The sequence below is a fragment of the Spinacia oleracea genome, chromosome 3 (assembly GCF_020520425.1).
Source record: "Spinacia oleracea cultivar Varoflay chromosome 3, BTI_SOV_V1, whole genome shotgun sequence".
Lineage (NCBI taxonomy): Eukaryota > Viridiplantae > Streptophyta > Magnoliopsida > Caryophyllales > Amaranthaceae > Spinacia > Spinacia oleracea.
Window position 1 is genome coordinate 149,912,066 of NC_079489.1, and position 144,179 is coordinate 150,056,244.

General features: G+C 38.5%; 2 protein-coding genes and 1 non-coding gene across 3 annotated transcripts; 1 reads left to right on the top strand and 2 right to left on the bottom strand.

Annotated features, from left to right (window-relative positions):
* The first annotated feature begins 4,418 nt into the window (after window positions 1-4,418).
* Window positions 4,419-14,878, top strand: LOC110775465 (casein kinase II subunit alpha-2). Its single transcript, XM_021980069.2, has 10 exons — window positions 4,419-4,911; window positions 5,001-5,130; window positions 7,070-7,264; window positions 8,218-8,375; window positions 11,330-11,420; window positions 13,770-13,835; window positions 13,929-14,011; window positions 14,146-14,209; window positions 14,291-14,359; window positions 14,564-14,878. Exons 1-10 carry the CDS (start codon window positions 4,538-4,540, stop codon window positions 14,621-14,623), a joined length of 1,290 nt encoding a protein of 429 aa, XP_021835761.1. The 5' UTR covers window positions 4,419-4,537; the 3' UTR covers window positions 14,624-14,878.
* Window positions 14,879-25,302: 10,424 nt separating this feature from the next.
* Window positions 25,303-49,186, bottom strand: LOC110775464 (uncharacterized). The gene is made up of 4 exons (XM_056839797.1): window positions 48,899-49,186; window positions 28,529-28,829; window positions 26,254-27,065; window positions 25,303-25,644 (listed from the first exon to the last, which is right to left on the bottom strand). The coding sequence occupies exons 1-4, from the start codon at window positions 49,184-49,186 to the stop codon at window positions 25,303-25,305; spliced, it is 1,743 nt and encodes a 580-aa protein (XP_056695775.1).
* A 21,471-nt stretch (window positions 49,187-70,657) lies between these two features.
* Window positions 70,658-70,764, bottom strand: LOC130470902 (small nucleolar RNA R71). Its single transcript, XR_008931618.1, has one exon. It is a non-coding gene; the product is annotated as a small nucleolar RNA R71 (small nucleolar RNA).
* Window positions 70,765-144,179: the final 73,415 nt, after the last annotated feature.

Consider the following 144,179-nt stretch of genomic DNA (forward strand, 5'->3'; position numbering starts at 1 on the left):
CGGCCGAAAAAAACTTTTTTTGTCAAAACTTTAGAATGTCTTTTACATGCGGAATTGACACAAAAATCACTCGATTTGGATGAGTAACGAAGAAACTGCCGAAAAACTGCGTACATATAATTAAATAAACACAATTTGCAATTAATTAACAATTACGAAAATTAATCACCCCTTATAATTCCTTGCAAATTTGTGAAATTTAACCATGTTTATGCAATTTAGATTATGAAAATAATAAGAGGCTCGTGATACCACTGTTAGGTTATGATTCATATGACAAAACATAAATCATGCGGAAAAACCATAAAGCCAGGAAAGCATATTATTTACACATAATCATTTAGCATAGTTTAGATGCATACACTTTGTTGCGTGCCCTCCCTAGCTGCGCCCGAACCGAACAAGAACAAGTCTTTAGGACTCCAAGTGTCGTCCCTCCGTAGATAGTCCACAGCACGTCCGGATCCGCCTTAAGCTTGATCAACTAGAATCGCCCTTAAGGTACTTGGAATTTTCGGCTATTTGTAGGCAATTATGTGACTGAATTTTTCTCTCAAAATCACTTAACTCATATATAAATTATGAGCCCTTAACTCATATATATAATTTTCAATACTCTATATAAATTATGAGCCCTTAACTCATATTTATAGGCCATGGAATAAGTAATCGAATCCTACTAGGATACGAATTAATTAAATTAGAATCCTAGTAGAATTCTTATTTTAATTAATTTATCTTTTAGGATTAGGAATTTAATCATTAAACAAATCCTATACTCTTTAGGCTTCGTATGTGAACACAAACTCTACACGAGCATGTCCCGCAAGCGTGCAGGCCATGCCCGCGCACAGCCCACACGGCCGCTCGGCCCACGCGAGCTACAAGCCCACGCGAGCAGCAACAATGCTCGCAGCTGCGCGTGCTGCCACGGCCTGCTGGGCCTGGCCTTGCGCTGGGCCTGGCGTGGCCTTGGCTGTTCGTGTGGCGCGCTTGGCTTGCTGGGCGATGGCCCGGCTTCGTGCTGGGCCTTCGTCTGGCAGGCCTCGTCCGATGCTAATTCGTACGATACGCTTCCGATTAAATTCCCGATTCCGGAATTCATTTCCGATACGAACAATATTTAATATTTTCGATTCCGGAATTAATTTCCGTTTCGAACAAATATTTAATATTTTCGTTTCCGGAATTATTTTCCGATTCCGATAATATTTCCGATTCTGACAATATTTCCGTTTCCGGCAATATTTCCGATTCCGGCAATATTTCCATTTCCGATAATATTTTCCGATACGTACCATGTTTCCGTTTCCGGCAACATCTACGACTTGGATAATATTTATATTTCCGATACGATCCATATTTCCGTTTCCGGCAATATCATCGTTTCCGGAGTATTCATTTCTTGCCTGTGACGATCTCAGCTCCCACTGAAACCAAGATCCGTCGATTCCGAATATCCATAGATGGAGTATTTAATGCCATTAAATACTTGATCCGTTTACGTACTATTTGTGTGACCCTACGGGTTCAGTCAAGAGTAAGTTGTGGATTAATATAATTAATTCCACTTGAACTGAAGCGGCCTCTAGTCAGGCATTCAGCTCACTTGATCTCACTGAATTATTAACTTGTTAATTAATACTGAACCGCATTTATTAGACTTAATATTATATGCATACTTGGACCAAGGGAACTATTTCCTTCAGTATTTGTATTCATATGCAGGTAAATGTATGTATTCATGTCCATACATAAATGGCATACTTGGTAAATACCTTATGATGGCACAAAAGCCCAAAAATCCCACTTATGTCCTAATAGGCCAATAACTGCAAAAGGGAAATGACACTTGTCCTCTCCTATTACCTCAGCCAATCAAATGAGGGAATAATTAGGTTATTCTCCCCTAAACCTAGTACTATATAAAGCCTCAAATCCCAAGGAAAAGGGGGTTACAATCACAAAACAACCACATATATTAATTTCTCTGCCTTCTCTCTACTTTCTCTCTCTAAAAACCCTTACTTACTTAAGCATCGGAGGTAATATTCCGAAAGAAATATTCTTGTTTTGCAGGTCGGAGCGGAGATCGTGTCGCAGGCTACTGGAAACCTCCTCGTCATCAACTGATTGGAAAAAAACCACAACACCAGGTGATTGAGTACGACAGTAGTCTGTATATTATCAATATATAATCAATAATTGCGGGACATACATGTTTCTTGCTTCGTCATTGATCAACTAAGTAATCATGGATATTTTTCTGCAGAGTCGTATGTTGCCACAAAGTTAGGCGAGGAACTATCACGACTGGTCTTTCTCCTGTTAGGCCGGTCATGTTTAATTTTCCTAAACTTAGCCATATAATTTTTATTGCTTAGCCATGAATTCTACATATGTAAACTACATCAAGTAATTAGTCAGGTTTCTTATCATCTACGGAGTACTGTACGCATACTTTCAACTATTTCTATAGAGTAATTAGGCTTGTGATTTGTATAGTGTTCCGAGAGATAGTGTTTTATATCTTGGGGGAACGTGCGCTAGCGCACGTTCCAACAACTAGTTGTATCAAAGGTTCATTACCGACCTTCCATGGCGGTAATATAGCATGCTCAATTGATCTCATAAATTGTTATTGTTCGGCGACAAAAATCAACAATACCTTCCAATTCTAATACTGACAAGCCTGTATATTACAACCATGCCATCTCTCTCCTTCTCAAGCATTCATTCATGGCTTCCATTTGTAGAAACCATCTACTATAAACTATTGATGTATCTATAGTTGGTAAATCAATGTATTTGTAATGACTACTCGATGTATTTCTAGTAGAAACGTAATGTATCTCTAACGAAAACTCAATGTATCTCTACTTTTTTTGATATATTGTAGAGGAGAGAGAGAAAAATAAAAAACAATGGAAGATCAAACCTCAATATTGTTTGTTGCACCGTAATAGTTGAAGCTAGAAATTAGAGAGAAGAAAATGGGATGATGGACGGCATGTTCGATGCAGTATTACCTTAAACTCTTTGAACAACCACACTCACAGGGAAAGGACATAGGAATAAAGACAAAACTAAATGAGACCTCTTTAATTTGGTAACTCACGGGATGACGAGAGTAATATTAAAGGAACACGTGGACCTGACTTTTTAAATTTATCGAAGCCCTTAAATGACGCGGGTTCATTTTGTAAGCTAATTAAATTTATTGTTTTAATAATTAGAGTTATTGAGATGATAAACTCCGATATGATGATATTGAGGTATAAGATAAATTTCAAAATTAGGTAAAATAAAGGGTAAATACAAAAATTGTAAGCTAATTAAATTTGTCTTTTTCATAATTAGAGTTCTTGAGATAATAAACTCCAATATGATGGTAGATCACGTAGCAATAAACTCACAAGGTGTGTTGTGAATTCCACCCACCAACAAAACGTTTAAGTTTTTTTTTTTTGTATGGTTTGTTGTGGATAATTTATGTTTTGTTGAATGAGTTTGTTCATGGAAGCCTATTTCGAAATCAGTAGTGGTGGGAATCGCCAAGTCAGTGTCAGCAGAGCTAAGCAGACATGAGATTCGGATTAACGGTATATCGCCCTTCGCAATTCCTACTCCTTTTGCTATTGAAGAGTTGAGGGAACATTATCCTGGAATCAAAGACTACATGATAATGATAGAATTGCGAAGAAAATGATTTTGTGAACGATGATTTGTATTTGGCATAATATGAGGCTAAGTATGTAAATACCCATAACTTAGTTGTTGATGGAGGCTGCACTTCTATTAAAAACTTGCGAATTCCTCCTCCGGATCAACTGTCAAAGGTTTAATAAAAGGAAAACTAAAAGACTAATGCAAGGAACTCTTTCACACACACTATTGAAAATAATATCTCTGAGATGCAAATAAGGCTTTCGTTTGAAATCAACTTATTCGCCCCATTCTTTTTGGAAAACTAAGTGCATGTTAAGGTTTTTATCAAAATACACCCGAGTTCTTGGTTAAAAAAAACTATCTATTTAGTCCTTGCATTCGCATATTTATAAATGGAAATTAACGAACAACTACCTTCACTTTATTCAATTTGCGAACAACTACCTTATACTCCGTAATTTACTTTTTGTATACACCTAAACGGATTAACCCGTGCATTGCACAATCTTAAATCTAGTACTCTTGAAAATCAAATTATAACGGGGAACAAATTTATTCAAAATATTTTTGTGGTCGAGTTAATTTAGGTCAGGTTTATTCCAAGTCATCAGGTATGAGTTGGTTCATTTTGGTTCGAGTCAATGTTGATTCATCATGTTCAATAAAGTTCGAGTCAATTTCAATTCATCTACGATTCGAGTCGTTTACGTTATATGTTTTGATTTTCGAGTCAGGTTTATTTCGCCAGATCTAAGTAAAAATATCCATGTAAGGGAAGTGATTGAGTGAGGAAAGAAAGCAAAGTCTAAATAGCGGGAGTAAGGAGTGTTTCCATTTTGTGCCCTCCCCCATTCTTCCCTTATATTTGATGGCCGTAAGGCCTCCTCTGCAATTCACTCTCTCTCCTCGAAGCCACCAAATCATCTTCTCCATCTTCGACTTCCCTTTTTCTCTCTCCTCGAACCTTATCCTTCATTCCTCTTCTTCAATTAACAATCAAAACCGTCTTCTTCTTCTCCGGCAGTTCGGGTCGAAGACGAGCAGTTTCTCACCGCCTCCGACAAGATCGTCGGAGATTAAACGAATTGTTAGGTCGTCCACTTTTGCAGATACGCTGGCTCAAAGGATTGGTAAATCGATTCGCCGCCCTGGCGCCGCCTCCAAAGCTAGGGTTTATTCCGATGTCAATGTTGTCCGACCTAAAGATTATTGGGATTACGAGGCACTCACTGTTCAATGGGGGTCCGTTTTCTCTTTTTTAAAATTTTGCAATTCGATCTGCTGATTTGATTGATTGATTGCTCAATTAGTCTGATTTTGTAAAATTGCAGTGAACAGGATGATTATGAAGTGGTAAGGAAGGTTGGGAGAGGCAAATACAGCGAGGTCTTTGAGGGTGTTCATTGTACTAATAATGAGAAATGTATCATTAAGATCCTTAAACCTGTCAAGAAGAAGAAGGTTAGTTTTCAATCTTTTCTGTGTGCGTGGATAATGTAAGCCTTTTTTTATTTTCTTGCTTCAAATTTTGTAGATAGTTATTTGATTCTTGTTGTATGCATGGTTTGGGAAATAAGTATTTAGACTTATGAAATAATCAATGTCAATGTCATGGGTTTTTGGCAATTTCACGGTACTACGAAGCATTTGCTAAAATGGGAGAATTTATCTAGAAATGTCTATTTGTGGAGTGACGTGAAGGACCACTTTGGAATTGGAAAGTAGGTTCTTAATTGCTGATTGAGGAATGATGTAACTCAAATAGAAGTATAGACATCAAACTTTATGAAATCCGTCTTTTTCTTATTAGTTGCATACTTGCATGCACTCGACAGGCTTGTTCTCAAATCAACTCTGATTTTGTTCTATCAAAGATCCTAAAGTTTGAAAGAGTAGTTGATGATATTCTTGAATGAGGACCTTAGCACACTTTACAGCTGTTAAGTGTTGAAACTTTTGGTCATTGGACGGGAATGAGTCTCATGTTGTTGTAGTCAGAACTCAGAACTTTGTAAGTCGGTAACATGCTTCGAACTGTATGAGTAGATTTTCCCAATTAAGGTTGTAGTTTAGAGATAGTTCCAAATGATCTATATAATTTGCAATCCCAGTTAAGTTAATGATGTTGTTTAAGTCCTAGTAATTGCTGGCTTCAGTTGTCCTGTATTAAGCCTGGTAGAGCTTTTTGTTGAATGGAAAATAGATCTATGCATATCTGTTGGTACCTTGAAAAAGGGGTCTGTACAAGTACCTTCATTAGCTAGAGAAGTGGATGGTACCCAAATTATTTCAGGAGACGGTTGGTAGAAACATATTGCCATGCACTCATGCAAAAGGTAAAGGCTGAACTTTTGAGAAACTTGCATCGCGTGTAGAAAAGGGATAGGGGATTCCGATAGGACATTTATTTCTTTCATTCGTTGCATTTTATATCCGTCCAAGGTGGTTAGCATATCTGAGTAACTTTTTCTTTAGAATATTTCGAGGATTCGTGATCTGGGAAGGATGTGGCCTTTCCACTAATGTTTGCCTTTACTATATGTTTACAAATGATATAATGCAGTGCGTTTGAATGGTGTGTATATTACAAATGTTATGCTGCTGATTCGTTTTAGCTTCGTTTTATGCCATCTAGAAATGGAGAACTAAGTGTAGGTGTACAACTGGATGTTCTTTGTGTCAAGAATACTTTGCAAAATTCTAAGTTGCTGAAGTATTTCTTTAGATGTCAACAGTTCAGAAACGTATTCAATGGGGAAATTGGAGTCGGTCACTTCATGTTTGAAATAAAACTGAGAACCGAATAGACAATACTCTAAAAGTAAGAAGAGCTTGTTTAAACACAATGCACCTAGCATTAGCAATACATATCATCATATTCCTTCTTAAGCTAATAGACCTCCTCTCTATGTGAAGTATTCCCAAGAAGAATTTACTTTGTTGCTAAAGGATTTTTACTAGAGACACAAGTTGTCATTTCCATTGATTTATGGTTTCTGCTATTTCATATTGTGGAGAATTTGGTGAAGGAAGGTTGAATTCATGTGATTTAATGTACTATCAATTTCCACCTTTTGCAGCATTTGATTTAGGCCCTTTAGCAACGCTACAATGGGTTGGCTCCCTTACTGATTGAAATCCGTTTTTGTTTGACATTTTGACATTTTACTTTGGAATTACTTGTGAGATATTATTTTCTTAATCCTTTTCGTATGGTGAAGCTAGCTTATGGCATCAACAAATTTGTGTTCGCTTAATATGATCATTTTGTTAGAATTGTGATATTTTTAGAGAGCAGCAATAAGTCTCTGTCCTTTGTGATGTTTGTTTTGCTTTTAGTTGAAGTAGGTTATGTGGAACACTTTTTTATTTTATTTTTACTTTTTATGTATTATGACAGATCAAAAGGGAGATAAAAATACTTCAAAACCTTTGCGGTGGACCAAATATTGTGAAATTGCTTGATATTGTAAGAGATCAGCAGTCGAAGACCCCAAGTCTTGTTTTTGAATATGTGAATAATACAGATTTCAAGGTGCTTTACCCTACACTGTCGGACTATGATATTCGCTACTACATCCATGAACTTTTAAAGGTAAACTTACTAATGCTGCACATTATTTTTTAAAAATCTGTGTTGATTTAAAATTTTGTAGGAGTTAGTGTTGTACTTCAAAATGTTGTCACCCCCACTTTGATTTCCAGTCTTTCCTAGTTTCATGTAGTCAGACATTATTACTTTCACACCTACATAAAATGATTGCTTTTGTTGTAATTCATGTTTGTACACAAATGTAACAAAGTGGACGAGGGATTGGTAAAAGGCCGTCTGTTTAAGTGCCTGCTACATTTTCTAAATATTTGTATGTATGGTGTTATTGAATTTTGTTTCTTTTTCTCGGTATTGTTGTTTAATATCTATTTTATGTTCTTAAATGATCCAACTTAGATGCTAAAGTATTGTCTCACCACGTAAATTAAGCTAGGAAATTCTGAAACTTGATCAGAGTCCCGACATATAAACTTTCACTGCCTTGTTTAGGTTTCACACAGAACTGACTAGACTCTAATTCGTAAATATCTGTTAATGAGATCTTGTATTACTGATGTTGGTGGCAACTTAAATCAATTCTAAACAGATATTGAACTGAGCTCAGGAACTTTCCTACCTTAAAAGTGAACCAAATCATGTCCTTATGCAATAAGTATGACTGAAACTTAGTAATGCACCATGATCTGGATTTCTTCGCATGTAGACTGTCTTAAGACAAATTATTCCAGTCTGGAATAAACCTGAAAGGCTGAAACAGTGTTTTTGCATCACATTCTGTTTCATTTGTCTTTTTCAAATATAGTTATGGGAAAGTGTACTTTAAGTATTAAGAAAGGGAGACTTTCTAGTTAGTGTGGTGGTGTTTTTTGATTTATTTATTAGCTGATTTTTCTTTTGGGTATCTTCTCGTGTGTCAGTCTGAACATGGATGCTTACAAATTTCTGTATTGTTTATATTTTTGGGTTTCATCCCAGTTAATGGTTTATATGGACAGGCTTTAGATTACTGTCACTCACAAGGCATTATGCATCGTGATGTAAAGCCCCATAATGTCATGATTGACCATGAGCAGCGAAAGCTACGACTTATAGATTGGGGCCTTGCGGAGTTCTATCATCCAGGGAAGGAATACAATGTTCGTGTTGCATCAAGGTTTGTCTTTGGCTATTTATATCATAGATATACCCTGTTATTGTTCCTGTCTGGTACACTTTCATGTTAATTCTTTGTGTATTGTGTTTGTATCATCTTGTTTATGTGGGTATGATAGAATGTTCATTTCAGTGCTGTTTTTACCAGGTTTGGTCTAGATTTTTTTTTGTGGGTCTGGGGTGGGGTCCGTGATGATGCAATTAATCAACCTAAAAAACTAGAATAACATTACCTAAATTTACTGTCACAGATTGTTTTGGATCTTAAACTGCTGGACTTTTTCCTCTAAAGGCTGGCCTTCTTCACTCTTTTTCAGTCATCAATCAAGTTTACTGCAACTGGTGAAGGAAAGTTGGAAATCTTAAGGGAATGAAGGATTTCTTTCTGCCCGTTAGTGGCGAGGGAAGGAGAACATTAGATGAGGACTGGTATTGATAAGTTCATGGAAATAATTTTTGACTAGAGAGGGTGACTGGAGTTGTTGTACTGTTTTGATTTATCTCAAGAAAGTGCAGAGTGGGTTGAATTTTTGGTCATCTCCTTTACCCGTTTTAGTGGAAATGCCACGATAAAAATAGTCTCAATTATGAAAATTTCGGGGATGATTTCTGATCAGAGTAACAGACTAAAATATCTTTTCTCTTAGAGGAAAACCTAAAATCCTTTCTTGCCTACTTTATGGGTCAAATAATCCTCCCTCTGTCCTCAAGTAATTTTCTGCTTTTTGAAAGCTTGTAGGTTCAAGTAAAAACAGTAATATGAGGATCATCGTTCCCTAGCCTAGAGTAGAAGTTGAAGTGTAATCTTTCTTCATTTCAGGGTGAAAGTTAGGTGATGCATTTGTTGTACTCTATTACTGATCCAGAATTCTCATGGTAACAACATTATGTTTGGTTCATTGGAGCATGTATGCTCTTTGGAGCTGTGGGAGGATCGTTTCTGTAGATCACTTCATTCTTTTTCGTGATTTGTCTATCTTCTTTCATTTCTACTCCACTGAAGCTCTTTCAAGTTTAAACTTGTCTTTTCTTTTATTTGAAAAAGTATTGCGCTCGAGTTAGCTAACAGGATGAAAATCAAAATATTTGAAGTAAGATTCCTTTTTGCTAGTTGCTGCAAGTCTGTTAACAAGTGAGACCTGTCCGACTAGCAAAGCATGGAAGGCTTGGGGCTCTGGGTTTAGGCGTTTTTGAATGTCTTGGAGCTCTTAGAAACTCTTCACAAGAGATTATGTAATGCCCACTAAAATAGGCGAGTGGCTGACTGACCATTTCATACCTTTAGAAACTATTCGGAAGAGATTATGTAATGCCCACTAAAATATGCCTAATGTTTTGAAAAATTGTGCAACTTACAGATGCAGTGGACCGTTTTTTAACCTTACATAGTTACATGTAATGCAGCTTGACAGCACGACTCTTTCATTCCCTCTTCCTCTCTCGTCTCTGTTGTCACTGGTAGAGGATGTGTAGCTGGATCGATGTTGTGCCCTTATATTGTACATCTGAAATGGGTGCTGAATGCTAGTGGTTTTGGCCAGTTGGGTATGGGATTGGTGGAGGCTGTGATTTTTTCTGATGATGTTGGAAGCAAGGGGATTAAGGGCTACTTTCTCTTTGTGGTGGTAGGTTACTGTCAAAAAGTGCAATGTTTAGGAGTATATTCGGGAAAAGGAAATTTTAAAGTGGCTGACCACTTCTGGTTAGCAACTGTGGGGCTTGGTGTTTAAGTTATGTGTTTGACTGTTTGAGGATTTTATATGGAGTAAGTGTTATAAAATCCCTTTTTCCAGATTTTTTCCAAAAGATTTTACATTGTGTAGAATATTGTTCTTTAAACTTTGTGAGCTGTTTCAATGTTTCCTGGCTTTGGGCAAATTTCCCTTTTCTACATCTTTTGTTCTTTTCGGTTCACTAGGTTCTTAATGTTTTCTTACCCTGATATTTATCTTTAGTTTTGTTTTTGGGATGAGTTGCCTAAGGTGAAAGATGTGCTTGTTTCTTGTAAAGCAAGACGGAAAAGGCTTGTATTGTTGAAATGTGGGTAATATAAAATTTTGGAAGGAAAAATCAGCAGGTCTTAGCTTCTTTTCCTGGAGGCTGTTGTATAGCTGAAGCCACGCTGCACTGTGATGTTTGAACAACATGTGTTCCTTAAATTGTGGATAAGAATTTAGGTAGTACCGGGATAACCCTGGGGTGATGGTTTTTGCATTTGCCTTCCGTTGGTTGAACAGGAATAAAAGCAAGAGTGACATGTGCAAAAGAAGTTAGGCTGTAAGATGCAAGTCTTTTTGTTCCCTGCTGTTGAAATGAAGGTTAATATAAAATTTTGGCGTTGGGGAGTTTAAGTGTTGTCAGGTTACATGTATGAAAAGAAACTCATCCGAATTTCAGTATTATGGTAATAACTACTCCCTCCGTCCCATAATTATCGTCCTGTTTGACCAAAAACACAGATTTTAAGAAAAGTGGAATATAGTACATGAAAAAGTGGAATAAAGTACAAATGATGATTGAGTTGTATGGAAAAGTGGAATAAAGTACATGTGAAGGAGAATATAGTACATAGGAAAGTGGAATATAGTACATGGGTGGGGTTTTCAATTTATTTTTAATTAATATAGTACATGAGAAAGTGGGGACCTTAGTAGCCAAAATTAGAAACAGGACTATAATTTTGGGACGCCCGATTTAGAATACAGGACAATAATTTTGGGACGGAGGGAGTAATAAATTTACAGAACGTTGACTTTTTCTAACGTGCTCAAAGTAAATAGATATTCTTGACGTTAAGCATGCTCTTTAGGGGCTCCTGCCTGGTTTTCCTTATTATATTTGCTCTTGTAGTTTTACTTCAGTCTTTCCCTCTTTTCCTAGCGTTATATGTATATTCTCCTATTCTTTAGTACTGTTTCAATCCACTAATGTGATTATTACAAATGATCCTTACAGATATTTTAAAGGTCCAGAACTTCTTGTTGATTTGCAAGACTATGATTACTCTTTGGACTTATGGAGCCTGGGGTGCATGTTTGCTGGAATGGTTAGTGCTCTGTGGACCTTTAATTTTAATGGTTTTGCGCTTATGTTCAACTGAAACTGCACTCCTAAATTTGATATTTCTATGAGGCATTTTTACATGAAAATGTTTCTTTGATATGCATACTCTAGTTGCTAATGAAGCCATAGAAGCATGAACTATAAGCTGGAACCATTTTTTCTCTTTTAATTTCTTATCAAATGAAACCCCTGCAAAATACCTGCTTTCTCCCAGGGGCTACATCTATTTCCAATCTCACAGTAGGTCAAGTGTCCATCTTCAAACATAAGTTTTTTTTTAATAATCTTTATGTCCTTTGAAGACTAGGATACTAAAATTTTCTGTTGAAGTATCCATAATCTGAGCATTAGTGTCCGTCGTATTAGGTATCTTCTTTTGAAATATACAAGGGCTACGAGTCTTCCTGTCTGCAGCTCCCACAGTCCCACCCCATGTTACCTGGACTCGGATGCCCATATTGGACATGGGTATGTGTCCAAGTGCCTGACACGGCTATTTTTGAAAAAATTGCATGATTTTGGTCCACATTGAAGTGTCCAAGTGTCCATACCGTGTCCGAGTGTCGAGGATCCGACACGGGTATTTGAGGTAAAATGAAGAGTCAATGTAACAGAGGTCCCTCCCACCTTGAAAGCACTGCAGTTCTCTCTCCTATTCCAAAAGGCAATAGCCATTGAACTCATTCAGTAAGAGTGTTATGCCTGTGCAACATTGTTAAATCTGCCACCTTTTTAGCAAAAAGTAGCAGATAATGGCTATGGAAGAACAAATGATAAATGGTTTCTTCTGCACTTCCACAATATGGCAAGATTATCTTAAGCAATCCCTGTTTTCTGAAGCCTGATGATTATATGTTACATGGAATTGGGGCTGGGAAATGAAGAGTCAGAATTGGGGGAGTGGAGATGCACAATTCTTTAACAATTAGGAATAACAGATGCACAAAACTTGAAATAGTAGATCAATACCTTGTATAGAAGTATAAGTGTTCCTTAGTATGTAGTCCTCGTGAGATCTTTGTTGCATTTAATAAGGATGGGCGTCTATGATTTGTAGGTAGTCACAACAAGTAAGAGAGTGAGGTAGGTTAAAGGCACTTTTGATCTCTGTTTCTCACCCAAATCATAGACATCACAGAGTGGCTTCTGTTTGGATAAGTTGAGAAGCTCATTTTCTGCATGAGCAATATCTTAACAAATAAAATTCCTGGCCTTATTGATAAGTTTTAAACTCCACGTTGTTCTTATATGATACCATGAAATGAATTTGAGGCTGTATGGTGGATTGAAATATGAACGATAGCGATTAGAAGTGAGATATTATGGTTATGCTGACTAGACGCCCGGGTAATGTCCATGATTGTCAGATTTGGTTATTGCTGTGAGACAAGTCCGTATGTTGTCATTCAGCCGAAATGAATACTCCCTCCGTCACTCAAAAACTTCCCACATCATTTGATTGATATTTTGAAAACAGATATTGAGAGTTTGAAACTAACCAAACAACATTTGTGTAATAACATTTATAATTTGTATGTTAGTAGGAAAATATGGTGATTATCTTAACACATAAAAGTCAATTGGGGAGTTTTTTGTGAGACAGAGGGAGTACTATCTTGTTTCTGTGAAGTCTAAGGGCGCGTTCTTTTCACCTTGAAACAATAGCTTTACAATCAACTCCCTATGAGAGTATGAGGTCAACAAGTTCCAATCAGGTCAATAAAGTTCTAATCAGGTTTAATCGGGTCCTATTAGGTCAGGTTTAATCAATTCCAATAAGTTCAAGTTTCATCCAGCGAAGAGAATGCCCTTAAAATGTTCACGTCCACGTGTCTGTTTAGTTATATGAATGCGAGAGTCGAGGTAAAACAAAGTTTTGTAAATTTTATGGATTCATTGTAACATCACATGCTGTATATCAGCCTGAACCTAATGATGTCCCCATGAAGAAATCAAATTGCGAACAAGCATGTTATTTAGGCGCGTGTCTGCTGTATATTGCTGCAGAATGGTGTTGTCTGGTATCCTAAATAATCTCAAAGAATTTTCTTCTGACGATGTTAAATTATTTTCCCGTGGGTCAATACTAGTGTCTTGTGTGGTGGATTGGCGGTGTACCCCGGGGACCCATGGGTATATCACGTATATGGGAAGCATCAGGGTTGTTATGATGTTCTTCCCTTTCCTGCATTTGATACTTTGATGCTATGTTCAGTTGTATTCACTATGTTTTTGTAAGCCTCTCCCACCCTTGTCCTTGAAGAAGGAAAGAATATGAGGTGGTAGAAAAGCTGTTCTGGTGTTGTTGACTTATAAGGCCTTTGTTGTGCAGATTTTTCGCAAGGAGCCGTTCTTTTATGGACATGATAATTATGACCAATTGGTCAAGATAGCTAAGGTAATATATTTTTGAAACTTGAATCAGAAACCCTGCACTTTTTTTGGTTTTCTCTTAAAATAGATCTATTTATTTCTTCAATAAATATTACAGGTACTAGGAACAGATGAACTGAATGCATATCTGAGTAAGTACCGCATAGAGTTAGATCCACATCTTGCTGCCCTTGTGGGAAGGTTAGTACATGCCGTTTTATCCAACACTTGTTTTTTTTTCAAAAGTTTAAACTTTGTTTTATGTAGTTTCTGGGCTTATGAATGTCAGATGTAGAAGCTAATTGATGATATGAGCTATCTTTCTAATGTTACAGGCATAGCCGAAAACCATGGACAAAGTTTATTAATGCAGACAACCAACATCTGGCGGTTCCGGAGGTGTTACTCTTTGTCATTTGATATTCAGAATCCAACATTAACTTAAACAAAGTTGCTAATTGTAATTTTTCTATGTTTCAGGCTGTTGACTTTGTTGATAAATTGCTGAAATATGATCACCAGGAAAGGCCCACTGCTAAAGAAGCAATGGTAAAACTTAAGATCCATTTAGATAAATTGCTTTTTCTTTGTGATATGTTGAATGCTTATCAATGTTGCACTTCAAAGCTAATAATTAGAGTACTGTATTTGTTAAATCTCTCTTTTCTGTATTTATCAATGTTGCACTTCAAAGCTAATAATTAGTACTGTATTTGTTAATCTCTATTTCTGTATTACTGGTAACTTATGCAGGCACATCCTTATTTCTACCCAATAAGAAATGCTGAAAGCAGCCGAACTCGTACACAATAAGATGAATTGGGTCCAAAAGAGGTTATTATTGTACGAGTATGCGTTCCGAGTTTTTCTTCTATTTTCGAGCTGATTTTAAATGTACTGATTTTTTTTACCCAGTCTTGTGACTCTGTTCACATTTCCTGTTCAGTATAGGCTTCTTCAGACAGCGAGTTTTACATTAAATTAGTTCCCAATATTAACCCTTCTTTTGGTATGATTTGTGTAATGAACGTTTCAAGGCTTCAAATTATTTTTCGATCAGGTTGTCAACTTTTCTGTACCTCTATTTTTTCCTTATGCTTTGTTGTACATTACATTATAGTTCTTTCTGTTATGGGTGTGATTCTCTTTATTTTTGGGTGGGATATTGGAGTAGTTATATACTCCATATGAACACCGAGCAATGCCTTGGCGTATTGGACAGTATTTACCTTTCAACCAAAAGGTTGAGGGTTCAATCCCATTAGGGGCACTTTTAGGTAGGGTTTCCGTTACTATCTCCCAATTCTCAAAGTGTCTAGCCTGCTAACCCGGGTTGGGTTGACCTATGCGGGGTTCTGGATGGGTAGGGCACTTCATCGTACCTTCAAAAGACAAATATACTTCTTCTGTTTCATAAATATCGCACCAATCTTACTTTTTTACACTATTCACATTAGACCTTTGGACGTCTTTTGTGATCCTTAATTAAGGAAAATTATATTCATGTAGGATCTTGTTAAATTCGTATTAATATGCATTTATTTCAAATATCAACTTTTTATAATATTACTTTAACATAATTCGTGATATTATGACTCGAAGTATTTGTTGAAAAGCATAAAGTCAACCATGGTGCAACATTTATGGAACGGATGAATTATATATTTTGTATGAACTACGAAGTACTCCGTATTAGGGGTGTGTAAAAATTTGCCCGGACCGAACCGACCCGAACCGGACCGGACCCAAGACAACCGATCCGGTTTCCAGGTCGAGAAATATCAATTTTCGGTCTTCGATCCGGTCCCGGTTTTGGACCGCACCGATTTTCCCTTTAAAATATAATCTAATATTTTCTCCGTATTTATTTAAGAGATACACCTGGCCGGGTACGGGTATTAAGAAGAAGAATTGAATAAAATAAAATAATAAAGCAAGCGGGGTTGGGTAAATATTTTAATAACTAAACAAGTAGGGACCATGTCATTTTGGGGGGTGGGAGGTGGGTAAGGTTATGAAATTATTTGTTTAATAGGATGGTGGGTCATAGGATAATTAGATGTACAGAGTATTATTTAAGTAGATGATGGGTTGATAAGTTATTAAAAATGGAAAGTATATCTCTTAAATAAATACGGCCGGAAAAAGCAAGTTTATCCCTTAAATAAATACGGAGGGAGTATATATAAGGAGGCATATTTGCTGAAATATTAGAGCGCCACCTAGAATTACTATTGGTTTCGACCAATGAAAAATAAAATTTCTAATTTATTTTTGAATTAAAAAAATCAAGTGCCACATAGATAATTAATTAGGTGCCACGTAGATATTTTAATTAATTAATTACTAATATATACAACTCCATCCAAAATCAAACACTCTAATAATTAAAAAATAAATCTAAAGTAAAATTCATCCAAAACCAAACACTAATCTAAAATAAAATTCATCCAAAATCAAACAATGATCTAAAATAAAATTCAATATAAAATCAAACACTAATCCAATATTAGAGCGCCACGTAGGAATCTAATGCTTTCGGCCAATGAAAAATAATATTTTGAAATTATTTTTGAATTAAAAAAGTCGAGTGTCACGTAGATAAATAATTAGGCGCCGCGTAGATATTTTTATTAATTAATTATTAATATTGAGCATATACAATTTCATCCAAAATCAAACACTCTAATAATTAAAAAATAAATCTAAAATGAAATTCAATAAAAATTAAAAAATAATATAATCTAATATATAAATATAGTAGTTAGTATATATACAAGTATAAAAGTTTTATTTTAACTTAATTATTTATTAGAATCCGTGCATCGCACGTGCTAAAATCTAGTTTAAACTATTTAAGAATTTAATTCTCTCCTTCAATATGTTGTAAATATTACTATATTGTGATATATTTTATTTTAGCTTCCAAAAAAACCTTAAACAATTGGTTTTTTATATGTATATTTTTTCCTTTTTACCATAATTTTTAGAAAAAGTAAAAATTATATAGAAATAGGTCTACAATCGATCTAAACCGGTCTGGTCCGAGTTTTAGACCAAATTTTCCTTCCGGTCTGGATTCGGTCCAAACATAATCGGTGCGGTCTTAGGGTCTTGAATTATCACATTTTCAGTTTTCGGTCCCGTCCGGATCGGGTCCGGGTTTGGACCTATGAACACCCATACTCCGTATCACTGTCATGCCAAGAGATGGGCCAAATACTAAGGCACCTGTATGTTTGAGACAAGGCTAATGAACACAAGAAGAATAGATCATTGACATGCCAAGAGATGGGCCAAATACTAAGACACATGTATGTTTGAGACAAGGCTAATGAACACAAAGTTGAGCTGTGACAAGCGAAATACCGGTTTAAGCTTTATTCTGTCTACCCAGACTGATCCGGCAACTCGTACTCGATTGACTGATAGGTTTACTTGATTTTGAACCGAAATGACAACACGAACTTTATCTGAATCCCTAAAGTGATCTTAACAGAAACTGGTCCGAGATTAAGTTGATCTGATATGACCCTATGCCCGAATTGACCCAAACAAAGTAACTAAATCAAATTGACTGAAACGAAGTAGCTAAACTGAATTGACCTGTATTGTATGACCACAAATACTTAATACTCCCTCCATTCTTAAATGTTGTTCCCGTTTCTATTTTAGGCGTTCCTAAAAGTTCTTTCCATTTCTATTTTTGGATTGACATGACTTTTATCATAAATTTCTCCACCATCCCTTATTTAATTCATTCACATTTTTCCATTCACTCACCCAACGAGGGAGGCTACATCGCTGGTAACCAGCGATGTATCTGCCCCATACCCACCAAAAAAAAGTGAAAAGAAAATAAATTGCAATGATGGCCCACCCCTTAAATAAATGGTAAAATTGTTGCGAACTTGCTATATACTGTCAAATGTTAGATAAATACTGTCATTATTGTGTATATACTGTCATTGTTGTATTAAAATTTGTCATAATCATCCAAAAAGAAGAAAACGAAATGAAACAAAAATAGTAAAGGGACCACTTAAATGACTGGATAAACGTGTTACATATAATCTCTGTCATAATCATCCAAAAAGAAGAAAACAAAATGAAACAAAAATAGTAAATGGACCACTTAAATGACTGGATAAACGTGTTACATATACTATGTCATTGTTTGTATAAATATTGTCATTGTTGTATTGAATACTGTCATTGTTATATTGAATACTGTCATTTATTTCCGATACTTAGTACTTTGTTTGACTTTTCAACTAATTAAGTGAAAAGACGATTTTGCCCCTGGGTATGGGCAAAAAAGTCGTTGGTAACCAGCAATGTAGCCTCCCTCCTCACCCAACCCCACCTTTATGATTTTTTATTACTTTATTAACATATTTTCTCTCTTCTTCATTTCTTTATTACTTTCCTTCATTTCTTTATTACTTTCTCTTAAATGGGAAGAACAAATAGGAACAGAGGGAGTACTAGTTTGCTTACTACATACGGAAGTAGTATGATGTACATCATATAATTTAATTCTAAATACTAAACCCAAAATTATATTTTCTAGAATTACTCCCTCCGTCCCGGAATACTCGACCCGGTTTGACCGGCACAGAATTTAAGGTAATTGAATTGACTTATTTAATTTAATAGGTAGTAGTTGATAGTGGGGTATTATTTTAATGTAGTTAGTGGGAAATGTATTATTTTTTGTATGGAGTAGGGAGTAGGTGGGTTAATAGGGGTGGAGTGAGAAATAATATAATATTGTTAGAATATTTCCATTTTTAGAAACAGGTCAAGTATTAAGGGACGGCCCGATAAGAAAAACAGGTCAAGTATTCCGGGACGGAGGGAATATTATTGTTGAATACTTTTATAAATGATAGACTTGATCTAATCCGATAACCCAATTATATATGACTCGAACCAGTTTTCCAACCATTCCTAATTCCTAAATCAAATTAAACCCGACACATGAATCGTTCCAACCCAAATTTATACTCAGATAATAACCCGAACTGAATTAACTCAATTCAAAACCGATCCAAATAACCCGTACGAGTTCTAAAATTTCCAAGTTACTAACGAGAGAGAAGGTTGTCGAGGATTTGACGGTGACGTCTCATGGGCATGGCAGAAACGATATTAGAAAGTGAAATGACAGATGTTATTTTCCAAAAATAGGTGAACCTGAATCATATTCATAACAACATCCCCCTCCATTACACATTAGACTCCACCTTTAATCATAACATGGGCGCCTGTTCTCTTCGATTGAATCCAATCCCCTCCAAATTCACCGAAATCCTCACAAATCCAATTCTTTCAGGTTCAGGGAACTGTCCTAGGCCATCGTATTTTTTTTGACGTATACTGTCATGTTGTCCTCATGTACGGAGTACTACGTATGAAGTACTCCGTATATGTTCTCACATGCAACCAATCTTGGTTAGTATAATTTGTAGAGAACTTATCTTGTGATTTGGAGGTCACAAGTTCGAACTCCATCATTTGTATTTTGTTTGACAGTTTGGATACGTTTACCATCCCCCGCTTTCAAACGTACGTTGACATGCATAGCTAGACTTTAATTGAATCGAGATAAGTGATGGTTCAGTAGAATTATTCTTATTAAAATATTGAAAAGTGGACAAGTGGTTAAGTGATGGAGTGGGTAAAAATAAATTATTAAAAGAAGTTGTTAAAAATCCAAGTATGGCACTTATTCAAAAATCGTTGTTTAAGGAAGGGGTTACACTTTTTTTTTATCAAAAAAAGGAAGGGGTTACACTTGAATATGAATGGAGGTTATTTAAGGTAGGGACAAAAATGTAACCATTCGTTTGTTTTTATTTTTCCAAACTGTAAAAAAATTGTGAATAAGAGAATTTGGGTAATCTTTTAAGAACTACTCCCTCCGTCGCGAAATATTTACACCGCTTTCCTTATAAATCCGTCCCTGAGTACTTTCACCGTTTCTGTAAATGACAAATTTACCTATGGACCCACCTATATCCCTACCTCTCTAAAAAAACATTAAAAAGTGAGTCATTTCCCACTGACCTTTAAAAAGTTGACACATTTCTCGCTATATATACTCCCTCCGTCCCTTAATACTCGCACTAGTTTGACCGGTGCGGAGTTTAAGACATTTGAATTGACTTATTAATTTAATGAGTGTTAGATGATAGTGGGGTATTTTTTTTAATATAGTTAGTGGGAAATGTGTAAGAGGTGGAGAGTGGTGAGTGGGGTGTGAATTATTAAATGATTTTTTGTAGGAAATATGGGTGTAGGTGGGGTTAGTAAGTAAGTGTGAAAAATAATATAATATTGGTATAAATTTCCATTTATAGAAGCGGTGCAAGTATTAAGGGACGGCCCGAAAAGGAAAGCGGTGCAAGTATTAAGGGACGGAGGGAGTATATATATAAACCTCACTACTCCCTCCGTCCCTTAATACTCGCACCGTTTCGACTAGACACGCTTGCCGATGCACATCTTTGACCACCAATATCTTTAACTACATATTATAAAAATTTATAAAAATATTAATATTTTGAAAATATATATTAAGATGAAGCCAACAATATATTATATACTAACATTTATTTTCATATACTATAAATAAAATAGGGTCAAAGTGAATTATGTGAATAGTGCAAAAAGTCAAAACGGTGCGAGTATTAAAGGACAGAGGGAGTATAAACTATCATCTAATCAAATAATAAAATCAAATTGCATTAAAATTTGTGCCGGGCAAACCGGTTTGAGTATTCCGAGACGGAGGGAGTACTGAAGTGTCTACTTCAATAATTTTTAATTTTATTTTCAAATATTTATTAAAACATTTAGAAAATTTATCAAATACAATGACGTACAAAAATGCCTCCTAAAGCTTTCCGATTTTAGGATTTTATTTTTACAAGATCTTTTTCAAGTTTTATACGTAATATTAATGAAATTATTAATGACGTTATAAACTTGTTAATTTGTCCGGAATTTGCACCCTGGCTATAATTTTTAATAATGAGTAGTTTTAAGGTTGTAATTTATATTTTAGATTTTTTTTAGATTATAACACGCATAGCTAGTGATATTATTTTTCATAGTTGTATTTAAGTAATTTAACAAAATTTTTAAATGGGTATTAACTTATTATAGTTCTATTATAATGTTAACCTCTACTTACAATATTTTAAGTGCCTAATATTACAATATTTTCTTGCAACAAGGATTATTAGTCCTAAAATTAGTGATGATATTAAAAAGTTGAATAATGGTGGAACGATGAATAAGATAGGTGAGGCAGTGACTCAGTGAGTGAGGGGACAATATTTGGACAATAAACAGTGTCCAGCCCCTCTCTTGTTATTCAGACATTTGGCATCCAATCAGATATCAAGAAGCCTACTAGGGGGACCACCCAACTTATTCACACCACTACAATCACTTATGTCTTGTTCTGTTGACTTGTTTTGACTTATTTCAGACAAATAACACTACAAGAAATTGTACTATTAACGACGAGAAATCCCGTCGCGAAAGGCCAATAATCGTTGATTAACGACGGGATTTCCTGTCGCGAACCCGTCATAAAAGGAGGCCGTCGTTAATAGAAATCCCGTCGTAAATTCATCGTAAACCCGTCGTAAAAGACATTTGCGACGGTTATTCCCGTCATTATTTGGTTGTTAGCCCCGTCGCAAAAGGCTTTTGCGACGGGATTTTTGACCCGTCGTAATTAGGTTGTCGTTAAAGATACAAATTCTTGTAGTGTAAGTTCAGATAAGTTCAGATAATATAAGTTTAGCAAAAATAAGTTTCTTTCAGACATTTTCACACACAAATAAGTTTATTTCAGACAAAATAAGTTTTTTTTCAGATAAAATAAGTCCAGTTAAGTTCAGATAAATTCAGATAAGTTTAGATTATATAAATTCAGTCAAAATAAGCTCAATAGAACAGAGCTTTCCGTTTGTGGATGTCAATTAGCTTAGTCGGTAAAATTTTAAGGGATGGTACCATGGTTATTAAAATCGTGATTCAAATCGTAGAATCTTACGATTCTACTATTTAAATATTGTCAACGATTCGATTTACGATTCTACACTTTTTTCTTGACTAGCGAAAACCTCATAAATTTAAATCACGTTGAGAAAGTTATTAATAAATAAATATTGTTAATTTTTGCTTATTTAGCTATTAAACAACTATATATTTCAATTATCAAGTTTTTACCCATAATATAAGCAGTTTAAATGAATTTTGATAATAAAATCTTGATTATCTTGTTCGTAGAATCTTACGATTCTACGATTCGATTCTAAGTGTCTCTTCCGATTCAAAATAGAATCACGATTTTGATAATCTTGGATGGTACCAAAAATTTAAGATCAAATCTCGTCTACATTATATGTCGTCTTGTCCTTTGTGATTATCTACACCAAAAAATTTACTTACTTCCTTTTTATTTTGGCTCCATTTAATTAACATTTTCAGTAAACTATGTACTCACATGTCTCACGAGGTTGTCCGTTGTTTACATAACAAAACACAAAAGAAGCTTACAATTCATAAAAAATACCAAGTCGATAATTTCTTTTTAAAGTACACGCTGTGTAACTTGAGTTATTTTACTAGGAAGTATTATTATTTTTGTTAGTATTATTATTTTTGTTAGTATTATTGTTGCGGAAACTACTAGGTGGTTGAATTTATTACTTTTTACAATATATATTTCGGTGGAGAGACATAATTCTAATTAATTAACCTTATTTTTAATCATGGTTAAAACAAAGAATAAACTTTATCAACATTGTTATTAACCCACAATTACTATTAAAAAAAAAACGTACACAAGGCTGTAAGTTATAATAGAAACTTCTAGCTACTATTGAGAATATGCAAAAGTTTTCTTTTACGAAATACTCCGTACATAAGAGCAGCAAATACACAATACGTGAATCAATTGTATCCATACATGTATTAATACTCCCTCCGACCCATAATACTCGCACCGTTTTGACTTTTTGCACTTTTCACCTTATTTTATTTATAGTATATGAAAACAAAAGTTAGTATATAATATTTTGTTAGCTTCATCTTAATATATATTTTCAAAGTATTAATATTTTATAAGTTTTAATAATACGGTATGAAGTTAAAGATATTAGTGATCAAAGTTGTGCATTGGCAAACGTGACCAGTTAAAACGGTGCGAGTATTAATGTATAATTGCTCTGTATCATGGAACCTCGTGTTCCCTGAGGCTCGATCATGGTGCACTGTATAAGAACTAAGAGGCATTTGATGCATGCCTTACTCTTTCCCTCCACGCACTCTCAAATGGCCTAACCTAAACCTGATTGACCTGTATGGAATAACATTCCATCAGTACCAACTTAGTCGTTATACTTACCTTTGCATAAAGTTTTAGGTGATAAGTGGTTGTGACAGATTAGGGTTAATTGTGTTTTCTTGTGTTTGTATTTCTGAAGATGTGTATTATATACAACCTAAAGCCTAACCCTAAAGCCTGATACATCATACGGCTTAGTAGGCTAATTAACACAATATATATTCAAAGCCCAATATACAAGATAGGCCTTAATACCCCCCTCAAGTTGGAGCATGTAGATCACAAATGCCCAACTTGCCAAGTAGACGTAAAAACTGACGTTTTCCGAGTGCTTTGGTGAATATGGCCAATTGGTCGTGCGTCGATACATGACTAGTAGTAATCACCCCTTCCTGAATCGCATCTCGAACGTAATGACAATCAATCTCTATGTGCTTCGTACGTTCGTGAAAAACTGGGTTCTGCGCAACATGAAGAGCCGACTTACTGTCGCTAAACAATGCCATGGGCCGAGACTGTTCGACGCCCAGACCAAGTAACAAGGCCTTTAACCATTTCAGCTCTGCGGTGATAGCTGCCATAGAACGGTATTCCGCCTCTGCCGAGGAACGGGAAACGGTTTGCTGCTTTTTAGTTTTCCAGGATACAGGGGAACCACCAATAAATACAAGCCAACCTGTAAGAGAGCGCCTGGTCAATGGGTAACTGGCCCAGTCGGAGTCACACCAACCGGACAAGGAGAGATCAGAGTCGGCACGCAGAAGGATGCCTTGACCCGGGCACCACTTCAAATATCGCACTACCCTTATTGCCGCGTCCTAGTGTTCCTGCCGTGGAGACTGCATGAATTGCGCGAGAGTATGAACGACGTAAGCTAGATCTGGACGTGTGAAGGATAGGTAGATCAGACGACCAACCAAACGTCTATACCTCTCTGGGTCTGGTAGAATAGCGCCGTTGGCAAGGGCGAGAGAGTGATTTTGTTCCATAGGGAAGCCGCACGGTTTAGCCCCCAGTGACCGGTCTCCGTAATGATGTCGAGGGTGTATTTACGTTGACATAAGTATATCCCGTCCGAACTACGAGCCACTTCAACTCCCAGAAAATACTTCAAGTGACCCAGGTCTTTAATATGAAAACATTCACTAAGATAGGCCTTAAAAGCAACAATAGCGGAAGAATCATTACCAGAGATTATCAAGTCATCCACATAAACAAGAACATGTAGTTGGATCGATCCCCGGTAAAAGTTGAAGAGAGAATAATCCGAGTATGATTGAAGAAACCCATACTGTTTCAATGATGCAGCTAACTTGGCAAACCAACATCTCGGTGCTTGTTTCAGACCGTACAAAGATTTTTTCAAACGACAGACCATTCCCGGTTTATCCACCGAGAATCCAGGTTGCAATTTCATGTAGACCTCTTCCTCCAGATCACCGTGTAAGAACGCATTATGAACATCCATCTGATGTAGTTCCCAATTTTTCGCCGCGGCGACGGCAAGAAAGGCAAGAACCGTGGCCATCTTAGCGACTGGAGCAAAAGTGTCGTTATAGTCAATGCCCTCAACCTGATGGTTACCAAATATAACCAGACGCGCTTTTAAGCGTTGGATTGTACCGCTAGCATGAAATTTGATATTGTAGACCCATTTACATCCAAGAGCTTTCTTACCGGGCGGTAACTCTTCCATGACCTAAGTCTCATTTTCCTCAAGGGCGCCTATTTCTTTCTGCATGGCCTCTCTCCACCCCGCATCCTTCATTGCCTCATTAAAAGTACGAGGTTCTAAACTTGATAGCACAGCTGCAAGGAATATACGATGTTGCACAAAAAATTTATCACAATTCACAAAGTGTGCTATAGGGAAGGGAGTACCTGAGGAACTTGGAGAAGCCGTGGAACTTGGGGAAGGACTCGTTTTGATAGTAGGTGTGACGTAATCTTTGAGCCAAGTGGAAGGGCGTCTAGCCCGTAACCCTTTGCCGAGGCCAAGCGGAACGACCGAAGGTGCAGTAGGAGCAGTAGGTGTAGGTGCCGTAGGGGCAGGCTGGGCCGTGGCGGACTGGACCAACAAAGTGTGAGATGGCAAGCTTGCAGAAATAGGGGACTGGACTTGCTAGTCCGTGTGTTCAGTTTGCAAGGGAGGATCAATTTGGGCTTGCTGATCAAGTTGGGCCATGGCAGCCTCATCCTCATGTGGACCATCAGCATTATCAACATCATCCAAGTCAGAATCCAAATCTGGTATATCAACATTCTCATTAGCTCCTATGTCCAACATACTGTTGTCCGTAATGTTAGTGTGTGTGAGTTCAAACGGAAATTCGTTTTCATGGAATTTCACATCCCGAGACACGAAGATATTGCCCGTATCCATGTCATACACCTTCCAACCCTTTTTCCCATTTGGATAGCCAACAAAAGCACACCTCCGACTCCGTGAAGCAAATTTGCTTTTCTTGCATTTTTTATCGTAGACAAAACATAAAGACCCAAAAATACGAACATTGTATAAGTCGGGTGCCGTGCCAAATAAAACCTCAAATGGTGTCCGATTTCGTAACAGACCGGATGGAGTAAGATTAATCAAATATACGGCCCCCAAAATACATTCACCCCAAAAAGAGATGGGTAAGTGACCCTGAAACATCAAAGCACGGGCGACGTTAAGTATATGTTGATGTTTCCGTTCGACTCTGCCGTTTTGTTGTGGAGTCCCCACACAGGAGGTTTGAAAAATAATTCCATTTGTATTAAAATAATCAAGCATACAGTTGAACTCCGTGCCGTTATCACTACGAACAAACTTGACAGTGGTTTCAAATTGTCTGGTAATCATAGAGAAAAATGAACTAAATGCTTTATAAACGTCAATTTTTGAATGTAAAAGGTACACCCAAACCGCCCCAGAGAAATCATCTACCAACGTCAAAAAATAATAAGCACCACTAGAAGAAGGGGTGCTATGCTTCCTCCATAAATCACAATGAATCAGTTCAAATATTCTAGTGGCTCTACTATCACTAACAGGAAAACTATCACGATGTTATTTGGCATGCGGACACACCGTACAAGCTTTATTTAATTTCTTACTAGCCAGACTACTTTTAACCTCGGGAACTAACTTGAGAACACGGTCCGACGGATGCCCCAATCGACGATGCCAAAGCTCAAATGTAGATAAATCACCCACGGACACCGCACCTACTGTAGGAATCCGTTTGAAATAATAGAGTCCTTCCTTCCGTTCACCGGCCCCAATCAGGTTCCCCGAATGTTGGTCCTGTATAGCACACAAAGAATTAGTGAATCGAACAAAACACCTTAAATCATCAGTTAATTGAGACACTGATAATAAATTGCACATTAAAGAAGGAACATAAAGAACACTGTTTAGTGTCAACTTGTCAGACAATACATCTTGACCCTCTTTTGTTGCAATAGCATGTTGTCCGTTAGGCAGACTAATAGGACAGTCATGTATGGGTCGCACATTGGTTAAACAAGATTCGTCACCAGTAACGTGATACGATGCCCCGGTATCGATAATCCAAGAGGTTGCCGAAAACTCACCCGTCATTTGATCAAGTTTGGAATTATTGATCATGTTCAAGAGAACCTTGGTTTGAGTTGGAGTGAGGTCAAGAGAGGTGGTGACCTCAGGCCCATCATCGCTGCTACAAGCAGCAGCAACTACATTAGCCCGAGCAGGTGGGCCACGAGGACGGCTGGTAGTGGCAGCGGGTACAGTACCAGAACGAAGTGCAGCAGGCCCATTCTTGTTGCGTCGGCTTCGCAGTTCCTCGTACCAATTCGGTACACCGTGTATCTTAAAGCAAGTGCTGATGTCGTGCCCCCCTTGCTTGCAGTTGTAGACACCTACTTTTGTCCCCATTCCCGAAAGGGAAGGTTCGATGATGAGAACATAAAATTTCCACTTGGCAACGCATCTCCTATAAAATAACGAATCTCAATCACCCTTTTCATTTCACCCGAACCTGCTATTTATAGAAACCTGCTAAAAATAGTAACTGCCGTAACGGGTAGTTGCTTAAAGTGGCAAGACATAAAAGATAGAAACCTGTCGGAATTAGGTGTTGCACTCCAACATAAATCCTAAAAGAGATAGAATTTGCAAGAGGAATCCTATTCCTAGTATAATTCGAAAATAAGAGTTACGTATTAATTAAAATCCTAACGAACCTAGAGTTCGTAACGGGCCCAGACGCATTCCGTCATAAAGTTAATACGCACTAAAAGACTCGGATAAATCTCAAAGACTCCGTATTCCACGAGTCCAAATCTGACAAGGAAATACGGCCCAGACCCTATTTTCAACGCCTGGCTCTGGGCGCCGAAATCTTCGGCGCCCAGCCCTGGGCGCTGAAATTACGTGGGTACGTGTTCTCTCCTAATTCCTCTTGGATTAGTGCTCTAAAATTCTATCTTTCCACGAACTCTTTTCTATAAATACAGCCCCAAATTCGACGTGAAAAAAACACACAATTCATATTCTGAGTATTGACTCCAACCCCTAAGCATAAGCCTCACGCTGCGAAATTGATCCCGCGTTCTGTCGCAATCGATCCAAAAATCAAACAGAACGTATCCTGTCCCTTGTAGCTGAAGAATTAAGCCCGGAAACTTGAGATTCGTTAAATAAAAGGAGAAATAGCAAAGCCAAAGTGGTTAGTTTTCTGAGAACCATGACGCACCTCTCAAGGGTGCGTCGTAATGTGTCCCTTCGCATGATTTAATCGCTTTCCTCGCCCTTTTATAAAACTGTTAAACTATTAATCTGATTGTTCTATCACGCCTAATAAAGATAATATCTTGGACAATTGAACTATCATGCTAGGTCCATTGAATCAATCTAAACAAGATAATCACGATCGATATAGTATTATGTGTTACATATTGCTAAAATCAATTCAGATTAGTTTAATAGTTAACGCATGTCCCTTCAATTATTTATGCTGAGCTAGTAAGGATATCCTGCCTCTGGAGTTATTGAAGAGCGAGTACTCCTCTCGATAGTTACAGTTCCCCGAACCCTCAATCTCTGCCTTGCGGGTGTACGTTGAGCGATCCCCACACCAGGGATCACAAGGGAACCTATGGCCGTCGTGGTCAAACATAATTGCACTCCCTTTATGTCATGATAACCGGGTTTTGTCAGTTTTTCTCATTGTCGTTAAAAACTGAATGGCGACTCCTATATTACTAGTCAATTGGGTGTAAACTCACAGGAAATCCAATTACACTTGATTTGACAAAAAGAAACGTCACGCCCACGAGGGACGAGGTCACACATTAGCCTCGTGCTTTTTCGACCCCCTCACAGCAGTGTGAACATGAGAGCTTGGACTTATCCTTCTCAAATCTTCTCGACCTGTCTGCCTGTAGAGCAAAAATAGATTGAGAGGTGATTGTATCCTGGCTAGCCTTCCCACGAGCTATGCCCTGTGACTGCTCCTCCTCTGTGAAAGCCAGATATGCATCATCCAGAGAAGGAAGAGGTACGCGAGAGAGCAGATTGGTGCGAACAGTCCCATAAAGCTCATCATCGATGCCAATCAAAAATTGATGGAATGTTTCCTCGTCTCGGTCTGAGGCTAGTTTCTCGATAATGTCACACGAGCACTGCCCACACGAACAAGAACGCAGTGGTTTGTGAAGGAAATAATGCCCTTGGTCCAAGTATGCATTCAATGTTAAGTCTAATAAATGCGGTTCAGTATTAATTAACAAGTTAATAATTCAGTGAGATCAAGTGAGCTGAATGCCTAGCTAGAGGCCGCTTCAGTTCAAGTGGAATTAATGATATTAATCCACAGCTTACTCTTGACTGAACCCGTAGGGTCACACAAATAGTACGTAAACGGATCAAGTATTTAATGGCATTAAATACTCCATCTATGGATATTCGGAATCGACGGATCTTGGTTCCAGTGGGAGCTGAGATCGTCAAAGGCAAGCAAATGAATACTCCGGAAACGATGATATTGCCGGAAACGGAAATATGGATCGTATCGAAAATATAAATATTATCCAAGTCGTAGATGTTGCTGGAAACGGAAACATGGTACGTATCGGAAAATATTATCGGAAATAGAAATATTCCCGGAATCGGAAATATTGCCGGAAACGGAAAAATTGTCTGAATCGGAAATATTATCGGAATCGGAAAATAATTCCGGAAACGGAAATATTAAATATTTGTTCGAAACGGAAATTAATTCCGGAATCGGAAATATTAAATATTGTTCGTATCGGAAAGAATTCCGGAATCGAGAATTTAATCGGAAGCGTATCGTATGAATTAGCATCGGACGAGGCCTGCCAGACGAAGGCCCAGCACGAAGCCGGGCCATCGCCCAGCAAGCCAAGCGCAACAACCACACGCCAAGCATGCGACCAGGCCCAGCGCAAAAGCCAGGCCCAGCCGAAGCTTGGGCGCGCGCGCGGGGCTGCGACGAGTGGGCTGGCGCTGTGCGTGGGCCGCAAGGCCTGCGTGCGGTGCCAGCGTATTACTCGAAGTGTGTTACTCGAATCCTAAAGCGTATAGAATTCGTTTAATGTTTAAATTCCTAATCCTAAAAGATAAATTAATTAAATAAGAGTTCCACTGGGATTCTAATTTAATTAATTCGTATCCTAGTAGGATTCCAATTCTCTTTCCATACCCCTATAAATATGTGGCCTGGGTTCACAATTTATAACGAGTTTTAAGTATTCAAAGTGAGTTTTGAGAGAAAAATTCAGTCACATATTTGCCTAAAAGTGCCGAAAATAATAGTACCTTAAGGGCGATTCTAGTTGGTCAATCTTAAGGCGGATCCGGACGTGCTGTGGACTATCTACGGAGGGACGACACTTGGAGTCCTAAAGACTTGTTCTTGTTCGGTTCGGGCGCAGCTAGGGAAGGCACGCAACAAAGAGTATGCATCTAAACCGTGCTAAATGATTATGTGTAAATAATATGTATTCCTGGCTTAATGGTTGTTTCCGCATGATTTATGAATTGTCATATGTATCATAACCTAACAGTGGTATCACGAGCCTCTTATTATTTTCATAATCTAAATTGCATGAACATGGTTAAATATTACAAATTTGCAAGAATTAAAAGGGGTGATTAATTTTCGTAATTGTTAATTAATTGCAAATTGCGTTTATTTAATTATACGTACGCAGTTTTTCGGCAGTTTCTTCGTTACTCATCCAAATCGAGTGATTTTTGTGTCAATTCCGCATGTAAAAGGCATTCTAAAATTTTGACAAAAAAGGTATTTTTCTGCCGAACCCAGAATTCTCAAATTCGAAGCCTAACTATGACTTTTCGAAGGTTTTAGTTTTTCGAATGCAAAATTTCGTAAATTTAAGATGTTAAATTAAATATTTGCAATTCTTGTTGGTAAATCTTGAATTTTTGATTGACCTACTGTATATGTTTAACAAGTTTGAATGCCTAGCCTTGTTAATTATGCAATCTAATTTGTAATTATGATTAATTTGTTGAAAATTAGAATAATTTAGAATTAATTTGATTTTCATAATTAATTATAATTTAATTAGATACCTATGATTAAAAACCACCATAAAAATTGTAAATTTATGATAAATTTTAATTTTTTTTGACCTAGACTTGAATCCATGTTAATCGGAAATCAATTGAATAATAAATTTTCGATTTTTCGCCCTAAAATTATGAAATTAATATTATTTATTAATTTGTCATTAATTTTAAATATAAAATTTTTAAATTTTATGCAATTCGTTCATATAACTTGCACAACCAAAGCAATGGACGCTACGTGTTACCCTTAAGGGGTGTTGTATAGTGCGGGCATGTGACGACGGGCAAGGGAGCTCGTCGCCCATGAGGCACGAATGCAATGAGCAAGGCCATGGTGCACGAGCACAAGGCAGCAGCCCTGCCTTGTGTCGTGGGCTATGAGCAATGGACGAATGGGCATGGGCGAAGGCAAGGCACGACAGTCGCGTGTGGGCAGCAAGCGAGCTGCGCCACAACGCGCACTGCCTCGCACAAGCGCGCGCAGCCTCGCGCGCAGCGAGCGCAAGCTCGCGTGCCACGAGTGCTGCGCCCAGCGTCGATGCCGCGCGCAGCGAGCGCTTGGCTCGCACCAAGCGAGCGCTAGCGAGCGCGCACATCATGCGCTGGCGAGCGCACGAAGCGAGCGCTGGCCCGCGTGCAGCGAGCGCTAGCGAGCGATGGCTCGCGTGCATCGAGCGTTGGCGTGCGCGCAGCGAGCACATGCTCGCGTGCATCGAGCGCTGGCGCGCGCGCAGCGAACACAAGCTCGCGTGGAGCCTTGCGAAGGATAGCAGCACCAGCTATGCGACGCAGCGCATGGGCTGCGCGCACATGGCCAGCGATGTCTGTGTGCGTGTGGCCCATGGGCGTGCGATGCGTAAGGTTGTTGCGTTACGATTAGATCGTTTTGAACTTTTAATTTGAAATTTTCAGTTTACGTAATTTTAATTAATTTTAAAATTAATAATTTAAATTATTTTCTTGGATTTTAATTTTGAATATTGTAATTATAATAAATTTTATTTATTCTAATTATTTTACTAAAATTAAAATCATGAATTAATTTAAATACGACTGAAATTAAATTAAACTTTTTGGATTCAATTATAAATTTATACGAGCTTTAAATTTTAATTAAATTTGTATGTTTCCGGTTAGACTAGAAATACATTTTTATGTTTAAAATTAGTAAAGCATATGAATTTATTGGTTTAAGTGGGAGCCCTTTTAGTCATAAACTCTTGATTAGGTCTACAAATCCTTAAGGTTAGAACAACTTGATTAGAATTAATAAGGACTGAATAATTGGTAGATTATTGGTGCCCTTGATTAATTGCTGCAAATGTTTACGTGATGCATAATGTGTTTTACTAACCAGCTATGTGGGCCATTCATGATAATGAATGGGTGAATGGTATATATTGTATATGTACTGTTTTGCAGGTTATGAAGTGACTAGTATGGCCCAAATAGGATAGAAAATATGGTCTGCGTACCATTAATTTGAATGTAATTGGTCTAAAGTACCAAAGTTGTTTTTCAATTCAAATATGGTCTGCGTACCATCAAATAGTTGTAATTAGTTTTAATTATAGCTTATCCTATTTGAAGAAAATGGTGCCTCCCACGGAGATTTTCAAGACGGACTTTGAAGTTAAAGCTTCAAGATGAAGTCGGGCCATACTAGATCACATTTATCTTATGCATGTTTTAAGTTATTTATTGCCTTAAAATATGTCTTAAAATGCATGAGATCAAAAGCTTGATTATGTTGCATGATTAAGGATTTTAGTTCACTTAAAATCTAACCAACATAGTAAGAGCCTTAAGTTCCAAACTTAAAAATTGAGTTAAAAGGTGCCATGCCAAAATATACACTTGCTTGGATATCCTTTACATCAATCTAGTAATAGTTTTCGCTCAGCGAGGTGTTACTTATTGGTCCTAAAGGGGCAAGGTACACAAATAATTGTGAGTACATGTTAGTTTTGGTGAAACTCAACGATATAAGTAAGGAGTCCTTTTATGTCGTGGCAAAATCGATAGGTTTACCTAATAAGTTCTTAGACGTACCTATCAACCAAGAATAGTTTCTAGACTATTAGCAAAAGGCTTTTGCTTACCTAAGATGTTTTAGGATTAAGTCGACAAACTGTGCTTAGTTCTTCAATGATTTTAGGATCTTGGAATCATTTTATTCACACCTGCCGGAACAATAAATTCGAATAAAATGCTAATAACTTGTTGAAATTGCATGATTGCTTTAATTTTCAAGTTATTACTCATGATAAATGTTTAGACTTTGCATGCTTCAATGTATGTTTTAATTATTGTTTATAATTAAATATCTTGCACTGCAGTAAATCCTTTTAGAAAGGTAACAGTAAATTTCCTCGATTGGTAGTGAATCCAAGAACGATTCACGGAAATGAGAGAAAGTGAGCAATTTAAAATGTACGTTTCTTATAGCAACTTTTATGGTTGTTTTCGAACATCAAACTCGAATGGCAAACCAATTGGTGCTTGTGAATTCAAAATACACTGTAGTTTTGAGATCATAAAGCATTGAGTTTAATACGCTCAGCTTTACCAATGGTTAACAACCTAATATCTTTGTCCATTTAATTTTCGAATGAGTCTAGTCCCTAGACATTCGAATAGATCGATGCTTAGAGAACTTTAGAAGCTTCTGGTAAGATCATCTAGTTGAAACTTAATATTCAACATAAATGGTAAGAACCTTGTTGGGGTGACATTGGACATGTCTAACAAAGTATAAAAGTCAACACTAAAGAATTCAATTCTTAAGACTATAAGAAAGGGTACAAGAAATAGGAAAACAAGGAACAAATGAAAGGAATTTACGATTCCGTTTCTACCTATAAGTTTATGTTTAAAGAGAAGTGACCTAGCAATCAAACTTCCTTGGTATCAGATACCGCTTGAGGTTCTTACTTCGGTAATAACTCAAATAATGGAAGCTAGGCTACACTAATGGCCTACAAGTGGGAAATGAAGCATGGCAATGCTACATTAGCTGTAGGGTCATCTAGTTTGTTTTAAGTCCTTTCAAGGCTGGAACTAAATGGCTATTTTGTTCCATAATCAGCATACCTAAATTTCTGCTTCAAACACAGAAAGACTCACATTCAGAAGAACAAAAACAATGCTTGTTTGTTTGTTTATTTGAATGAAATGGTCATTTACGGGTTGAGTCAATTTGCTTGATTAAAACAAACAACTCTTTAACAATAAAAACTTTACTAGGTTCAAATCAAACCCTTGATTTGAGTTCCACTAATCTTTGGCATTGTTGCTTAGACCATGTCAACAAGTTAACATTCACAAGCTCTATTTTAATGGACTTTTGAAAGTTGGTTGATTTCTAGATCAACTTAAGACAAGCTAGTCTTACTTGTTGAAAGTAACAAAGAATATGAACTATTGTTAGAACTCCTAGACGATAGAGTTCAAAGCTAAAGTAAGGTTTTATGACTTTATTATTTCACATGGATTTGAGTGAATATAGGTTTATTTACTCAAATGTGATATAAGTTGAATCTCTTTGGCTAGTTCAAAGATTCAGAAGTATAAAATCCACTTGGCAAGAAATCATAAAGATCTAGGTTAGATCATGTTGATGATTACTTGAGACCAAATATGATCATCAATGATTGTGTGTTGTAATTTCACAATCTAGGTCCATAAGATATGGCATATCTTAGTTGGAATAATCGAAGTCAATTAGTACTTGATTCGATCAATGATGGATCATAAAGACTTTTCCTATAATTTCTAAAACAAAATGCTCAACTGCCACCAAACTAAACCAAATTCGTCAAAGCTATTGAAAAGTAGTTTCAAAATATCTTTTCATAATATATCTAAAGAGTTCCTAAACTCAGTGGGAGCTTAGTGTTTGTTATTCGACAAACTAAGGCCCAAGTATAGATATATGTTTCATTGTGATTTATTCAAATGAGACACAAGGGTATTGTTTCTACCACGAATTTTTGAGAACATAATGTTTGTTTGCTCGAAATGATGTCCTTTTGGAGATTCGTTTCCAAAATGACAAGTGGGAGAAAATAGACCTCGAAAGTTTTCGAGGCGAACAACAAACATAAACGGACATTCCGGAGGCTTTTCGAAGTGCTTCAGAAAATCCGAACTTATTCTTTAAGGACTTTAGAAGTGGCTTTAAAGAATAGACATCTCTTAGAAGACTTTACAAGTGCTTCAAGGAGAACAGAATATTCAAAGGACTTTCAAGTGGCTATTGATATTCTATTGTTTGATGTTCTATACCCAAGTAGGCATAGAGTTCAAGTCACTGAAACTATGAGATTCTTCTATTAAATAGTGAAGAATCATGGAGTTCAGGTCACTGAAGCTATGCGATTCTTCTATTAGATAGTGAAGAAACCTACAACTTGCAGTCAAACTATTATCATGTAGATTAATGAGTTTGTGACTTGTAAGAAAGCTATGACGAAACCCAGATTCCCTAAAATGGTTAGAAGCCATATATAGACTCAAATGTTTTAAATGGTTAGAGGCCATAAAACGTACTCAATGTTCTGATGACAAAATTGAAATTTTGTTGATTTGCAAGAATAGTTTCACACCTATTGGTTGCAAAGTTTGTTTTAAGGATAAAAACCATCAAACATGAAATTGTGTTCACACACAAAGCTAGATTAGTTGCTAAAGGTTACAAGCAAATTCACGATGTGGATTGTGTTGAAACCTCATGCAAAATCGTAATGCTTAAGTCTATAATTCAAGCAATGATTGCATATTGGTACATATGGCAATTGGATGACAAAACATCTTCCTCAGTCAAATGTTGGAAGAAACTATGTACATGGTATGTCATAGGATTTGTGGATCCAAATAAATGCTTGAAAAGAAAAGCTAGTTTATAAAATCTAAGTACAGATTTAAGCAAGCAATTGGGAATTAGAAATGTATTTTAGTGAAGCTAATAAGTATTTTAGTTTCATAAAATGTACATGATTCTTATAGATATATAAGAAGTTTAGTGGGAGTACATAAAACTTAATTGGTCTTGTGTGTATCACACACATATCTCTCTATTATGAAATAACATTCAAATGCTAATGACTTAGATTTGAAATTATTCATCAATGATGGACCAAGGCGAAACTTAGTACATACTGGGTACTAAGATCTATTTACAAAGATCTTATAATATTGTTTTGGATTAAGTAATGTCATTTACTAAATCAAACACGAAATACTCCATTGGAGATATTCGACCCATGTGAATAAATCTAAGTAAAGAATGTTTGAACTATGTATAAGCATTTACTAAGTTAAAACATCAAAGGATCTAAGTGAGATTCTTAACCTATATTATATGTCAAAGAATTTAGCTGGATTCAGTATCTACTGAAATTGAATGAGCTAAAGTTACATGAATACAATTCAATTGAGAATTATTCTGCAAAAGAATTTATCATGTATGATATAATATGAGGATCGCCAAAAACGTATCGTATGACTTTAGGCATGACGAACATATACCAGTCTCTATTGATCTAAGATCAAATAGATTGAGATCAAGAATACTTATGGTACTTGAAAAGGTACATAGGAATAGTTCTTGATTCAAGGAAATAAAGATATGCTAAATATTGATGCTACACGCATAAACACTGGCAAAGGATCAAGCAAGACCCTTTTGGAGTTAACCATTGATAAGGACGAGCTATAGAGCATCGTGTTTTGTAATGGCAACATGGATTGGAGACCATGAGTTGTTGCGTGGGAAATTAAATATTAATTTCTATGTTCTAAGATACAACTGGAAAGTCTTCCACATATCTGTGAACTGCTTGGATAAGTAAATCCAAACAAAGCATCACTAGCAACCTAAACAGTTGAAGTAAAAGTACTTATTGCCTAAGAAGCAATAAAACAGGGTTGTTTGTTTATGTTAAAGAGTTCTTCACTGAACTTGGGTAGATCATATGTCTTCTGACTTGATGGTTCTTCATTGCAAGATGCGTAGAACTACTCTTGTAGCTAGAAGGAATAGATCACAAAATAAACACACTCAAAAGATCTTATCATCATATCTCGAAGAACATTCGATGAAAAGGATATTAAGATTGGCAAAGCATGATAACTAAACCTATGCAACGAGTGAGAAGCAACACTCACATTGTAGCACTGGAAATCAAGCATAGGTTTGAATTCTATGAAATGTTTTAAAGATGGGTTCGAGGCCCATGGTTGTAAAACATTGGGGTTGAACATTTATCATATATGAAATGAATTTTCATATTCCATTTAATCTTGGTTTAGTATTAAATGATGAGTCCCTTCAATTTGACAAAATATTCAAGATAGACTGTCAGGACCAGTCCTGTGACTAAGAAATGTCTATCAAGTGAACTTGAATGTCAAAAGTTGAAAATGGTCCCTAGTCGGAGTTTTCTATAAAATTGGACGCATAGAAAACGTTAGACGATTAGAATGCAAGATGACTAGTAGTTCTGTTTCTTGAACTATGTGGACATGGCAATGTCATAATCATTTGCATAGATACTTACTTTGGGAAGACTAGTATCGGACAAGACCTATGAAACTTTACTGTAAGAGATGAAAATCTTTCATAAGTAAATTTCATTAAAATTATTAGACACTAAATCCTCAATACCTGAGTGATTTGAGATTACTTGTTTGAGAACTGGTTGCTTTGACGTTGACCAACCGTCGCACCGTAAAAGGAGGCAATAAAGGCAACGCACAGGTAATGACCTATCAAACGAAGTCTAATCTCAAGATCGCAAGATTGGGATTGTCCTCCCATAAATCGGGATGAGATGCTTAAAAGTTGTACAAGGCCACTCGGATAGCTAGAAACTGTGAAATGCATGGCCGTCCTCGGATGAATCATAGGCTATGATTATCTGTTTATTTGATCAAGTTGAACTCTGAAACCGAGGAACACCTCTGGACATAATAAGGATGACAACTCTTACCTTATGTTCAAGAGCAAGCATCGAGCGACAAAGGAATTAGGAAATGCACACTTGTCCCTAAGGACAAGTGGGAGACTGAAGGAAATAATGCCCTTGGTCCAAGTATGCATTCAATGTTAAGTCTAATAAATGCGGTTCAGTATTAATTAACAAGTTAATAATTCAGTAAGATCAAGTGAGCTGAATGCCTAGCTAGAGGCCGCTTCAGTTCAAGTGGAATTAATGATATTAATCCACAGCTTACTCTTGACTGAACCCGCAGGGTCACACAAATAGTACGTAAACGGATCAAGTATTTAATGGCATTAAATACTCCATCTATGGATATTCGGAATCGACGGATCTTGGTTCCAGTGGGAGCTGAGATCGTCAAAGGCAAGCAAATGAATACTCCAGAAACGATGATATTGCCGGAAACGGAAATATGGATCGTATCGGAAATATAAATATTATCCAAGTCGTAGATGTTGCCGGAAACGGAAACATGGTACGTATCGGAAAATATTATCGGAAATAGAAATATTGCCGGAATCGGAAATATTGCCGGAAACGGAAATATTGTCTGAATCGGAAATATTATCGGAATCGGAAAATAATTCCGGAAACGGAAATATTAAATATTTGTTCGAAACGGAAATTATTTCCGGAATCGGAAATATTAAATATTGTTGGTATCGGAAATGAATTCCGGAATCGAGAATTTAATCGGAAGCGTATCGTACGAATTAGCATCGGACGAGGCCTGCCAGACGAAGGCCCATCACGAAGCCGGGCCATCGCCCAGCAAGACAAGCGCAACAACCACACGCCAAGCATGCGACCAGGCCCAGCGCAAAATCCAGGCCCAGCCGAAGCTTGGGCGCGCGCGCGGGGCTGCGACGAGTGGGCTGGCGCTGTGCGTGGGCCGCAAGGCCTGCGTGCGGTGCTAGCGTATTACTCGAAGTGTGTTACTCGAATCCTAAAGCGTATAGAATTCGTTTAATGATTAAATTCCTAATCCTAAAAGATAAATTAATTAAATAAGAGTTCCACTAGGATTCTAATTTAATTAATTCGTATCCTAGTAGGATTCCAATTCTCTTTCCATACCCCTATAAATATGTGGCCTGGGTTCACAATTTATAACGAGTTTTAAGTATTCAAAGTGAGTTTTGAGAGAAAAATTCAGTCACATATTTGCCTAAAAGTGCCGAAAATAATAGTACCTTAAGGGAGATTCTAGTTGGTCAATCTTAAGGCGGATCCGGACGTGCTGTGGACTATCTACGGAGGGACGACACTTGGAGTCCTAAAGACTTGTTCTTGTTCGGTTCGGGCACAGCTAGGGAAGGCACGCAACAAAGAGTATGCATCTAAACTTTGCTAAATGATTATGTGTAAATAATATGTATTCCTGGCTTAATGGTTGTTTCCGCATGATTTATGAATTGTCATATGTATCATAACCTAACAGTTTGAAGTGAGCCAATTCTTCGTACAGACCCATCAATTTGGTGTAGTAGTCGTCGACAGACATTGCTTTGGTTTGCTAGTAGGTAATCAAAATAGCCGAAGGGTGAAACGATCCTACCCCGCGTTTATTTCCCCATCAAGTTGGGACGACCTAAATCAGCATATTAATGTGAACGAACAGAACCGCATAACGAATCTTGGCTCCCTTGGATGTTTCATCTCGGGAGTTGGGACTAAGGATACCCATCGCCAACCGGGGGGTGCATACGCTTCGAATGTTGTCCACTCGACACTTTTCGCTAGTAGTACACCCGTCCCAAACCCAATCGCTCGCCCACTAGGTTCCTCTCATTGGTGCATGCCCCCTTGGCTTACATCGTGATTGGCCTCTTGGGCGAAATTCGTCTGTTGAAGGCACTACCTCGACCGGGGCATGTGTTGGATCTGCGATAGAAGCGGTACCAAGCCGGCGCAAATACTACCCATAGAAGCCTATCATAAACTACATGACATATTATTATTTTGTCTCATGATATAATGTTAGTTATGTGTAGCGAATTATGTGATTGTGTGTGACAAATAAAGCTAGAAAACCAACGACCTTAAGAATTGCCCAAACATTCGTAAACCAATTGGCCAAAGAGTTATACCAAAATACGTGTTCCGCAAACCCGAACGATCGCCACAAAAATAAGCGACGCTCGGGATGGCCCGTAACGAATCCCACAAACGTTGCACTACGCGTAAATGACGTTATTAGGCAAGCACGCAAAATCAAAGTCGCATAAACGAAAAGATATACGCAAACGAAAGACGAGCACCAGTCAGGGACGCATTTTCAACGCCCCTGGATGGGTGCCAATATTTCTCACGCCCTTCTCTAGGCGCTGAAGTTGCTGCCTGGCCTTTTGGTCAGGCACAGCAGCCTCGGTGCCCGCACATAACAAAAATACGCAGCAAAAAAAAAAAACTTTTGGTGAAAATTGCTGCGAGGGCGTATGAAAAGGCACTCGATTCTAAAGGCGACTTAAAAAAAAAAAAACTCTTTGTGTCGTTGTTAGGCCTCCTATGACGACAATGTTCGGCACCAAATTTAAGCATGCTAATTAAATGACCTTGAATGTCACATGGGCAAAGTATTCAAAAAAAATGTTCAAATAGAGTTTTCAAGGAAAAATAATGTTCGAATAAAAAATAAATAAATCCGAGTCTAGACTAGGCTATGCCAAAGTACAATCTAAATCCTAAGTCTTAGTTGTCTTATCCATAGAATCGGTCCTAATGCTTGGTGTCGTTCTGCAAGTTAAAAGGTTAAACCATATTGAGTCTCCCTTCCTAACATTTAAATCAATAAGCACCCATATGTAATTTTCATCCCTTGCTAAGAATCTACGGCCCCAATACTCTCTCTCACCAATAAAAAGAATATATTATGTAATTATAGTATTTGCAAAATGGAAACAGTCACATTCTGAAAATCATTCCTCCATAGTCGCACAACCCCCAAAGTGAACCTAAGGTGTCAATACCATTGGCAAAAAAATTAATGGCCTCAAGGCTTATGATCACATTGGGTCACGACTATTATAGTCCTCTCGAGCCACTCGCACCTTGAAATACTCCTAAGTACGGACTAAAAGATTTTCCACGAATGCAACATGACGAACCATGAAAATACCCAAATCGGCATGCCATAAGGCTACCATCGGGGTAAAGCAATACACACTAAGAGGGAAGCCGCACTAATGATTCTAACCTTGCAAAAATGAAAATTCGATCTCCCCAACTAACTACCTTGACAACATCAAGAAAAATGGCGCAGGACAAATGAACACCCAAGGGTTAAAATCTAAAGTGTCAACCAATGAAAGTTATGGTCCAATTAGCCTAAGTCTGAGAGTCGCTTGGTCAAGTATTATAGGCTTACGCCACGTCATTATTTTGAGTCTAGGCCACCTCCTTGTATTCATACACGGGTTATAATCAGAAAGATTAATGAAAGTTCGAGTCTAAATCACAACTTCCAATTAAATCTCAGAAACTGGAGTCCGAAAAGAAACAAAAAATTATTTTCGATGTAATTCTTTCGTTAAATTTCAATAAAGTAAAAACAACATTTTGAATCTACGCTATTTGCACATTTTAAGAAATGACTAAATACACTTGCAAAGTAAGACGATTTAAAGGTCCACCCTAGGCCTACTAAAGTTAAAGGTCCACTATAGGCCTACCAAACGAGGCTCACTCAGTCTCGCCTCGTGACTCAAAGACCACAACCATCTACCTTTTAGCCCAAATAAAAAAAAAATTGAAGGATTTATGTTGGGAGAAATCCCAAGCAAAAAGGAAAAAAAAAAGAGAAAGAGAAAAGGGAGAGCGAAAAGAGCGAGCCATGAAATACTTAGCCCGTACCTCCCAAAGTGCGAAATTTACCAAAAGAAGAGCCAAAAGTGTACCAACAAAAGTGAGAATAGAAAACCAATAGAAAGAGTCAGAAGTCTAGACTAAGTAATGAAATACTTAGCCCGTACCTCCCAAAGCGCGAAATTTACACAAGTAAAGCAAAGGAAAAGAATTGAGTCAACCAATCCAAATCATGCCACAAAAACCACATAAAGTTCTACGATGTCTACCCTTTCCAATCCTTATGTTCTTAGACGCCTTCGCTCTGGGGCCCCTGTTCAGCTCATTTAACCCATCCATGTTCTCATTGCCATAACCCAAGAAACCATTACCTCGACCCTTGTTCTTGAACTTGTTATCAACTGCAAACCACGTACGGCCATTGACACGTGCGTCATACCCATTATTTCCAAAGCCCAAACCTGCTCTTACACCACCATTAGCATAATGACCATATAACTTGTTTGGATACATCTGTTGATATACCCTTGAGCCGTCCCCATGCTATTCATTGGCCTTGGTTGATGTAAACTCATGACACTAGCTTGAGGCTGCAAATTGTGAGTCCTAGCAGATGTAATCCTCATGCTTGACCAATACCTATACAAATTATCCTATCTCATTCAACCCATCTTTCAAGCCGTCTTGAGTCACAAATAAATAAAAAAGACAAATGAAAAGTACATTCTACGCTTAACGTAAAAAAAAAAAATGTAAATAATACAAAAGAAACTTTGCAAAACACCTTTAAAGTTCTTCTAAAAAAAAAAAAGCATTTAGCGCACCAAAAAAGATCCGCCCAGAAATCATTTTCAGCGCCCAGAGCTGGGCGCCGAAATCTTTAACGCCCCAGCCTGGGCGCTGAATCTCTCTGCTTGCCAAATTTTGTCTAGAAGTGCTCGTCATTTTATCCGCACATGCACGGAAAAATAACGAACACTTGGAGGGGTACAACACGTATTCAGATATACGTACCAAAAAACACATGAAAAGATTTTTGTGCAAATACATGTACTTAAAAAATAAAACAAATTCTTGGCTTACGGCAAAGCAGCAGATTAAAATAATAATAAACTTCAGTTATTCTACCGTTTCAAATAATATGTTTCCACCTCAGAACGTACTTGTTTAAAATCTGGCATTCTAAGAAACCATTTTCTGGCTAAGAACTACGCAAGACCTGATTCCAAATTAAATTTTTTTAAGGCGGATACGTAGGCAATCCATGATTCGGTCCAACCAATTTGCAAAAATGTTAAAGCCTATAGAATAACAAGAATAAGAAATAGAGTCCCTTATTGAAATTTAATTACTTGCAACCCAAGTCGAAAGAAAAATGTAAGTCAAAGGAAGAATCCAAGTCATCAAGATGCCAAAACGAGCACACATCGAAAAATAATAAGGGCACGTACCCTTGCCAGAAGGAGCACTCACACTCCTAGACACTTAGCCAAGACTCAAAAGATCGCTTTGCCTCAATTGAATGGGGACTAGCGCAAGCGTCCATGACCTCTAAAGTACTCGACTTGACCTTCCCTAAAGCGAACTAACTCATTTAAAGACCTTCTTTCACCACTAGACATAGTCGTTCGCTTAAAGACCTTCTTTCACCACTAGACATAGTCATAATCTCCAACAAGTAGTTAAGGCAGTAAGCTTGCAATAAAGAGGATTGTTCTACGGCATCGCCCCATTGTTCCTTCGAACTCAGGGCACCCGTTCATGGTAATTCAAATGCTTGCTAATCCCCTTTGAAAAAATCAGACATTGTCAATAGGACTTGGCACTTAACCAAGGCTCACCCTACTCAGACATATGACACGGGCATCTAAAATCGAAATCTGAAAGCATCATTAATGAGAAGACATAATAGCAACTGGGGGCTAAAAGTTGAAATGAAAGAACTAGGGAAAGGACTAAGTATATCTTTTGTACAGACATACACCAAGTAAATCTAATTCAATTTGAAAAACGGTTTATATTCCCGCAATTCTGGAAATGATGGCTATAAAAACCTAAAGCATGTGCCACACGGGCACAAGTAATATCTTGACGCCTGCACCCTGGCTTCCAGCAAATCCTTAGGCAACATTCCAAAAATCGTAACAGTATTTTGATTCACTCATGTAATCCTGTACGAACCCTTCTATAAGTCAAACTTACTTAGGACACCTCGGATTGTACACAGTAGGACTCTGATTTCAAATAATTTTCAAAGACTTCTTCGAACATAATAAAGTGTCATTGGTTTAAGCTAAGTATGAGTTTATCTCGATGTTGTAAGTGAGTTAAAAAGATTTCTAAATATGATTATGGGTAAAGAAAGGCACCTAGGTTTTGGTCAAGGCACACTTCAACATGTGACCACCTTGACCATGGCAATGTCGCACAATACGACATTTACAAGAGAAGTAGCAAATCACTACTCGAACGTATCTCGCACTAAACGAGTCTGGTTCAAACTATTCATGATCCATGTCACCATGAATGCATAAAAACGTATGCCAAGAATTATAGCACCAAGCCAATCCCGTAGCTATAAACGGGGGGCTTGAGAAAAACACTCTAAAAATGCTCGAAAATGACGATTTTACCGCAAATTCTCGACGCTAATGCTATACATACGTCATAGGGGCACAATCCTAAGGTTTGATCGTGTAAAACGAACCTTAGAATGGCTACAACCCCTCCCAAATTCTAAGCGCTACTTAGAATATATAAAGTCACCCCACTAACAAGGGTAACTGAAAATCGCGAGTCACCAAAACTCCGATCAAACTACTGCACATAACGCTCGCCCTACAAGCGCCCGTTACACAGTCTACGTCGTTCCAAAGCAAAGGCGAAAGAAAAATCAAGGATAAAAAAGGAAGGAAACATCTATGAATCCTCGCATCGAACGAAGTAATAAGCCGTGCACACCCACGCAAAAGGTGCTACACTTGTTCGAACACCTGAACGAGGCGTGATGAAGTACTCCAACGCAAGAAAATAATAATGATATCCCAACACCTGGAGGAATGTTCTAAGACACGATGATGGGCCACACAAGCCTACGTCGCACCATAAGTTCAAACATCCCACGGTACAAGTCTAAAAAAAAAAGAGTAAGGCATATTGCACTAATGCGGGCACGACCAAGAGTATGAGGCAAAGACTACTTATCGCCCAAATTCAAAATGCAAGCCACACGACTTCTACATTAAGGATTAAAGGTAGCAAAACATTACCTACCACGGAAGGGATAGCTCGCACCTACACGAGCGGAACCCCAAGGCATCTTCTCGAAAGACCCTACAAAAATCGTACGCCAAAAGGAAGCATCCCAACATGCATACTTGGGGGCTCCAAGCTACGAAACGACCGTAGCAAAATAAAAATAATCTCAAAGCAAATGTTTGAACGATCGAAAGGGTACGATGCTTGATCCCACTTCATGAATGGGCCTGAACCCTATCAAGCTCCTAAGCAAACTATTCAACATCAGTCATTGCTCAAAAAAAAAAAAATGATTCAAGCAAACTAATTAATGGACCGCACGCAACGACCATTCTATGAACGCTCGTTCGCACATACATTCTACGTATCGAACATTCACGAACACGTTCAAAAGGAAAAAAATATATAAGTTCAAAATACAACAAGAGCGATCAAAGTCTTACGCCTCAAGGTATGTTCCTCGGACCATATAGACTCGCCCGACTATTGCAATAACTGTAAGCCTTGAAGAGCAATAGTTCCTTTAAATAATCGCCCCAAAGCGACAAACACCGTAGTCCACCAATCGGCTACGGCTTCTCGAGAAATCATCACGAGGAAGTCCTGCCTGGGACGCACTTTCAACGCCCAGGACCAGGCGCCAGATATTCCGACGCCCAGCTCTGGGCGCTGTAAATCAAAATAAGTAAAAAACAAAAGAGAAGAGAATACGTAGAATTTCCAAGTAAACGAACGAACAAGAGGCCAACTGTGTCATCAAAAGACCAGCCCAAACAACATTTTAAACGCCCAACCTAGGGCGTGAATTATTTCAACGCCCAGGCCTGGGCGCCAAAAATGAACCCAAGCCCAAAAAAGGCCCTGACTTCTGTAGGGTCCTGCCGTACCCATTCGACCCGAAAATTGCCGATTTCTTTACTGAAAGTCGCACCTCACGGCTTTGTTAAGAGTAGCACACCACTACAAAGATCGCTCGCACTTACGAGCACGATCCCAAACACGATCATAGGACATTACAAAATATGTATCCCCAAGGAACCTCTTTGACAAGAAATGACCGTCAAGCACGAATGCTTGGGGGCTCGAAAGAAAATATATATTTCAAAAAAGAGTATGCAAAGTTAAAATAATATTCCCAGACTACGCTGTATGAAGTCCCGTGTTTAGATAATCTCGAAAAATAAAACCGGATTACGACCCCAAAACAAAGGTCGCCGTTGATACTTATACATAGTCCCCTAATCAAAGACCCAAGTAGTGGCAAAATTGAGCCGTAAAGACTAACTCAAAACCATGAAGGAAGATGACCACACAACAATGGTCCGTCTAAGCACGTTGTCAACCCACATTCAGGTTACAACTAAATCCGAGCATCCCTCGAAAGAATTCGCTCTTACAAGAATGAATAAAAGAAATTCTCAAAAGAAATCACGATGAACAAAAGAAATAGGGACTTGCCCACCTCAATCGAGCAAGATCGCGCCACGAACCACGCGAGTTCCAAATCGAAAAAACAAATTCAGGGACGTCCACCCTCAGCGGACAGGGCTCGCCCACCTTCAGCGAGCGGGGTCTGCGTCACTAGCCGCGCAGGTCCTCAGTTTTCGAAAAATAAAATCTTCAAATTCAAAATAGGCTCGCCATCTTTAGCCGGTCGGGTCTACGTCACAAACCACGTAGGTCCTTATTTTCAAAAAAAAAAAACAAACTTCAAAACAGATTCGTCCACTTCTATCGGACGGGGTGTCCACCCTTAGCAGACATGCTCGCCATCTTTAGCCGGCGGGTTCTACGTCACAAACCGCGTAGGTCCTTATTTTCAAAAAAAAACAAATAAACTTCAAAACAGATTCGTCCACTTCTATCGGACGGGGCGTCCACCCTCAGCGGACAGGCTCGCCATCTTCAGCCGGCCGGGTCTGCGCCACTAACCGCGCAGGTTCTGTCGCCGTAGCGATAACTTTTTTCGGTTTTCCCTTTTTCCAAAAATTAAAGGACTGGTTTTCCCTTTTTCCAAAAATTAAAGGATTGTTTTCCGTTTTTCCAAAAAAGAACGATGTGCTGGATTTTCCTTCGTTTTACGTCCCATAAAAACAAGGGGGTTTTCTCGTTTAGCTAACCCTGAAAATGAGAATCTTTAAAAAACATTTTACCTCGTGATTAGGCTTGGCCAGGCCCAATTACACTTTATAGCTTTGATTTCGAAAACATCTATAGCTACTTCCAATGACAAAGTGAGGGAGTTTCTACACCTCTTTAGATACTTCCAATGACAAAGTAACGGAGTTTCTATACTATCCGTTGACAAATCCCAATGACACGTGAGGGATATGTTGACACTTCAAGTGATGACCCTTAAGTCAAATATTATGACTCGAGGGCTCGTGAGACCCTCGCAAAACAAGTCACATACACTATGGCTTGTGTGACGCACTCCATCTAGTACTTTGACCATGGTCTCATCCCGAGACTCAGTCAAAGTGGGGGCTAAATGTAGACACCTACTTTTGTCCCCATTCCCGAAAGGGAAGGTTCGATGATAAGAACATAAAATCTCCACTTGGCAACGCATCTCCTATAAAATAACGAATCTTAATCACCCTTTTCATTTCACCTGAACCTGCTATTTATAGAAATCTGCTAAAAATAGTAACTGCCGTAACGGGTAGTTGCTAAATGTGGCAAGACATAAAAGATAGAAACCTGTCGGAATTAGGTGTTGCACTCCAACAGAAATCCTAAAAGAGATAGAATTTGCAAGAGGAATCCTATTCCTAGTATAATTCGAAAATAAGAGTTACGTATTAATTAAAATCCTAACGAACCTAGAGTTCTTAACGGGCCCAGACGCATTCCGTCATAAAGTTAATACGCACTAAAAGACTCGGATAAATCTCAAAGAATCTGTATTCCACGAGTCCAAATCTGACAAGGAAATACGGCCCAGACCCTATTTTCAACGCCTGGCTCTGAGCGCCGAAATCTTCGGCGCCCAGCCCTGGGCGCTGAAATTACCTGGGTACGTGTTCTCTCCTAATTCCTCTTGGATTAGTGCTCTAAAATTCTATTTTTCCACGAACTCTTTTCTATAAATACAGCCCCAAATTCGACGTGAAAAAAACACACAATTCATATTCTGAGTATTGACTCCAACCCCTAAGCCTAAGCCTCACGCTGCGAAATTGATCCCGCGTTCTGTCGCAATCGATCCAAAAATAAAACAGAACGTATCCTGTCCCTTGTAGCTGAAGAATTAAGCCCGGAAACTTTAGATTCGTTAAATAAAAGGAGAAATAGCAAAACCAAAGTGGTTAGTTTTCTGAGAACCATGACGCACCTCTCAAGGGTGCGTCGTAATGTTTCCCTTCGCATGATTTAATCGCTTTCCTCACCCTTTTATAAAACTGTTAAACTATTAATCTGATTGTTCTATCACGCCTAATAAAGATAATATCTTGGACAATTGAAATATCATGCTAGGTCCATTAAATCAATCTAAACAAGATAATCACGATCGATCTAGTATTATGTGTTACATATTGCTAAAATCAATTCAGATTAGTTTAATAGTTAACGCATGTCCCTTCAATTATTTATGCTGAGCTAGTAAGGATATCCTGCCTCTGGAGTTATCGAAGAGCGAGTACTCCTTTCGGTAGTTACAGTTCCCCGAACCCTCAATCTCTGCCTTGCGGGTGTACGTTGAGCGATCCCCACACCATGGATCACAAGGGAACCTATGGCCGTCGTGGTGAAACATAATTGCACTCCCTTTATGTCACGATAACCGGGTTTTGTCAGTTTTTCTCATTGTCGTTAAAAACTGAATGGCGACTCCTATATTACTAGTCAATTGGGTGTAAACTCACAGGAAATCCAATTACACTTGATTTGAAAAAAAGAAACGTCACGCCCACGAGGGACGAGGTCACGCATTAGCCTCGTGCTTTTTCGACCCCCTCATAGCAGTGTGAACATGAGAGCTTGGACTTATCCTTCTCAAATCTTCTCCACATGTCTGCCTGTAGAGCAAAAATAGATTAAGAGGTGATTGTATCCTGGCTAGCCTTCCCACGAGCTATGCCCTGTGACTGCTCCTCCTGTGTGAAAGCCAGATATGCATCATCCAGATAAGGAAGAGGTACGCGAGAGAGCAGATTGGTGCGAACAGTCCCATAAAGCTCATCATCGATGCCAATCAAAAATTGATGGAATTTTTCCTCGTCTCGGTCTGAGGCTAGTTTCCCGATAATGTCACACGAGCACTGCCCACACGAACAAGAACGCAGTGGTTTGAAATGAGCCAATTCTTCGTACAGACCCATCAATTTGGTGTAGTAGTCGTCGACAGACATTGCTTTGGTTTGCTTGCAAGCCATGATGTAGGTCGAAGTTGTTGTAATCGTGGGACGTTAGCCACCTTGAATTTCTTGGCAAAAAAATCCCATAGGGGTTTAGCTTCCTGAAAGTACGGTATGGAAGAGGCTACCTTTGGTTCATGCTCTTCATAATCCAAGAGACAATCATGGAGTTCACCGTATCCCAATCAAGGAGCTTTTTCTTATCGGTAGGTTTGTTGATAGTGCCATCAACGAATACATATTTGCGGCACGATTTGAGAGATGTCATCATCGCTCGTGACCATGCCAAGTAGTTATCCTCGCGAAGCAGGACATGGGTAATTAGGTTGTCTGGTCAATCCCCGGAGGCAAGGTAGTATGGAGAGGAGTGATCAAGTTTTCCACTATCATCCATGGTTAAGCAAGAACACTCTGGTTTAAGCAAGAATCAAGGAAAGAAACACGCTGGTGCTAGTCCTTGAATACGGCAGGAAAAAAAAATTGAGATGGTAGGTTTGCTAGGCTGCTAGCTCCGATACCATGACAGATTAGGGTTAATTGTGTTTTCTTGTGTTTGTATTTCTGAAGATGTGTATTATATACAACCTAAAGCCTAACCCTAAAGCCTGATACATAATACGGCTTAGTAGGCTAATTAACACAATATATATTCAAAGCCCAATATCAAGATAGGCCTTAATAGGTTGTTTGATTATCAATTGTTATTTTATTGAAAAAGTAGATGTGATAGGAGTTAGTAGGATATTTTTTTTAATTGAATGAGAGAGGGTGTGGGACAAAAAAAATTAGCGGGAAGAGAGAGACAATATAATAATTTAAGGGTCATTCTTAATTTAGAAGTATAACAACTAATCTAGAACGGACGAAAAAGAAGAGTGTAACAACTAATTTGGGACGAAGGAGTAACAATTTTTCTTAGCATAAAAACATTATACTCGTATAGTCGTATGTATTGTAATGATGTCGTGATAAATCATAAACATGAATGCATGAAATAATGAAAGTAAGCCATAAGAAATTTGTTGTCATCTACATAGTCGTCATAGAGAGAAGCTACGGAGTAGTAAGTAAGGTGGCCATACTTACAATTTATGTACCTTTTTTGTAATTTTGTACCTTATTAATACCCCCTTCACGGCTTTACCCCTTTTCTATCTCAAGTACCGTTCAAATGTTATAGATCGAGCCAAAAGTCCGACTCGAACTCGACCTGAAATTAAGAGGAAAGTCGAGCCTAATCTGAATTAAACTTGAAAGACCCGAATCCAACTAGATTAACCCGACCCATTTATTATATTTCGTACTCCGCATTATATCAAGCTTTACGTTGACCCAACTCGAAATCGACCAAAAAGTCAAACCCGAACCCAATCATTGAGCCAATTATTAATTTATTACACCCCTAGTATTTACAGAGTGATTACGGATTTATGGAGTACTAAAGATATTACTTCTAATTTCTTTTAGAATTAATAAGAATTATTCGGTAATTTTAAGTAGGTGGCATAATTTTGTACCCTTCCGTTTCTTTTTGTTCTTTACGTTTTCCTTTTTAGGTGTTTCAAAATATTATTTACATTTCCTTTTATATTATCACATAAATGTTTTAATATTTTACAGAGTATTAAAATTTGTGTCCAATGATTATTTTAACCAATTAAATTAATTGGGTCATTTAATCTCTCAAACTTTTGTGCTGGCACATTAAAATTTCTCATTTTCCCAACATCAGAATTTTAATAAGAGTGAAAACATTATAAATAAACGTAATTTTCCTTGTTTGAATAAAAAAACAGGGGAATCTCAATGCACATTAATTAGTCATTAATAAACGTGCAAAATGTTAAACGTAAAGAATAAAAAGAAACGGAGGGAGTATCTTTTTAAAGAAACTTTCCAAATTGCTATTTTTGGTTTTTTGTGTGTAAATGAGTCACAATGTATAGGGTTGCAAATGAGCTGATACGTCTGCTAACATTTCGCGAATTAACTCGGTCAAAGCTCGTTTATTAATTAATGAACCTGTTTGAACAAAAATTCTAGGGTCAATAAGTAAACGAGTCAAGCTCAAACAACATCACGTTCAACTCGTTAATGTTCACGAGCACTCGTTTATAGCTCATCTATATTCTATATATTATACTAAAAGAGAGGAAATCAATGTGGTGATGACAAATGTCACTCATTAATTGACCTCTCTTATAGATATAAAAAAAATAGAAAATAAAATACTTGGATTCCATAATTAATTTGTTAATTTTTACATCAAAAAAATATATTTCATTCTCTTTTCTTCAAATAAAAAAGACTTCATTCTACACATAGGGATTTTTTATTTAAATTATATGTAGTATATATTTTCTATATTTGGTAATAAATATAATCAATATAAGATTATCTTTTATAAAAAATTAATCCATTATACAGACTACGTAGTATGATTTTTATAAAAAAAAATTAAGAGTAGTCTACTTATTTATATTTCGTACTTACATAATTCGAATATAAATAAATTAGAAAATCAATAAAGTATGAATAAGAATGTATAAAAAAAATTACAATAGTACTCTATAATATTTTAACAACTAAATGCGACAATAATTATAACCGTCATTGATTGTATATTTTATACGTAGAATATTTAGCAACTAAATTCGATAATTATCTCCTCCATTGATAATGATATTTTACTACTTTAAAAAATTATGTAACTTCTTTAAACATGAGAAAAACTTGTGTAATCTAATCTATCTATTCCGTACTACTTTACTACGTAATTTCTAAAAATTTTAGATGCAACTATTTGATTTTTACACTATCTTTATATTCACACGTACCTCAACTTTTTCTGTTTTTTGGTGATTATTAATACTTTATGATTAACATAGTCATGTACTCCGTAGCATTTTGTTGGATTTGTCTAAATTCTTAATAACACTTTCATATTTTTAATAATTTTTACTAATTGATATTAATAGTTGAAATTATTTACTAACAACCGTGAAAATAAAAGTGGTTTATCCAAATAAAGTAGTAAACAAGAAAACACGACTAACACATAGTCTATTAGTCCTCTTTACTTAAAAAAAATCCTCCAAATATTTTAATCTAAACAATTGACTTATATTTTAGTCGACTTTTAACAAACATTTGTATATGATGTACTATATTAAAAGAGAGGCAAATTGATGTGAAGCTGACAAATGCCGCTCTGATTTGCCTCTTTTATAATATTGGTAACTAAGATATGATAAAATAATTAATATACTATATATATGTTTTACCTAAAATCTTATAATTACTTATGGTAATAATCGATTATACTACGAATTACTTATTTACCCATCTCAATAAATTTCTTAATTTAAATCTATATACTCCGTACGATACTAAAAGAGAAGCAAATTATGTAGAGATGACAAATGTTGCTCTCTGATTGGCCTCTTTTATACCATAAATAATGACTAACTAGTGTGTGGCCCGGGCGTTGCTCCGGGTTTTACTTTTAATCGGGTTTACGTTTTCTAAAAATGTGCCCAATTTTAAAAGATTGTATTTTACATTTATATGTGAAAATATGACAAACATTGTAGGTAGTTCAGATGGTAGGAAGTGAAACTTTTAATCCATGAGGTTTGATGTTCGATCCTTGCTACATGCATGCTTTTTTGGTTGTCAATAACATACCATGATGCTTATTAGTGGTGACATGGCGTAATACGGAGGGAATCTACGCGACACATATACGTTTTCACAAACGCCTTTTAATATATTAGTATAGATATAGATTGTAAGTATTATCAAGTTTCGTTAAGAAATTGTGTCATATATACTAAGTACATATATGTTTGATCGTTTATTATTTGTAATCCAATTATTTTTATTTGCATACGATCGATAACCGATATAGAAAATCTTACAATAGTTTAACTTGGACTATCAATTATATTATTATAATACTATTTAAGAAATTGTGTCATATAATGAATACGGATATGCATAACAAAAGTTAACAAGTTTGTCTCAAACATTTTATAGGCCCTTTTTAAACTAACAAAATGAGCCCCCTTAGCCATAATACGAAGCCTATACTTAATTTTAAATATAAAAAATAAATTGTACCACATTGTCATTATCGTAATATCTTTATACGGAGCACGGATAATTATTTATTCGCTCATATTATTTAAGTCTTAAGAGCATGTTGATTGAAATTTTGACTAATATATTGTAATTAACTATGTCCAAAGTCATATGATCTAGATGATTAAGTTTCCTTATTATTAATATGTTTGCAATAACAAAATATTTTTTATATATTAATGTAAATGATTGCAATATCACTTTAAAATTTCGTGCAAAAAAAGAATTTATACTTCCTCCGTTCCGAAAATATCGCACCATGATTGACTTTTACTTCTCTAACCATTACTTTGACTCTTAATATCTCAAATCGTGTGCAATTTAAAAAGATTAAAAATTAATATTTAGAAAATATATATCGATACGGATCTAACATGACCCCACATGACTTAAATTTTATTACGTACGAGTTATAAAAAATGGCCAAAGTCGTAGTGTGAATAGTGTAAAAAACAAATGGTGTGATATTTCAGGAACGGATGAAATTTATGTTAATGGTGAATCACACTTGATGATGGGGAGAATTTGAATTTTATATTGGTCTGACGACAAAGTTAAACGTAAATAATTGACTAATTTTGACTAAGAAAAAGAGATTTTGTTGGTGGATAGGTATAAGGATAACATGTACCCATTTTGGTGATGGGGCGAGTTTGAATTGATCGGATTTGAGAACACTCACCTAATCCTAATTATGTATGTCACTTTTAATTTTTTTTCAATATTATAGCTAACACAATCATTTTGGTACTTCGTAATAAACTTATGTCAATATATTTAAAATTTAGTTGAAAGGAAAATTAGATTATTTATCGAATATAGGAATTTCTCTGTGCATCCGCCCCAAGTGGGTGGCGATGAATGAAAGTTTATTGGGTGATGGGGATAAAAATGTATCCGTCGCAGGTGAAGGGGCGATGATGGATTTTAGATTGGACCTGCCCGAGTCGCTAATCCTTCATCTGATTGATTATGAATATATAAAAAAAAGTACTATTAACTTAAATACTATAACATTTTGTTTATTTACTCAATAACTCTAATCAGCTAAACAAACTTTCAAAGGCTATACAATCAGATGAAGGATTAGTGAATCAGCTAAACAAACGTTCAATTCAAAACTCTCTTACCAAAAAAAAAAGTCAAGTTTAGGGGCGGTGTGGATACACATGAAGGGAGGTGATGAAGAGGGGATGAATTCTATTTTCTACCTCTCGAGATGGGGTTTGGGAGGGGTGGTTATCGTTGCTATCATAGATGGAGGGGATGAAGATGAGAATTGTATGCTGGTGCTGGTGTACTGCAGACCCTGCCCCGCCTCAAAGTCATCTCTAACTCAATAACGTAAATGGTCCAAATAGGTGTCAAGTGATCCGACCATGAGGTTGACGGGGTGACTGTGTGAGTATTAAGTGGTTATTACTATCTAAGTGAAGGGCGGGTGAAATAACTTTACGTTTGGTACATGTGGTGAATGAGAATGAAAATAATTTTGTATATGTACCCTTATTTATTTAAATTGCTTTAATAAATAAGACATCTAATGAGCAATACAAATTTATCCATCATTAATTATTTTTTATTTGGATAATATCTATAAACTTTATTTTGATGATAATTATCTACCAGATTTCATACAAATTTATATTTAGATGATAAATCGTGAATTGCACGGGTACTGTACATCTCCCGGAAATGCAGGAAAAAGCACAATGCAAAAAGAGGAAGGAGGGTCGCACAGTTCGGAAAGGAGAGCAGGGGATGGAGCCTTGGAGGGCGGCTGGCGCAAGAGAGTGGGCGGAGCTAGGCGGTTCTATGCGGTGGAAGAACGCCAAAAATCGGCGTCGGGGGTAAGCTGGGCGCGGAGGGAGAGGAAGGCAGGGGAGTTGGGTGTGGGCGCATGACTGCTGGTCGGGACCCTGTGCAAGGGAGGTGCGGCGTGATGGTGGCATATGTTGAAGGAACATCGGCGGAGGAAGGTATCTTCTGGGGTGGAGCCGCCGCGGAGGTGGGAGGGGGGTTAGTGGTGGTGGTAAGAGCAGAACAAGGTCGGCAGATTTTTTTTTATTAACAACATATGCTGTCGCCGCCAATTGTGGGCGGCCGGACCATGGTTTAAGCCGTCTCTTTTAGGCGGCGGTGTGTTTAAAAAAAATTGATTTATTTTTAAATTGTTTTAAAACCCCCATATCCTAATGTTTTCTAATTTAAACTAATTTTAATTAAACTAGCTTGTATGTTTCCGGTTAGACTAGAAATACAATTTTATGTTTAAAATTAGTAAAGCATATAAAGTTATTGGTTTAAGTGGGAGAAATTTTAGTCATAAACTCTTGATTAGGTCTACAAATCCTTTAAGGTTAAACAACTTGATTAGAATTAATAAGGACTGAATAATTAGTAGATTATTGGTGCCCTTGATTAATTGCTGCAAATATTTATATGATGCATAACGTGTTTTACTAATCAGCTATGTGGGCCATTCATGATAATGAATGGGTGAATGGTATATATTGTATATGTACTGTTTTGCAGGTTATGAAGTGCCTAGTATGGCCCAAATAGGATAGAAAATATGGTATGCGTACCATTAATTTGAATGTAATTGGTCTAATGCACCAAATTTGTTTTTCAATTCAAATATGGTCTGCGTACCATCAAATAGTTGTAATTAGTTTAATTATAGCTGATCCTATTTGAAGAAAATGGCGCCTCCCACGGTGAAATTCAAGACGAAGTTTCCAATCCATTTTCAAGATGGACTTTGAAGTTGAAGCTTCAAGATGAAGTCGGGCCATACTAGATCACATTTATCTTATGCATACTTTAAGTTATTTATTGCTTTTAAATATGTCTTAAATATGCATGAGATTGAAGCTTGATTATGTTGCATGATTAAGGATTTTAGTTCACTTAAAATCTAACCAACATAGTAAGAGCCTTAAGTTCCAAACTTTAAAAATTGAGTTAAAAGGTGCCATGCCAAAATAACACTTACTTGGATAACTTTTACATCAATCTAGTAATAGTTTTACGCTCAGCGAGGTGTTACTTATTGATCCTAAAGGGGTAAGGTACACAAATAATTGTGAGTACATGTTAGTTTTGGTGAAACTCAACGATATAAGTAAGGAGTCCTTTTATGTCGTGGCAAAATCGATAGGTTTACCTAATAAGCTCTTAGACGTACCTATTAACCAAGAATAGTTTCTAGACTATTAGCAAAAGGCTTTTGCTTACCTAAAAGATATTAGAATTGAGTCTAAATACATAATGTGCTTAATTCTTCAATGGGTTTTAGGATCTTGGAATCATTTTATTCACACCTGCCGGAACAATAAATTCGAATAAAATGCTAATGACTTGTTTAAATTGCATGATTGCTTTAATTTTCAAGTTATTACTCATGATAAATGTTTAAACTTTGCATGCTTCAATGTATGTTTTAATTAATTTATAATTAAATATCTTTTACTGCAATAAATCCTTTTAGAAAGGTAACAGTAAATTTCCTCGATTGGTAGTGAATCCAAGAACGATTCACAGAAATGAGAGAAAGTGAGCAATTTAAAATGTACGTTTCTTATATCGACTTTTATGGTTGTTTTCGAGTATCAAAGTCGAATGGCAAACAGATTGGTGCTTGTGAATTCAAAGTACAATGTAGTTTTGAGATCATAAAGCATTGAGTTTAAACGCTCAGCTTTACCAATGGTTAACAACCTAATATCTTTGTCCATTTAATTCTCGAATGAGTCTAGTCCTTAGACATTCGAATAGATCGATGCTTAGAGAACTTTAGAAGCTTCTGGTAAGATCATCTAGTTGAAACAGAATTTTAAACATAAATAGAATGGTAAGAACTTTGTTGGAGTGACATTGGACATGTCTAAACAAAATATAAAAGTCAACACTAAAGAATACAAATCTTAAGACTATAAGAAAGGGTACAAAAAATAGGAAAACAAGGAACAAAAGAACGAAATTTTACGATTTCGTTTCTACCTATAAGTTTATGTTTAAAGAAAAAGTAACCTAGCAATCAAACTTCTTTGGTATCATATACCGCTTGAGGTTCTTACTTCGCTAATAACTCAAACAATGGAAGCTAGGCTACACTAATGGCCCACAAGTGAGAAATGAAGCATGGCACTGCTACATTAGTTGTAGGGTCATCTAGTTTGTTTTAAGTCCTTTCAAGGCTAGAACTTAATGGTTATTTTGTTCCATAATCAGCATACCTAAATTTCTGTTTTCAAACACAGAAAGACTCACATTCAGAAGAACAAAAACAAATGTTTGTTTATTTGAATGAAATGACCATTTACGGGTTGAGTCAATATACTTGATTAAAACAAACAACTCTTTAACAAAAGGAACTTTACTAGGTTCAAATCAACCCCTTGATTTGAGTTCCACAAACCTTTAGCATTGTTACTTAGACCATATCAACAAGTTAACATTCAAAAGCTCTATTTTGATGGACTTTTGAAAGTTGGTTGATTTCTAGATCAATTCAAGACAAGCTAGTCTTACTTGTTGAAAGTAACAAAATATGAACTATTGTTAGAACGCCTAGACAATAGAGTTCAAAGCTAAAGAAAGATTTTATGACTTTATTATTTCACACAGATTTGAGTGAATACAGGTTTATTTACTCAAAGTGATATAAGTTTGAATCTGTTTGGCTAGTTCAAAGATTCAGAAGTATAAAATCCCTTTGGCAAGAAATCATAAAGATCTATGTTAGATCATATTGTTGGTTACTTATACCAAGAATGATCATCAATGATTGTGTGTTGTAATTTCACGATCTAGCTCCATAAGATATGGCATATCTAAGGTTGAATGATCGAAGTCAATTAGTACTTGATTTGATCAATGATGAATCATAAAGAATTTTCCTATAATTTCTAAAACAAAATGCTCAACTACCACCAAACTAAACCAAATTCGTCAAAGCTATTGAAAAGTAATTTCAGAATATCTTTTCATAATATATCTAAAGAGTTCCTAAACTCAGTGGGGGCTTAGTGTTTGTCATTCGACAAACTAAGGCCCAAGTATATATAGATATATGTTTCATTGTGATTTATTCAAATGAGACACAAGGGTATTGTTTCTACCACGAATTTTTGAGAACATAATGTTTGTTTGCTCGAAATAATGTCTTTTTGGAGATTCATTTCCAAAATGACAAGTGGGAGAAAATAGACCTCGAAAGTCTTCGAGGCGAACAATAAACATAAAACGGAGATTCCAGAGGCTTTTCGAAGTCTTTAGAAAATCCGAACACTTATTCTTTGAGGACTTTAGAAGTGGCTTTAAAGAATAGACATCTCTTAGAAGACTTTACAAGTGCTTCAAGGAGAACAAAATATTCAAAGGACTTTCAAGTGGCTATTGATATTCTATTTGTTTGATGTTCTATACTCAAGTAGGCATAGAGTTCAAGTCACTGAAACTATGATATTCTTCTATTAGATAGTGAAGAAACATGGAGTTCAGGTCACTGAAGCTATGCGATTCTTCTATTAGATAGTGAAGAAACCTACACCTTGCAGTCAAACTATTATCATGTAGATTAATGAGTTTGTGACTTGTAAGAAAGCTATGACGAAACCTAGATTCCCTAAAATGGTTAGAGGCCATATATAGACTCAAATGTTTTAGGTGGTTAAAGGCCATAAAACATAACCAATGTTTTGATGACAAAATTGAAATTTTGTTGATTTGCAAGAATAGATTAAACACCTATTGGTTGCAAATTGGTTTTAAGGATAAAAACCATCAAACGTGGAATTGTGTTCACACACAAAGCTAGATTAGTTGCTGACGGTTACAAGCAAATTCATGGCATGGATTGTGTTGAAACCTAATGCATAATCGTTATGCTCAAGTCTATAAGTCAAGCAATGATTGTATGGTATGTCGTAGGATTTGTAGATCCAAATAAATGCTTGAAAAGGAAAATCTAGCTTATGAAATCTAAGTACAGATTTAAGCAAGCAATTGGGAATTAGAAATGTATTTTAGTGAAGCTAATAAGTATTTTAGTTTCATAAAAGTTACATGATTCTTATAGATATAAAAGAAGTTTAGTGGGAGTACATAAAAACTTAATTGGTCCTATGTGTATCACTGTGAGGGGGTCGAAAAAGCACGAGGCTAATGCGTGACCTCGTCCCTCGTGGGCGTGACGTTTCTTTTTGTCAAATCAAGTGTATTTGGATTTCCTGTGAGTTTACACCCAATTGACTAGTAATATAGGAGTCGCCATTCAGTTTTTAACGACAATGAGAAAAACTGACAAAACCCGGTTATCGTGACATAAAGGGAGTGCAATTATGTTTGACCACGACGGCCATAGGTTCTCTTGTGATCCCTGGTGTGGGGATCGCTCAACGTACACCCGCAGGGCAGAGATTAAGGGTTCGGGGGACTGTAACTACCGAGAGGAGTACTCGCTCTTCGAAAACTCCAGAGGCAGGATATCCTTACTAGCTCAGCATAAATAATTGAAGGGACATACGGTAACTATTAAACTAATTTGAATTGATTTTAACAATATGCAACACATAATACTAGATCGATCGTGATTATCTTGTTTAGATTGATTTAAGGGACCTAACATGATAGTTCAATTGTCCAAGATATTATCTTTATTAGGCGTGATAGAACAATCAGATTAATAGTTTAACAATTTTATAAAAGGGCGATGAAAGCGATTAAATCATGCGAAGGGACACATTACGACGCACCCTTGAGAGGTGCGTCACGGTTCTCAGAAAACTAACCACTTTGGCTTTTCTATTTCTCCTTTTATTTAACGAATCTCAAGTTTCTGGGCAAGGTTCCAGTATCCGGGCTTAATTCTTCAGCTACAAGGGTCAGGATACGTTCTGTTCGATTTTTGGATCGATTGCGACAGAACGCGGGATCAATTTCGCAGCGTGAGGCTTAGGCTTAGGGGTTGGAGTCAATACTCAGAATATGAATTGTGTGTGTTGGTTTCACGTCGAATTTGGGGCTGTATTTATAGAAAATAGTTCGTGGAAAGATAGAATTTTAGAGCACTAATCCAAGAAGAATTAGGAGAGAACACGTACCCAGGTAATTTCAGCGCCCAGGGCTGGGCGCCGAAGATTTTGGCGCCCAGAGCCAGGCGTTGAAAATAGGGTCTGGGCCGTATTACCTTGTCAGATTTGGACTCGTGGAATACGGAGTCTTTGAGACTTATCCGAGTCTTTTAGTGCGTATTAACTTTATGACGGAATGCGTCTGGGCCCGTTACGAACTCTAGGTTCCTTAGGATTTTAATTAATACGTAACTCTTATTTTCGAATTATACTAGGAATAGGATTCCTCTTGCAAATTCTATCTCTTTTAGGATTTATGTTGGAGTGCAACACCTAATTCTGACAGGTTTCCATCTTTTATGTCTTGCCACTTTTAGCAACTACCCGTTACGGCAGTTACTATTTTTAGCAGGTTTCTATAATAGCAGGTTCGGGTGAAATGAAAAGGGTGATTGAGATTCGTGATTGAAATTTTATGTTCTCATCATCGAACCTTCCCTTTCGGGAATGGGGACAAAAGTAGGTGTCTACAGTTAGCCCCCACTTTGACTGAGTCTCGGGATGAGACGATGGTCAAAGTACTGGACGGAGTGCGTCACACAAGCCATAGTGTATGTGACTTGTTTTGCGAGGGTCTCACGAGCCCCCGAGTGATAAAATTTTACTTAAGGGTCATCACTTGAAGTGTCGACATATCCCTCACGTGTCATTGGGATTTGTCAACGGATAGTATAGAAACTCCCTCACTTTGTCATTGGAAGTATCTAAAGATGTGTAGAAACTCCCTCACTTTGTCATTGGAAGTAGCTACAGATGTTTTCGAAATCAAAGCTATAAAGTGTAACTGGGCCTGGCCAAGCCCAATCACGAGGTAAAATATTTTTAAAGATTCTCATTTTCAGGGTTAGCTAAACGAGAAAACCCCCTTGTTTTTATGGGACGTATAACGAAGGAAAATCCGGCACATCGTTCTTTTTTGGAAAAACGGAAAACCAATCTTTTAATTTTTGGAAAAAGGGAAAACCAGAAAAAGTTATCGCTGCAGCGACTAAGGACCTGCGCGGTTAGTGGCGCAAACCCCGCCGACTAAAGATGGCGAGCCTGTACGCTAAGGGTGGACACCCCGTCTGATAGAAGTGGACGAATCTGTTTTGAAGTTTGTTTTTTTTTTTGAAAATAAGGACCTACGCGGTTTGTGACGTAGACCCCGCCGGCTAAAGATGGCGAGCCTATCCGCTAAGGGTGGACACCCCGTCCGATAGAAGTGGACGAATCTGTTTTGATGTTTTTTGAAAATAAGGACCTACGCGGTTTGTGACGTAGACCCCGCCGGCTGAAGATGGCGAGCCTGTTTTTTGAAGATTTTATTTTATTATTATTTTTTCGAAAACTGAGGACCTGCGCGGTTAGTGACGCAGACCCCGCCCGCTGAAGGTGGGCGAGCCTGTTTTGTGTTTTTGAAGATGTCATTTTTGAAAACTGAGGACTTGCGCGGTTAGTGACGCAGACCCCGCCCTCTGGAGGTGGGCGAGCCTGTCCGCTAAGGGTGGATGCCCCGTCCGATAGAAGTGGACGAATCTCTTTTGATGTTTTAAAAATAAGGACCTACGCGGTTTGTGACGTAGACCCCGCCGGCTGAAGATGGCGAGCCTGTTTTTGTGTTTTGAAGAATTTTGTTTTCTTTCGAGGGATGCTCGGATTTAGTTACAACCTGAATGTGGGTTGACAACGTGCTTAGACGGACCATTGTCTTGTGGTCATCATCTTTCATGGTTTTGAGCTAGCCTTTACGGCTCAATTTTGCCACTACCTGGGTCCTTGATTAGGGGACTATGTATAAGTATCAACGGCGACCTTTGTCTTGAGGTCGTAATCCAATTTCATTTTTTTTGAGATTATCCAAACAAGGGACTTCGTACAGCGTAGTCTGGGAATATTGTTTTAACTTTGCATACTTTCTTTTAAGATATATTTTTTCTTTCGAGCCCTCAAGCACTCGTGCTTGACGGTCATTTCTTGTCAAAGAGGTTCCTTGGGGATACGCATTTTGTAATGTCCTTGATCGTGTTTGGGATCGTGCTCGTAAGCGCGAGCGATCTTTGTAGTGGTGTGCTATTCTTAACAAAGCCGTGAGGTGCGACTTTCAGTAAAGAAATCGGCAATTTTCGAGTCGAATGGATACGGCAGGGCCCTATAGAAGTCAGGGCCTTTTTTGAGCCTGGGTTTATTTTCGGGGCCCAGGCCTGGGCGTTGAAATAATTCACGCCCTAGGTTGGGCGTTGAAAATGTTGTTTGGGCTGGTCTTTTGATGACACAGTTGGCCTCTTTTTTACTTGGAAATTCTACGCATTCTCTTCTCTTTTGTTTTTCTTTATTTTGATTTTCAGCGCCCAGGGCTGGGCGTCGGAATATCTAGCGCCTAGTCCTGGGCGTTGAAAGTGCGTCCCAGACAGGACTCTCTCGTGATGATTTTTCGAGAAGCCGTAGCCGATTGGTGGACTACGGTGTTTGTCGCTCTTAAGGCGTACGGTTGTTGCAATAGTCGGGCGAATCTATATGGCCCGAGGAACATACCTTGAGGCGTAAGACTTTGATAGCTCTTGTTGTTATTTTGAACGTATATATTTTTTTTTCTTCTGAACGTGTTCGTGAATGTTCGATACTTAGAATGTATGTGCGAACGAGCGTTCATAGAATGGCCGTTGCGTGCGGTCCATTAATCAGTTCGCTTGAATCATTTTTTTTTTGAGCAATGACTGATGTTGAATAGTTTTCTTAGAAGCTTGATAGGGTTCAGGCCCATTCATGAAGTGGGCTCAAGCATCGTGCCCTTTTGATCATTCAAACATTTACTTTGAGACCTTTTTTATTTTTTTATTTTGCTATGGTCGTTTCGTAGCTTGGAGCCCCCAAGTATGCATGTTGGGATGCTTCCTTTTGGCGTACGATTTTTGTAGGTTCTATCGAGAAAGATGCCTTGGGGTTCCGCTCGTGTAGGTGCGAGTTATCCCTTCCGTGGTAGGTAATGTTTTCCTACTTTTGATCCTTAATGTAGAAGTCGTGTGGCTTGCATTTGGGCGATAATTAGTCTTTGCCTCATACTCTTGGTCGTGCCCGCATTAGTGCAATATGCCTTACTCTTTTTTTTTGTTTTTTTTAGACTTGTACCGTGGGATGTTTGAACTTATGGTGCGACGTAGGCTTGTGTGGCCCAGCATCGTGTCTTAGAACATTCCTCCAGGTGTTGTGATATCATTATTATATTCTTGCGTTGGAGTACTTCATCACGCCTCGTTCAGGTGTTCGAACAAGTGTAGCATCTTTTGCGTGGGTGTGCATGGCTTATTACTTCGTTCGATGCGAGGATTCATAGATGTTTCTTTCCTTTTTTATCCTTGATCATTCTTTCGCCTTTGCTTTGGAACGACGTAGACTGTGTAACGGGCGCTTGTAGGGCGAGTGTTATATGCAGTAGTTTGATCGGAGTTTTGGTGACTCGCGATTTTCAGTTACCCTTGTTAGTGGGGTGACTTTATATATTCTAAGTAGCGCTTAGAATTTGGGAGGGGTTGTAGCCATTCTAAGGTTCGTTTTACACGATCAAACCTTAGGATTGTGCCCCTATGACGTATATATAGCATTAGCGTCGAGAATTTGCGATAAAATCGTCATTTCGAGCATTTTTAGAGTGTTTTTCTCAAGCCCCCAATTGTAGCTACGGGATTGCCTTAGTGCTATAATGCTTGGCATACGTTTTTATGCATTCATGGTGACATGGATCATGAATAGTTTGAACCAGACTCGTTTAGTGCGAGATACGTTCGAGTAGTGATTTGATACTTCTCTTGTAAACGTCATATTGTGCGACATTGCCCTGGTCAAGGTAGTCACATGTTGAAGTATGCCTTGACCAAAAGCTAGGTGCCTTTCTTTACCCATAATCGTATTTAGAAATTTTTTGACTCACTTGCAACATCGAGATAAACGCATACTTAGCTTAAACAAACGACACTTTATTATGTTCGAAGAAGTCTTTGAAAATTATTTGAAATCCGAGTCCTACTGTGTACAATCCGAGGTGTCCTAAGTAAGTTGACTTATACAAGGGTTCGTAGAGGATTACATGAGTGAATCAAAATACTGTTACGATTTTTGGAATGCTGTCTAAGGATTTGCTGGAAGCCAGGGTGCAGGCGTCAAGATATTACTTGTGCCCGTGTGGCACATGCTTTAGGTTTTTAGGGCCATCATTTCCAGAATTGCAGCAATATAACTCGCTTTCAAATTGACTTAGATTTACTTGGTGTATGTCTGTACAAAAGGTCAAGGTATACTTAGTTCTTTCCCTAGTTCTTTCATTTCATCTTTTAGCCCCCAGTTGCTATTATGTTTTCTCATTAATGATGCTTTCAGATTTCGATTTTAGATGCCCGTGTCATATGATTGAGTAGGGTGAGCCTTGGTTAAGTGCCAAGTCCTATTGACAATGTCTGATTTTTTTCAAAGGGGATTAGCAAGCATTTTGAATTATCATGAACTGGTGCCCTGAGTTCGAAGGAATGATGGGGCGATGCCGTAGAAAAATCCTCTTTATTGCAAGCTTACTGCCTTTACTATTTGTTGGCAATCATGACTGTGTCTAGTGGTGAAAGAAGGTCTTTAAGCGAACGACTATGTCTAGTGGTGAAAGAAGGTCTTTAAGTGAGTTAGTTCGCTTTAGGGAAGGTCAAGTCGACTACTTTAGAGGTCATGGACGCTTGCGCTAGCCCCCATTCAATTGAGGCAAAGCGATCTTTTGAGTGTTGGCTAAGTGCCTAAGAGTGTGAGTGCTCCTTCTGGCAAGGGTACGTGCCCTTATTATTTTTCGATGTGTGCTCGTTTTGGCATCTTGATGACTTGGATTCTTCCTTTGACTTAAATTTTTCTTTCGACTTGGGTTGCAAGTAATTAAATTTCAATAAGGGACTCTATTTCTTATTCTTGTTATTCTATAGGCTCTAACATTTTTGCAAATTGGTTGGACCGAATCATGGATTGCCTACGTATCCGCCTTAAATAGATTTAATTTGGAATCAGGTCTTGCGTAGTTCTTAGCCTAGAAAATGGTTTCTTAGAATGCCGATTTTAAACAAGTACGTTCTGAGGTGGAAACATATTATTTGAAACGGTGGAATAAGTGAAGTTTATTATTATTTTAATCTGCTGCTTTGCCGTAAGCCAAAAATTTGTTTTATTTTTTTAAGTACATGTATTTGCACAAAAATCTTTTCATGTGTTTTTTGGTACGTATATCTGAATACGTGCTGTACCCCTCCAAGTGTTCGTTATTGTTCCGTGTATGTGCGGATAAAATGACGAGCACTTCTGGACAAAATTTGGCAAGCAGAGAGATTCATCGCCCAGGATGGGGCGTTAAAGATTCCGGCGCCCAGCTCTGGGCGTTGATAATGATTCCTGGGGAGGCTTCTTTTCGTTTTGTGCCAAATATTTGTGAATCTTTTTTGTGCGCTAAATGTTCTTTTTCTTTTTAGACGAACTTTAAAGGCGCTTTGCAAAGTTTTCTTTTTTATTATTTTTTTTTTGTACTTTTCATTTGTCTTTTTTTTATTCGTGACTCAAGACGGTTTGAAAGATTGGTTGAATGAGATAGGATAATTTGTATAGGTATTGGTCAAGCATGAGGATTACATCTGCTAGGACTCACAATTTGCAGCCTCAAGCTAGTGTCATGAGCTTACATCAACCAAGGCCAATGAGTAGCATGGGGACGGCTCAAGGGTATATCAACAGGATGTATCCAAACAAGTTATATGGTCATTATGCTAATGGTGGTGTAAGAGCAGGTTTTGGGCTTTGGAAATAATGGGTATGACGCACGTGTCAATGGCCGTGCGTGGTTTTACAGTTGATAACAAGTTCAAGAACAAGAGTCGGGGCAATGGTTTCTTGGGTTATGGAAATGAGAACATGGATGGGTTAAATGAGCTGAACAGAGGCCCCAGAGCGAAGGCGTCTAAGAACATAAGGATTGGAAGGGGTAGACATCGTAGAACTTTATGTAGTTTTTGTGGCATGATTTGGATTGGTTGACTCAATTCTCTTCCTTCGTTTACTTGGGTAAATTTCGCACTTTGGGAGGTACGGGCTAAGTATTTCATGGCTCGCTCTTTTCGCTCTCCCTTTTCTCTTGCTTTTTAAGTATTTCATGGCTCGCTCTTTTCGATCTCCCTTTTCTCTTTCTATTTTTTCTTTTTGCTTGGGATTTCTCCCCAACATAAATCCTTCATTTTTTTTTGGGCTAAAAGGTAGATGGTTGTGGTCTTTGAGTCATGAGGCGAGACTGAGTGAGCCTCGTTTGGTAGGCCTATAGTGGACCTTTAACTTTAGTAGGCCTAGGGTGGACCTTTAGCTTTAGTAGGCCTAGGGTGGACCTTTAAATTGTCTTACTTTGCAAGCGTATTTAGTCGTTTCTTAAAATGTGCAAATAGCGTAGATTCAAAATGTTGTTTTTACTTTATTGAAATTTAACGAAAGAATTACATCGAAAATAATTTTTTTGTTTCTTTTCAGACTCCAGTTTCTGGGATTTAATTGGAAGTTGTGATTTAGACTCGAACTTTCATTAATCTTTCCGATTATAACCCGTGTATGAATACAAGGAGGTGGCCTAGACTCAAAATAATGACGTGTCGTAAGCCTATAATACTTAACCAAGCGACTCTCAGACTTAGGCTAATTGGACCATAACTTTCGTTGGTTGACACTTTAGATTTTAACCCTTGGGTGTTCATTTGTCATGCGCCATTTTGCTTGATGTTGGCAAGGTAGTTAGTTGGGGAAATCGAATTTTCATCTTTGCAAGGCTAGAATCATTAGTGCGGCTTCCCTCTTAGTGTGTATTGCTTTACCCCGATGGTAGCCTTATGGCATGCCGATTTAGGTATTTTCATGGTTCGTCATGTTGCATTCATGGAAAATCTTTTAGTCAGTATTTAGGAGTATTTCAAGGAGCGAGTGGCTCGAGAGGACTATGATAGTCGTGACCCAATGTGATCATAAGCCTTGAGGCCATTAATTTTTTGTTGCCAATGGTATTGACACCTTAGGCTCACTTTGGGGGTTGTGCGACTATGGAGGAATGATTTTCAGAATGTGACTGTTTCCATTTTGCAAATACTATAATATATTCTTTTTATTGGTGAGAGAGAGTATTGAGGCCGTAGATTCTTAGCAAGGGATGACAATTACATATGGGTGCTTATTGATTTAAATGTTAGGAAGGGAGACTCAATATGGTTTAACCTTTTAACTTGCAGAACGACACCAAGCATTAGGACCGATTCTATGGATAAGACAACTAAGACTTAGGATTTAGATTGTACTTTGGCATAGCCTAGTCTAGACTCGGATTTATTTATTTTTTATTCGAACATTATTTTTCCTTGAAAACTCTATTTGAACATTATTTTTTGAATACTTTGCCCATGTGAAATTCAAGGTCATTTAATTAGCATGCTCAGTTTTGGTGCCGAACATTGTCGTCATAGGAGGCCTAACAATGACACAAAGAGTTATTCATTATTTTTTTTTAGTCGCTTTTAGAATCGAGTGCCTTTTCATACGCCCTCGCAGCAATTTTTTACGAAAAGTTTTTTTTTTTGCTACGTATTTTCTTTATGTGCAGGCACCGAGGTTGTTGTGCCTGACCAAAAGGCCAGGCAGCAACTTCAGCGCCCGGCGGTGGGCGTGAAAATTATTGGCGCCCAGCAGGGGCGCTGAAAATGCGTCCCTGACTGGTACTCGTATTCTGTTCGCGTGTATTTTTTCGTTTATGCGACTTTGATTTTGCGTGCTTGCCTAATAACGTCCTTTACGCGTTGTGCAGCGTTTGTGGGATTCGTTACGGGCCATCCCGAGCGTCGCTTATTTTTATGGCGATCGTTCGGGTTTGCGGAACACGTATTTTGGTATAACTCTTTGGCCAATTGGTTCATGAATGTTTGGGAAATTTTTAAGGTCGTTGGTTTTCTAGCATTATTTGTCACACACAATCACAACATGATATGTGCGTTTTATATAATATTTTCACCCCCGTCCCTTAGTACTTTCATGCGTCAAATGAGCTCCTAGGAGCCATTTTAGTACTAATCTGTGTATTTTAGTGTGCCGTGAGTTTCAGGAATATTTAGTGAGAAATTGGTCTTGTTAGGCCCGTTTCTTGATGATTTAGGCCACTACAGGATCCCGAGGGAGTTCGGGACGACTTTTGTCGACTTACGGAAGCCCTGGATGTTCATGATCGAGCCCCGGAAGTTAGACTAGGTGTTGTGGACGAAGGGCGGATCACTTAGCCCTCCGCCCGGTGGATTACCCCTCGCCCATCGGGCGAGCAAGCAGAGGAACAGTTCGTCAGAGGGCGCCCGACGGGCGGAGTTTCGCCCGGTGCCCACCGGGCGCCCAACAGAAGCAGCAGCAGAAGAAATCGCCCTCCGCCCGACGGGCGAGAGCCGCCCGACCGGGCGCGCGGAGAAGGTTTTCAGAAAGTCGCCCTACGCCCGTCGGGCAGCCCTGCGCCCGTCGGGCGGACTTCGAGCTTTACGCCCGTCGGGCGGAGAGCCGCCCGACCGGGCGACGACAACCCAAGGCGCTGTGCGCGCGTCCTTCTTTATTGTTTTCCGGTTTTTTTTCTTATGTTTTTAGGCTAAACTATAAATATAGCCTTTGTTAATTTAGTTGGGGGACTTCATTATCTCATATCCTAGTGTTAAAACACTTAGTTTTATTTCTCTAAGCTTAATTTTCTCTCTCAAATTTGTTCTAAACACTTAGTTTATTTTCAATCAAAAATCGAAGCTTTCATTTGCCATTGTTCTTCAATTAGGTATTATTCCTTATTTTAATTCTTTGTTTAAGCTTTAATTATGTTTTCAATCATGCCAATTGCTTTGCTTATTGTTAATATGTGTGAGTAGTTGATTTTCTAGGGTTTTGGGAATCCATGAACGAATGTGAAAGGATGATTAATTGTTGTTGATTGTTGGTTTAGCTGTTAATTCCTATTGATTGCCCTTATCTACTTTGCAATTAGATTTGCGCAGGTTTGATTGTATTAGTTTCGCAATATCAAATTAAGATTCGAGAGATGCAATTTGATGTTTAGGCTTGTTTCAATAGTCAGAATTGGGATTAATACGTAGCGAGAGCCCGTTAATTCTAAGTCTATGATTAGTATCGATTCGAGAGAGCATGCTAGTCTAATTAACTGTTTTATTGATTATTATCGATTGTTGTCATCTTGGAATGTTGTTCATCGGTGAACCTGTACCCTAGACCTTTTAATACCTGATTTTTCCCTATTTTATTATCATCCTAGTTTCATTATACAAATCAACCTATATTCTTGTTTCCCAATAGTCTAGAATTGCCGATTAATAGTAGAAAGAACATTGTTTCCCTGTGGATACGATCCTTGCTTCCCTTGCTATATTTTTAGTTGGTGAACGTTAGGTTTATCTTTGATAGGAGTGCGATTTAGCCTGTCAAATTTTGGCGCCGTTGCCGGGGAAACGGTTTTATTTTCTGTTATTGATTGATTATCCTAGATTATTGTTTGTTACTACTCAAGGAACTCACGTTCCTTGAGACCGGATCTCACATTGTTTTGTAGTCTTTGTCTATGCCCAGGACCGTAGGTACTAGTAATCTTACTCCATTCGATCCTGAGCCCGAAAGAACCTTTCGTAGATGAAGAACCTTCATTGCACAGTGTAGGAATTACTCTGACTCTGATCATAATATTGGCGATCTTTTTCCTTCAGATACAGATTCAGTTTCAGAGATAGAGATGGGTGACGAAAATCTGGTACCGCCACCTACCCCACGGCTTACGGACTATTCTAAGCCAAGTCTGTCCGTGCTGCCAAAGGCGATCATGCCTTCTATTGCAGCTGAGACCTTCAAGATTGAGCCCGCATTGATTAACATGATCGAGAGACGCCAGTACGGTGGGGAACCAGGTGAAGATCCGAATCTTCACATTCAGTCCTTTATCCAATATTGCTCCACCATCAAGCAAAAGGGATTGACTCCGGAGCAGACTATAGAGATACTTTTCCCGTTCTATTTGAGTTGGAAAGCTAAACTGTGGATTAATGGGTTGAATCGGGCGGCTTTGAAAATCAATAATTGGGAATCCTTGGCTCTTGCTTTTTATGTTAAATATTTTCCACCTGAGAAAACGGCTCGTCTGAGGAGTCAGATATTAGGTATCTCACAACAAGCGGATGAGAGTTTGTTCGAGGTTTGGGAGAGATTCAAGGATTTGCAAAGAGAATGCCCGCACCATGGTTTGGAAGATTGGTTCTTGATTCAGCAGTTTTATAATGGTCTGGGCAATGAGTCTAGATGTTTGTTGGATTCAGCTGCCAGTGGGAGGTTCATGCAACTTGAGGTGCCTAGAGCTATGGAGGTGATTGAGGAGATAGCCATTCACAATGCCCAGTATGGAAATCCTAGAGGTCTATCTAACAGGGGTGGTAAGCATGATTTAAATTCTATTGAACAATTAACTGCCCAATTGACTGCTTTACATTATAAATTCGATAATATGCAAGCGGCCAATGCTCAATCTGCCCAACCTGTTAGTGTAGCTGCTATGAGTGCCCAACCTACTACTGTTTGTGAAAGTTGTGGAATGTCTGGTCATTATGCACAGGAATGTCGAAGCTCTATTGAACAATGTAATGCTTTTCAATCCTACAAACAAAACAACCCATTCTCCAACTCTTACAATGAGGGCTACAAAAATAACCCTCTGCTTTCCTACAGGAGCAACAACATCCAAAACCCTCACCAAGTTCAACATCCACCACCACAACCATATCAACCTCCACACCAACAATCTTACCAACCCCGAAACAACTACAACCAACAGTCTAGTGGGCCACCTGGGTTCTCTAGACAACACACATCACCCCCACAACCACAACCTCAAGCCACACAGCCTGACCCTATGCTAGTAGAGATGAGAAACATGATGCTACAAATGCAAAAATCTCTAAGTGAAAAGGATGCAAAAATCGATGCTCTTACTGCTCATAACAAGATCATTGATACACAGTTGGCACAGATGGCTACTACTATTGCAGGGAGGCCACCAGGCCAACTTCCTTCACAGCCCGAAAATAGGGAGTCTGCTAATGCAATTACATTGAGGAGTGGTAGGGATTATGATGGTCCTTCTATGCCGGTTGAGGTTGATTCCGGGGTGTCTGCTAGTGATCTGGTCAGTGAGGAAATCCCGAAGATAGATATGGGTGAGAAGGAACCAGCTGAAAAGGTAGTCAATGAGAATGAGGCTACAACTGCGGTTAAGAAGGGGGCGGATATACAAGTACCACCTGTTGCACTCCCCTTCCCAAACCGACAACTCAAGAATAAGCTAGACAAGCAGTTTGGCAGATTCTTGGAAGTGGTCAAAAATTTGCAGGTAACGGTTCCTTTTACTGAATTAATTTTACAAGTTCCTGCGTATGCTAAATTCATGAAAGATATTTTGACCAGAAAACGTGCTTTTTGTGAGGTAGAGACTGTAGCTTTCACTGAGGAATGTAGTGCTTATTTGCAAAACAAGTCTCCACCTAAACTTAAGGACCCCGGGAGTTTTTCCATCCCATGTAACATTGGCACCGTATTTATTGATAAGGCTTTATGTGATCTAGGTGCTAGTGTGTCTGTCATGCCTTTGTCTGTCTGTACTAAACTGAATATGGGTGAGCTTAAGGTTACCAATATCACTCTACAAATGGCCGACCGTTCTGTCAAATACCCCTTAGGTGTTTTAGAGGACGTCCCTGTTAGAGTAGGTAAATTCTATATACCTGTGGATTTTGTAGTATTAGACATGCAGGAGGATTCTCAAATTCCCATAATCTTAGGTAGACCCTTCCTTCATACGGCGGGGGCGGTAATTGATGTTAAAAGTGGGAAATTGACATTGTCGGTTGGGGATGATAAGGTGACTTTTAATCTGAATAGTGCCTTAAAAAGTCCCATGCTAGAGGAAGAACAATGCTATCGCATAGATGTAGTCGATTTTATTACTTGTGATAACGTCTCCCAAGTTCTCGAAAGAGACCCTTTGGAGGCAGTGCTTTGTTGTGAGTCTTCTGCAGGTGATAGCAGTTCTTGGAGTGCTGAAGTGGATGCTCTGGAGTTGGCTCTTAATGGTGGAGAATCTGAGCCGGAGAGCACCAAATTGAAGAGGTTAGTTTGGCCGGTTTGTTCTGTTAAAGAGGTAAAGAAACCCGAACTTAAACCTCTTCCTGCTAACCTTAAGTATGCGTTTTTAGATAATGAACAACTTTGCCCTGTGATTGTCAGTACTGCACTTGATGCAGGCCAGTTATCCCAACTTCTTATTGTGTTGAAAAGGCACAAAAAGGCCATTGGGTACAGTATTGATGATTTAAAGGGTATTAGCCCTGACTTTTGTATGCATAGGATACATCTAGATGAAAATCATAAACCATGCATTCAACCCCAGCGTCGTTTGAACCCTGTCATGCAAGATGTTGTAAAAGCTGAAGTTATGAAATTGCTTGATGCGGGTATAGTGTATGCTGTGTCTGATTCTAAGTGGGTGAGTCCTGTTCAGGTAGTGCCTAAGAAAGGGGGGACAACTGTGGTGAGAAATGAAAAAAATGAGTTGATACCAACTAGGGTAGTCACAGGTTGGCGCATGTGCATTGATTATAGGCGTCTTAATGTTGCTACTAAAAAGGACCATTTTCCCCTTCCCTTCATTGATCAAATGTTAGAAAGGCTAGCCTGTCACAAGTTTTTCTGTTATCTGGATGGTTATTCTGGTTTCTTTCAAATTCCCATACATCCAGACGACCAGGAAAAGACCACCTTCACCTGCCCCTATGGTACCTTTGCATATCGTAGGATGCCTTTTGGTCTGTGTAATGCGCCTGCTACTTTCCAACATTGCATGATTAGTATTTTTTCTGATTTTATTGAGTCTATCATGGAAGTGTTTATGGATGATTTTAGCGTCTATGGTACTTCTTTTGATTCTTGCTTGCTAAATCTGACTAAAGTTTTGAAAAGATGTGAAGAGTGCAATTTAGTCTTGAACTGGGAAAAGTGTCATTTCATGGTTACTGAAGGGGTGGTTTTGGGACATTTGATATCTGATAAGGGCATTCAGGTGGATCGAGCTAAGGTGCAAGTGATTGAACAATTACCCCCTCCAGTTAATGTGAAGGGTGTTAGAAGTTTTCTTGGTCATGCGGGGTTTTATCGCCGCTTTATCAAGGATTTCTCTAAAATTGTTAAACCACTTACCCAGCTCCTTCTCAAGGATGCCCCGTTTGTGTTTACTGATGCTTGTCTTGAGGCCTTTGACAGGATTAAACAGGCACTGATTTCGGCTCCCATCATCCGTTCTCCCGAATGGGATATTCCGTTTGAGATAATGTGTGATGCAAGTGATTATGCAGTTGGGGCAGTGCTGGGTCAAAGAAAGGAGAAGGTTTTACATGCCATCTATTATGCAAGTAAGACCTTGGATGAAGCTCAAGTTAATTATGCAACTACTGAGAAGGAGCTTCTAGCTATAGTCTATGCCTTGGATAAATTCCGCACCTATCTGATTGGATCCAAGGTGATAGTCTATACTGATCATGCGGCCCTTAAGTACCTGCTCTCTAAGAAGGAAGCCAAGCCTAGGCTTATTCGATGGATACTATTGCTACAGGAGTTCGATCTAGAGATCCGCGACAAGAAAGGGGCTGAGAATGTGGTTGCAGATCACTTGTCTAGATTGAGGTATGACGATGGTAAGGGATCTACACCGATTGATGATTCATTCCCGGATGATCATTTACTTGCACTTGCCAGTCAGTCACCGTGGTTCGCAGATTTTGCTAACTACATTGTAGGAAGAATTCTTCCAGCCGATCTGTCATACCAACAGAAGAAGAAATTCCTACATGATGTCCGATTCTACTTTTGGGACGACCCTTATTTGTTTCGTGAGACTGCTGAAGGGTTGTACAAGCGTTGTATTCCAGAATGGGAAGTTCAAGGTGTTATCAGTAGGTGTCATTCTTCACCTTATGGTGGTCACCATGGACCGTCTAAAACAAACGCTAAGTTGTCACAATGTGGTTTTTACTGGCCTACTATGTTCAAGGATGCACAGGCTTTTATTATGGCTTGTGATGCGTGCCAGAGGGCCGGCACTATTTCGAGGAGGTATGAGATGCCACAGAACGGAATCCTTGAGGTTGAGATTTTTGATGTATGGGGAATTGATTATATGGGACCATTCCCATCGTCCAAGGGTAACTTGTATATCCTTGTTGCTGTAGATTATATGTCAAAGTGGGTGGAAGCCGTTGCCTCACCTACTAACGATGCTAAGACAGTCATCTCCCTGTTCAAGAAGATCATTTTTCCTAGATTTGGGGTTCCGCGCGCTTTGATCAGTGATGGAGGATCACACTTCCATGAGAAGCATCTGGATGCGCTCCTGCGCAAGTATGGAGTTTATCACCGCACTGGACTAGCCTACCACCCTCAGACGAGTGGTCAAGTTGAGGTCTCCAATCGAGAGATCAAATCTATCCTTGAAAAAGTGGTGGCGAAGTCTAGGAAGGATTGGAGCGATAAGCTAGATGACACTCTATGGGCATACAGAACCGCCTTTAAGACACCTATTGGTACCTCCTCGTATCGGTTGGTGTATGGCAAGGCGTGTCACTTACCAGTAGAAATGGAGTACAAGGCTTATTGGGCAATCAAACAGCTCAACATGGATGCAAAGCTAGCCGGTGAGAAGCGGTTACTTCAATTGGGTGAGCTCGATGAATTCCGACTACAAGCCTATGATAGTGCCCGGATTTACAAGGAAAAGACCAAGAAGTGGCACGACAATCACATTTTGCATAGAGAGTTCGCGGTGGGCGACAAGGTTCTACTTTTTAACTCTAGGCTTAAGTTATTTCCTGGAAAACTTAAGTCTAGGTGGTCTGGGCCGTTCACCGTGACTATGGTAAGCAAATTTGGGTCTATTGAAGTAGAGAATGAGAATGGTGAACGATTCAAGGTTAACGGGCAACGTCTGAAGTTGTACCATGATGGGGCTACCGTAGGAGTGGTTGAGGTCCTTCACCTCAACCCCTCCGCCTCATAGACGGCATATTCAAGGTAACAAGGTCGAGCAGGACCTATGAATAAACCAGCGCTTTGCGGGAGGCAACCCGTATTTCATTGCTTTCAATAGTTTAGTTTTGTTTTGTGTGTTTTGTAGTCTAGTTTCTTTGTTCATGAGTGGTGAGGAGAGAGCATTTTACGGTCCTTGGGTGTTTAATGATGTACATGTTCAGCTTCTAAAGCACGAAAAGATAGGAAAAATCCGTGGGAGCAAGAATCGCCAACCGCCCGACGGGCGAGAGCCGCCCGACCGGGCGCGCGGAGAAAGAATCAGAAAGTCTCTGTACGCCCGACGGGCAGACAAGCGCTCGACGGGCGGCTCACTACGGAGCTGCTGGAAGTGTCGCCATACGCCCGACGGGCGAGGAGCGCCCGACCGGGCGCGTGTGCAGAGTTTTGGAAGTGTCGCCATACGCCCGACGGGCGATAGCCGCCCGACCGGGCGCGCGGAGAAAAAAATTGTCAAATGGTCAGGTATCGCCCTCCGCCCGACGGGCGGACCTGTGCCCGTCGGGCGGCTTACGAGCTGTTCGCACGTCGGGCGGGCGTTGGCCCGTCGGGCGAGAGGAGAAATTGCGGATTAAAACGCACGAGTCTCCTCTATTCTTTTTCACTTCACATCTCAATCATCTTCTTCATTCTCTCTCAAACTCCATTAAACCCCAAACCCTAAGAACTTCAACTCTCCATATCTCCCTCATCTCTCACTCAAATTCATCAAGCTACACACCAAAATCATCCTCATCACATCTTCTTCAACCTCCACCAACCAATTTTCCTTCTTCCTCACTCTCTACAAAAAACCCAATTTCACCAAAAATTTTGAGAACTCAAAATCACCTTCAACAATGGGTTCAAGGCCGAAAAGAACTTGCACGGGAGCAACAAGGAGACAAGAGGAGGCTTCCACAAGCCGTCCACCACCACCACCTCAATTTGCACCGGATTCGGCTTTCCCGAACATGATTCTCGCTAGTGAGGAGCAACAAACCCGCATTGCACACCTCAAGCTACGGAAGGTAGTCCCTACTCGATTTATTTGTCAGAAAACTTTAAATGATATGGGTATTGAGAGGGATGTTAGGAGATTATTTCATGGGGTGGGCATGAAACATATGTTTTCCATGACTAGGTTGACATTTAGGGATCTTACTCTTGAATTCCTTAGCTCGTTTAATGTCCGAAAGAATGGTTACAAAGATGTCTCTAGAGTTTCTTTTAGATTGTTCAATAATGATTATGATTTGTCTATCAAGGATTTTGGTGCTATTTTTGGTTTGAATGTGGAGTATAACAGGTTCCCCGGGGAGGGGCATAACAATAGTGAAGTATGGGGGAAATTGACCGGGGATTTTAATCCCGGTAGCATGCAACATTTGCACGCCTCTAGCGTGCAACACCCCGTCCCCTTTGTTTGGTTCAGATTTATGGCTTTCACAATCTTTGGGAGAGACCAAAAGGAGAATGTAAGGAGCACGGAGTTGGAGGTGCTCGGGGGGTATTTGTTAGATGGTGATGACAGTTACAGGATGAATTTGGCCCATCACTTGGCCATGCAACTGCTTACTACCGCCACCCACCGCTACTCGACCGATATTGCTTTGGGTGGTCTGATCACCCACATTGCCGTAGCAGTGGCAAACTTTGTTGAGAGGGACCATGCTGCGGTCCGGGGGAACAACCTATTGGATATTGAGTATTTTGGGAGCCTTTACAGGGTGCACTCTGAGTACGGGGGACTTCTCCCCGGTCAGATGTTATGGATGTTCCAAAGGAACGCTCTCTTTACTCTCCCGGACACCACCAGGCTCACCAGTTTTACTAGGGGTCAGCCCCATTACATATATGTAGGTGAGCAGGCAGCACCCTTAGCCCAGCCCCAGCCACATCCCAAGGCCGCGCCTCGCACCCACCACAGGAGGGGAGGGCGTAGAGAGAGGGGGTCGGGACAGAGAGGTAGCCCGGCTCCACAGGGGGAGCATGGGTCTTCAGAGGAGTTAGGGGCCATTCATGAGAGGCTAGGCAGACTTGAGCTCGGTTTCCACGAGTTTGCCGCGGATCACCAGAGGACTATGTTCCCCTTCTATGATCAGTACGCCAGGCAGGGCTACATTGCCCCAGATCATCAGCACCCTTCCTGGTTCACTTACCCCACAGAGGGGTACGGAGCGCCCGGTTCCATGGGCACCTTCACGCCCACCCACTACGGGGGGTTTGGAGCAGGCAGCAGCGGCCACGGTGGCCATGGTAATGATGGTGGTGATGGTGATGATGGCCAAGATCACCAGTGATGTTGTTGATGATGATGATGGTTCGGTACCCCTGAGCCAATGAGGACATTGTCTGATTTGGTTTGGGGGGGTTCACATTACCTGTATATACTAGGTATGTTTTTCTTTTCATTTCGTATTTCTTTATTTTTGTGTGTTTCTTTGGTGTGTTTAATGCTTTCTAAGATTAGTTTATCGCTTCGAAAAAAAAAAAAAAAATACAAAAATACGTTCCGATGAATACAATATCATGCTTCCCTGTGCCCCTTGAACGAAAATTGTTTTGATTCTTGGTATGTGATGATGGGCAATGTAGATGTGTTAGCCATGATGGGATATTCGATTGCTTTGATGCCTTAACATGAGTCAACTCCGACTAACTATTTGTGGACTTGGTGCTTGACTAGTTGACTTGGTTAGGATATGTGATAGCTTCCTGGTGTGTCATTGATTTTGAGTATTGATTTGCAACTATTAGTAGTGTTTTATGACTCATATACATGCACATTGTGAAGGACGAAGGCATTTTTTCTATTTAGGTAGCCTTCAGATGAGATTAGATACGTTTGTTCCCTCTTTTTCTACCCATGTTGTGCTTGTGCCATTTATTCGGTGACTAACCACATTACAAGCCCGTAAATTCCCCATTGGTTACTAGTCCCAAGCCTAGCTTGGGGGAGCTAATAGTAGTGAGGTGAGGGAGTTGTAGTGTGATACATTTTGTACATTTTGGGCATATTGAGTATCGAAAAGGGAAGTTCTTCTTATCATGATTGTTGTTGAAAAAAATGAAATGAATGAGATGAGGAGAATAAAAAAATTGTGTGAAGGTTCCAAAAGAAAGAAAAAAATGAGATTGAGCAAAAAAAAAAAAAAAAAAAAAAAAAAAAAGGAAAGAAAAAAAAAAAAAAAAAAATTAAATAAAAAAAAATCGTTATTGAATCAAGCTTTTGTCACTCCGGTATTACAATTTCTTATCTTCATGAGTGATTGGTTACAATTGTGAAATCAAGGCAAGAAAGTATAGTGTGGTTTGTTTGTTGTTTCATCATGTGTTGAGTGGGAAGTTGTGGTTGTGGTCATCATTTGTGGTTGACCATGGTTTTGCTAGGATTTAAGCTCCCCAAAGCTAAGGCTTTAAGCTCACGTTTTACCCAAATTTACCGCACCTTTACCTAAGCCTATCATTACAAGCTTGAAAGACCTTCTGACCTTTGTGCATAGAGTTGTATTAATGTGAAAGTAGTTGTTTATCAATGCAAGTTATGACGTGACACATTACGAGTCGACTACTAGGTTGAGTGTATGTTTTTCTAAACACACGAGTGTGTAAGTTTGGGAGAGCATTGTTCACTTATATGTTGGGAGGAGAGCGAACGGGTACATCTTTTATCCGCCACATAAATGAGTGACGAGTGTGTGAGCACTAGTCTTGAATTCCATTGTGCATTTGTGATTCGCTTTGCGTGACGATTGTTAAGGAGTATTAGCAATTGAATGGACCGGATTGGTTGACATTGATGCATACTTGTTAGATTTTACCTTGGATCATGTGTTCATTTTGAAATATGTTGGGGTGAAGTTGGTTTTGTGTTCATCGATGATTTCTTTGCTTAGGGACAAGCAAAGATCTAGCTTGGGGGAGTTTGATATGTGCGTTTTATATAATATTTTCACCCCCGTCCCTTAGTACTTTCATGCGTCAAATGAGCTCCTAGGAGCCATTTTAGTACTAATCTGTGTATTTGAGTGTGCCGTGAGTTTCAGGAATACTTAGTGAGAAATTGGTCTTGTTAGGCCCGTTTCTTGATGATTTAGGCCACTACAGGATCCCGAGGGAGTTCGGGACGACTTTTGTCGACTTACGGGAGCCCTGGATGTTCATGATCGAGCCCCGGAAGTTAGACTAGGTGTTGTGGACGAAGGGCGGATCACTTAGCCCTCCGCCCGGTGGATTGCCCCTCGCCCATCGGGCGAGCAAGCAGAGGAACAGTTCGTCAGAGGGCGCCCGACGGGCGGAGTTTTGCCCGGTGCCCACCGGGCGCCCAACAGAAGCAGCAGCAGAAGAAATCGCCCTCCGCCCGACGGGCGAGAGCCGCCCGACCGGGCGCGCGGAGAAGGTTTTCAGAAAGTCTCCCTACGCCCGTCGGGCAGCCCTGCGCCCGTCGGGCGGACTTCGAGCTTTACGCCCGTCGGGCGGAGAGCCGCCCGACCGGGCGACGACAACCCAAGGCGCTGTGCGCGCGTCCTTCTTTATTGTTTTCCGGTTTTTTTTCTTATGTTTTTAGGCTAAACTATAAATATAGCCTTTGTTAATTTAGTTGGGGGACTTCATTATCTCATATCCTAGTGTTAAAACACTTAGTTTTATTTCTCTAAGCTTAATTTTCTCTCTCAAATTTGTTCTAAACACTTAGTTTATTTTCAATCAAAAATCGAAGCTTTCATTTGCCATTGTTCTTCAATTAGGTATTATTCCTTATTTCAATTCTTTGTTTAAGCTTTAATTATGTTTTCAATCATGCCAATTGCTTTGCTTATTGTTAATATGTGTGAGTAGTTGATTTTCTAGGGTTTTGGGAATCCATGAACGAATGTGAAAGGATGATTAATTGTTGTTGATTGTTGGTTTAGCTGTTAATTCCTATTGATTGCCCTTATCTACTTTGCAATTAGATTTGCGCAGGTTTGATTGTATTAGTTTCGCAATATCAAATTAAGATTCGAGAGATGCAATTTGATGTTTAGGCTTGTTTCAATAGGTAGAATTGGGATTAATACGTAGCGAGAGCCCGTTAATTCTAAGTCTATGATTAGTATCGATTCGAGAGAGCATGCTAGTCTAATTAACTGTTTTATTGATTATTATCGATTGTTGTCATCCTGGAATGTTGTTCATCGGTGAATCTGTACCCTAGACCTTTTAATACCTGATTTTTCCCTATTTTATTATCATCCTAGTTTCATTATACAAATCAACCTATATTCTTGTTTCCCAATAGTCTAGAATTGCCGATTAATAGTAGAAAGAACATTGTTTCCCTGTGGATACGATCCTTGCTTCCCTTGCTATATTTTTAGTTGGTGAACGTTAGGTTTATCTTTGATAGGAGTGCGATTTAGCCTGTCACAACATAATCACGTAATTCGCTACACATAACTAACATTACAACATGAAGCAAAAATAATATGTCATGTAGTTTATGATAGGCTTCTATGGGTAATATTTGCGCCGGCTTGGTACCGCTTCTATCGCAGATCCAACACATGCCCCGGTCGAGGTAGTGCCTTCAACAGACGAATTTCGCCCAAGAGGCCAATCACGATGTAAGTCAAGGGGGCATGCACCAATGAGAGGGACCTAGTGGGCGAGCGATTGGGTTTGGGACGGGTGTACTACTAGCGAAAAATGCCGAGTGGACAACATTCGAAGCGTATGCACCCCCCGGTTGGCGATGGGTATCCTTAGTCCCAACTCCCGAGATGAAACATCCAAGGGAGCCAAGATTCGTTATGCGGTTCTGTCCGTTCACATTAATATGCTGATTTTCAGGTCGTGCCAACTTGATGGGGAAATAAACGCGGGGTAGGATCATTTCACCCTTCGGCTATTTTGATTACCTACGAGCACGAGTATTTCCTTCACTATCCCCAGTGGAGTCGCCACTGTGAGGGGGTCGAAAAAGCACGAGGCTAATGCGTGACCTCGTCCCTCGTGGGCGTGACGTTTCTTTTTGTCAAATCAAGTGTATTTGGATTTCCTGTGAGTTTACACCCAATTGACTAGTAATATAGGAGTCGCCATTCAGTTTTTAACGACAATGAGAAAAACTGACAAAACCCGGTTATCGTGACATAAAGGGAGTGCAATTATGTTTGACCACGACGGCCATAGGTTCTCTTGTGATCCCTGGTGTGGGGATCGCTCAACGTACACCCGCATGGCAGAGATTGAGGGTTCGGGGGACTGTAACTACCGAGAGGAGTACTCGCTCTTCGATAACTCCAGAGGCAGGATATCCTTACTAGCTCAGCATAAATAATTGATGGGACATGCGTTAACTATTAAACTAATTTGAATTGATTTTAACAATATGCAACACATAATACTAGATCGATTGTAATTATCTTGTTTAGATTGATTTAAGGGACCTAACATTATAGTTCAATTGTCCAAGATATTATCTTTATTAGGCGTGATAGAACAATCAGATTAATAGTTTAACAGTTTTATAAAAGGGCGATGAAAGCGATTAAAACATGCAAAGGGACACATTACGACGCACCCTTGAGAGGTGCGTCACGGTTCTCAGAAAACTAACCACTTTGGATTTGCTATTTCTCCTTTTATTTAACGAATCTCAAGTTTCTGGGCAAGGTTCCAGTATCCGGGCTTAATTCTTCAGCTACAAGGGTCAGGATACGTTCTGTTTGATTTTTGGATCGATTGCGACAGAACGCGGGATCAATTTCGCAGCGTGAGGCTTAGGCTTAGGGGTTGGAGTCAATACTCAGAATATGAATTGTGTGTGTTGGTTTCACGTCGAATTTGGGGCTGTATTTGTAGAAAAGAGTTCGTGGAAAGATAGAATTTTAGAGCACTAATCCAAGAAGATTAGGAGAGAACACGTACCCAGGTAATTTCAGCGCCCAGGGCTGGGCGCCGAAGATTTTGGCGCCCAGAGCCAGGCGTTGAAAATAGGGTCTGGGCCGTATTTCCTTGTCAGATTTGGACTCGTGGAATACGGAGTCCTTGAGACTTATCCGAGTCTTTTAGTGCGTATTAATTTTATGACGGAATGCGTCTGGGCCCGTTACGAACTCTAGGTTCGTTAGGATTTTAATTAATACGTAACTCTTATTTTCGAATTATACTAGGAATAGGATTCCTCTTGCAAATTCTATCTCTTTTAGGATTTATGTTGGAGTGCAACACCTAATTCTGACAGGTTTCCATCTTTTATGTCTTTCCAGTTTTAGCAACTACCCGTTACGACAGTTACTATTTTTAGCAGGTTTCTATAAATAGCAGGTTCGGGTGAAATGAAAAGGGTGATTGAGATTCGTTATTTTATAGGAGATGCGTTGCCAAGTGGAGATTTTATGTTCTCATCATCGAACCTTCCCTTTCGGGAATGGGGACAAAAGTAGGTGTCTACAATCACACACATATCTCTCTATTGTGAAATAACATTCAAATGCTAATAACTTAGGTTTGAAATTATTCATCAATGACGGACCAAGGCGAAACTTAGTGCATACTGGGTATTAAGATATATTTACAAAGATCTTATGATATTGTTTTAGATTAAGTAATGGCATTTACTAAATCAAACATGAAAAACTCCATTGGAGATATTCGACCCATATGAATAAATCTAAGTAATGAATGTTTGAACTATGTATAAGCATTTACTAAGTTAAACATCAAAGGATCCAAGTGAGATTCTTAAACCTATATTATATGTCAAAGAATTTAGTTGGATTCAGTATCTGCTGAAATTGAATGACCTAAAGTTACATGAATAGAATTCAATTGAGAATAATTCTGCAAAAGAATTTATCATGTATGATATAATATGAGGATCGCCAAAAATGTATCGTATGGCTTTAAGCATAACGAACATATACCAATCTCTATTAATCTAAGTGAAGATCAACTAGATTGAGATCAAGAAAAATTTATGGTACTTGAAAAGGTACATAAGAATAGTTCTTGATTCAAGGAAATAAAGATATGCTAAATATTGATGCTACACGCATAAACACTGGCAAAGGATCAAGCAAGACCCTTTGGAGTTAACCATTGGCAAGGACGAGCTATAGAGCATCGTGTTTTGAAATGGCAACATGGATTGGAGACCATGAGTTGTTGCGTGGGAAATTAAATATTAATTTCTATGTTCTAAGATACAGCTGGAAAGTCTTCCACATATCTGTGAATTGCTTGGATAAGTAAATCCAACCAAAGCATCACTAGCAACCTATACAGTTGAAGTAAAAGTACTTGTTGCCTAAGAAGCAATAAAGCAGGGTTGTTTATGTTAAAGAGCTCTTCACTGAACTTGGGTAGATCACATGTCTGTTGACTTAATGGTTCTTAATTGCAAAATGCGTAGAACCACTATTGTAGCAAGAAAGACTAGATCACAAAATAAACATACTCAAAAGATCTTATCATCCTATCTCGAAGAACATTCGATGAAAAGGATATTAAGATTGGCAAAGCATGATAACTAGACCTATGCAACAAGTGATAAGAAACACTCACATTGTAGCACTGGAAATCAAGCATAGCTTTGAATTCCATGAACTGTTTTAAAGATGGGTTTGAGGCCCATGGTTGTAAAACATTAGGGTTGAACATTTATCATATATGAAATGTATTTTCATATTCCATTTAATCTTGGTTTAGTGTTAAATGATGAGTCCCTTCAATTTGACGAAATATTCAAGATAGACTGTCAGGACCAGTCCTGTGACTAAGAAATGTCTATCAAGTGAACTTGAATGTCAAAAGTTGAAAATGGTTCCTGGTCGGAGTTTTCTATAAAGATGGACGCATAGAAAACATTAGACGACTAGAATGCAAGATGACTAGTAGTTATGTTTCTTGAACTATGTGGACATGGCAATGTCATAATCATTTGCATAGATACTTACTTTGGGAAGACTAGTATCAGACAGACCTATGAAACTTTACTGTAAGAGATGAAAATCTGTCATAAGTAAATTTCATTAAAATTATTAGACACTAAATCCTCAATACCTGAGTGATTTGAGATTACTTGTTTGAGAACTGCTTACTTTGACGTTGACCAACCGTCGCACCGTAATAGGAGGCTATAAAGGCAACGCTCAGGTAATCACCTATCAAACGAAATCGAATCTTAAGATCGCAAGATTGGGATTGTCCTCCCATAAATCGGGATGAGATGCTAAAAGTTGTACAAGGCCACTCGGAGAACCTGAAACTGTAAAATGCATGGCCGTGCTCAGATGAATCATAGGCTATGATTATCATTTTATTTGATCAGTTGAACTCTGAAACCGAGAAACACCTCTAGACATAATAAGGATGACAACTCTTACCTTATGTTCAAGAGCAAGCATCGAGCGACAAAGGAATTAGGAAATGCACACTTGTCCCTAAGGACAAGTGGGAGACTGAAGGAAATAATTCCCTTGGTCCAAGTATGCATATAATGTTAAGTCTAATAAAAGCGGTTCAGTATTAATTGACAAGTTAATAAATTCAGTGAGATCAAGTGAGCTGAATGCCTAGCTAGAGGCCGCTTCAGTTCAAGTGGAATTAATGATATTAATCCACAGCTTACTCTTGACTGAACCCGTAGGGTCACACAAATAGTACGTAAACGGATCAAGTATTTAATGGCATTAAATACTCCATCTATGGATATTCGGAATCGACGGATCTTGGTTTCAGTGGGAGCTGAGATCGTCAAAGGCAAGCAATTGAATACTCCGGAAACGATGATATTTCCGGAAACGGAAATATGGATCGTATCGGAAATATAAATATTATCCAAGTCGTAGATATTGCCGGAAACGGAAACATGGTACGTATCGGAAAATATTATTGGAAATGGAAATATTGCCGGAATCGGAAATATTGCCGGAAACGGAAATATTGTCAGAATCGGAAATATTATCGAAATCGGAAAATAATTCCGGAAACGGAAATATTAAATATTTGTTCGAAACGGTAATTAATTCCGGAATCGGAAATATTAAATATTGTTCGTATCGGAAATAAATTCCGGAATCGAGAATTTAATCGGAAGCGTATCGTACGAATTAGCATCGGACGAGGCCTGCCAGACGAAGGCCCATCACGAAGCCGGGCCATCGCCCAGCAAGCCAAAAGCGCAACAAACACACGCCAAGGCTCGACCAGGCCTAGCGCAAAGGCCAGGCCCAGCCAAGGCCTTGGGCGCGCGCGCGGATCAAAGACAGCGACGAGCTGGGCCTTGCGCTCTGCGTGGGCCGTAAGGCCTGCGTGCGGTGCTTGTGCGCCACTCGTGTGTGTTACTAGGAATCCTAATGCTACCGGGGTTCGTCATATGATTAAATCTAATCCTAATAGATAAAGTTTGTTTAAATGGAGTTCTAGCAGGATTCTAATTAAATAAATTTGTATTCTAATAGCATTATAATTCCTTTTCCATAACACTATAAATAGGTGCCTAGGGTCACAGATTTATACACACAATTGAAGTATTAAAAGGTAAGATTTTGGACCAAAATCAGCCAAACACTTGCAACCTAAATTATGTTAAATGATTATGTGTAAATAATATGTTTCCTGGCATTAAGGTTTTCCGCATGATTTATGTTTTGTCATATGTATCATAACCTAACATCACCCTGCTACACCCCCTGAGACGAACATAATGTGTGATCCCCGTAATACAATCTGGCTGGAGTAGAGTAGGGTAGCAGAATTCAACCCATCGCGAAATTCCCGGACAACGAAGGCGAACTTCACGTAACATGGCCGCTCGATCAACTAAATTGAAGTCATTTTGAAAATCCACCAACGACATAGAAAGTCCCACATCAGAACCCCGATCTTCAATCAATCGGTTCACAGCGTGAAGAATTGTCTCACCACCCTCAGATACACCGACACCAAATTGAAGACCATCAAAATAACTCCCCAAAGACGGACCAACCATAACAGCACCAACCTTCGAAACCAGACGTCGCCAAACAGTACCCACATGAATAGGACGAATACCACCACCGGGCTTGACAAGAGGTGTGAGGGAAGCACTAGCAATGTACTCTCCCAAACCCATAGGACATTTTCAAGTTAAAAAGAGATTAACCACACCAGAAATGGAGTCAAGTAACTCATCAGAAACCGCCACAGCAGCACCACTCAAGCAATCCATAAGGTGATGAGCTCGCAAACTGTCCCTCCCACAATGTGCCACGTGAAAACTCCTAATCCGGTCCAAAACAACAGCAGAAGTAGCTATGACATGATGGTGATCTACAGGAATATCAGGCAAGGACGGAGCTGGAAAAGAAGGGTGTTTTGACTGTAAATCCTCAAGAGTGGCCTCATTATAAGGCGTAACGCCAGAAGAAGAAAGAACGCGAACTGCGGCAGTGTAATGACCATCACAAATCTTCCTACGACACTGCTTGATATTACGCTATGCCAAATCAAGATCTGCATCAGCATCCATCAAAGTAGGGGATCCAACTGCCAAAGTTTCCCGCAAAATAAGCATACTACCACCCGGCTCACTCCAAGTACGAATAGCATTAGCAATGCTCTCTTCCCGCCGTTGCCGCCTAACGGCAGATGAGCACTCGCGATTACTCCTCGGATTGAAGGTATTAATGATACACTGAGGCAACACGAGAAGATTAACCCAATAGGAGATGTCTTCAGGCTTGCAAATAACCCTATCAAGCGCGCCTTTCAAAACCTGGGAAAAACCCAAACGACATTTAGGAGGGATGGATTTAAAAGTGCAAAGTCCTTTAGAAAGCAATCTGTCAAGGAGAGTGACAGTAAAACCACATTCCTGTTCTCTCACCGCAGTATCCACATGAACATCAGAAGCAAGTGACGGTTTAGAAAGACCATAGAGCACAAACTGAACAACACCATCCCCAACATCAAGTGGGGCCGCAAAATCAGAACCATGACGACATTTAGAGAGAATAGAATGTGTCCTAAAACAATCCCCACAAAGATAAATCCCCATATGACGAAAGGTCAACTCAGATTCATGAAAAATAGCCAAGTAAGTGGTTAGAGAGTGTCGTGTGACTACCTGAGCGTCATGAAGGAAATAATGCCCTTGGGTCCAAGTATGCATTTAATGTTAAGTCTAATAAATGCGGTTCAGTATTAATTAAACAAGTTAATAATTCAGTGAGATCAAGTGAGCTGAATGCCTAGCTAGAGGTCGCTTCAGTTCAAGTGGAATTAATGATATTAATCCACAGCTTACTCTTGACTGAACCCGTAGGGTCACACAAATAGTACGTAAACGGATCAAGTATTTAATGGCATTAAATACTCCATCTATGGATATTCGGAATCGACTGATCTTGGTTTCAGTGGAAGCTGAGATCGTCAAAAGCAAGAAATGAATACTCCGGAAACGATGATATTGCCGGAAACGGAAATATGGATCGTATCGGAAAAATAAATATTTTCCAAGTTGTAGATGTGAGGTTATGATACATATGACATTTACATAGATCATGCGGAAACAACCATTAACCCAGGAAACATATTATTTACACATAATCATATAGCATAATTAGATGCATACTCTTTGTTGCGTGCCCTCCCTAGCTGCGCCCGAACCGAACAAGAACAAGTCTTTTAGGACTCCAAGTGTCGTCCCTCCGTAGATAGTCCACAGCACGTCCGGATCCGCCTTAAGATTGACCAACTAGAATCGCCCTTAAGGTACTAGAAAATTTCGGCACTTTTGAGCAAGATGTGTGTTTGATTTTCTCTCAAAAAACTCACTTTTGAATACTTTGAAACTTGTATATAAATTATGACCCCTAGGCCTTTATTTATAGAGTTATGGAAAAGGAATCGTAATCCTAGTAGGATGCGAATTAATTGGAATTAGAATCCTACATGAATTCTATTTAATTAATTTATCCAATTAGTAATAGACATTTAATCATATACTGACTCTTGCAGATTCAGGAATCACGCATGAGCACAAACTCACACACACACGGCAGCCACAAGGACTGCCCATGCGTGCGAGCTGCAGCCCACGCAGCAAGGCCCACGCATCCGTGGCCTTGGCGCGCGTTGGGCTTGTGGCGTGCGTGCTTGCTGGGCGACGGCCTGGCTTCGTGCTGGGCCTTCGTCCGGCAGGCCTCGTCCGATGCTAATTCGTACGATACGCTTCCGATTAAATTTCCATTTCCGGAATCTATTTCCGATACGAACAATATTTAATATTTCCGATTCCGGAATTAATTTCCGTTTCGAACAAATATTTAATATTTCCGTTTCCGGAATTATTTTCCGATTCCGGCAATATTTCCGATTCTGACAATATTTCCGTTTCCGGCAATATTTCCGATTCTGGTAATATTTCCATTTCCAATAATATTTTCCGATACGTACCATGTTTCCGTTTCCGGCAACATCTACGACTTGGATAATATTCATATTTCCGATACGATCCATATTTCCGTTTCCGGCAATATCATCGTTTCCGGAGTATTCATTTCTTGCCTGTGACGATCTTAGCTCCCACTGAAACCAAGATCCGTCGGTTCCGAATATTCATAGATGGAGTATTTAATGCCATTAAATACTTGATCCGTTTACGTACTATTTGTGTGACCCTACGGGTTCAGTCAAGAGTAAGCTGTGGATTAATATCATTAATTCCACTTGAACTGAAGCGGCCTCTAGCTAGGCATTCAGCTCACTTGATCTCACTGAATTATTAACTTGTTAATTAATACTGAACCGCATTTATTAGACTTAACATAGAATGCATACTTGGACCAAGGGCATTATTTCCTTCAGTCTCCCACTTGTCCTTAGGGACAAGTGTGCATTTCCTAATTCCTTTGTCGCTCGATGCTTGCTCTTGAACATAAGGTAAGAGTTGTCATCCTTATTATGTCCAGAGGTGTTCCTCGGTTTCAGAGTTCAACTGATCAAATAAACAGATAATCATAGCCTATGATTCATCCGAGCACGGCCATGCATTTCACAGTTTCTAGCTCTCCGAGTGGCCTTGTACAACTTTTAAGCATCTCATCCCGATTTATGGGAGGACAATCCCAATCTTGCGATCTTGAGATTAGACTTCGTTTGATAGGTGATTACCTGAGCGTTGCCTTTATAGCCTCCTTTTACGGTGCGACGGTTGGTCAACGTCAAAGCAACCAGTTCTCAAACAAGTAATCTCAAATCACTCAGGTATTGAGGATTTAGTGTCTAATAATTTAATGAAATTTACTTATGACAGACTTTCATCTCTTACAGTAAAGTTTCATAGGTCTTGTCCGATACTAGTCTTCCCAAAGTAAGCATCTATGCAAATGATTATGACATTGCCATGTCCACATAGTTCAAGAAACAGAACTACTAGTCATCTTGCATTCTAATCGTCTAACGTTTTCTATGCGTCCAATTTTATAGAAAACTCCGATTAGGGACCATTTTCAACCTTTGACATTCAAGTTCACTTGATAGACATTTCTTAGTCACAGGACTGGTCCTGACAGTCTATCTTGAATATATCGTCAAGTTGAAGGGACTCATCATTTAATAAACCACGAATTAAATGGAAAAATGAATTCCTTTCATTTATTGTGAATGATTAACCAATAATGTTTTACAAAGATTTAAACTCTAAAACTTTAAAACATTAAACAGAGACATCAAAGCCATTCTCCAATATGCTTGATTCCCATAGCTGCAGTGTGCGAGTTGTGCTTCGCTTGCGGCAGAGGTTTAGTTAATGGATCTGATATGTTGTCATCAGTTCCAATTTTGCTTATCTCGACTTCTTTTCTTTCAACGAACTCTCGTAGAAGGTGAAATCTACGAAGTACATGCTTGACTCTCTGGTGGTGTCTAGGCTCCTTTGCCTGTGCAATAGCTCCGTTATTATCACAATACAGGGCTATTGGTCCTTTAATGGAGGGGACTACACCAAGTTCTCCTATGAACTTCCTTAGCCATATAGCTTCCTTTGCTGCTTCATGTGCAGCAATGTACTCCGCTTCAGTTGTAGAATCCGCAATGGTGCTTTGCTTAGCACTTTTCCAGCTTACTGCTCCTCCGTTGAGGCAGAAGACAAACCCAGACTGTGATCTGAAATCATCTTTGTCGGTTTGGAAACTTGCGTCCGTATAGCCTTTAACAATTAATTCATCATCTCCACCATAGACCAGGAAGTCATCTTTGTGCCTTTTCAGGTACTTCAGAATGTTCTTGGCAGCAGTCCAATGCGCCTCTCCTGGGTCTGACTGGTATCTGCTCGTAGCACTGAGTGCGTACGCAACATCCGGGCGAGTACATATCATAGCATACATTATTGAACCAATCAATGATGCATATGGAATCCCATTCATTCGTCTACGCTCATCAAGTGTTTTTGGGCACTGAGTCTTGCTTAGAGTCATTCCATGAGACATGGGTAGGTAGCCTCGCTTGGAGTCCGCCATCTTGAACCTATCAAGCACCTTATTGATATAAGTGCTTTGACTAAGTCCAATCATCTTTTTAGATCTATCTCTGTAAATCTTGATGCCCAATATGTACTGTGCTTCTCCTAGATCCTTCATCGAGAAACATTTCCCAAGCCAAATCTTGACAGAGTTCAACATAGGAATGTCATTTCCGATAAGCAATATGTCGTCGACATATAATACTAGGAAAGCAATTTTGCTCCCACTGACCTTCTTGTATACACAAGATTCGTCCGCGTTCTTGATGAAACCAAAGTCACTGACTGCTTCATCAAAACGTATATTCCAGCTCCTGGATGCCTGCTTCAATCCGTAGATTGATTTCTTTAGCTTGCATACCTTTTTAGCATTCTTTGGATCCTCAAAACCTTCAGGCTGTGTCATAAACACAGTTTCTGTTAAAACGCCGTTTAAGAAAGCAGTTTTGACATCCATCTGCCATATTTCGTAATCGTAATATGCAGCGATTGCTAACATTATTCGAATAGACTTTAGCATTGCAACTGGTGAAAAGGTTTCATCGTAATCCACACCGTGGACTTGCCTGTAACCTTTTGCAACCAATCTAGCTTTGAAAACTTCAAGTTTCCCATCCTTGTCCTTTTTCAGTTTGAAAACCCATTTGCTTCCAATGGCTTGGTAGCCATCTGGCAAATCGACCAAATCCCATACTTGGTTTTCAGACATGGAGTCTAATTCAGATTGCATGGCTTCTTGCCATTGCTTGGAGCTAGGGCTCGTCATAGCTTGCTTGTAAGTCGCAGGTTCATCACTTTCAAGTAATAGAACGTCATAGCTCTCGTTCGTCAAAATACCTAAGTACCTTTCCGGTTGAGATCTATATCTTTGCGATCTACGCGGGGTAACATTTCTAGATTGACCATGATTCTCACCAGATTCTTCTAAAGATCTCTGAGTTTCATCCTGAATGTCATCTTGAGCATTCTCTAGAGTTTGTTGTTCGACTCGAATTTCTTCGAGGTCTACTTTTCTCCCACTTGTCATTTTGGAAATGTGATCTTTCTTCAAAAAGACACCATCTCGAGCAACAAACACTTTGTTCTCAGATGTATTGTAGAAGTAATACCCCTTTGTTTCCTTTGGATAGCCCACAAGGATACATTTGTCAGATTTTGGATGAAGTTTGTCTGAAATTAATCGTTTGACGTATACTTCACATCCCCAAATCTTAAGAAAAGACACATTTGGAGGCTTTCCAAACCATAATTCGTATGGAGTCTTTTCGACAGCTTTAGACGGAGCTCTATTTATAGTGAGTGCAGCTGTATTTAGTGCATGTCCCCAAAATTCTAATGGAAGTTCGGCCTGACCCATCATTGACCTGACCATGTCTAGCAAGGTTCTGTTCCTCCGTTCTGACACACCGTTCCATTGTGGTGTTCCAGGAGGAGTCAATTCTGATAGAATTCCACATTCTTTCAGATGGTCATCAAATTCATAGCTCAGATATTCACCGCCTCTATCAGACCGCAGCGCCTTAATCTTCTTGCCTAATTGATTCTCTACTTCACTCTGAAATTCCTTGAATTTGTCAAAGGATTCAGACTTATGCTTCATTAGGTAGACATAACCATACCTACTGAAGTCATCAGTGAAAGTGATAAAGTAGCTGAAACCACCTCTAGCATTTGTACTCATTGGTCCACATACATCTGTATGGATTAAACCCAATAGTTCATTTGCTCTTTCTCCAACTTTAGAGAAAGGTTGCTTTGTCATTTTGCCAAGTAAACATGATTCGCATTTGCCATAATCCTCTAAGTCAAATGGTTCTAGAATTCCTTCCCTTTGAAGTCTTTCTAAGCGTTTCAAGTTTATATGGCCTAATCGACAATGCCACAGATAGGTGAGATCTGAATCATCCTTTTTGGCCTTTTTGGTATTTATGTTATATACTTGTTTGTCGTGATCTAATAAATAAAGTCCATTGACTAATCTAGCAGATCCATAAAACATCTCTTTAAAATAAAACGAACAACTATTGTCTTTTATTATAAAGGAAAATCCCTTAGCATCTAAGCAAGAAACTGAAATGATGTTTTTAGTAAGACTTGGAACATGGAAACATTCTTCCAGTTCCAAAACTAGCCCGGAGGGCAACGACAAATAGTAAGTTCCTACGGCTAATGCAGCAATCCGTGCTCCATTTCCCACTCGTAGGTCGACTTCTCCCTTGCTTAACTTTCTACTTCTTCTTAGTCCCTGTGGATTGGAACATAAGTGTGAGCCACAACCTGTATCTAATACCCAAGAAGTTGAATTAGCAAGTATACAGTCTATAACGAAAATACCTGAAGATGGAACGACTGTTCCGTTCTTCTGATCTTCCTTTAGCTTCAAGCAATCTCTCTTCCAATGCCCCTTCTTCTTGCAGTAGAAGCATTCGGATTCAGAAGTGGGTTGACTGACCTTCCTCTTTGCAGATTTGGCGCCAGTTTGCTTAGTTGGGCTGGCCTTGTTGCCACCTTTCTTAGCATTCCTCTTCTTTCCAGATTTCTTGAACTTGCCCCCACGCACCATAAGCACATCCTGCTTATCACTTTTGAGCGTCTTTTCAGCGGTCTTCAGCATACCGTGAAGCTCAGTGAGCGTTTTGTCCAGACTATTCATACTGTAGTTCAGTTTGAACTGATCATACCCGCTATGAAGAGAATGGAGGATGGTGTCTATAGCCATTTCCTGAGAAAACTGCTGATCCAGCCGACTCATATTCTCAATGAGTCCAATCATTTTGAGAACATGTGGACTTACGGGCTCGCCTTTCTTAAGCTTGGTCTCAAGAATTTGCCTATGAGTCTCGAATCTTTCGACTCGAGCCAGATCTTGGAACATGTTCTTCAACTCACTGATGATTGTGAAAGCATCTGAGTTGATGAACGTTTTCTGCAGATCCGCACTCATAGTGGCGAGCATTAGACATTTCACATCCTTGTTGGCATCAATCCAACGATTGAGGGCAGCCTGAGTGACCCCGTCGCCAGGAGCTTCGGGCATCGCCTCATCTAGGACATACTCCTTTTCTTCCTGCATAAGAACTATTTGCAAGTTCCTTTGCCAGTCAAGGAAGTTTTTCCCGTTCAACTTCTCCTTTTCGAGAATTGATCGAATGTTGAATGAATTGTTGTTTGCCATATTAAAAACTACAATTGAAAAGAATAAACAAATAAATAACCATTCACAGTTTCTCTTAATAAACTTAAATTCTAGCATACATGCATAATTCACAGTTTCTCGTACGATGCTCGTGTGCGTACTATACGAATCCTAAAGCTATCGGGATTCGACATATGATTAAATTCTAATCCTAATAGATAAAGTTTATTTAATAGAGTCCTAGCAGGATTCTAATTAAACTAAATTAGTATTCTAATAGGATTCTAAGTCCTTTTCCATAACTCTATAAATAGGGGCCTAGGGTCACAAATTTATATACAATATTGAAGTATTCAAAGGTAAGATTTTGAAGCAAAAATTAGCCAAACACTTGCAACCTATTTAGCCGAAATTCTTAGAACCTTAAGGGCGATTCTAGTTGGTCAAGCTTAAGGCGGATCCGGACGTGCTGTGGACTATCTACGGAGGGACGACACTTGGATTCCTAAAGACTTGTTCTTGTTCGGTTCGGGCGCAGCTAGGGAGGGCATGCTACAAAGTGTATGCACCTAAATTATGCTAAATGATTATGTGTAAATAATATGTTTCCTGGCATTAAGGTTTTCCGCATGATTTATGTTTTGTCATATGTATCATAACCTGACACATCAGCCCCACAATGACGATCATGAAGATGAGTGGTCAAAGAGATCCTAGTAAGCCCATTCCCCCCGCCATCTTGACATCCATTCAGACCCACAAACGGACAATGAAAACGCACCATGGCAGTTGGCATTAGAAAAAGCAACACAACACAACAACAACAACACCCAACAACTCCAAAACACCCAAAAAAATACTCACAAACCCAACAAATCCAAAACTCCAATCACAGCAACACTAGTCAAACACCAAGCACAACAAAATGCACAACACTTAGGCAAACAACACGAGAAAGGACGAAACTTACTCCACCAGGTGCGACGGTAATTGTGCAAACCGTGGGAGTGGCTGGAGAACCAACGTCAATAATTGTGCAAACCAAACGCACCAACAACACCGTCAATAATTGTACAGCGACAAACGAAACACCGTCAATTAAATAATGGTCAATTCGCAAAACCAAACGCAGCACACAACACCGTCGATTATTGTGCAGTGACAAACGATCGACACGAACCACAACCAACACGACACCAACACAATGCCAACACCGGATGAACCACCCAGACGAACCACCGATACCACCGTTACCTTGATGAACCACCGCTACCGTTGACCCACTGCAGAATAACAGAACCACCGAGACCAACAAACAAACAGAACCACTGCACCACCAAGCCGCAAAACCACCGCAAGAGAATAGAACCTGGCGCCTTAACCTGAGCCTGAAAACCACCGCTTGAACCTGAGCTTGAATCCGCCTGACAAACCGCCTCCGAGAAACCTTCACCGCGCCTCCGAACGCCGGAATAACCACCGATAAAGGACGTGGAACTTGCCCTAAACGGCCATAACGGACCTTCCCTAATCTCTCTTTTGAGAGGAAATTATTATTATTATTATTATTATTATTATTATTATTATTATTATTATTATTATTATTATTATTATTATTATTATTATTATTATTATTATTATTATTATTATTATTATTATTATTATTATTATTATTATTATTATTATTATTATTATAACGTTACAAGCTTAACAAGCTATAAAGATCAAGAGAACTACAAGAAGTTGGAGGGGAGCCGAGATACAATCTGGGCCCCCACTCCTCTAGCTATGGCGAACCCGATCCTGCTGAAAATGTGGGCAGCTGCCCGTGCCCCAATGTCCTGAGCCCTGGAGTACGTCTGAACCCGCTTCAGCAAAGAAACAGCCCCTTTCTCTAATTCCCCAAAAGAAGAGAAGAAAAAAGGAAAGAAACCGTAACCCAAAGCCCTACAACGTGCCGCATACTTATCCTGCTTCCGCTATGCTGCAACCGCCACAACCCGACCCGGAATGAAGCCTGACAACCCAGATTGCGTCATAGGGGAAGACCCAGTCAAGTCAACACACACATCAAGACCGCCATCCCATGAGTAAAGCAATATATCTGCAGGACGAAGAGCTTCATCGCTCTCACTAGTCAGCCCAACATCAACCTCCTTGCGAGCAGAAATCCCCGACCGATAGCAAATATCCAAAAGGGTATCACGAACAACATTATGTCGATGTTTGATACCCACAATCCCAGCACAAGACACGGCATGATCCCCATAAATGTCCCCGTCGAAAACCCGAGAGCAAGCAGAACACGGCGTCGAATCAGAGAACAACGGAATACCCAACCGATAGTAAAGAACCGAACGATAAGTCTTACCGTTCATAGTCTGGCCTAACCCCGAGATGGGGACTGCCCGCAACCAAGCTGAGGAGTGATCCCCCTGCTGAGATTTCCATAGGGAAACAAGACGTGAAGATAAGGAGTAGGCGGATTCCGCATCAGCAATAACCTTCGTGAAATATATGTCTGCCAATTTCTTCATGAGTCTGGGGGCATCGATCTCACTAGGGCTACGCATAAGGTCGGTCTCCACGGTCCTGTTGAAAAGACCAAGAGCATCATCAAAGGCCGGTCCCGGACCTTCAACACCTGAAAGCCGAAGAAGCGAATCCTGCAAACCAGAAGACTGCAAACGGGATGCAAGAAAAGCATAATGCCGAACATCACCAGCTGAATAAACACCCAATCCTCCATAAGAATAAGGCAAGGTGGCAAGGCGCCATTGCCAGTCACCGAACCCAGGTCCCGAAGCAACCACGATGCGCTCTAAAGAAGCCCGCAGAGCCACATCAAAAGATAATTGGGCCGCTTCGAAAAGATGAGGCGGACAAGTGCGCATAGCAAAGTAGAGTTTAGAAACTCCAGTACACGCACGAAGAAGCAACAACTCACACTGGGGATCATTAAGCTTGGCTACAGCATCCATCAACACAACAGTCTTCGACACACGCTGCGAAACAACCTCCTTACAAAAAGAGGAATCCGTACTGACTGGGCCACCAAGCAACTTAACACCAAGCTCAGGACGAGCAATATCCGTAGGAAAGACACCCTCTAGACGACAGCGTGGGTCCTCCGAAGGCCAGAAAACCTCCGTCTTCTCAACATTAACATGGAGACCTAAACGAGGACCCTCCTCCAAAATCAACTCCAAGACCTGCCCAACCACCAAAGTGTCACCAACAATAGTGCCATCGTCCAAATACCATGCCTGAAGAGATAGATCAAATGAGTCTCGAATTCGACACACCAATGGATGTAGAACCAGAGAAAAAAGCAAAGGGCCGAGAGGATCCCCTTGCTGCACACCCTGACAAGACCACAAGGTATGCTCCCCATTATACAGCCGCGCTGGAGAAGAGTAGCAGAATTCAACCCAACGCGAAAGAGCAGGACAATGGAGCCGAACCTCACGCAACAAAGCCGATCGATCAACTAAATTGAAAGCATTCTGAAAATCCACCAATAACATAGATAGGCCAACATCGGCCCCACGAGCCTCAACCAACCGATTGACAGCATGGAGAATGGCCTCACCACCTGCTGGAACCCCAACTCCAAAATGCAGACCTCCAAAGTAGTTTCCTAAACGCGGACCAATGAAAGCAGCCCCGACCTTAGAAACAAGGCGCCTCCAAATAGTACCCACAGCAATAGGCCGAACACCCCCACCAGGCTTAACCAATGGCGTAAGAGGAGCACTAGCAATGTATCCTCCAAGCTCAGCGGGACACTTTCCAGCAAGAAAGAGATTAACTACCTGAGTGATAGCATCCACCAACTCATCAGAAACAGCTACAGCAGCACCACCCAAGCAATCCAAAAGGTGCTGAGCACGCAAGCCATCTCTACCGCACGAAGTACCACGCGGAAAGCCCATAATCTGCTCCAAAACAACAGCGGAGGAAGCAGAAAGGTGATGATCAACAAGGATGTCCGGTAAGGTAGGGACCGGAACGGAAGGGTGCTTTGCTTGTAAATCTGCAAGAGTAGCATCATCGTAAGGGGCAAGACCTGAGGAAGAAAGAACCCTAACGGCAGCAGTGTAGTGACCGTCAGAAATCTTTCTCTTGCATTGCTTAATATTACGCTCCGCCAAATCATGGTCATCGTCAACATCCAATAGAGAGGGAGACACGCTAGCCAATGTGTCTATGACAAGTTGCTCAGAACCGCCAGGCACACCCCAAGAACGAATAGCAGAGGTGATACACTCCTCCTGTTGCCGCCGCCTAACACCGGAGGAACACTCACGATTACTTCGTGGAGTAAAAGTCTTGAGGACACAAAGAGGTAACACGAGCAACTGAACCCAACAAGCGATGTCATCTGGTCTGCAAATCACCTTATCAAGCGCCCCTTTCAGAACTCGCGAAAAACCCAAACGACATTTGGGAGGGATGGATTTCACAGAACGCAACCGCTTAGATCATAAAGTGTCCAGAAGAGCAACATCAAAAGAAAAATATTGTTCTCGAGGCGCATCAGAAGTAGACAGCTCGGAAGCAGGAGCTTGAGGTTTTTGAATACCGTAGAGAGTAAAACGAATAGTACCATCCCCAGAATCAGGTGGGTCCACAAAAACCGTACTAGAACCACTGCCATGCCGACACCTAATACGATGAGTATGCGTCTTGAAACAATCTCCACATAACCAAATTCCCATACGACGAAAGGTAACCTCAGCCGAAGTAAAAACCTGAAAATTGGTAGTAAGGGACTGACGGGTTACATCCCGCACATCAGAGCAACAATGACGATCCCGTAAGTGAGTGATCAGAGAACTCCTTACCAAACCACGCTCACCGCCATCCTGGCACCCGCTAAGACCCACAAAAGGGCAATGAAACTTCTCCACGGAAGCCGCCATATCAAAGCACTTCAACAGCACCACCAACACCAAGCGCACACTTGATAACCTCAACACACACGCAAACAATAACAACACCAAAGAGCAACAACTCAAGCTGCCCAAACTCCAAACTCCAAGACAAATACCAATCTCCAAGACAAACGCACAACAACAATGCAATAATCTGACCAAATCACCAAACTGGACTCACGAACTTGAACTAAATCACCGAACTGAACCCCGAACAGGAACTGAAATTACGAATAGTCGGAAACTGAACCAACCTGATCAGATCACCAAACTGAACGCAAGAACCTGAAACGAACTCCCGAATCGCCAGGAACTGAACCCCAAATTGAAAAAGCACTCTTGATTTGCAAGAAACTGAATGCATTTGCCGGAGAACGAACACCTTTTGCCGGAAACTGAATGGCTGAACTCGAAACTGATGCCTTTGCCTTTGCCGGAAACTGAACGCCTGAACTTGAAACTGAATCGGAAAGAGCCTGCGAAATACCGTCGACACCTTAAAAGGCCTGCTGAAAACCGCTCCAAACACCACCTGTAACCGCCGGGAAAACAACACTGCCTGACCGCCGATACTTGACAACGCACCGCCTGACAACCGCCGCCGGACACCACCGACGCCAACGCCGGAAAATCGACGTGGAAGGGACCCTAAACGCACATGATCGTGCCCTAATCGCCTACCTTGGGAGGTTTCACGTTTTATTATTATTATTATTATTATTATTATTATTATTATTATTATTATTATTATTATTATTATTATTATTATGTACTCGAGCGTCGAATAGCGACACACTATCATAAATAGTTGTTAAATAATCTCTTACTAATACGCCTTAAAGCTCTCAGGTATATGCATTTCCATCAGTTTACATCAATAAAAAAAATCTAAGGTATATGCCAGATTCTGAAATAACAGTTGAATTGTAACATTTCCACCAGTTTTTCTATAGCTTCTAACATAAGGTCTTACAAACAAGCAAACATGCATGTAGGAGGTGCTTTCTCAAAGACGGACAAATGTAAGCTTAATTATCTTCTAAAAATATAAGATTAAAATCATATGAAGCACAATGTAGTTGTTTGTCTGACTTTAATGAATAGCTCTCTTACTATTTATAAAAGATTGCCACAATTCCAACTGATCTGAATGTGACATTTTCATAACGTACATTCTTACGCTTTCCATTGATTATGTAGGTAGCCTGCATTTACAAAGACAAAGACAAACAACAATTTTCCAATGACTCGATTTTAGAGGAAAATTTAACTAACAAATTCACCAACTTCCAGAAGGCATAAAAATAAAGCAGAAGGTGTTCCCCATCTAAACCTGAAGAGTGGATTAACAATGACAAGTACATAATAACTAAAAGGTTTGAGTCACTATATGATTATAACGTAAAAAACTTTTGCAAAAATCATATTACTATTCTTGCACTTATGCAAGAATGAGAGGGATTTCATTTAGAAAGCTCTACAATTATCATAATTAAATTCCAAAAAACTAACCATATTCTGCTTCTCATCAATTACCCTACATTTATCTGACATACACATGATCTACACACATACCAATTACGAATTACAAACCACATGAACCTTCAAATTATGATATTCATGAAGGAATTATGTCCTTAGACATTTCCGGCAATTACTAAATATAAATAGGAATTAATTATGAAGATAATAAATTAATTATTTTAGTAATCATATTTGCTTGCTAGAGAATAAATGTGATTAGTAGGACAATATTGATTGGACCTACAACTAAAATATATTAATCCTATAAGGTCACACATATAAGCACTAATTGGAATGGGCCCAAAAGGTCCTATGGCAACCGGCCTGCTAAGAAAAATAAGGTTGGGCTTTGTGTTAACTTAAAAGCCCTAAACATTATAATAGTTATAATGTCAGGGATTCAGTAACAACGTTCATTGAATATCTGACACAAAAGCAAACACAAAAACCCTAACTGTCATTCTCTAAACGCCGTACATCCCAAACAAAGCAAGAGACAGATTGTGATCGTTCTCTTCCGTACTAGCATACGTGGGATTCAATTCGTGCTTGTGGACTGAGTAGAGGAGCAACAAGTGGGGCTCTAAGATCTTCGAAGCTTGCATACGAACGGGAGAACACCCTTCAAAGGTGATTATTCTTTCGACTTAATCTGATCTATACTATCGTTATGCATGAGATCCTGTGATAGATGTTAGGAAATTGTTTCCTGAAATTCCGCTTTATGCATCTATATGTTCCTACAGTGGTATCAGTTTTAGCCTCTTGCATAATATTTTATGATCATGATTGTATGCAACATTATTATTTTGATTCAATTAAGGGAGGATTTATTTATGGCTTGAATTTGCAAAATTAATATATGATATTAATTGATTGGAATCATTAAATTGTGATTTAATTAATTTATGCTCAAAAATAAATTTATAAAATTCCGAAATTTTTAACACAAGGTCTAAATTAACAGTTAATATCACATAAAAATTTTCGGATTTTTTAAAATTAAATTCGTCAGATTTTAAATTATTTAATGGTTAATAAGATTAATCATGGAAATAATTTGTTAACAATTAAAGATTTGATTTTTAATTTGTTAAATAAATCTACTGATTATCCCCTAAATTTTATACAATAGCCGAAATATTTTGGTAATTTTTTAACTAATTTTCGGAATTTTTGTATATTAATTATTGAATTTAGTTAATTTTTATGTTTAATTCGATTAATCATAAAATTTAAAGATAACAATTAAAATTTTTGATTTTATTTGTTAAGAAAATTCAATAGAACTGCCTGGTAATTTAATTCGAATTTTTTGGATTATAATTGTTATTTTCTTGAATTATTTGAATAAAATGAGATAATTATGCCTTAAATTTTGAATTCTTGTTAGATTTAATTTTAATAAAGATTTTAAATTGAAATCTAACTTCTAACAACCCTAAAATTCAGTTTAAGGATTGTTAATTTATTCAAATTTTTTGCCATAATTTTCGGATTATCACACCTAATTAAATTTCTTATTCTTTAAACAAAAGTTGGATAAAGATTAGTTTAAATTGATTAATTGTTACACAATTTAATGAAATTGCCCACCATGGCTGGGTGGCCACCACCCGCGACGGTGGAGCCACGGTGGAGGGTGAATTAGGGCTGTGTTCCGGCAGAAGAAGGGGCGGCGACAGTAAGGGCGGTAGTAAGGGTGGCGTGTGACGCTGCTGTTGCGCCTGCCTCGCTGGTTGGCTTGTCTGCCGTCTTCTGCTGGTAGCTGATTTCGACTGGGAAAGGTTTATGCAACCGGAAAATGGTCGGCGGCCTTCGTCGTTGCTGGCCGGTGTGACTGGGTTCGATTTTCTGTGCTTCACGGCGAGGCAGGGGGTTGGTATGGGTGCCTGCCTGCTTGTTCTCATTATTTTAGGGAAAAAAAAAAGAAATTATCATACCTCAGTTTCACGTGCACTTAAAAGGAGAATCTGATTTCCTAAACAAGTCCAAATTGGGAAAAGTTTATTTTAATTTAGTTTTTCTAAAGTTAAAATAATTTTATTTTGGTAATTTTGGAAAATAAGATTTTCTAAGTTGAGCATAATTAATAGGAAATTTTGGTATTTACTACCTTTAAAATACACCACTTTTGTATTTACTACCTTATGAAATTTTTATTTTAAATTACTACCTTAAACTTCCAGATTTTTTTTATTTACTACCACTTTACAGTTTTCTCATTTTAAAATTAAGATATCTCCTTCGTTTCTTAATCGTTTAAAGTGATTCGAAGTTCATTATTTTCCTTTTTCTATAGGGATTTCATTGAGAACGTCATTTCAAAAAAAAATCGTTTGATAATTCATAACTATTTTAAAATTTTAAAAATAATATTTAATTTGTTTAAACTTTTACGAAATGTTAAAAGGTAAGATCCCTATGGAATCCTTACATATAAATGAGAAGAATGAGCTTTGAATCACTTAAAATGATTAAGAAACGAAAGAGATATCTCAATTTTAAAATAAGAAAACTGTAAAATGGTAGTGACTACAAATAAAATGGAACTTTAAGGTAGTAATTTAAAATAAAATTTTCATAAGGTAGTAAATACAAAAGTGGTGTATTTTTAAGGTAGTAAATACCAAAAAATCCTAATTAATATGTTTCTTTAAATGCAAATTCTTGATTAATGAGATTATTCTAGCCATATTTAAATAATAATTGAATTAAAATAATAAAGTTTCCTAAATAATTTTAAACTTAAATTGTTTAAGTTTTTATAATTATTTTGAAAATGTTATAATTAATAAGTAAATAATTTGTGTCTAATATATTTTAATATTATATGCGTGTATGGAATATTATGATATTTTGTTACAGGCAAGTGACTAGTATGGCCCAAAATAGGATAGAAAATACGATCTGCGTATCGTTTTGTATTCTTGTAAATTTTGAAATACGATCTGCGCATCGTTCTGTATTGTTGTAATTTAATTTAAAAGTTTAAATTAGATTATAAAGTTCGTATTATGAGCTCGATGAAGTAAGAAGGTTCAATCAAAAATTCAAGGATGGAGATCCAAGAAAGATGAACATGAACCCAAGAAGATTTGAGCTTATTTTTTAGGGGCCATACTAGGATCACATTTAACTTTTATGTATTTTATATTGCCTTAAAATGCTTATTGAGTTTATGTATGTGGTTATTTAAAGCGATGTGTTCACTTTTAATTAACCAACATAGTAAACTTAGGTCCCAAAATAATATTGAGTTTAAGTGCTTTTCCATACAACACCTATAAAGCCTTAGATCATGAGTAATAGGTTCTGCCAAAGCAGGGTGTTGCTTATAATTCCGGGGATAGTAGGGTAGGTTTTTGAAACTTACATGTTAATGTTTGGTTTAACTCAACAAAACTATCAAAAGACAAAGTTTTGGGTTTTGAAGCTAAGAGATAGGAAAATACAAAGAGTTGTTAACCTGTCTACCAAGAGTTATAATCAATTATAATTAGTAAAATGTTTACTTACCTCGAATACTATAAATTAAAGTAGCAGGGCCAAAGTCCGTTTGATTGTAGTGGGAGGGGATCTTGGTTAATTCTTTATTCAATGGGGACCTCTAATTTTGAATAAAGGGTAGTAGTGAATTGAATTTGTTTAATTGCTACTTTTGATAAACATTATATTGAATCTTGCTTTACTTTTTATTGTAGTTATCATGTCTGGTGCAAACAACTCTACTTTTAACTTGCGCCCTCTAATTGAAAAAGACAAACTGAATGCTACCAACTTCCTACAATGGCAAATGGCTGTGAGAATTGTTCTCAGAGCGGAAGGAAAAGAAAGTATTCTTGACAATCCTCTCCCTGAACCCCTGCCAGAAAATGCTACTGCAGCTCAAAGGCGAGCTAGACAAACTCTAGAGGATAACTCCCTGCAAGTAACATGCTTGATGTTTGCTTGCATGGAACCAGAGTATCAAAAACGTTTTGATGGTCTGGATGCCTACAGCATAATCCAGCAACTGAAAACTTTGTTTCAGAAAAATGCTAGATTGGAGAGATTTGAAGCAAACTGCAAACTTCTGGATTCCAAGTTGGAAGAGGGGAAGCCCGTTGGTCCGCATGTGTTCGATTTGATTGGACATTTTCAGACCATGGAGAAATTGGGCTTCCCTTATCCTAAGGACCTGGAAACTGACATAGTCATCAGATCCTTGCCTGAAGATTTTCATAACTTTAAGTTGAACTTCTACATGCAAGGAGGGGAGGCTACCCTGCAAGAGTTGCATGGTTCACTAATTCAGGCTGAGAGAAACTTACTAAGTAAACCTAAACATAAGGATGTTCTAATGGTTAGTAAAGGTAAGCAGTTCAAGAAGAAAGGGGCTCCCATGAAGAAGAACAAGGGCAAGGTAGTTGCCAATGAGAACTCTTCAACCAAGCCAAAGGCCACTCCCAAGGCTAAGGTAGCTGCTCAACATGAGTGCTACCACTGCCACAAGATTGGTCATTGGAAGAGGAACTGCCCCAAGTATCTGGAGGATAAGAAGACTGGTGCTTTAACTTCAGGTATCTATGTCATAGAAGTTAATTTAGCTACAACTGCTTCTTGGGTATTTGATACCGCTTGTGGATCTCACATTATTGGTAATGTGCAGGGACTAAAAAGAAGTAGGAGCTTGAGCAAAGGCGAAGTGGATCTCCGAGTAGGCAATGGAGCAAGAGTTGCTGCTTTAGCTGTAGGAGATTATAGTTTACGCTTGCCTTCTGGTTTAATATTAGAACTTTATAATTGTTATTACGTTCCAGTTATTACCAAGAACATAATTTCTATTCCGATTTTGGATTCAGAAGGTTTTTCATTTCAAATTATGAATAATTGTTGTTCAGCATATTTAAATGGTATGTTCTATATCTCTGCTAAATTATCAAATGGTTTGTATGTACTAGACTTACAAAACCATATCTATCACATAGAAAACAAGAAACACAAACCAAATGATTTGAACCCTACTTACCTATGGCATTGTCGATTAGGCCACATAAGCTCAAAGCGTATAGAGAAACTTCATAAGGATGGAATTCTCAAATCATTTGATTTTGAATCATTTGAAGTATGTGAGTTTTGCTTAATGGGGAAAATGACAAAGTCTCCTTTCACAGGCTCAAGTGAAAGGGCCAATGATCTTTTAGCCCTCATACATACTGATGTGTGCGGACCTATGAGTACTTTGGCTAGGGGAGGGTACGGGTATTTCATTACTTTTACTGATGATGTGAGCAGATTTGGATATGTTTACCTCATGCGGCATAAGTCGGAATCCTTTGAAAAGTTCAAGGAATTCCAAAATGAAGTACAAAACCAACTTGGAAAGAAAATTAAAGCATTGCGATCCGATCGTGGTGGTGAATATTTATCTCAAGAGTTTGGTGATCATTTGAAAGATTGTAGAATACTTTCGCAATTGACTCCACCAGGGACACCACAATTGAATGGGGTTTCCGAAAGAAGGAACCGAACTCTATTAGATATGGTTCGGTCCATGATGAGTCTTGCTAACCTTCCTGCCTCATTTTGGGGATTTGCGCTTGAAACAGCGGCATTCACACTCAACAGAGCTCCGTCCAAAGCAGTAGAAAAGACGCCATATGAGATGTGGACTGGAAAAGTTCCAAAATTGTCTTTTCTAAGGACATGGGGTTGTGAAGTTTATGTAAAACGTTTACTTTCTGATAAGCTTTCACCCAAGTCCGATAAGTGTCTTTTTGTGGGTTACCCAAAACAGACTAAGGGATACTACTTCTACAACCAAAGCGAAAATAAAGTGTTTGTTGCTCGCGATGGTGTCTTTCTGGAAAAGGAGTTTATTTCCAGAAAAACAAGTGGGAGTAATGTATATCTCGAAGAAATTCGAGATGAGCAACAAATGGATGAGGTTCACACCTCGTCAGAGACGACACAGCATGAAAATGCTCAGGAGGCGGTGCATTCCATTCATGCGCCTTCTACCGTCCCACTTGGAGATAATCCATGCGAAGTCCCTCAACCTAATGAGGTGGAAACTTCTCCTGTTGTTCCCCAACGTAGGTCTAGTAGGACCGTCATTCCGTCAAAGAGATATATTGATTTCCTTTTGACTGAAAGTTCTGAAATAGAGATTTTAGAACATGAGGAACCTACTAGCTACACAAATGCTTTGACGAGTCAAGACTCCGAGAAATGGCTTGAAGCCATGAGATCCGAAATGGATTCGATGTTTGGAAATCAAGTATGGGACTTGGTTGCTTTGCCTGATGGGGTTAAACCCATAGGTTGCAAATGGATTTTCAAACTGAAAAAGGACAAAGATGGAAACATTGATGTCTTTAAGGCAAGACTAGTGGCAAAAGGTTTTAGACAAATTCATGGTATTGACTATGATGAAACCTTCTCACCAGTAGCCATGCTGAAATCCATTAGGATAATTCTTGCGATTGCTGCCTTTCATGACTATGAGATCTGGCAGATGGACGTCAAAACCGCTTTCTTGAATGGGTTCTTGAAAGAGGATGTGTACATGACACAACCACAAGGTTTTGAAGATCCAAACAGTCCAAGAAAAGTTTGCAAGCTTAAGAAGTCCATTTATGGGCTTAAGCAAGCATCCCGGAGTTGGAACCTCAGATTTGATGAGGCAGTCAAATCTTTTGGCTTCCTCAGAAATGAAGAGGAATCTTGTATATACAAGAAGTTGAGTGGGAGTAGTATTGCTTTCCTAGTCTTGTATGTGGATGACATACTTCTCATAGGAAACGACAAGACCATGCTTGAGTCAGTCAAGGAATGGCTTAAAAGTTGTTTTTCCATGAAAGACCTAGGAGAAGCTGAATACATCTTGGGAATAAGGATCCATAGAGATAGATCCAAAAGGCTGATTGGACTTAGCCAAGAGACTTATATTGATAAGGTTCTTGCAAGGTTCAAGCTGGAAAACTCCAAAAGAGGTTTCATTCCCATGCAACATGGCGTTTCACTTGGCAAGACTCAGTGTCCTTCGACACCTGATGAGGTCAAGCGCATGAGTAATGTTCCTTATGCCTCTGCAGTAGGGTCCATTATGTATGCCATGGTATGCACTCGACCGGATGTTGCATATGCTTTGAGTATGTGCAGCAGATACCAGTCAAACCCAGGAGAGGCGCACTGGATGGCAGCAAAGAATATCCTTAAGTACTTAAGAAGGACTAAGGATGATTTCTTGGTCTATGGTGGAGATAATGAGTTGGTTGCCACTGGATACACCGATGCAAGCTTCCAAAGTGACAAAGATGATTTCCGATCATAATCTGGTTTCATATTTTGTCTCAATGGAGGGGCTGTGAGCTGGAAGAGTTCTAAGCAGAGTACCATCGCAGATTCTACAACAGAGGCTAAGTATATTGCAGCAAGTGATGCAGCAAAAGAAGCTGTTTGGATCAAAAAGTTCATTAGTGAACTTGGTGTAGTTCCTAGCATTGAAAATGGCATTGAGTTGTATTGTGACAACAATGGTGCCATTTCCCAGTCCAAGGAACCCAGATCGCACCAAAAATCCAAACATGTGCTCAGGAGATTCCATCTTATTCGAGAGATCGTTGAAAGAGGGGATGTGAAAGTAAGCAAGGTTCATACTGAGGATAACGTGGTTGATCCTCTGACTAAACCGCTTGCTCAACCTAAGCATGAGAGTCATACTAGGTCTATTGGGCTTAGGCATATGGGAGAATGGCTTTAGTTTGTTTACTTTATGTTTACAATTGTAAAGACATTTATTATGCTTTGAATGTTTATCAATAAAAATTCATTCTTATTTAATTGTTTGGTTTAGTATTAAATAAAATGTCCAAATAACTTGTGTTTTCAAATAGGATTATCGAAAACGTTTTGATAATGGAACCCTATAAAGTGAACTGAAATCACAACTTATTAAGTCCCTAGTCTAAATCACTAAATTGGACATAAGTGATTTATGTGAAGACTAGCATGTAATTAATTGATAGTGCAGTTCCATGGGCTATGGAGACATAGGGATGTCTAATTGATTATATGGATGTATACTTGATGCATTGAGACTTGACCTAACTAGATTCTAAAAGTAGAATCAAACTTCTATATTTAGTGGATTCCTTAGACATGAGTATGTCTTAATAACCACGAGACAATTAGTTTAACTTTGACGCTGTTAAACGCCGCGCCGTAAAAGGAGGTTATAAAGGCAGTGATCAGGTGGGCTAAGAATTGAGTGGGAGTTATGGTCATACAAGAGTGAATAAGTCCTCCTATTTGATAGGAATGGTGTCTGGGCCTCTTGATGAGCAAGAACTGAAAATTGCATGGCCATGCGGAATGGGATTAAAAGTTAATCTTTATTTGAACAGTTCGAACTCGGCGATCAAGAAACTAGAATTTGAGAATAACAGTGTGTTATCAAATTTTGGCATTAAGAGACTTAAGGAATTTAGCATTGCGTTCTTGTCTTCGGACAAGTGGGAGATTGAAGGAATTATGTCCTTAGACATTTTCGGCAATTACTAAATATAAATAGGAATTAAGTATGAAGATAATAAATTAATTATTTTAGTAATCATATTTGCTTGCTAGAGAATAAATGTGATTAGTAGGACAATATTGATTGGACCTACAACTAAAATATATTAATCCTATAAGGTCACACATATAAGCACTAATTGGAATGGGCCCAAAAGGTCCTATGGCAACCGGCCTGCTAAGAGAAATAAGGTTGGGCTTTGTGTTAACTTAAAAGCCCTAAACATTATAATAGTTATAATGTCAGGGATTCAGTAACAACGTTCATTGAATATCTGACACAAAAGCAAACACAAAAACCCTAACTGTCATTCTCTAAACGCCGTACATCCCAAACAAAGCAAGAGACAGATTGTGATCGTTCTCTTCCGTACTAGCATACGTGGGATTCAATTCGTGCTTGTGGACTGAGTAGAGGAGCAACAAGTGGGGCTCTAAGATCTTCGAAGCTTGCATACGAACGGGAGAACACGCTTCAAAGGTGATTATTCTTTCGACTTAATCTGATCTATACTATCGTTATGCATGAGATCCTGTGATAGATGTTAGGAAATTGTTTCCTGAAATTCCGCTTTATGCATCTATATGTTCCTACAATTCAATCTCATATCTAATTTTTGTTTCCACGGGGGAACGATCAGGGAACACAAGAAATTCCTAAACAATCGAACCGATTAACGAGATACTGCAATCGGCTGACAACGTTGTAAGTATGAGGTGAAATAATGGCAAATTTGTAAATCTCCTCCTCTGGTCTTGTAACTCTATGGTTTCATAGATTAAATCTCATGAACATTTGAGTTAAGCTCGCCAAGAAAATATGTAACTATTCTTGTGACCATTGTTGTGCTACAAAATAAAAGAACATATATAGATTATGCCATGAATTCACATCAAGATCATAGGACTCTAATTTTAAATCCCTAAAAAAAAGACTCAAAATTTACAAATAAAATTTGTGTCAGTTTCAACAACTAAAATTTAGAATCATGTAATTCTTATTATTTTTTTTAGAATCTTAACTTATTTTTTTCAATTTCTCCATGAAACAAGGAAAATAAGTTAAAAAATAATAAGTTTAAAATTTGTATTTTACGTAAGTAGTACAACACCATGCTTAATTGGTTAATTTTAATTAAATATGTTTTACACAAATTCCGTATTTTACTACATAGTTATTTTTAATTTGTACCTTACATTTTCTCGAACACACATATAACGAATATAAATCAATTTTATTTCATTAAAAATATTTTCTATTTATAAATTATTATTTACGAAAAATACATAATATCGCGTAACAAATTTAATTTCATATGCACGGATCCTAAGCTAGTTTAACTCAATAAAGGACACCAAATATTATTTTTTACTTAAATTGACCAACATACGTATCTTAATGTTTTTCAAGATAGTGATTCTTAATAAAAGCCAACAATATTAGAGGAGAGAACAAGCCACTACAATCAAATAACATAAGTCGTTCTAGAAAATCGAAAGTCTCCAAAATTCAAATCATTTTATAAGTCATTCTACAACATAAAATGTAGTTACAACTCCAAATCTACGTCCATCAGCAACTTCGAAAAACAATTTGGTGATTACAATTTAAACCTAACAAACAAAGTTATAATAACAAAAAGTACTTACCTAACATTTTATCATTTCTTCCGGCCCCAACCAGTGTGGTAGGGTGGAAGAAGGCGGTCGGAGCTGGAGGAGTAAGAGCAGCGACGGATGCCGAAGCTGGAGGATGAAGAGCAGTGAAGACACCTACTTTTGTCCCCATTCCCGAAAGGGAAAGGTTCGATGATGAGAACATAAATCTCCACTTGACAACGCATCTCCTATAAAATAAACGAATCTCGATTCCCCATTTCATTTCACCCGAAACCTGCTATTTATGGAAACCTGCTAAAAATAGTAACTGCCGTAAAAGATAGCTTCTAAAAGTGGCAAATCATAAAGGATAGAAACCTGTCAGAATTAGGTGTTGCATTCCAACATAAATCCTAAATGATATAGAAAACTGCAAGAATCCTATTCCTAATAAGATTCGGAAATAAGAGTTACGTATTAATTAAAATCCTAACGAGCCTAGAGTTCGTAACGGGCCCAGACGCATTCCGTCATAAAATTGATACGCGCTAAAAGACTCGATTAAATCTCAAAGGATTTCAGGAATCCGAATCTGACTAAAGAAAACAGCTCAGACCCTATTTTCAACGCCTGGCTCTGGGCGCCGAAATCTTCGGCGCCCAGGCCTGGGCGCTGAAAATACCTGGTACGTGTTTTTTTCTAATTCTTTGTGGATTAGAACTCTGCAATTCTATCTTTCCACGAACTCTTCCCTATAAATAGACCCCTAAATTCGACGTGAAAGGAACACACAACAACACACAATTATATTCTGAGTATTGACTCCAACCCTTAGCCTAAGCCTCACGCTGCGAAACTGTTCACGCGTTCTGTCGCAATCGATCCATAAATCGAACAGAACGTATCATGTCCCATAATTGAGATTCGTTAAATAAAAAGGAAAAATAGCAAAGTCAAAGTGGTTAGTTTTCTGAGAACCGTGACGCACCTCTCAAGGGTGCGTCGTAATGTGTCCTTTTTCGATGATTTAACTGCTTTCCTCGCCCTTTTTATGAACTGTTAAACTAACTAAATCTGATTGTTCTATCACGCCTAACAAATATAATATTTTTGGGAAATCGGATTATCATGCTAGGTCCCTTAATGCTATTTAAATCAGATAATCACGATCGAATTAGTATTATATGTTGCATATTGCTAAAATCAATTCAGATTAGTTTAATCGTTAACGCATGTCCCTTCAATTATTTATGCTGAGCTAGTAAGGATATCCTGCCTCTGGAGTTATCGACGAGCGAAGTACTCCTCTCGGTAGTTACAGTCCCCCGAACCCTCAATCTCTACCTTGCGGGTGTATGTTGAGAGATCCCCACACCAGGGATCACAAGGGAACCTACGGCCGTCGTGGTCAAACATAATTGCACTCCCTTTATGTCACGATAACCGGGTTTTGTCAGTTTTTCTCATTGTCGTTAAAAACTGATGGCGACTCCTATATTACTAGTCAATTGGGTGTAAACTCACAGGAAATCCAATTACACTTGATTGAATAAAAAGAATCGTCACACCCACGAGGGACGAGGTCACGCATTAGCCTCGTGCTTTTTCGACCCCCTCACAGTGGCGACTCCGCTGGGGATAGTGAAGGAAATACTCGTGCTTGTAGGTAATCAAAATAGCCGAAGGGTGAAACGATCCTACCCCGCGTTTATTTCCCCATCAAGTTGGGACGACCTGAAAATCAGCATATTAATGTGAACGGGCAGAACCTCATAACGAATCTCGGCTCCCTCGGGAGTTGGGACTAAGGATACCTCTTTTTCGCCAATAGGGGGTGCATACGCCGCGCATGTCGCCCACTCGGTACTTGTGCAGGTAGTACACCTATCCCGAACCCAATCGCTCGCTCATTAGGTCCCTCTCGCCTGCATGCCCCTTGGCTTGCACTTGCGGGTTGGCCTCTTGAGAGAAATTCGTCTGTTGAAGACACTACCTCGACCGGGGCATGTGTTGGATCTACGATAGAAGCGGTACCAAGCCAGGCGCAAATAAACTACCCATAGAAGCCTATCATAAACTACGTGGCATATTTAATTTTCAAATCCATGTTTGTAATGTAGTTATGTGTAACGAAATATGTGATTGTGTGCGACAAACTATCCTAGAAAACCAACGACCTTAAAAATTGCCCAAACATTCGTAGACTAATTTGCCAAAGAGTTATACCGAAACACGTGTTCCGCAAACCCGAATGATCGCCACAAAAATGAGCGACGCTCGGGATGGCCTGTAACGAATCCCACAAACGCTGCCACGCGTAAAGGACGTTATTAGGCAAGCACGCATATCGAAGTCGCATAAACAGAAGACAGAAAACGAGAACCAGCCAGGGACGCATTTTCAACGCCCCTGGCTGGGCGCCAGAAATTCTCATGCCCCTCGCTGGGCGCTGAAGTTGCTGCTTGGCCTTCTGGTCAGGCGCAGCAGCCTCGGTGCCCGCGCGAAAGGAAAATACGTAGCGCAAATGTTCATAAAAAGAATTTCTACGAGGGCGTAAGAAAAGCACTCGATTTCAAAAGGGACTCGCGAAAAAATTAATAACTCTTTGCGTCGTTGTTAGGCCTCCTACGACGGCAATGCTCGACACTAAAAGTCGACCATGCAAATAACTATGAATGTCACACGGGCAAGTGTTTCGAAAATCCAAAGAATGACCAAAATAAATAAATAAACCAAAAAGTGTACCGACAAAAGAAAGAGTGAAAAACCAATTTAGAGAGTCGAAGTCTAGACTAAGTAATGCTTGAAACTTTGGGAACCTAAACTTTAGCTTATCTTATGCCTAGGACTGGTCCTGCCACTTGGTGCCGATCAGGGAATCCACGGTTAGTGCGTCTCGAAGATACATCGCCAACACCAGGTTTAGTGACTCCAAGCTCCGTCCGTCGTCCCTCATTTCAAGGATCTCCGCTTCCCCAACCTCGATTCGCACCTTCAAACATGTCCATCGAAGATTTGCGAGACCAGATGGTCCAAATGACCCAACTTATGGGCCAACTGAAAATGGAAAATGAAGCTTTAGCGGCTGCGCATGCCAAAAATGACCTCGATAACGAGAAGAGGATTGAAAAAATGGTCCTACAGCAAACCATGGGGAGCAAATACTTCTCCCTCGATCCTGAACCTTTTCCTGGCAAATTACCAGAAAAGTTCAGTTCATCTGACTTACCAAAGTTCAAGGCCACGGACAACCCCCGTGATCATCTACTGAGCTTTGTGAATACCATGAACTTGAAAGGCGTGGACAAGTCCATGTATTTACCTGCATTTCCTTTGTCTTTGGAACCTGTGCCGCTCTAATGGTACTATCACCAGGACCCTAAGCTCTTCCCCACTTGGGAAGACTTTGTCAATGTCTTCATCAAGCAATACTCGTCGAACATGGATTTCCAAGACACCACGCGCGAGCTGGAAGTTCTCTTCCAAAAGAAAAATGAGGGTTTCACAACCTACTTTTCTAGATGGAGGGACCAGGCGGCCCAGCTAATCAATAGGCCTCCCGAAACAGAATTGGTCCAAAAATTCATTGACAACCTGGACCCGGCTTACAGACCACATCTTAGGTACCTGGGACTTGACACTTTCAAAAGAGTTTATGATGTGGGAATAAAAATCGAGGACGACCTCGCCAAAACCATACAAAGCAAACCCACATATAAGACCAACACCTATAATCGGGGTAACACATCCCAAGCCCAAGAAGTCCATGCTGTAGAAGAGACACCCGCCCTGGAAGATGGGTCCGAGACTGAAAGTTTGCCCCACTCGGGTCGACTTTGGTACAAGCCTTTGAAAGACTAACCAATCAGGGAAAGTTGAGACCTATAGGCCCCACCCGTGACCCTCCTGTCAAAAGAAAATATTGGGTCGAAGGTACTTACTGCAAATTCCATCAAGGAAATGGGCATGACACTGAAAACTGCTGGAATCTAAAACATACGATCCAGGACATGATAGAGGATGAAGTGATACCTCTCCCTAACGTTGGCAAACCCAACAACAACAAGAGCCCACTCGGCTCTTGTCACATCTCTCTCGACCAACCAGAGAATTTCGACCCCACGGTGTATATTACACCTCAAGGTGCACCACTCGCTGTGGTCCCTATGGATCGAATCGAGAGAGAAGTGTGCGGTGTGTGGAATGATGATGCTGAAGATATTTACCTATCTCAAGTCTCGGGCCAGGACCTCTTCACTGAAACTTGGCCTGGGTATGCTCTCATTGACACCACCCCTCAGGAGCCCGAGGTCGACAACCTAACCCGATCCGGAAGAATATACCAACCGGATATTCACCCACCTCCTATGGACGACATCCCGGTTAGGCAAACTCCTGAGAATGGACGGCACGCCACCGTCGCGGAAGTCATTGAAAATCCTCTCCTGAAACAACTAAAAAGAACCAAGACCGAGATTACCATCTGGGATCTTATGTGTACTTCAAAGGAACATCGCGAAAATCTTATTCGCTCACTTGACCTCATCTCAGTACCTACAGATATCACACCTGACTCATTGGTTAGTCATGTCACGAGAGATGCCGGAGAAAAGGCCATAGTTTTCACCGATAAAGACTTACCCAAAGAGGGGGGTGCTCACAATAAAGCCCTTTACCTAGTGGTTGGATGCAAAGGACAAAACATCCCCCTAGCGCTCGTAGATAATGGTTCGGCGGTTAATGTCTGCCCATTGCGAACCGCCCATTGCTTGGGGCTAGGAAACGATAACTTCCAAACCTCCACGCAAGGGGTACGAGCTTATGATAACTCCCGAAGGCCTGTATTGGGAAAAATCAACCTTACCATACAAACCGGGCCTGTGGCACGCACCACGGAGTTTCAAATAATCGATATCAAGCCCACTTTCAACCTTCTCTTGGGGCGATCTTGGCTCCATGACTTAGGAGGTGTGGCTTCTACCTTGCACCAAATGGTTAAACTTAACCATAACGGGGTAATACTAGAAATATGCGCCCCTCCTCTCGACGTCAGTTGTACTATGGTTGGAACGGCCGAAACTACAGACGACCTTTATGGGTTTCAAATGGAAGAAACAATCCAGTTCATCGAAGATTATGATCCAGCATTCCTAGACCCGCATGCATCCCGAGTCATCCCTAGAATGCTGTTAGCTCAAGGTTATTTCCCAGGAACCCCATTGGGCATAAGGAAGAAGGAATACACATTCCATCCTTTTCCCAACAAATCTACTCCCTTTGGCTTAGGTTATGAACCAACGGAGGAAGATATTGCTGACCGCCTATCTAGGCTACGCCTTAACAAAGCCAAACAAACCACCCTCCTTCCCCCATATCAAAGGACCCTTAACGGGATGTTCGTTCGGGAAGGAGAAGAACACCCATGCTGCGATTTCCCTGAACCCTTCGTTCAGGATGGCTTGCTAAAACCCGGATTTGAAATTTTCCATGACTGCCACACCTTGGATGAGGCACCCCACCTCACCAAGACTAAAACAGCTGAAATATTGGACAACCAGGCTCTATGGACATTGTTTAACGAATCGAGGCCTATGGAGAACGAGACTGTGATGACTACCCTAGCTTTACAAGATGAAGGTTTCGATCCAACCCTGTTAATCTCTCCTGCATCAACACTAGAAGAGGTCGAGAACGGATGGGTGAAGACATATCAGTGGGTCAATGCAAAAGGAATGGAATTCAAGATGAGTACCGGTGAAGGACCGAAGTTTTATGAGACTAAACCCCAGGCTTGAGCCACATAGAGCACCATTAGTAAAAAGCGCCTAGTAGTTCTTTAGATTGATAGAAAAAATAATAGAGACTTTAGATGGTCCTAAGGCCGCTTAGAATATAGGTCAGTTTTATTTCAGTGTGTTTTCCTTACTTTCCGAATCAATAAAGGCGTATTATTTCTCCTAGAAATTTTATTCTAACACTAAATAAACACCAAATGTACTTGCAAAATACAAAAATAAAGAGGCGGCCTACTCCAGGACCAGCAAACAAAGCCCACTCGGTTTTGAAATAGTGCCATGGGAACCAATTCCCGAAACCCACAAAATAAACCACACTATCCCATTCATATCCCCAAAACCTAAAAAGCCAACCAGTGTCACCATAAGAGCCAATCCATGCAACCCAAAATCAAAGGAAATCAAAATCCAAAACAATGCAAATGTTACCAAAAAACAGATTCATAAAACATAGATTCCATCATACCCTTCACTAACAACCCACCTCCAAAGCCTATACAAAGGTCTTCATAACTTCCGCACTCTAACTCCATTTTCAAAACTGTTTCGAGTCACCAATAGAAAAAATTAATCCGGACAAAAATGCATTTCACGCTAACAGTCAAAAAAGCCTCCAAAATAGCCTCAAAATTAACTTTAAATACGAGCAAAATATCAAGGCACAAAAAAAAAGAAATAGAAATAAACGCAAGAACATGTGAAGCAAAGCGTCAAAAATTGACCGCCCAAGTCATTTTCAGCGCCCAGGGCTGGGCGACGAAATTTCTGACGCCCCAGCCTGGGCGTTGAAACTCTCTGCCTGCCAAAAGTTTTCTTTTCAGAAGTGCTCGTCATTTTATCAGCACACAACGGAAAAATAACGAACACTTGGGGGGTACAGTACGTATCCAAATAGGCTTACCAACCAAGAATATAGCCATACAAATTAGTCGAATTTCGAATTTCATATTTTACACGACTTATGGCAATAAAATGGCAGATGAAAATAATGATAATACTTCACTCATTTGACCGACTAAGTAATATGTTTCCACCTCAGGGCATATCTACCGAAATCCGGCATACTAGAACTAATTCAAAAGCTAGAACTACGCGCGACCTGATTCTGACAAGATACGTAGGCAATCCTTACCAAGGATTCGGTCCAAATAAAAAAAAATATTCTTTTTGCAAAAAAGTGTTAGACATATAAAATACATAAAAAGAGGAGAAACAAAAATAAATGAAAATAAAAACTAAAAATACGCCTTTATTAAAATATAATAAGGAAAACAGAGTGCTAAAAATAAAAACAAACACAACTAAAATAAATGGAGGGCACCTACACCCTAGCAAGAACTACACTACTCTAGTTCTTCTGGATCATCAAATAAAGTCTTCTAGAGGGCAATATTCGCAGGATCCACTCCCACAGTCCTCTCCGCTGCCCCAATGTCAATCTTCATAAGAACCGGCTCCTGGACACTAACTTCCAAAGATGCCAAGGCTTCAGAAACATTCTCAGTTATAGCCCGCTCAGCCTCGAGGGCACAGGCAATGGTGGGAGAAGGATTATCATCAACTAGACTAGCCACTGTTTCTACAGGCGGCTGAGCCTTCCTAACCCATACATTGTTCCGGCGACGATCTCCGCGAGAGCTTGCATTTCTTTTAACAACAGCAGGCCCCTTCATGTTAGGCATCTTTCTAGGCCTGAAACTGGAACGGGGAGGAACCTCCTTTCGCTTTCGATCAGGACGACCTTTCACAGTCTTAATACTATAAGTACGAGGTCTGGCAGAATCAGGACCCTCATATTTAACACGAATACGAGGTATCAAAAGCTCAGCCGGCTCCCCATTACGAGCCTCGGTCCTCACATCTTTATCATCGGAGCTCATCCACAACTTGTAGTTTTCAGAAAGACCCACAAAGCCATTTGTAGCTACGGCCCAACGCGGGAGACCATCATAATACTTAGCCCACGCTAAGACCCGTGTTTGTGAAAAGGCCGCTACCTTAGGTGGTACCGTATCAGAAAAGGGGATAGTCTGCCTTAAACCATATTGACGCATGACTCGGTAAGGGAAAATATAAATGGGACGAGATAGCCCCAACAAAGAAACATAAACCGATACATCAGAACCCCCTGTCATAGTAGTCAAACCCCACCATGGTACCACCCACTTAATAGAACAAATGCCATAAGTAAAAAAGGAGGTCCATTCGGCCTCGTCCTGGCCGGCTATAGGGCGATAATGTTTAGGATCGGCAGGAGCTTCCAAAAGTCTAAGCCGTTCCGCAAGCCAAATCTGCAAAAACAGGTACGATCGAATCAAAAGAATGAAAAAAATGGTCCCTGGGGCGCAGTTTCAACGCCCAGGACCAGGCGCCGAAAAACTCCAGCGCCCAGCCCTGGGCGCTGAAACTCAGCCCCAGGCAAAAAAAAATATGCAAAAGGGACGTATACGTGCGCAAGGAAAAAATTGATCACCTGCAGTAATAGGGGGCTTCCCTTAAAATGTTCGGATTTGACATCCTTCTTCAACTCATCCGCACTCAGCAAAGTCTCGGCGACAACCAACGGCATGATAGAATAGCAACTTTCCATCTGGCTAATCAAGGGGATCAACCTTATGTCACCGAACTCACCATTGTTATTCGATAGCAAATAATGATTCAACAAGCAAAATACAAGGGCTCGAATATTCAATTTCTGTTCGGTCATATTCTTACTAGGCCTAAAGTGATGTTTTACAAGTTTTGCCAAGTTAACCTTATCATCTACAACAATTTCAGCAAACATGTTATCATCTAGCCCTAGGAAAACCCTTATGGTTGTTTTACCCTCTTCAATAGTGCCAGGAGTAACAGGAGTAGCATTAGTAGGATAACCAAGGATCGCAGCAAATTCATCGGGCAAAGGGCATATTTCATTGCCCCGAAAGGCAAAAACATGATGATCGGAGTCCAAAAAGCTTAGGGCAGCATGCAGAAAGTTATAATCAATATTAATTTGTTGTAAGCCTAAAAGTGTCTCTAAGTGGTATTCTTTTAACAAAGCTTTTTCTTTGGGAGTAAGGGCCCGTAGCCAACGCCTAACAGTCCGTTGGAGTGAGAAAGTAGGGATCGACGTGGCAAAAGCAATGAATAATTAGAGCACAGCAAAAGGAGAGAAAGAATTTGAGAGTGGTGGAAAATAAGGACGTATCTAGCCCCTATATATAGCTGAACGCACCCAATGACATCCTGATCCCATTCGGAAACGTGTTAGGAAATCCGAAGTCACCAGGAAAAGACTTTCAGCGCCCACGGCTAGGCGCCGAAATGTTTAACGCCTGGCCTTGGGCGCTGAAAATGCAGCCCAAGGCCCAGATTTCACAAAACACGGAACGGGAAAGGACTTAAGACCGTGTTGCTAAACACGAGGCCCTATTGCAAGTAGGATCAAGCCCAAAGCACCTTTAGCTCCCAAATAAGCAAGAAAAAAAATATAACATTAAAACTTGGTCGAAACTTAGACTCGTCTCAGAAAATGCTTATGTACACTTTTCAAAAAAAAAAACAAGTTAAATATCATGCTCATTCTTCGAAACACCAAAAATATGTGTCGTCAAGTCATTGGTTTTCCAAATAAAAAAATGTTTGTCTATCAAAGGGTTAATCCGGGCCAAGCTAAAACCGGATGTCGCCTGAAAACTAAAGTCGCACTCCACGGCTTCGCTAAAGTAGCACACTACTATAAAAGGTCGCTCGCACATACGAGCATGACCCCAAACATGATTACAAGATGCGAAAAACAACCGACGAGCCCCAGTGCTTGGGGGCTCGCGAAAAATAGACTCCAACAAGGAGCGCGCGATCAAAATCACATTCCTGGACTACGCCGTACACAATATCATGTTTGGATATCTCAAAAAAGAACAACAACAGGTTCGACCTCATCGAAAGGACGTCACTGACACTTGTGCACGGTCCTCTGATCAAAGACCAAGTCAAACCGTAAAGACTAGCTCAAAATCACGAAAGCAGACGGTCGCAAAACAAAGATCCGTCTGAACATGTTGTCAGCCCACGTTCAGGTTACAACTAAATTCGAGCATCCCTCGAAAGAATTCGCTCTTGCAAGAATGAATAAAAAGAAATTCTCAAAAGAAATCACAAAGAACCAAAGAAATAGGGACTTGCCCATCTTCAGTCGGCAAGATCGCGTCACCAACCGCGCGAGTTCCCAAATCGAAAAAACAAATTCAGGGACGTCCACCCTTAGCGGACATGGCTCGCCCACCCTCAGCGGGCGGGGTCTGCGTCACTAGCCGAGCAGGTCCTCAGTTTTCGAGAAAATAAAGTTTTCAAAATTAAAACAGGCTCGCCATCTTCAGCCGGCGGGGTCTACGTCACAAACCGCGTAGGTCCTTATTTTCAAAAAAACAAAACAAATTTCAAAATATATTCGTCCACTTCTATCGGACGGGGTGTCCACCCTTAGCGGACAAGGTTCGCCATCTTTAGCCGGCGGGGTCTACGCCACAAACCGCGTAGGTCCTTATTTTCAAATTTCAAAAACAGATTCGTCCACTTCTATCGGGGGTGTCCACCCTTAGCGGACAGACTCGCCATCTTTAGCCGGCGGGGTCTGCGCCATTAAACCACGCAGGTCCTTAGTCGCTGCAGCGATAACTTTTGCTGGATTTTCCTTCGTTTTACGTCCTATAAAAACAAGGGTGCTGGATTTTCCTTCGTTTTACGTCTTATAAAAACCAGGTTGCTGGATTTTCCTTCGTTTTACGTCCTATAAAAACAAGGGGGTTTTCTCGTTTAACTAGCCTTGAAAATGAGAATTTTTAAAAAAACATTTTACCTCGTGATTGGGCTTGGCCAGGACCAATTAAACTTTACAGCTTTGATTTCGAAAAACTCTGTAGCTACTCCCAATGACAAAGTGAGGGAGTTTCTACGCACCTTTAGATCCTTCCAATGACAAAGTGAGGAAGTTTCTATACTATCAGTTGACAAATCCCAATGACACGTGAGGGATATGTCGACACTTCAAGTGATGACCCTTGAGTCAAATGTTATCACTCGGGGGCTCGTGATGAAGGAAATAATGCCCTTGGTCCAAGTATGCATTCTATGTTAAGTCTAATAAATGCGGTTCAGTATTAATTAACAAGTTAATAATTCAGTGAGATCAAGTGAGCTGAATGCCTAGCTAGAGGCCGCTTCAGTTCAAGTGGAATTAATGATATTAATCCACAGCTTACTCTTGACTGAACCCGTAGGGTCACACAAATAGTACGTAAACGGATCAAGTAATTAATGGCATTGAATACTCCATCTATGGATATTCGGAATCGACGGATCTTGGTTTCAGTGGGAGCTGAGATCGTCACAGGCAAGAAATGAATACTCCGGAAACGATGATATTGCCGGACACGGAAATATGGATCGTATCGGAAATATAAATATTATCCAAGTCGTAGATGTTGCCGGAAACGGAAACATGGTACGTATCGGAAAATATTATCGGAAATGGAAATATTGCCGGAATCGGAAATATTGTCAGAAACGGAAATATTATCGGAATCGGAAAATAAATCCGGAAACGGAAATATTAAATATTTGTTCGAAACGGAAATTAATTCCGGAATCGGAAATATTAAATGTTGTTCGTATCGGAAATGAATTCCGGAATCGGGAATTTAATCGGAAGCGTATCGTACGAATTAGCATCGGACGAGGCCCGCTAGACGAAGGCCCAGCACGAAGCCAGGCCATCGCCCAGCGAGCCGCACGCAACGCACGCCTCGACCAGGCCCAGCGCAAGGCCAGGCCCAGCCAAGGGCGCGCGCGCGCACGCAGCACCGCACATGGGTTGTGCGCTTGTCGTGGGCCGCAAGGCCTGCGCGGGTGCACGGCTTGTGCGATGCGTATGCCAGAAATCCTAATTCTATTGGGATTCGTGCGAAGATTAAAATCCTAATCTTATTAGAATTGCTTTGTTATTTAGAGTCCTAATAAAGTTCTAATTAACAAATCCACATCCTAGTAGGATTACAATTCCTTTTCCATACCTCTATAAATAAGGGCCTAGGGGTCATTATTTATACATAAGTTTTCAAGTATTCAAAACTAGGATTTTTAAGCAGAAAAATCAGCCATAACTCTTGCCCATTTAGCCGAAAATAATAGTACCTTAAGGGCGATTCTAGTTGGTCAATCTTAAGGCGGATCCGGACGTGCTGTGGACTATCTACGGAGGGACGACACTTGGAGTCCTAAAGACTTGTTCTTGTTCGGTTCGGGCGCAGCTAGGGAAGGCACGCAACAAAGAGTATGCATCTAAACTATGCTATATGATTATGTGTAAATAATATGTATTCCTGGCTAAATGGTTTTTCCGCATGATTTATGAATTGTCATATGTATCATAACCTAACAGTGGTATCACGAGCCTCTTATTATTTTCATAATCTAAATTGCATGAACATGGTTAAATATTACAAATTTGCAAGAATTAAAAGGGGTGATTAATTTTCGTAATTGTTAATTAATTGCAAATTGCGTTTATTTAATTATACGTACGCAGTTTTTCGGCAGTTTCTTCGTTACTCATCCAAATCGAGTGATTTTTGTGTCAATTCCGCATGTAAAAGGCATTCTAAAATTTTGACAAAAATATTATTTTTCTGCCGAACCCAGAATTCTCAAATTCGAAGCCTAACTATGACTTTTCGAAGGTTTTAGTTTTTCGAATGCAAAATTTCGTAAATTTAAGATGTTAAATTAAATATTTGCGATTCTTGTTGATAAATCTTGAATTTTTGATTGACCTACTGTATATGTTTAACAAGTTTGAATGCCTAGCCTTGTTAATTATGCAATCTAATTTGTAATTATGATTAATTTGTTGAAAATTAGAATAATTTAGAATTAATTTGATTTTCATAATTAATTATAATTTAATTAGAAACCTATGATTAAAAACCACCAAAAAAATTGTAAATTTATGATAAATTTTAAATTTTATGACCTAGGCTTGAATCCATGATAATCGGAAATCAATTGAATAATAAATTTTCGATTTTTCGCCCTAAAATTATGAAATTAATATTATTTATTAATTTGTCATTAATTTTAAATAAAAATTTTAAATTTTTATGCGATTCTTTCATATAACTTGCACGCACAAAGCAATGGACGCTTCGTGTTACCCTTAAGGGGTGTTGTATAGTGCGGGCATGCGACGACGAGCAAGGGAGCTCGTCGCCCGTGCGGCACGAATGCAATGAGCAAGGGCATGGTGCACTAGCACAAGGCAGCAGCCCTGCCTTGTGTCGTGTGCCACGAGCTATGGATGAACTGGCATGGGCGAAGGCAAGGCATGGCAGTCGCGTGTGGGCAGCAAGCGAGCTGCGCCACAACGCGCACTGCCTCGCGCAAGCGCGCGCAGCCTCGCGCGCAGCGAGCGCAAGCTCGCGTGCCACGAGCGCTGCGCCCAGCGCTGATCGCGCGCAGCGCGCAATTGCTCGCGCACAGCGAGCAATGGCTCGCGTGCATCAAGCGCTGGCGAGCGCGCACAGCGAGCGATGGCTCGCGTGCGGCGAGCGCTGGCGCGCGCGCAGCGAGCACCACTTGTGCGATGGCTTGCGATGGGAGATGCAACAGCTATGCGACGAGCGCATGGGCTGCGCGCACATGGCCAGCGATGGATGTGTGCGTGTGGCCCATGGGCGTGCGATGCGTAGGGTGTTTGCGTTGCGATTAGATCGTTTTGAATGTTTAATTTGAAATTTTCAGTTTACGTAATTTTAATTAATTTTAAAATTAATAATTTAAATTATTTTCTTGGATTTTAATTTTGAATATTGTAATTATAATAAATTTTATTTATTCTAATTATTTTACTAAAATTAAAATCATGAATTAATTTAAATACGACTGAAATTAAATTAAACTTTTTGGATTCAATTATAAATCTATATGAGCTTTAAATTTTAATTAAATTTGTATGTTTACGGTTAGACTAGAAATACATTTTTATGTTTAAAATTAGTAAAGCATATGAATTTATTGGTTTAAGTGGGAGCGCTTTTTAGTCATAAACTCTTGATTAGGTCTACGAATCCTTAAGGTTAAAACAACTTGATTAGAATTAATAAGGACTGAATAATTGGTAGATTATTGGTGCCCTTGATTAATTGCTGCAAATGTTTACGTGATGCATAATGTGTTTTACTAACCAGCTATGTGGGCCATTCATGATAATGAATGGGTGAATGGTATATATTGTATATGTACTGTTTTGCAGGTTATGAAGTGACTAGTATGGCCCAAATAGGATAGAAAATATGGTCTGCGTACCATTAATTTGAATGTAATTGGTCTAAAGTACCAAAGTTGTTTTTCAATTCAAATATGGTTTGCGTACCATCAAATAGTTGTAATTAGTTTTAATTATAGCTTATCCTATTTGAAGAAAATGGTGCCTCCCACGGAGATTTTCAAGACGGACTTTGAAGTTAAAGCTTCAAGATGAAGTCGGGCCATACTAGATCACATTTATCTTATGCATGCTTTAAGTTATTTATTGCTTTTAAATATGTCTTAAAATGCATGAGATCAAAAGCTTGATTATCTTGCATGATTAAGGATTTTAGTTCACTTAAAATCTAACCAACATAGTAAGAGCCTTAAGTTCCAAACTTAAAAATTGAGTTAAAAGGTGCTATGCCAAAATATACACTTGCTTGGATATCCTTTACATCAATCTAATAATAGTTTTCGCTCAGCGAGGTGTTACTTATTGGTCCTAAAGGGGCAAGGTACACAAATAATTGTGAGTACATGTTAGTTTTGGTGAAACTCAACGATATAAGTAAGGAGTCCTTTTATGTCGTGGCAAAATCGATAGGTTTACCTAATAAGTTCTTAGACGTACCTATAAACCAAGAATAGTTTCTAGACTATTAGCAAAAGGCTTTTGCTTACCTAAGATGTTTTAGGATTAAGTCGACAAACTGTGCTTAGTTCTTCAATGATTTTAGGATCTTGGAATCATTTTATTCACACCTGCCAGAACAATAAATTCGAATAAAATGCTAATAACTTGTTGAAATTACATGATTGCTTTAATTTTCAAGTTATTATTCATGATAAATGTTTAGACTTTGCATGCTTCAATGTATGTTTTAATTATTGTTTATAATTAAATATCTTGCACTGCAGTAAATCCTTTTAGAAAGGTAACAGTAAATTTCCTCGATTGGTAGTGAATCCAAGAACGATTCACGGAAATGAGAGAAAATGAGCAATTTAAAATGTACGTTTCTTTTAGCGACTTTTATGGTTGTTTTCGAATATCAAAATCGAATGGCAAACCAATTGGTGCTTGTGAATTCAAAATACAATGTAGTTTTGAGATCATAAAGCATTGAGTTTAAACGCTCAGCTTTACCAATGGTTAACAACCTAAAATATTTTTTCCATTTAATTCTCGAATGAGTCTAGACCCTAGACATTCGAATAGATCGATGCTTAGAGAACTTTAGAAGCTTCTGGTAAGATCATCTAGTTGAAACAGAATATTCAACATAAATTAAATAGAAAGAACCTTGTTGGAGTGACATTGGACATGTCTAACAAAATATAAAAGTCAACACTAGAGAATTCAATTCTTAAGGCTATAAGAAAGGGTACAAGAAATAGGAAAACAAAGGAACAGATGAAAGGAATTTACAATTCCGTTTCTACCTGTAAGTTTATGTTTAAAGAAAAGTGACCTAGCAATCAAACTTCCTTGGTATCATATACCGCTTGAGGTTCTTACTTCAGTAATAACTCAAACAATGGAAGCTAGGCTACACTAATGACCTACAAGTGGGAAATGAAGCATGGCAATGCTACATTAGTTGTAGGATCATCTAGTTTGTTTTAAGTCCTTTCAAAGGCTGGAACTTAATGGCTATTTTGTTCCATAATCAGCATACCTAAATTTCTGCTTCAAACACAGAAAGACTCACATTCAAGAAAAACAAAAACAATGTTTGTTTGTTTATTTGAATGAAATGGTCAATTACAGGTTGAGTCAATATGCTTGATTAAAACAAACAACTCTTTAAAGAACTTTACTAGGTTCAAATCAACCCCTTGATTTGAGTTCCACTAATCTTTGCCATTGTTGCTTAGACCATATCAATAAGTTAAACTTCAAAAGCTCTATTTTGATGGACTTTTGAAAGTTCATTGATTTCTAGATCAATTTAAGACGACTAGTCTTACTTGTTGAAAGTAACAAAAGATATGAACTATTGTTAGAACGCCTAGACAATAGAGTTCAAAGCTAAAGAAAGATTTTATGACTTTATTATTTCACATGAATTTGAGTGAATATAGGTTTATTGACTCAAATGTGATATAAGTTGAATCTGTTTGGGTAGTTCCAAGATTCAGAAGTATAAAATCCACTTGGCAAGAAATCATAAAGATCTAGGTTAGATCATGATTACTTGAGACCAAATATGATCATCAATGATTGTGTGTTGTAATTTCACAATCTAGGTCCATAAGATATGGCATATCGTAGTTGGAATAATCGAAGTCAATTAGTACTTGATTCGATCAATGATGAATCATAAAGACTTTTCCTATAATTTCTAAAACAAAATGCTCAACTACCACCAAACTAAACCAAATTCGTCAAAGCTATTGAAAAGTAATTTCAGGATATCTTTTCAATTATATATATCTAAAGAGTTGCTAAACTCAGTGGGAGCTTAGTGTTTGTTATTCAACAAACTAAGGCCCAAGTCTAGATATATGTTTCATTGTGATTTATTCAAATGAGACACAAGGGTATTGTTTCTACCACGAATTTTTGAGAACATAATGTTTGTTTTCTCGAAATAATGTCCTTTTTGGAGATTCGTTTCCAAAATGACAAGTGGGAGAAAATAGACCTCGAAAGTCTTCGAGGCGAACAACAAACATAAACGGACATTCCGGAGGCTTTTCGAAGTGCTTCAGAAAATCCGAACTTATTCTGTAAGGACTTTACAAGTGGCTTTAAAGAAAAGACATCTCTTAGAAGACTTTACAAGTGCTTCAAGGAGAATAGAATATTCAAAGGACTCTCAAAGTGCCTGTTGATATTCTATTGTTTGATGTTTTATACCCAAGTAGGCATAGAGTTCAAGTCACTGGAACTATGAGATTCTTCTATTAGATAGTAAAGAAACATAGAGTTCTGGTCAATGAAACTATGATATTCTTCTATTAGATAGTGAAGAAACCTACAACTTGCAGTCAAACTATTATCATGTAGATTAATGAGTTTGTGACTTGTAAGAAAGCTATGACGAAACCTATATTCCCTAAAATGGTTAGAGGCCATATATAGACTCAAATGTTTTAAATGGTTAGAGGCCATAAAACATACTCAATGTTTTGATGGCAAAATTGAAATTTTGTTGATTTGCAAGAATAGTTTCACACCTATTGGTTGCAAGTTTGTTTTAAGGATAAAAACCATCAAACATGGAATTGTGTTCACACACAAAGCTAGATTAGTTGCTAAAGGTTACAAGCAAATTCATGGCATGGATTGTGTTGAAACCTCATGCATAATCGTAATGCTCAAGTCTATAACTCAAGCAATGATTGCATATTGGTACATATGACAATTGGATGACAAAACGTATTCCTCAATCAAATGTTGGAAGAAAACTATGTACATGGCATGTCATAGGATTTGTGGATCCAAATAAATGCTTGAAAAGGAATGCTAACTTATGAAATCTAAGTACAGATTTAAGCAAGCAATTGGGAATTGGAACTGTATTTTAGTGAAGCTAATAAGCATTTTAGTTTCATAAAATATACATGATTCTTATAGATATATAAGAAGTTTAGTGGGAGTACATAAAAACTTAATTGGTCCTATGTGTATCACACACATATCTCTCTATTGTAAAATAACATTCAAATGCTAATGACTTAGATTTGAGATTATTCATCAATGATGGACCATGGCGAAACTTAGTACATACTGGGTATTAAGATCTTATGATATTGTTTTGGATTAAGTAATGGCATTTACTAAATCAAACACGAAAGTCTCCATTGGAGATATTCGACCCATATGAATAAATCTAAGTAAAGGATGTTTGAACTATGTATAAGCATTTACTAAGTTAAACATCAAAGAATCTAAGTAAGATTCTTAAACCTATATTATAGAATTTAGCTGGATTTAGTATCTACTGAAACTAGATAAGCTAAAGTTACATGAATAGAATTCAATTGGGAATTATTCTACAAAAGAATTTATCATGTATGATATAATATGAGGATCGCCAAAAACGTATCGTATGACTTTAGCCATGACGAACATATACCAATCTCTATTGATCTAAGTAAAGATCAACTAGATTGAGATCAAGAATACTTATGGTACTTGAAAAGGTACATAGGAATAGTTCTTGATTCAAGGAAATAAAGATATGCTAAATATTGATGCTACACGCATAAACACTGGCAAAGGATCAAGAAAGACCCTTTGGAGTTAACCATTGATAAGGACGAGCTATAGAGCATCGTGTTTTGAAAATGGCAACATGGGTTGGAGACCATGAGTTGTTGCGTGGGAAATTAAAATAATAATTTCTATGTTCTAAGATATAGTTGGAGAATCTTCCACATATCTATGAACTGCCTGGATAGGTAAATCCAAACAAAGCATCACTAGCAACCTATATAGTTGAAGTAAAAGTAATTATTGCCTAAGAAGCAATAAAACAGGGTTGTTTAAAGTTCTTCACTGAACTTGGGTAGATCACCTATCTGCTGGCTTGATGGTTCTTCATTGAAAAATGCGTAGAACCACTCTTGAAGCAAGAAAAACGTCTGCTAACTTGATGGTTCTTCATTGCAAAATGAGTAAAACCACCATCAAAGTAAGAAAGACTAGATCACATAATAAACAAACTCGAAAAGATCTTATCATCATATCTCGAAGAACATTCGATGAAAAGGATATTAAGATTGGCAAAGCATGATAACTAAACCTATGCAACGAGTGAGAAAGCAACACTCACATTGTAGCACTGGAAATCAAGCATAGCTTTGAATTCCATGAAATGTTTTAAAGATGGGTTTGAGGCCCATGGTTGTAAAACATTGGGGTTGAACATTTATCATATATGAAATGAATTTTCATATTCCATTTAATCTTGGTTTAGTATTAAATGATGAGTCCCTTCAATTTGACGATATATTCAAGATAGACTGTCAGGACCAGTCCTGTGACTAAGAAATGTCTATCAAGTGAACTTGAATGTCAAAGGTTGAAAATGGTCCCTAGTTGGAGTTTTCTATAAAATTGGACGCATAGAAAACGTTAGACGATTAGAATGCAAGATGACTAGTAGTTCTGTTTCTAGAACTATGTGGACATGGCAATGTCATAATCATTTGCATAGATACTTACTTTGGGAAGACTAGTATCGGACAAGACCTATGAAACTTTACTGTAAGAGATGAAAATCTGTCATAAGTAAATTTCATTAAAATTATTAGACACTAAATCCTCAATACCTGAGTGATTTGAGATTACTTGTTTGAGAACTGGTTGCTTTGACGTTGACCAACCGTCGCACCGTAAAAGGAGACTATAAAGGCAACGCTCAGGTAATCACCTATCAAACGAAGTCTAATCTCAAGATCGCAAGATTGGGATTGTCCTCCCATAAATCGAGATGAGATGCTTAAAAGTTGTACAAGCTCACTCGGAGAGCTAGAAACTGTAAAATGCATGGCCGTGCTCGGATGAATCATAGGCTATGATTATCTGTTTATTTGATCAGTTGAACTCTGAAACCGAGAAACACCTCTGGACATAATAAGGATGACAACTCTTACCTTATGTTCAAGAGCAAGCATCGAGCGACAAAGGAATTAGGAAATGCACACTTGTCCCTAAGGACAAGTGGGAGACTGAAGGAAATAATGCCCTTGGTCCAAGTATGCATTCTATGTTAAGTCTAATAAATGCGGTTCAGTATTAATTAACAAGTTAATAATTCAGTGATATCAAGTGAGCTGAATGCCTAGCTAGAGGCCGCTTCAGTTCAAGTGGAATTAATGATATTAATCCACAGCTTACTCTTGACTGAACCCGTAGGGTCACACAAATAGTACGTAAACGGATCAAGTATTTAATGGCATTAAATACTCCATCTATGGATATTCGGAATCGACGGATCTTGGTTTCAGTGAGAGCTGAGATCGTCACAGGCAAGAAATGAATACTCCGGAAACGATGATATTGCCGGAAACGGAAATATGGATCGTATCGGAAATATAAATATTATCCAAGTCGTAGATGTTGCCGGAAACGGAAACATGGTACGTATCGGAAAATATTATCGGAAATGGAAATATTGCCGGAATCGGAAATATTGCCGGAAACGGAAATATTGTCAGAAACGGAAATATTATCGGAATCGGAAAATAATTCCGGAAACGGAAATATTAAATATTTGTTCGAAACGGAAATTAATTCCGGAATCGGAAATATTAAATGTTGTTCGTATCGGAAATGAATTCCGGAATCGGGAATTTAATCGGAAGCGTATCGTACGAATTAGCATCGGACGAGGCCCGCTAGACGAAGGCCCAGCACGAAGCCAGGCCATCGCCCAGCGAGCCGCACGCAACGCACGCCTCGACCAGGCCCAGCGCAAGGCCAGGCCCAGCCAAGGGCGCGCGCGCGCACGCAGCACCGCACATGGGTTGTGCGCTTGTCGTGGGCCGCAAGGCCTGCGCGGGTGCACGGCTTGTGCGATGCGTATGCCGGAAATCCTAATTCTATTGGGATTCGTGCGAAGATTAAAATCCTAATCTTATTAGAATTGTTTTGTTATTTAGAGTCCTAATAAAGTTCTAATTAACAAATCCACATCCTAGTAGGATTACAATTCCTTTTCCATACCTCTATAAATAAGGGCCTAGGGGTCATTATTTATACATAAGTTTTCAAGTATTCAAAACTAGGATTTTTAAGCAGAAAAATCAGCCATAACTCTTGCCCATTTAGCCGAAAATAATAGTACCTTAAGGGCGATTCTAGTTGGTCAATCTTAAGGCGGATCCGGACGTGCTGTGGACTATCTACGGAGGGACGACACTTGGAGTCCTAAAGACTTGTTCTTGTTCGGTTCGAGCGCAGCTAGGGAAGGCACGCAACAAAGAGTATGCATCTAAACTATGCTATATGATTATGTGTAAATAATATGTATTCCTGACTAAATGGTTTTTCCGCATGATTTATGAATTGTCGTATGTATCATAACCTAACACGTGAGACCCTCGCAAAATAGGTCACGTATACCATGGCTTGTGTGACGCACTCCGTCTAATACTTTGACCATCGTCTTACTCCAAGACGCAGTCAAAGTGGGGGCTAACTGTAGACACCTACTTTTGTCCCCATTCCCAAAAGGGAAAGGTTCGATGATGAGAACATAAATCTCCACTTGACAACGCATCTCCTATAAAATAAACGAATCTCGATTCCCCATTTCATTTCACCCGAAACCTGCTATTTATGGAAACCTGCTAAAAATAGTAATTGTCGTAAAAGGTAGCTTCTAAAAGTGGCAAATCATAAAGGATAGAAACCTGTCAGAATTAGGTGTTGCATTCCAACATAAATCCTAAATGAGATAGAAAACTGCAAGAATCCTATTCCTAATAAGATTCGGAAATAAGAGTTACGTATTAATTAAAATCCTAACGAGCCTAGAGTTCGTAACGGGCCCAGACGCATTCCGTCATAAAATTGATACGCGCTAAAAGACTCGATTAAATCTCAAAGGATTTCAGGAATCCGAATCTGACTAAAGAAAACAGCTCAGACCCTATTTTCAACGCCTGGCTCTGGGCGCCGAAATCTTCGGCGCCCAGGCCTGGGCGCTGAAAATACCTGGTACGTGTTTTTTTCTAATTCTTTGTGGATTAGAACTCTGCAATTCTATCTTTCCACGAACTCTTCCCTATAAATAGACCCCTAAATTCGACGTGAAAGGAACACACAACAACACACAATTATATTCTGAGTATTGACTCCAACCCTTAGCCTAAGCCTCACGCTGCGAAACTGTTCACGCGTTCTGTCGCAATCGATCCATAAATCGAACAGAACGTATCATGTCCCATAATTGAGATTCGTTAAATAAAAAGGAAAAATAGCAAAGTCAAAGTGGTTAGTTTTCTGAGAACCGTGACGCACCTCTCAAGGGTGCGTCGTAGTGTGTCCTTTTTCGATGATTTAACTGCTTTCCTCGCCCTTTTTATGAACTGTTAAACTAACTAAATCTGATTGTTCTATCACGCCTAACAAATATAATATTTTTGGGAAATCGGATTATCATGCTAGGTCCCTTAATGCTATTTAAATCAGATAATCACGATCGAATTAGTATTATATGTTGCATATTGCTAAAATCAATTCAGATTAGTTTAATAGTTAACGCATGTCCCTTCAATTATTTATGCTGAGCTAGTAAGGATATCCTGCCTCTGGAGTTATCGACGAGCGAAGTACTCCTCTCGGTAGTTACAGTCCCCCGAACCCTCAATTTCTACCTTGCGGGTGTATGTTGAGAGATCCCCACACCAGGGATCACAAGGGAACCTACGGCCGTCGTGGTCAAACATAATTGCACTCCTTTTATGTCACGATAACCGGGTTTTGTCAGTTTTTCTCATTGTCGTTAAAAACTGAATGGCGACTCCTATATTACTAGTCAATTGGGTGTAAACTCACAGGAAATCCAATTACACTTGATTGAATAAAAAGAATCGTCACACCCACAAGGGACGAGGTCATGCATTAACCTCGTGCTTTTTCGACCCCCTCACAAGCGGCGACGGAGGCCAGAGCAATGGCGGCGCATCGATTGTTTTTCCACTGCACATCATTTTTTTTTCAAAAAACACCAGCAGGATCGACAGTAAAAACGCTTCGAATGCGCATTCGAGTGCCTCGACATGGCAAAAACTTTTTTCGATTGCTGAGAGGATAGAGAAAATTTTTGGGTTGATGGAGAGGAGAGAGAAAATGTTTACGAAGAGAGCGAAAACGGGGGTCGGTAAAATTTATATTGTAGTTTTCTGATTATTTATCAAACTAGTTGTTGGACCAAGAAATTAAAAATTAATTAGAATTTTTAAAAAAAAAAATTGTTAAGAAGAATTTACATAATAGGTGTAGAAAAATACACAAAATATGTTTATCTTCTAATGCATGAATTAGTAGATAATTTTGTTTTGTAAATAGATGATACAAATTGATATTCACATTGCTTTGGCAAAGACCTGACAAGACCCGATGAGAACTTATTAGATCTAATTGCAATAAAACAAACTTGTAAGAACTGATTGGAACTTATAGTAGTTGATTAAAACTTATTAATCTTGTAGAATTTTGTATCTTATTGGACATAAAACTTTATCTGATAGCTTATTGGACATAATTTGTTTTTTAAGGTGAAAAGTGAGTTAAGTCTATGATTGGGGTCTAAGTTTTGCAAAAAAAATCACCAATTGGGACCTCACCTTTTTTTTGTCAATAATTGGGACCTAAGGTTAGATTTGTGGTAGGTTAACTCACCTTTAACTCAAGGTTGACTTTTCAAACTAATAAAATAAATCAAAAATAAATTATAAGAGTTATGAGTTAATAAGTACTCCCTCCGTCTCTTTTTGTTCTTTACGTTTGGTATTTTTCACGCGTTTTAACGATTAATTAATTTGCATCGAGATTCCTCAGTTTTTTTTTTAAAACAAGATAAATTACGTTTATTTACAATGTTTTCACTTTTATCAAAATACTAATACTGGGAAATGAGAAAATTTTAATTTTCCATTGGGAAAGGGTGAAAGATTAAATGCCCCAATGAATTTAATTGGTTAAAATAATAATTGGACACAAATTTTGATAGAATACTAAGTTATTTATGTGATAATATAACAGGAAATCTAAAGAACATTTTGAAATACACAAAAAGGAAAACGTAAAAAACTAAAAGAGACGGAGGAAGTAGTATTATTTGCAAATTTTTTAAGGGTTTTATTGGGTTTATTTTGTTCGTCTTTGGATTTGAGTTCATTGGTACTTGTTAATTTTGTGATTTTTTGTACCCCTAAAAAAAATGTGATTTTTTGTGAGATTAATGATTGAAATTGGTTAATTTGGTGATTTTGTATGATATTAATGCTGATAAATTTTATTGCTTTTGTGTTGATTTTGATCGATTTGTTATGGTTGTTTAATTTTTATTTTTATTTTTTATGTTCACTTTGTGATTTCATACCTTAATCACATAAGAAGAGCGAACTTTGCATGATTTCTAAATTGATTGAAAGTAAAATGAAATTCGGCCATTGTTTCGAATGAAGATGTTTTTTAAAGGGGTGACATGCAGTGAGAAAGTATGATAGATTGATACGCTTTCTTTCGTTTTCTTTACTGCTTCACTAGAGTACGAAGTATTTTAAGTTGTGACTCGTATACTAATTTTCTTTTTAAAAAAATGGGTCGGAGCGGGTTGGGTTATGTTAAATGGGTTACTTGAACTGAATAAATATGACTAGTTTATGACCCGAACAGACCAACTTCATTAAGTTTGGGCCCGACCCGCCCATGACATGACCCATTTTATAGTTCTATGTTAAAACATTCAGGTGAACATTTTGGTTTTGTTGGTTTTCTATGTAAAATCATGTGAATATTAGCAATTAGTTACTTAACATTTTTTGATCAATTTATCGTTAACCTGTTAACTATAATGGACGAACTTCATTAATAAAGAAAAAAAATAATGTGGTGTTGGTAGTTTCCGTTGATGTTTGTTCAAGAGGGGGATATTGGAGGTGTAAGAATTACAATGAATTAATTTAATTTGTTTTGTATTTTTGAAAATAAAATGTTACTTCGTATTATTATATTTCTTCTTTCTTAACCCAATGACTTAACAATTTTTTAAGAGAAACTTTTGTGTGAGACCGCCTCACACGAAAGACCGCCTTGTTGGCAGTCTTGCTGGCAGCCCCGTTGGCAGCCGTGTTGGCGCATGTGCTGACGTCATGTTGACGTCAGCATGTAAAAAAAAAATTTTTTTTTTTTTTGAATTTTTTTTTTGAAATTTTTTTTTTTTGAATTTTTTTCTCAGGCTTAACTAATTGGACTTCAGGCTTAACTAATTAGACTTCAAGCTTAACTAATTAGATTTCAGACTTAACTAATTGGATTTCAGGCTTAAATTATTATTTTTTCAAATTTTTTTTCGAAATTAAAATTTTTAAATTTTTTGGGTACTAACTAAATTAGTGTAAAACATAACTAAAAGTAATAAAATCATAACTAATTGAATAACAAAATAGTTAAGGTATAAAAACAAATAATTAAATTTATGAGTCGAATAGTTATTAATTTTAAACACTTATTATTAACTAAAACTCATAAAATTTTAACTAGTTAGTTGCAATGCTTAACTAATTGATTTCATTGCTTAACTAATTGGTTTCAGTGCTTAACTAATTGGTTCATTGCTTAACTATTTGGTTTCGTTGCATAACTATTTGGGTTCGTTGCATAACTATTTGGTTTCGTTGCTTAACTAATTGAATCTCAAACTTAACTAATTAGTTCCAGTGGTTAACTTAATTAAATCCAGGGCATAACTAATTGCTTCCAGTGCTTCACTAATTCGCTTCAGTACTTCACTAATTGATTCAGTGTTTAACTAATATGTTACATTACTTAACTGGTTTATTACATTGTTTATCTAATTGATTCTGAAGCTTAACTTATTAGTTTCATTTTTTAACTAATTGATTCAATTGCTTAACTAATTGGTTTCAATGCTTAAAATTTTGTATCTTAACTAAAACTCTGAAATTCGTTATCTGAAATTCAAAAATACAAAACTTAAACTCAAAAAATCTTAACTAAAACCAAGAAAATCGTAACTTAAACTCGTGAAATCATAACTAAAACTCGAAAAAACGTAACAAATGCCTGATTTGAAACTAAAACATACGTAACTAAAACTTAAAAAACCTTAACTAAAACCAAGTAAATTGTAACTAAAACTTAAAAATTCTTAACTAAAACATAGTAAATCAGAAATTTTAACTTAAACTTGAAAATTCGTAACTAAAACTCGGAAAATATTAACTAAATTTCATAAAATCTTAACTAATCAGAAATCTTAACTAAACCTCGAAAATATAATCTTAACTAAAACAAGATTATTCTTAACTAAAATGAAATAATTCTTAACTAAAATGAAATAATTGTAACTAAAACAACAATATTCTTAACTAAAAGAAAATAACTTATAACTAAAAGAAGCATTCTTAACTGAAACGAAATTAACTAAACCATCAACATTCTTAACTAAAACAAAATAAATTATAACTAAAAGAACCATATTCTTAACTGAAACAAAAGACCTAAAACTAATTAAATAACAGCAACCAATTGCTCCTTCGCGACACCGCAAGGCTTCTGCAGCTTACCACACCAACAACACGAACAACACCGAGCACCAGCAAGCAGATCGTCGAGATCGCCTAGACCACGAGCCGCACCGAAAAGCCACCTCTGCTCGCGACAACTCTCCTCCGTCCTTCGCCGCTCAATCTCTCTCCGCCTAAGCGCCACCGCAGCTTTCCGTCGAGATTACCTAAACCACACAACAAATCAATCAAATACACAAACCTAAATTTTAAAATCAAAAAAATTGAAAAATAAAAAACTTAAGGAACAGATCTAGCGGTGGATGCTCCCTCACACCTTCGATCAACAAAATTAATCAAATACATAAACTAAAATCAACAAAATTAATATAAAAAAAACCTAAAAAATCAAAAACCTAAACCGATCGAAAAAATCAATCGAACATCGATCAAAAATCCAAGTCAGGATTTCGAAAATCAAAAATCTAAATACGTATGAAGAAAAGAGGTGGAAGAATTACCTTAACCACCACCGTGACCAGGCAACCATTAACGCAACAACGAAATCCTCGCGCAACCATAACCTCGGCAACGACGACGCTAAGATTGTTCAATTCGCTGGAGTTGATCGCGGCGGAGATTCTCTCTCTTGCCTCCGACAACCGTCGTTAATTTCTTCCAGAATTAGGTCTGGAGAGGAGAGAGATGAGAAGAGTGTTTAAGAGAGAGAAAGGGTGCCGAGTTGAGGGGAGGGGAAGAAATGAATTAGGGTTTGTAAATGGGGAGGAAAATGTGTATATATACTGCTGACGTCAGTATTTTGTCAGCGATTACGTGTCATTATTAGTGCCATCAAGGCGGTCTTTTCTGTAAGACCGCCTTACTTAAAAGTTTGTAATTTTTTAACCACCATAATTAACTTTGGCTAGAAAAATAAGATGAGGTCCCAATTATTGACCCAAAAAAGGTGAGGTTTCAATTGGTGATTTTTTGTAAAACTTGAACCCCAATCATGGGGTTAACTCGGTGAAAAGTACGCACTTCTAAAAAGTGAAGGAGATCAAATAGAGAATAAAAATGGAAGATTGGTTTTTTTTTTTTTTTTTTTTTTTTTTGAGACGGGGACATGAAATGCGAGAAGAAAAGTTTAGTTGGGGTTTAAAATGAAACTCCTTTTCCATTGCTTTCAAACTACGGGAAGTTACACCTGTTTTAGTGTTTTTTGATCAATTGATTATGAAATTGAATTATTTTGTGGTTTTAGCGGGAGTGAACATAATTGCTCCATTGAGAATTTGGAACATGTCATGATCAAAATAATTGGTCAATATATACTTAGTCTTACTCATGCTTTGTACTCTGTAATTCCAGTTTAATCTAAGAAGATAAAATTTACTTAATTAACGTGACATTAACATAATAAGAATTATGAGTATATTTTAAAAAAAAATCTGGACTTATACCCTAGTTCAAATAAGAAAAACTACCTCTCGTCTAATAACACAATTCCTTCTTCGTCAATTGCTCCAACTATTGTTCAAATATCCCTCCTCAAAATCTGAAAATTGGGAAACTCTATATTGATATTGATTGCAAAAATTAGTTGATGACCAATAATTCAGCTTCTTCCCAAACAATATAACCATGAATCAAAAGAAAATCATGAACAATATATAAATATGAGCCCGACCTGTTGGTCCAGTCCAAACATTTGCGGGTTTGGGTAGAATCTTTAGGCCCGTTTGGGTAGAATTTTTAGGGCCGGTCCGAACAGCAGACTTTGAGCAACTTAAACTATACTTTTAGCTATAAACTAGTATAATACCCATGTCATGCACGGTTTACAACATAAACGTTAAATTTTTATTGAAATCTAAATTAATTATATTTATGGACAATTAACCAAAATAGAGCTCGTAAATATATATTATTCTAGTTAAAACTAATGATGGATAACTCTATTATTGCCCTATTTCGTATCTTATTTTATTGAAAGAGTACAAATACGACAAATAAGGGTACGTAGATAAATTTATTTTCATTCTCGTTCATCACTCGTGTCAAACATAATGTTATTCTCGTATACCCTTTATTTCGATAGTCATACCCACCTAGTACTCTACCCATAACTTACTACATTACTCGATAGTTTAACAATTATACATATCACGTACTTTATTCAGCTATAGATGATTTCGCGCTTTCACAACTTCTTAACCCGAAATTGTCGGGTGAGAAAATATTCATTTTTTCAAGATACTCCCGATAACAGATCTAGTGGAGGCGATGTGGGGCCTGTAGCTCAAAGGATTAAAGCACGTGGCTACGAACCACGGTACCGGAGGTTGGAATCCCTCCATGCTCACATCCGATCCCAAAGGGAAAGACCTTTCCCCTTTCATACTAACAAATCTTGATCAAGATTGTCCCTTCACACCCGCAACCACCTACAAAACGCATCCTCATCCCCGCCACTCACGATATGTACGTTACCCATCTACAAAACAAAATTCATTTTTGCTCCATCACCCACCCGTTTATCCTAACCCGCATCAAACCCACCCTCCACAACTAGAATTCACTTTATTAAAAATTGAGTTTAAAATGTGCACATGAGTTGGTAAAGCTGTCATGTGAAGAGAGAGATAAAGAAGAGCAAGTGAGAAAACTTTTTGTTTAATGTATGGAGTAATCTCCAAGGGACATCCCAAAGATAAATATGGGGCAAATAAATGGATTAAGTAAGTATTGGATAAAAGACTTGTGAAAGAGTAGGGAAGTGATTTATTTGAGATATACGTTCTCTATTTTTATATAGATGGAACATACTATTTTTCACACTTTAAGAAAAAAGAATCAAACTTCTTTAATACAAGAGTAAAAATGAAAAGAGGTTCTATTATTTTATTTGGTGTATAAGAGATTAGTAGTTAATAAAGAGAGTAAAATAAGGGTGAAATGTCAAATCATACAAAATAGTTTTTCATTTACAGTGTGTTGCAAGTATTGTGATTTTTCTAGTTTTAGGGAACTGTTGCAAATAAAAAAAAGAAACGGCGAATATACTATTTTATATATTTTTGTAAATGATAGTTGGAGCTATTATATTATGCTCCATTCGTTTCATATATAATAATGTTCCAATTTCTATTTTTCATGTTTTCCAATGCACATTTTGTATCATTTATATTTCTAATTATACATTAGCAAAAAAATATTAATTTTACTACGCCCATACCCCGTAATACGCATGCATACCCATTTGGAACAAACATACACTCTAGTATATTTATTTATATCATAACTTTATGTTAAGGGGAAAAAAAATTGAGCAACCAAATAAACATACATTTTAGTACGGAGCATATGTATTTCATAAGTTAATTTAGTCCTAAGTTTTTGTTAAATATCTTATTGTTAGCTAGTTATCGAATAAAAGTTGTAAAATGAGTATATTATTCTCGTAATGTACATGTAATTTGTCAATAATAGTTTCCATAATATATATTTTTGTGAAAAAAAATACTCCCTCCGTCCCAGAATACTCGACCCGGTTTGACCGGCATAGAGTTTAAGGGACTTGAATTGACTTATTTAATTTAATAGGTAGCAGTTGATAGTGGAGTATTATTTTAATGTAGTTAGTGGGAAATGTGTAAATGGGTGGGGTTGGGGGAGAGTAGGGGTTGAATTTTTAATTATTTTTTGTATGGAGTAGGGGGTAGGTGAGTTAATATGGGTGGAGTGAGAAATAATATAATATTGTTAGAATATTTACATATTTAGAAACAGGTCAAGTATTAAGGGACGGCCCGATAAGGAAAACAGGTCAAGTATTCCGGGACGGAGGGAGTAGAAGTCAACAATATCTTTAAAAATAGTAAATAGAGATTATTTTATACCGTATATTCAATAATATAGATTGTGTATTTAGTAATACAAATGATATATATTTAAAGATAAAAGATAAAAAGTAAAAAGTAAAACAAATGTCACGTATCAGCACCACATTGAGACACCCTCTCTTTTCATATAGAAATGTGTTAATTTAAGAGATTAACGTGTATACGATTTCTTAACAAATGAACGTAAAACATATTCCGTATCATTTAACTACCTAAAACAAATTTGATATTAATATGATCGACTACCTAATATTAATAAACAAAATATATTTTTACATTCGCTAATTATAGTTCCATTTTATCTTTGAGATCAAATTGTTATCATTCACCTTCTTTAATTAAAAATTTGACATTGTTCTGTAAATATTTTAATATAGTTGAGATAATTTAAAAAATATTTATTTATATTAATAGAGAGGTCAATCAATGAGTGATATTTGTCATCACCACATTTATTGCTTCTCTTTTACTATATTATATAGTTTTTTTTTAAATAAATTATTGTTAGCTAGTTAGTAGTTACCGAATAGAAGTTGTCAAATTAGTATATTATTCTCGTAATGTATATTAATATTTTGTCAATAATAGTTTCCATAATATATATCTTTGTGAAAAAAATAGAAGTGAATAATAACTTAAAAATAAATAGTAAATAGAGATTATTTTATACTGTATATTCAATAATATAGGTTGTGTATTTAGTAATACAAATTATATACATTAAATATTAAAGATAAAAAGTTAAAAAAAAAAAAAAAAAAATTGCCACGTATCAGCACCACATTGAGATACCCCCTCTTTTCATATAGAAATGTGTTAATTTAAGAGATTAATGTATATACAACTTTTTAACAAATGAATGTAAAAGATACTCCGTAACATTTAACTACCTAACATGAATGTGATATTAATATGATCGACTACCTAACATAAATATACGGAGTATATTTTTTACATTCACTGATTATAGCTACCACTTTATATTTGAGATCAAATTGATATAAATCACTTTTTTTAATTAAAATTTTGACATCTATCTATACTATATATTAAAAGGCGTCTATGAGAAAGTATACGTGACACGTGGCGCTCTGCTTATGAGTAATTCGCTCTATGTAATCTTCATATAGATTAAAAATAAAATCAAGTATAGTTTGTTAAGGTTTGAACCCTTGACCTAGAGTTTAAACAATAAAGCTTTTTACCACTAAGCTATTACATGTTTCATGTTATTATTGGAAAAAAAAAACACATATAACTAAAAGTGAATTTTATTAATGTAGTAACCCGGGGCATCGGCCGGGCCCAAAAACTAGTTATTTTATAAATATGGAGTATATTCTAATGTAGTTGAGATAATTTAAAAAAAATTATTCATATTAAAAGAGAGATCAATCAATGAGTGACATTTGTCATCACCACATTGATTTCCTCTCTTTTAGTATATTATATATAGATTATTGGATTTATGGAGTACTGAAGATGTTACTTCTAATTTCTTTTAGAATTAATAAGAATTATTCGGTAATTTTAATTAGGTGGCATAACTTTGTACTCCCTCCGCTTCTTTTTGTTCTTTAGGTTTTTCTTTTTTGGTGTTTCAAAATATTCTTTACATTTCCTTTTATATTATCACATAAATTTCTTTAATATTCTACGGAGTATCAAATTTTGTGTTCAATGATTATTTTAACCAATTAAATTCATTGGGTCATTTAATCTCTCAAACTTCTGTGTTGGGACATTAAAATTTTCTGATTTTCCCAACATCCGAATTTTGATAAGAGTGAAAACATTATAAATAAACGTAATTTCCCTTGTTAAAATAAAAAAAATTAGAGGAATCTCAATGCACATTATATAGTCATTAATAAACGTGCAAAATGTCAAACGTAAAGAACAAAAAGAAACAGAGGGAGCATCTTTTTAAGAAACTTTCCAAATTGCTATTTTTGTTTTTTTTTGGTGTAAATGAGTTAGAATGTGTAGGGCTGCAAATGAGCTGATACGTCTGCTAACAATTCGCGAACAAACTGGGTCAAAGCTCGTTTATTAATTAATGAACCAGTTTGAACAAAAATTCTAGGGTCGATAAGTAAATGAGCCAAGCTCAAACAATATCACGTTCAACTCGTTAATGTTCATGAGCACTCGTTTATAGCTCATTAATTACTCATTTATAAGTTGGTTTATAAGCCTGTTTATAACTCACTCAAGCTCGAAAAAAAATTAATGGAATTAAATATAAGTTTTTTTAAAAAAAATATGACACTTAAATGTCAAGAAATGTATAAAACGGAAGTGAATAATATCCCATATAATATTCCAGTCATACATATATTTTGTGAAATTCTCCTTGATTATATGATTTAAATCAATTTGATGGTTTCTCAAAGCTCGTTTATTAAGCTCGAATAAAGGTCGTTTAGCTCGAGCTCAAACTGGGGTTCAAGCTCGAGCCGAGCTTGAGACATCCTAATTCTTAGCGTACAAACCTCGAACAACAATTTGCGAAGCTCGGTTAAGCTCGAGACAAGCTCGAACAGTGAAAATCCTTATCAAGCTTAGCTCGAACAAGGTAAAACTCGGATCGGCTCGTCTCGTTTGCAGCCCTGTCAATGTATTAATGTAGACCGGGTAAATAGGTTGTTTGGATTAGATCAATTCAGATCGGGTCATTTGGGTCACTATTACTTCAGAAGGTACAAGTTCGGGTCGGGTCCATAATTGGGAATCGAGTACTTCGTATAATTTGGTTTATTCATGGTCGAAACGAGTTTGGTTCGATCAAGATTTCTAGTCACTTTTGGTTCAAGTCATATCGTGTCAGTTCACGTCAGGTCGGTTTTTAAGGATACTTCAGATTTTATTGTTAAATTAGGTCATGATGTAGTAAGTTAGCTAATATTTGGGATCACGGGTCAGTTCGGTTCAGAGTCTTTTTCGGGTCAATTTTATTTGATTCCGTTCGGTTACTTGGTCTGGGTCAATACGAGTATCAGGTCAGGTCAATATCGAATTTGTTCCGGTTTTGATCATTTTCGGGTTTCGTGCGGTCGTTTCGAGTCAAAATCGGATTGGGTAATCGGATTCGGGTGTCAATTT

What these genes read in the sequence shown, in the direction of transcription:
- LOC110775465 (XM_021980069.2), top strand. Translation starts at nt 4,538, where the DNA reads ATGGCCGTAAGGCCTCCTCTGCAATTCACTCTCTCTCCTCGAAGCCAC. An exon ending in GCACTCACTGTTCAATGGGG is followed by an intron (nt 4,912 to 5,000) that starts GTCCGTTTTCTC and finishes GTAAAATTGCAG; the next exon opens with TGAACAGGATGATTATGAAG. An exon ending in ACATCCATGAACTTTTAAAG is followed by an intron (nt 7,265 to 8,217) that starts GTAAACTTACTA and finishes TTATATGGACAG; the next exon opens with GCTTTAGATTACTGTCACTC.
- LOC110775464 (XM_056839797.1), bottom strand. Translation starts at nt 49,186, where the DNA reads ATGTCTGTCGACGACTACTACACCAAATTGATGGGTCTGTACGAAGAA. An exon ending in AGGGCATAGCTCGTGGGAAG is followed by an intron (nt 28,830 to 48,898) that starts GCTAGCCAGGAT and finishes TCGTGTGGGCAG; the next exon opens with TGCTCGTGTGACATTATCGA. An exon ending in GCTCTCATGTTCACACTGCT is followed by an intron (nt 27,066 to 28,528) that starts GTGAGGGGGTCG and finishes GGACAAAAGTAG; the next exon opens with GTGTCTACAACTGCAAGCAA.